This window comes from Pelophylax lessonae (genome assembly GCF_965119305.1).
Source record: "Pelophylax lessonae genome assembly, chromosome: 1".
Lineage (NCBI taxonomy): Eukaryota > Metazoa > Chordata > Amphibia > Anura > Ranidae > Pelophylax > Pelophylax lessonae.
The window spans coordinates 847,407,251-847,551,429 of record NC_138768.1 but is presented as its reverse complement, the minus strand read 5'-3'; positions in this window follow the sequence as shown (position 1 = coordinate 847,551,429).

Genomic DNA, 144,179 nt, shown 5'->3' with positions numbered 1-144,179 from the left:
TGGCAGTGTGGGCAGGTGCCAGTTCCTGCTGGAAAATTAAATCAGCATCTCCATAAAGCTGGTCAGCAGAGGGAAGCATGAAGTGCTCTAGAATTTCCTGGCTGTGGAAACTTCACACTGGACCTCATGCAACTTGGATTTTGTGCCTCTCCACTCTTCCTCCAGACTCTGGGACCTTGATTTCCAAACGTAATGCAACATTTTCCATAGTCCGTGATGATTTGGGGAGCCATGTCATCTGCTGGTGTTGATCCACTGTGTTTTATCAAGTCCAACGTCAGCACAGCCCTCTACCAGGCGATTCTAGAGCACTTAATGCTTCCCACTGCTGACCAGCTTTATGGAGATGCTGGTTTCATTTTCCAGCAGGACTTGGCACCTGCCCACACTGCCAAAAGTACCAATACCTGGTTTAATGATCATGGTATCACTGTGCTGGATTGGCCAGCAAATTTGCCTGACCTAAACCCCATAGATAATCTATTAATAGGAAGATGAGAGACACTTGACTCAACAATGCAGGTGAGGCTGAAGGCCACTATACAAGCAACCTGGGCTTTCATAACACCTCAGCAGTGCCACAGGCTGATCGCCTCCATGCAACGCCACATTGATGCAGTAATTCATGCAAAAGAAGCCCCGACCAAGTTTTGACTGCATACTCTGAGTGCAACATTTCTGTATTAACCACTTTACGACTGCCTGCCGCTCCTGGGCAAATCGACGTAGGTATACGTTGGTCACATGCAGAGATGTATAGTAACTAAGTAGAACTACTTCACTACTGTACTTAAGTACCGAAAGGCGGTATCTGTACTTTCCTGGAGTAGAATTTTTTTCTCCTACTTCCACTTTTACTTCACTACATTTTTTCAATGATTTCAATACTTCTACTCCAGTATTTTTTTTTTTGTGCTGCATAGATACTCGTTACTATTATAAAAATTACCACTGCCAGAACAGTAGATGGCAGGTTTCAAGCTCAAAACATGTGTATTATCAGCGCATACGAAAATAAAAGCTACTGTATGTATAAATAAAATCTGCATTTGAAATAATAAAAAACAATATGGTGTTCAAACTTTTGACTTCTTTCTTTAATAACTACATAACACAGTACTTGTACTTTTACTTTCAGTACTTGAGTAGCAATTTTTTTTTCAAAACTACTGGTACTTTCAGTACTTGAGTAGCAAAATGTTTAAAAAAACTACTTGCAATACTTAAGTACAAAAAATGTTGAATACTTTAGTACTCCTACTCAAGTCACTTTTTGATCGAGCACTTCCACTTCTACTCAAGTCATTTTTTGATAGAGGACTTGTACTCTTACTCAAGTATGGGTTTTGAGTACTTTATACAACTCTGGTCACATGCAGGCAGCTAGGGGGCACGATCCCGCCTCCATCAGCGGGGGAGCCAATGCACAGGCAGGAGGCTCTGATTGCCGCCTGACACCCGCGATCTTACCCCGCTGAGAGAGAAGGATGGGCAGCTGTTGTAAACACAGCTGACCATTCTTCTCCCTTGAATGATCACAGAGCCTCTGTGATCCTTCTATATAAGAACACAGGTCTCTGTGAACACTTCACAAGCCAGGTCCCCCCCCCTACAGTTAGAAACATGCCCCTAGGTACAAATCTAACCCCTTGATGACCCACAGTGTTAACCCCTTCCCTGCCAATGTCATTAGTACAGTAACAGTGCATATTTTTAGCACTGATTACTGTAGTAATGTCACTGGTCCCCCCAAAAGTGTCAAGAATATCAGTCAGGGGTCCGATCTGTCCGCCGCAATGTAGCAGTGCCACAAAAAATTGCAGATCGCTGCCATTACTAGTAAAAAACCAAAACAATAAAAATGACATAAATCTTTCCCATAGTTAGTAGACGCAATAACTTTTGTGCAAACCAATCAAAATATACTTATTGCGATTTTTTTTACCAAAAATATGAAGCAGAATACAAATTGGCCTAAAATGTTAAAACATTTTGATTTTTGATTTTTGGAGAATGTTATAAAGCAGAATGTGAAAAATATTGTTTTTTTTTTTTCAAAATTTTTGCTCTTTTTGTCTTTATAACACAAAAAATAAAAATCGCACAGGTGATCAAATACCACCAAAAGAAAGCTCTATTTGTGGGGGAAAAAAAGAAAATCAATTTTACATAGGTACAGCATCGCACGACCACACAATTATCTGTTAAAATAACACAGTGCCAAATCTCAAAATATGGCCTGGTCATTAGGGGGAAAAACGTTTCGGTCCAGAAGTGGTTAAAAATACTTTTTTTTTATTGGTTTTATGTAATATTCTTATTTTCTGAGATGCTGAATTTGGGTTTTTACTAGCTGTAAGCTGGAAAGAAAATAATACCTTTTTAATATGAAAAGCAGCCAAACAAGAAATCACATTTGCCAATTGATTATTTTTACACACAAATGAGATCTTGGCTAACTCCTGCAGTCCTACACTCTTAAGGGACCACGTTTAGAATTGTCTATTATGGAAAAGTGACTATCCTGACTTAACATTTACTAATAGGTGTTCACTTATTTTATGGTGCTTTTCCGTTCTCTAAGTCAAAGTCTTAGTTGTTCAATTAGGTGCAGTTAGGAGTCTATCATCTGTTGCTTATCCTTATTCTTAGTAAATTAAACTATTGGGACTATACAATGATGCATAAGTGTCATGTATCCCCTCAAAGGCACACACGAGAATATCAAGTAGCAATAAAAAATAAAGTTTTCAATTTAGGTTGTCCCTACAAAATGACATGAAAATAATGTGGAAGTAAAATAAGCAGATCGAAGAAAGGGGGAAACGGGGTGTGAATCTCTAAATAGAGTTCAAAGGCTATGTAGTGTATTATGGATTTAAAAAAAGTCTTCTGTATTATCTGCTAAAAGATTTTACCAGGATTTTGAATCTCAAACCCATAGGATTGCATTGTAGTGAAGATCCCAAACCCCATCCCTATCCAACACTTCTGTTTAGTATCAGAGCCCTCCCACTTTCTTCTCCCTACCACATATCCCTGTCTGTTGACCATTATTATAGGTTGCCTCACTGGGTCGGAGTGTAGGAGTTGGAATGGGGCAGGGCAAGCTACCTCACTGCCAGATAATGTAAAGCTTTGCCAAATCAGAACTTCTCATCTCAGTTGGACAAAGAGAGTTCTGCTTTATTTATGTATTTATTTTTTTAATACACATATTCAATTTACTGTAGAGTTAATACTGGAATGTTATTATCACAAAATTCTCCTATTCTCTATTTAGATCAGCTATGGAGCACCATATGCTGCACTGACCAACAGACAACTCAATCCATCCTTCTTCCATACTCTGCCCAGTGATCACACTCAATTTCTGGCAGTTGTTAAGCTACTCAAACACTTTGGCTGGACATGGATTGGTGTCATTGCGTCTGATGATGATTATGGAGATATTCAGACTCAGGAGTTGAAGTTGAGTGCTGCCAGTCATGGTATCTGCATTGAGTTTATTATTAAAATACCAAATCTAGATAATCATATTATAAATGCATTTGGTGATAAAACAGAGATTCTAAACAATTCAACCTCCCAAGTTGTTGTACTTTGTGGGATATCTTCATATTTCATTATGTACTTCCTTGAAATGGAATGCACAGTTCAAAAGAAGACATTCATTATGCCAGTAACATGGACTATTCACGTTTTTCTTCAACCACATAAAACAACATACCACGGAAGCTTTTTATTTACACCACCTAAAAAAAGTATACCACATTTAAAAGAATCATTGCAAAATGTTACCTCTGCCAATTATACTAAAGACTTTCTACTAGAACATATTTTAGCAGACTACGACAATTGTTTAACATCAGATCCATATTTCAATAGGATATATGAAGATATAATGAAAGTTGAGCTTCATAAATGTAATGCTACTCCTAACTTCTGGAAAAACATTTTAGAGTTTGGAACTACATATAATGTGTATAAAGCTGTCTATGCCTTGGCACATTCTTTGCACAATATAGATTTATATTTGTCCAGAAATTCCAGAGGCACCTTCAAGAAAAATCAAAAGCTTATGCAAGAGGTAATGTGTTTATTACAGCTACAACTACTGCTATGTATCTTTCCATTTTTTAAAATTTTTACCACAAAATTTGGTTTATTCACTTAAAAGATTAAATCCCCCCCCCCCAAAAAAAAAAAAAAAAAAAATGTACAATCATATAATATATATTTCAACTTTTTTTTCCTTAGATCTGGTGGCTGCAGAAAAAGTAATTGATCTCAAACAATAATAACAGATTTCTTTCTTAGCTCTGATGTTCACTGAGTCACCCCACCCCTAATACATATTTGAGAAAAGGTTTCTGGACATATAATCATCACATTTATATGAACTTGTTGGACATCTCATTCCAAAACCATGGCCATAAAATCAGGCACATGCCCATGCAATCTCCAGTGGAAAGCATTACCATTCAAAGACATTTTTAACAATTGTACTTGTATGTTTCCATACAAGTACAATCTTACAGAAACAGTTAATTTTTTTTATTTTTGTCAACTTATTTGTGTCAAACCCAGCTCCATAAAATGCCATAAGGACATGGTTTCATGAGTTTGGTGTAGAGGAACTCAAGTGGCCTGTACAGAGCCCTGACTTCAGGCCTAATGAATGCCTTTGAGATAGATCAAGTACTCTTTTGGATGGATGGATACAAATTCCCACAGACACTTTCCAAAATTTTATGAAAAGCTTATCCAGATGAAAGGAGGTTGTCATCGTTGAAACAGGGTGGAGAATTCTATATTTAGGCCCATGGTTTTCAAACAGGATGTCCAACAAAGTGCCTTGAAAAAGGTAGGCTGCACCCCATCAATATTTCAAAAGCACAATGATTTGCTTAGCTGAGAACTTTACTCTTTTTAAGACCTGTATGCCTCAGCTACAGCAACATTGTCTATATATTTTACCTATGCAAAAAACACCCAGGCCCCTAATAATGTTAGGCACTTTATCTGTGTATGTGTGTTATATCCTAAAGGAGAGGGGTTCCTTCAGCAAGGTTGTGCCTACAGGCTCTAGCAATGCAAATATATATTTATATATGGACTGCCTGTGCAACCTCTATATGGTTCAGGTATCGCCTCATTCTACCAGTAGTGACACTGACCCTAGCCAAATGCAAAACTAGTGAAAAACAGTCAGAAATGATGAGTAGGAAAAAAAATGTTAGTGGCCTCCATCTGTAAAACCATAAAACCATTCTTGTTTTGGAGGCCAACTCATTGTTACCCATCCAGTGCACCTGTTGTTAATTTAATTAACACTAAAGAAGATGAAACTGATTAACAACCCCCTCTGCTACTTAACTGACCAGATCAATATCCCAGGAGTTTACTTGACTTGATGCTATACTCTGATTAAAAAGTGTTCCTTTACCTAAAAGATCCATGCTATGATCCATGCTAAGATAGAGGCAGCTCTATTGGATAGAGTACAAAAATACAAAAAGCTCTGGAACCCCTGGGTGACCCATTTTCTACCCTTTAGCTTTGACGAAACCCTATTGTGTCCATAACCTTATTAGTGAACTTCCTTTCCCTTACCTTTGAGGCTACTAACACACCCACCCTCCCCCATCTCTAGGTGGGCCCCCTCTTTTTATCTTTCCCACCCACCCCTCTGACCCCCCCACTCCCTCCTTCCCACCTGATCTCTCCCTCTCCCCCCTCTCTCTTAACTCCCTTCTCCCCTACTTCTCCCTTGCCCCTTTAGTCTTTCTCTCCCCCCAATCTTCCCCTACAGCTTCCTTTCCTCTAACCTAATTCCCAACCAGGCTTACCGCCACCATTCCTGTATTATTCATCTTATCTACAGCCTCCCAGATATCATGTGCTCTTTGACACTCTCCCCATACAGAGTACCAAACTGCTGCCTTCATTATTAACAAATGAGCATGCTGCAGAAGGTCTATGCTGCACCCTCCCTCCCCCTAGTTCCCTACCTATGTTGTTAATATACAATATACTCATAACATTTCAACGTATCCCCCTTTCCTTTACTCCACGTAGTGCTATATCCTACTTATTTTGTACTAATGACACCAATACCGTTATTAACACTCTTACAACTGAATGTATTATTCTCTTGTTAATGTTGTTTGAATTAAACCATATGGTTGGACGTATTGCCTTCACCCTGAGACACAGTATGTTCCCAGGTGGGATGTCTGTGGGTGCTAGACAATGCTCCGAACCCTCCAACCTAATTTGCTTGCTTTATTCATAAATGTTTGTTGATAACGATTTTGTCAATGACACCCTCCCATGTGTTGGTGTACAGTATATAGTGTGCGTGTGTGTATATATATATATATATATATATATATATATATATATATATATATATATATACATATATATATATATATATATATATATATATATATATATATATATATATATATATATATATATATATACACAGTATCTCACAAAATATTGACACTGTGGGCCCAATTTTGACATTTTCACTTAGGGGTGTACTCACTTTTGTTGCCAGTGGTTTAGATATCAATGGCTGTGTGTTGAGTTATTTTGAGAGGACAGCAAATTTACACTGTTATACAAGCTGTACACTCATTACTTTACATTGTAGCAAAGTGTCATTTCTTCAGTGTTGTCACATGAAAAGATATAATAAAATATTTACAAAAATGTGAGGGGTGTACTACTGTGTGTGCATATATATATAGCTAGAGAGAGAGAGAGAGAAATGAAAGGATTGCTGCACACATTTTTTTAATGAAAAAATGAAAATATAAAAAAATGATATGATATAACCTCGAATACATGTGATTTTTTTAAAATATATTTTCATTAAGAAATAATGCGTGCAGCAGTGGCGGCTGGTGCTCAAAAATTTTGGGGGGGGGGGTGCAAAAAGAAAAATGTAATAGGTATTGCTTCGCGTCAGAAATGCGGTCAAAAATTGCGTGACTTTGAGGTCATGGTACAGGCATGGCACAGTTGATGGTATAGGCATGGCATAGATGAGGGTACAGGCATGGCACAGGTCATGGTACAGGCATGGCACAGGTCATGGTACAGGAGATGGTATAGGCATTGCACAGGTCATGGTAAGGGCATGGCACAGGTCATGGCACAGGTGATGGTATAGGCATGGCACAGATATGGTATAGGCATGGCACAGGTCATGGTACAGGCATGTCACAGGTCATGGTACAGGAGATGGTATATGCCCCCTTTCAATGCAGAGACCAGCATACATGCCCCCCTTTCAATGCAGAGACCAGCATACATGCCCCCTTTCAATGCAGAGACCAGCGTACATGCCCCCTTCAATGTAGTGACCAGCGTGCATGTCCCCTTAAATGCAGAGATCAGCGTTCGTGCCCCCTTCAATGCATTGAACACTGTGCCGTGCCCCCTTCAATGCAATGAACACTGTGCCGTGCCCCCTTCAATGCAATGAACACTGTGCTGTGCCCCCTTCAATGCAATGAACACTGTGCTGTGTCCCCTTCAATGCAATGAACACTGTGCTGTGCCCCCTTCAATGCAATGAACACTGTGCTGTGCCCCTTTCAATGCAATGAACACTGTGCTGTTCCCCCTTCAATGCAATAAACACTGTGCTGTGCCCCCTTCAATGCAATGAACACTGTGCTGTGCCCCCACAATGCAGAGTTCAGCGTGCGTGCCCCCTTCAATGCAACTGTACTGTGCCCCCTTCAATGCAATGAACATTGTGCCGTGTCGTGCCCCCATCAATGCAGAGTTCAGCGTGCGCGCCCCTTTCAATGCAGAGTGCCACAGCATTGTCCCCAATCATTGCAGAGCGCCACAGCATTGTCCCCAATCAATGCAGCGCACCACAGCATTGTCCCCAATCAATGCAGAGCGCCACAGCATTGTCCCCAATCAATGCAGAGCACCACAGCATTGTCCCCAATCATTGCAGAGCGCCACAGCATTTTCCCCAATCATTGCAGAGTGCCACAGCATTGTCCCCAATCATTGCAGAGCGCCACAGCATTGTCCCCAATAATTGCAGAGCGCCACAGCATTGTCCCCAATCATTGCAGAGCACCACAGCATTGTTCCCAGTCATTGCAGAGTGCCACAGCATTGTCCCCAATCATTGCAGAGTGCCACAGCATTGCCCCCAATCATTGCAGAGCACCACAGCATTGTCCTCAATCATTGCAGAGCACCACAGCATTGTCCCCAGTCATTGCAGAGTGCCACAGCATTGTCCCCAATCATTGCAGAGTGCCACAGCATTGCCCCCAATCATTGCAGAGCACCACATCATTGCCCCCAATCATTGCAGAGCGCCACAGCATTGTCCCCAATCAATGCAGAGCGCCACAGCATTGTCCCCAATCAATTTACATAGTTACATAGTTACATAGTTAGTGAGGTTGAAAAAAGACATCCGTCCATCCAGTTCAACCTATGATGTGTGTGTGTGTTTCCTTTTAACCGTATATTGTATACCCCTGTATGTTGTGGTCTTTAAGGTGCCCATCTAATAGTTTTTTTAAGCTATCAATGCTCCCTGCTGATACGACTGCTTGTGGAAGAGAATTCCACATCCTCACCGCTCTTACAGTGAAGAACCCCCTACGCACTTTAAGGTTAAACCGCTTTTCCTCTAGTTTTAGTGAGTGGCCACGTGTCTTATTGTATCTCCTTTCTCTGAATAGTTTGTTCCTTATGCTAGGGTCGCCAGTACAGTATTTGTACATTGATATCATATCCCCCCTCAATCGTCTCTTCTCCAGAGAGAATAAGTTCAGTGCTTGTAGTCTTTCCTCATAGCTGATGTCCTCCATTCCCCTAATTATTTTTTTGCCCTTCTCTGGACTCTTTCCAGTTCCAGCACATCCTTCCTGAGGACCGGTGCCCAGAACTGGACAGCATACTCCAGATGTGGCCGGACCAGAGTCTTGTAGAGCAGGAGAATAATCTCTTTATTTCTGGAGTGAATCCCCTTTTTGATACATCCCAGTATTCTGTTGGCTTTGCTTGCAGCGGCTTGGCATTGCATGCCACTGCCAAGCCTGTTGTCTACCAGTACCCCCAAGTCCTTTTCCATCCTAGACTCACCCAGAGGTTCCCCCCCTAGTGAGTAGCTTGCTTTCTGGTTTCTGGCCCCCAAGTGCATTACTTTACATTTTTCAACATTAAACCTCATCTGCCATGTAGTTGCCCACCCCATTATTTTGTTCAGGTCCGCTTGTAAGGTTTCCACATCCTGCATAGAAGATATTGGCATGCCTAGTTTAGTATCACCTGCAAATACTGAGATTGTACTAGATATCCCCTCCTATAGATCATTTATGAATAAATTAAACAGGATTGGTGCCAGGACAGAACCCTGGGGGACCCCACTTTCCACACCCGCCCAATCCGAGTACTCCCCATTAATCCCCACCCTCTGGACTCTCCCCTGGAGCCAGTTCTCTATCCAGGTACTCACCTTATGGTCCATACCTACCTTCCTTAGTTTGTACAGTAAGCGTTTGTGGGGAACGGTGTCAAAGGCCTTTGCAAAGTCCAGATACACCACATCCACAGGCTTTCCTTTATCTAGGTGGCAGCTCACTTCATCGTAGAAGGTTAATAGATTGGTTTGGCAAGAACGATTTTTCATGAATCCATGCTGATTACTACTAATAATACCATTTTCATTACTAAAGTCTTGTATGTGGTCCCTTAACATCCCCTCCAAAATCTTGCAGACTACAGATGTTAGGCTGACCGGCCTTTAGTTACCCGGGATATATCTCGGCCCCTTTTTAAATATTGGTACCATGTTGGCTTTTTTCCAATCAGCTGGCACCATACCCGTCTGTAATCTATCATTAAAGATCAAGAATAATGGTCTGGCAATCACCTGGCTGAGCTCTTTAAGAACCCTCGGGTGCAAGCCATCCGGTCCCAGGGATTTATTTATGTTAAGTTTCTCTAGTTTAGTTCTAAGTCTATCTTCTGTTAGCCATGGCGGCACTTCCTGAGGTGTGTTGTTTAGTTTGGCCTTACAAGCTGGGTTCGTGTAGCCCCCCGATTCTTTTGTGAAGACTGAAGAGAAGAAATTATTTAACACTTCCGCCTTTTCCCTGTCCTCAGTGGCCATATTTCCTTTGTCATCTTTTATGGGGCCAATGTGTTCTGGCCTCGCTTTCTTACTGTTTATATACTTAAAGAATTTCTTGGGGTTCTTTTTACTCTCCTCCGCTATATGTCTCTCGTGTTCTATTTTAGCCGCCCTGATTTCGTCTTTATATTTCTTATTGCACTCTTTGTAATGCTTAAATGCTGCCAATGACCCCTCAGTCTTGTATTTTTTGAAGGCCTTTTCTTTAGCACTAATATGCATTTTTATGTTGGAGTTTAGCCACCCAGGGTTTAGTTTTGCTATTTTAAATGTATTTCCCTTTGGAATGCACTGGCCAATCCCCTTGTTAAGTATGCTCTTGAAGCACTCCCATTTTTCCTACGTGTTCTTTGTTCCAAGGGTTCTATCCCATTTGATGTTTTCTAGCAGCGAGCGCAGTTTTGGGAAATTGGCTCTTTTGAAATTCAGTGTCCTTATATTACCCTTGTGTTTCCTATAACTGTAATTAATACTGAAACTTATTGACCTATGGTCACTGTTTCCTAAGTTGCCCCATATTTCTATATCCGTGAGCAGGTCTGTATTGTTGGTAATCAGTAGGTCAAGTACCGCATTGTTTCTTGTCGGTGCATTCACCATCTGACCCATGAAATTGTCCTGCAAAACATTTAGGAACTGCCGAGCCTTGGCTGAGTGTGTGGTTCCTTCTGCCCAGTCTATATCTGGATAATTAAAGTCCCCCATTATAATGACATTTCCCATCCTTGCTGCCAATCCTATCTGTAAAATGAGGTCTGCCTCCCCCTCCTCCCTCTGGTTGGGGGGGCCTATAGCATACGCCCAATATTACCTTCCCCACGTGCCTTCCCTTTGAAGCTCTACCCATAGGGATTCTGCTTCGTCCATAGCTCCATTATTAATATCATCCCTCATATTTATCTGTATACTGTTCTTAATATACAGACATACCCCTCCCCCTTTTTTACCTTCTCTATCTCTGCGATAAAGGGAATACCCCTGAGTGGTCGCCATCCAGTCATGAGAGCTGTCAAACCAAGTCTCTGTTATCCCCACAAAATCTAAGTCCTTCTCAAACATCAGTAGCTCCAGCTCTCCCATCTTGTTGGCCAGGCTTCTGGCATTGGTATACAAACTTCTTAATTTTGACCGGTTACATATATCCTCATTTGATGTTTTTAGGCTGCTCGCTTGATTTTTTCTCATACCCACCCTGGGTTTAGGAGCTCCGAACACCCTACCGCTAATGCCCCCATTTGTGCCCTCTGAATCTTGCTTTCCACTGGCTAATTCTACATCTGTACCCTCCCCCCCCCCCCGTAACCTAGTTTAAAAGCCCCTCTAACTTTTCGGCCATCCTCTCACCCAGTACGGCTGCACCCTCCCCATTTAGGTGCAATCCGTCCCTACCAAAGTGCCGGTGGCCGACTGAGAAGTCGGCCCAGTTCTCCAGGAACCCGAAACCCTCCTTACTACAGCAGCTCCTCAGCCACTTGTTAACTTCCCTAGTCTCCCGCTGCCTCTCTGGTGTGGCTCGAGGTACAGGTAGTATTTCTGAAAATACTACCTTAGAGGTCCTAGTCCTCAACTTAGCTCCTAAGTCCCTGAAATCGTTTAGGACTCTCCATCTTCCTCTGCCTATGTCATTGGTACCCACGTGTACCATGACAGCTGGGTCTTCCCCAGCCCCACCCAATAATCTGTCTACCCGATCCACGATGTGCCGAACCCGAGCGTCCGGCAAACAACAGACTGTTCGGCGCACACGGTTTTTGTGACAGATTACACTGTCTGTCCTTCAAATAATCATGCAGAGTTCAGCGTGCGTGCCCCTTCCGGCGACCTGCATGCAGATTAGGGGGCTGGATGCATGGATGGGGGGGCAGCGCCCCTGCGCCCTCAACACACCAGCCGCCACTGGTGTGCAGCAATGCCTTTGTTTTTCTCTATATATGACTTTTTGGAGGGCCTGATTGCTTTGCACTTATCCTAATCATTGCAGTGCACCTCACTCCATGGACTCTATGGTATGTATATATATATATATATATATATATATATATATTTTACAAAAAAAATTGGTACTGCCCTCACCTGTAACTGGTCACTGCAGTAAGGAGCATTGGAAAGACAACGCATATGAAAAAAAAACAAAGACATTTCCACACTTAACTTAACGACCAGCGTGCGACCAACGAAATTCACCTGTTTAACATTATGAATTAAAAACAGGGGTTTAGTTGCACACATTTGCAAATATATGCATAAGCCACAGAGCTTTGGCAAGGCACCCCATTTTCATTTTTTTAACCATAGTTTTTTTTATTAAGATTCAAGATGCACAAATACAATAGACAGGTAGATGTGTCATATACATACATTGTACATTTGAGGAACAGGATAAACAAAAACAAGATAGACAACACTATTGCTGTTCACTGCCGGGAACCCTAGAGGTATATTTTGAGATGACCTCTCTGTAAAATAAGCCTGCTCACAGTATGTTCCCAACAGAGGTGACAGGCTTTACAAGAAGTATGATTGGGAAACCCAGTACTGACCCCTCCGAGGGTCCTAAGGGGTGAGTAGATTAATATCTCAAAAAGTAGTGATACTGTATAACAACTGAAATCAAATTGTAGCTAAAATTAATAAAATGAAATACATTAAGTTGTCAGTTCTTCTTTGTTATATCAAAATTTGAAGTGAGCAACTCCTATTGGTACCACAAGATTGAAGTACGCTGGTGATAATGGTTTCATTATACTGACGTTGCATCAATTTGAAATACATCTTTTTATCTCTTAGTTGATACCAGAAGCCTGTTTGGATGTTAACTATAAGTTCCAGTGTTTATAGAAGGTATGTGCTCTCCCTTCTTTGTATGCAAAGAATGTTCCATTGTACATTGTGTATTGATTCTGGCTATGACTTCTTTAAAGTTTGGGGGAATTTTTCATTGCCATTTTTGTGCTATGGATATGCGGGCTACATACAAAATATGTTTGACCACTTTTCTCAATAACAAAGGGAAAGAGTCTATACCCAAACTCAATAGCGCCAATTCAGGAGTGACTGTACATGGAATGCCATTAATCTCTGATATAAGGGAGAGCACATCCTTCCAAAAAGGCCACAATACTACACAGTGCCACAGTATGTGTAGGAGATTACCGGAACATTGACAATCTGTCCAGCACATAGGGGACAGAATTGGGTCAATTTTGTGTAGGTGAATTGGTGTCCTATATCACCTATGGAATTTTTTTGTGCATTATCCCAATGGCCCATTGAGCCATGGTGGTAAAGGGAATGACCGTTGAAGCTCAGTTTCCCATTCTCCCGTAACTGGTAGTTTATAGTGTATAAGGTGGGAGTTACAAAATTTAACGCATAGTGATATGCCTTTAATTTTAGTTGTGGTCTTGTTCATTAGGAAGTCCCATAATGGAAGGGGCATTTTTATGGGAAGAGCAAGGTTTTTCACATTATAATGATTAATTTGTTTTATTCTAAACTTGTCAAGAGCACTCAGAATATTCTAGTAATTTCAAGATAAGTGGATGCCTTTCTGTTTCCATTGGTGGGATGAGAAGCCCTGAATTAAATAGTCATAGGTTGCTAATGGTGTATTTAAGCGAAACATTTGTACATCTGAAAATGTTTGTCTGACTAATGAGGACCAAGCAGTAACTGTGGCTTGTATTGTCGGGTAGGGGGTGTAATACGGTTGTGATGCATACCAGATGCTATTAGTAGGGCAGAAATATTATGTCCTGGTGTTACTTCTTGTTCAATATTCGACCAGTTTGTTCTCTTGGCGTAAGAACCAATGACGCAGTTGTTCCAGCAGTTATGCTTGGTAAAAAGCTTGGGCATTTGGGTGTCCACTTCCTCCTGGATGTCAATGTTTGTACAGACTCGCTAGGGCTATCCTGGGGTTTTTCCCTGCCCATATAATATTTCTTAAATTTGCTGCTAATTTTGAAAATAATTTTTGAGGAATGGGTATACTGTAGGAATATTTTATTTTTTTTTTTTAATTTAAAGCATTTTTATTAAATTTTTTTCTTTAACCACTTGCCTACAGTGCACTTTCACCCCCTTCCTGCCCAGACCGATTTTCAGCTTTCAGCACTCTCACAATTTGAATGACAATTACTCAGTCATGCAACACTGTACCCATAAAAAATTTGTGTCCTTTTCTTCACACAAATAGAGCTTTCTTTTGATGGTATTTAATCACTACTGGGTTTTTTATTTTGTGCTATAAATAAAAAAAGACTGAAAATATTGTGAAAAAACGCATTTTTCTTTGTTTCTGTCATAAAATTTTGCAAATTAGTAATTTTTCTTCACAAATTTTGGCCAAAATTTATACTGCTACTTATCTTTGGTAAAAAATAACCCAAATAAGTGTATGTTATTTGGTCTTTGTGAAAGTTATAGAGTCCACAAGCTATGGTGCTATTCATTGAAAATTGATCACACTTGATCACACCTGATGTACTGAAGGCCTATCTAATTTCTTGAGACACTAAAAAGTCAGGAAAGTACAAATACCCCCCAAATGACCCCTTTTTGGAAAGTAGACATTCCAAGGTATTTAATAAGGGGCATGGGGAGTTTTTTGAAGTTGTAATTTTTTCCCACAATTCTTTGCAAAATTAAGATTTTTTGTTTTTTTTTTACAAATTGACGTATTAACAGGTTATTTCTCTCACACAGCATATGTATACTTGGAACTACACCCCAAAACACATTCTACTACTCCTCCTGAGTATGGCGATACCACATGTGTGAGACTTTTTCACAGCCTGGCCACATACAGAGGCCTAACATCCAAGTAGCATCGTCCGGCATTCTAGGAGCATAAATTACACATATAATTTCCTGACAATCTATCACACTTTTGAAGGCCCTGGAGCACCAGGACAATGGAAACCCCCATAAAATGACCCCATTTTGGTAAGCAAACACCCTAACGTATAATTTTGAGGCATAATGAGTCTTTTGAACATGTCATTTTTTTCCACAAGTTTTTGGAAACTGTGGAAAGAAAATGAAAATGCATTTTTTTTTACACAAAGTTGTCCATTTATGAAATATTTCCAACACATAGCATGTACATATCAAAAATTGCACCCCAAAATACATTCTGCTATTCCTCCTGAGTTTGGCGATACCACATGTAACACTTTTACACAGCCTAACCACATACAGAGGCCTAACATCCAAGTAGCACTTTACACAAAGTTGTCGATTAACATTTACCTCTAGCCATCATATACTACGTTCTTTGCTGTCAGTTCAAACCATGTGAGCTAATTTTTGGAGCCTATCTGAGTATACTTTTACAAGTGTATTTGTGTCCTGCAACAATATTGCCTCTTTTGCTGAGTGAAGTCTGCTACACATAGTGCCAATGCCAAACAAACTGGCCAATTTTTGGACAACTGGTGTGATAAACCAGTGGCCCCCCAATACCACACATTGAAGTGGGGTGTTATCTGAGTATACTTTTACAAGTGTATTTGTGTCCTGCAACAATATTGCCTCTTTTGCTGAGTGAAGTCTGATACACACAGTGCCAAACTCACTGGCCAATTTTTTGAACAACTGGTGTGATAGACCAGTGGCCCACCAATAGCACATATTGAAGTGGGGTGTTATTTAACAGTATACTTTTCTAAGATTGTATTTTAGTTCTGCAAAAATGTGGCCTCTTTTGCTGTGTTAACTGTGCTACACACATTGACAACAGATACTGGCCAATTATTTGTAGAACTGGTGTGATAAACCTGTGGCCCCCCAATACCACAGATTGAAGCAGGGTGCTATCTACACAGACACATGGTCTAGCAAACACAGGCAGGGAAGGTATATCACTTTTACTGCCCACTGGGTGAACCTTCTGATGGCCGTTAAGCATGCAACCCATGGCACCCGTGTAGATTTAGTTGTACCGCCACAGTTTGCAAGCAGGCCTGCCTCTTCTTCTCCTCCTCCTCCATCCTCCCTCTCCTCTTCGGCTGACTCCTCCTCTTCCGCTGCTACCATCTCTTCTCCAGGCCTTGCTGCGGGAAATGCTGCATTCTGCTTTTCCGTGCGCTGGCAGAGGAATTTACAGTCACAGAGAAACAGTTGCGGGTAGCAATCCAACAGCGCCTGCAAGAAGAGGGCGGTTGGAAGATGTCTTGGTCACTTCAGATATGAGATCCTTCTTTCAGCCGAACCATCGACAGCTGTACTCCGGATCAAGCATGAGGGAACACCTAGACTGACAGGTGTCCGACTACATCGGGTTAACGGCCGATGTGGACGCTCTGAGGAGTGATGAACCCCTGGACTACTGGGTGGACAGGCTTGACCTCAGGACAGAGCTTGCACAATTTGCAATGGTAATGTTGGCTTGCCCCCCATCCAGTGTCCTGTCCGAAAGGACATTCAGCGCAGCAGGGGGGATCGTGACCGATAAGCGCACTCACCTAGCTCATGACAGTGTAGAATACCTCACATTTATAAAAACGAATGAGGCATGGATCTCTGAGGAATTCAACACATGTGACCAGTAGACCAGGTTTCATCAAAATTCCTCCACCCACAACAATTCCTGGTTCTTGGCTTCGCTACATACAGCGGCATTAAAGGCATTTCATGTCCATTGAATGGCAAATTTTTGGGGCTAACCCATGTGGGCTAATGTTTGGGGCCTGGAATGGGCGACACTTACTTCTGTATTCTATGAATGCCTAATGTACCTTCAGCCACAGAATACTACGTTCTTAGCTGTCGGGTAAACGCATGTGGGTTAATTTTTGGGGCCTGGAATGGCCGACACTTACTTCTTTATCCTGTGAATGCCTAATTTTTCAGACTGGAAATGAAAAACAATGGGTCTGTAAAGGTTCCGCCGAATTGTGGAATGGATGCGGACCCATTTTAAAGATGTGTGAATGGACCCTATATGTATTAGACAATGTATTTACCGGCTGCTGTCAGTTCTGGCTGATTTATGAAAAAAATATATATATTTTTTGCTGTAAAAAAAAAAAATTAGCGCAACTTTTGTATTTACCGGCTGCTGTCAGTTCTGGCTGATTTATGAAAAAAATATATATATTTTTTGCTGTAAAAAAAAAAAATTAGCGCAACTTTTTCAATTGCAATACTTCTGTTATGACATTGTCCATGTGCTGGGACTATTTGTGCACAGCTAGTACGTCTTTTGTGGCTGCAAATATCACCTAAAGGTTTTTAAAATTCGCCAATTAAAGTCAATGGGGCCTGCCGCAAACTCGCGGTTAGTGGACTTTTGAGAAAATTTGCGGCTGGCGTTGGCGAACCGCCCCCGCCGATGTTCGTCCATCGCTACCTGTCACCAGCCCATCAGAGAACCCGAGTACCACTCTGTATCCCATCAGAGTACCTGAGTACCTCTCTGCAGCCCATCAGAGTACCCAAGTACCTGTTATCAGAGTACCTGTCACCAGCCCATCAGAGTATCCGGGTACCTGTCATCAGAGTACCCGAATACCTGTCTCCAGCCCTTCAGAGTACCTATCTGCAGCCCATCAGAATACCTGAGTACCTGTCTCCAGCCCATCAGGGTATCTGAGTACCTATCTGCAGCCCAATAGAGTACCTGAGTACCTGTCTTCTGCCCATCAAAGTATCCAAGTACCTGTCTCCAGCCCATCAGAGGACCCAAATATCTCTCTGCAGCCCATCATAGGACCCGGGTACCTCTCTGTAGTCCATCAGAGTACCCAAGTACCTGTCTCCAGCCCAGAGTACCCGAGTACCTGTCTCCAGCCCAGAGTACCCGAGTACCTGTCTTCAGCCCATCAGATTACCCGAGAACTTGTCTCTAGCCCATTAGAATACCCAAGTACCTCTCTGAAGCTCATCAGAGTACCCGAGTACCTTTCTGAAGCCGATCAGTGTACCTGAGTACCTGTCTGCAGTCCATCAGAGTACCTGAGTACCTATCTGCAGCCCATGCCTCCTAGATTATGTGTTGGGGCGTTTGCTTTCCAAAATGGGTCATTTTGTGTGGGTTTCTATTGTCCTGGTGTTCCAGGGCCTTTAAAAGTGTGATAGGTTGTAATGAAATTATATGTGTAATTTATGCCCCTAGAACACCTGACGGTGCTCCTTGCATGTTGGGCCTCTGTATGTGGTTATGTTGTGACAAAGCCCCACATATGTGGTATAACCATACTCAGGAGGAGTAGCAGAATGTATTTCGGGGTTTTGCTTATACATGCTATGTGTTAGAAATATCTTATAAATTGACAACTTTGTGTAAAAAAAAAAAAAATGTTTTCCTTTTCTTTTCACATTTTCCAAAAACTTCTGGAAAAAAATGACATGTTCAAAAGACTCATTATGCCTCATAGAATATATGTTGGGGTGTTTGCTTTCCAAAATGGGGTCATTTTGTGGGTAATTTCATTGTCCTGGTGTTCCAGCGCCTTCAAAATTGTGATAGGTTGTTAGGAAATTATATGTGTAATTTATGCTCGTAGAACACCTGACAGTGCTCCTTGAATGTTGGGCCTCTGTATGTGGCCAGGCTGTGTAAAAGTCTCACATATGTGGTATTGCCATACTCAGGAGGAGTAGCAGGATGTATTTTTGGGTGTAATTGCAAGTATGCATATACTGTGTGTGAGAAATAACTTGAAAATTTAGTGTAAAAAAAAAAAATATTTCTTCATTTTCCCAAGAATTGTGGGAAAAAAATACAACTTCAAAAAACTCACCATGGCTCTTACTAAATACCCCAGAATGTCTACTTTCCAAAAAGGGGTCATTTGGGGGGTATTTGTACTGTCCTGACATTTCAGGGCCTCAAGAAATTAGATAGGCCATCGGTACATCAGGTGTGATTAGGTGTGATCAATTTTCAATGATTCGCACCATAGCTTGTAGACTCTATAACTTTCACACAGACTAAATAATAACCACTAATTTGGGTTATTTTTACCAAAGATATGTAGTAGCTTAAATTTTGGCCCAAATTCTGAAAAAAAAAATACTTTTATAATAGAAACTAAAACAAAATGTTTTTTTTTTCCAAAATTTTTCGCTCTTTTTTCACTTATATCGCAAAAAATAAAAAAACCCAGTGGTGATTAAATAGTACCAAAAGAAAGCTCTGTTTGTGTGGAAAAAAAGGATAACAATTTTGATTGGGCACAGCGTTGAGTAATTATCATTCAAAGTGTGAGAGCGCTGAAATCTGCAAATTGGTCTGGGCAGGAAGAGGGTGTAACTGCACTGTATGGAAGTGGTTAAATAAAAAAGAATCCTAGTATCTTAACCCCTCAGCTTGCAGGATCCCTATTATATATTATTTACCTAAGATACATAGAAATATGACCAAACCCCCAGGCAGACCCATCATCAATGGGATTGACTGGGTCAATATATTGACTATTTTTTGCAGCCTCTTGGATTACAGACTGAAGCATATACAAAGGACATGAAGCATGTCATTCAAAGGCTGAACCAGTTAGAAGACCTGGACTATTGTATATTGGCTACAGCAGACGTCGGATCACTTTATACTATAATAGGGCACGCTGAAGCCCTTAAATCTATGAAATGGGCCTTACAAAATTCAGATTTGACACCACGACACAGGAAATATTTATTAGAATGTCTGGAAATTTGTCTCAAACACAATTACTTTTAGTACGACCATCAGTACTATTTACAAACTAAGGATGTAGCTATGGGCGATAGGTTTGCCCCTAGCGTAGCCAATATTTTATGGCCCATTGGGAACAAGAATGCATTTTTAAGGATCGACCCAAAAAGTTGGTATGCTACCAAAGATTTATTGTTGATCTGCTATTAGTATGGAAGGGGGATCGTGAGTGGTTTAACCGTTTTTGGAACAAAATGGATAGAAACAACAGAAATATTGTTTTATCCTGGACAGTGAGTGACTATGATGTAATATTTTTGGATCTAGAAATTTTTAAGGATGCGGTGTAATGTTAAAAAATACTACCCCATGAAAATTCCCTACCCTCCGCAGCTGTGAGCATGCGCAGTGAGAAGCTGCTAAGCTGTTGAATGACGTACGGGCACAGGAAGTTACGAGGGTAGGGAATTTTCACAGGGTAGGGTTTTTTAACGTTACAGCGGCCCTATTGCTGACCTTTCTGTCATCACGCCGTCCTGCTCCCTCATTGGTCTGCTCGGGAAGTGGGCGGCAGCAAGGTGATTGGACGGCAAAGATGAGGGCGGCTTCAAGCTCAATACATTTACTGGATACATGACGTGCTGGCTTCACCCCGCTGAGGAAGTCGATTGGTCGACGAAACACATACGGGGGAGGAGCATGGTCACACACACTTCCTCCCTGTCTGTCATATCTGCAGTAGCTTAGTGCCTTAACATGGGAGTCCCTTACTTTTATTGATATTTAATAAACATTTAAAACAGAGAGCACTAGGATTTGTGTTTATTCCTATACATAGCCCCCCTTATCTGAGAGAGGAGAAGGAAGGAAGGAGGTGACGCTTTCACTGCTCTAATTCCTATATTGAATACAAGCATGTCTGGCTGTCCATATACCATTACCGGTTAGGAGGCATACCAATCCTGAAAGGAGAGAAGGAGGAGGTAACAGATCCCGTACCCACTTTCCTGAGCACACAGGTGCTATAATGTGTGAGCCAGACAGTGAGGTGAGCTGCTAGTATTACCATTACCAGCACACGGAGTCACCTTTATGGTATTGGAGCACCAGCACCTTATTGCATCTTTGCACTACCACTGAAGAATTGTATTATTTATTATGGACTTGTCAATTCATTTAATATTTATTTACTATTTATTGTGGATTATTCTTGATCTATTTATCACGATCACAGCAGTCAATTGTCATCAGCACTTGTACTTTATATTCACTGTGACACATTTTGTAAGTGAGCATTATTTTACTGTCACAATATTGCATAATTTTGATTCTCAAGCACTTGTGTTTAATTTCCACTGGGCATAACCACTTATTTATGATTATAGGTTACACTGTGCTTAACCACTTTAACCCAGAGGATTTGACTGCTCGCTTATTTTGCAATTGCGAGTGAATTTAACAGACAATTGTGCGGTTGTGCGACACTGTACCCAAAGGAAATTGACATCCTTTTTTTCTCACAAATAGAGCTTTCTTTTGGTGGTATTTTATCACCTGTGCAATTTTCACATATTTTTATATGAAATTCTCAAAAAAAAAAAGTAAAAATCTAATTTTTTTAACATTTTAGGCCAATTTGTTTTCTGCTACATATTTTTGGTAAAATAAAATCACAATAAGCGCACTTTGATTAGTTTGCGCAACAGTTATTGCTAACTACGGGAAAGATTTATGTAATTTTTACTGTTTTTTTTTTACTAGTAATGGTGGCGATCTGCAATTTCTTTTTTTTGCAGGATTGCGACACTGTGGTGGACAGATCGGACCCCTAACTGACATTTTTGACCCTTTTGGGGGTACCAGTGACTTTACTACAGTAATCAGTGCTAAAAATATGCACTGTTACTGTAAAAATGACACTGGCAGGGAAGGGGTTAACTGTACTGGCGACCAAGGTTTTAAATGTGTCCCTAGGGGCGTGATTCTAGCTGTCAGGGGACGTGGCTTGTAAAGTAATCACAGAGACATGCGATCCTATATAGCAGGATCACATAGCCTCTGTGATCACTTCAGGGAGAATGACAGATGGCACTGTTTACATCAGCCATCTGTCCTTCTCTCTCAGCTGCAGGAGATCGTGAGTGGCCGTTGGCTATCGGAGCCACCGATCACACACACTGGCTCCCCGGCTGAGAAACGGAGGCGGGAGCGCAACGCCGCTGGCGCACGCTCGCCCCCTAGAGTCTTCTGAGTGAGCGACGTAGTACTACATCACTTTGCCCAGGAGCGGCTGCCTGCCGCAGTAAAACTGCAGCGGGCAGAACTCAAGTGGTTTGTGATTATTGATTATTGATTCAACTGATTTATGGTTATTGTTTACCTATTGGCATTTATTTCCTTTGGCGCTGCATTATTTTGAATTATTGCATTTATTATTGTGTTATGTGGAAGCACTGAATGTATGCTGCCATTGGTACTTTGACATTATTCTATTTGTTCTTTTTGGTTTAGCGCTGATTTTTTTCACACATTTTTACTGGTATGGATTTGGCTCTAGTACGCCAATTTTAGAAGAAAAAAAAAACGCGCAGGCCCAAGGCGCAGGAACGAGCCCTGTTGTTAAAAATGTCATACAAAATTGAAATCACAGGTTTTTGTCATACAGGTGCAGAAGAATTGGGCCTTGGGTGTTGGTGGTGCCTGAACACCGCAACCCCTTGCAGTTACTCTTGCTGGACACAGGAAAGGGCCCTGCTGTTAAAAATTAGATTTGAAATTGCATGTACTTGTCATACAGGTGCAGAAAAATTGGGCCTTGGTTGTTGGTGGTGCCTGAACACCGTAACCCCTTGCAGTTACTCTTGCTGGGTGCAGGAACAGGCCCTGCTGTTAAAAATTAGATTTGAAATTGCATGTACTTGTCATACAGGTGCAGAAAAATTGGGCCTTGGGTCTTGGTGGTCCCTGAACACCCCAACCCCTTTCAGTTACTCTTGCTGGGTGCAGGAACGGGCGCTGTTATAAAAATTAGATGCTAAATTGAAATTGCATGCACCTGTCATACAAGTGCAGAAAAATTAGGCCATGGGTGCTGGTGGTGCCCTAAACTAAAAACATTGTTGGAAACTAGCAGAATCAAGATTGAGGTATAGGAATAGGCAGCAAATGCAGTCTTCAAGAAATGGCAGACCCCCTAGCAAACTCAATCAGTTACATCAGCATCAGGGGCTTCATAGCTGCTGTTGATCTAGGACTGATTCATTTTGATAAATGTCAGCAGGTCAATGGAGTCTGTGGACAGACGCACTCTTTTGTCTGTCACAAAACATCTAGCAGCACTGAACGTCCATTCGGAAAGCATGCTGGAAGCAAGACAGGCCAGTACCTCAATTGCATATTGAGCAAGTTCTGGACAGTGGTCCATCCTCAAGAACCAGTAACCCAGTGGATGCTCAGTTGGAATGGTCTCTAAGTCTGCTCTTGCCCCTAGATAATCCTGCACCATAAGAAGGAGACACTCCCGATGGTTGCTTAAACCTAACAGCCCTGGGCACTGAGGACTAAGAAATTGTTTAAAGGCATCGGTCAGCTGGCCGCCTGCTCCACCACTCCTCCTTTGGCTGAATGACGCCTCCGAAACATGTCCAGAAAATGGTAACCTCCCAGTGTCTGGAAAGGTGTTACAAAAATTTTTCTTCAAGGCGTCCTCATGATTTTTCATCCTCTGCTCCCCCTGTGAAGGCAGGATGAGCTCTGCAACTTTATCCTTGTAATGTGGATCAAGAAGGGTTGCCAACAAGTAATAATCCCTCTCCTTGATGCCACAAATCCTCTGGTCCTTTTGCAGACTTTGCAGAATCAGAGAGCCCATGCAGCGCAAGTTTGCGTGGGCATGAGCTTCTGAGTCTTCTGGGTCACTAAGGATGACTTTGTCAGGTGTAACCTCTCCCCAGCCACGTACAACTCCTGGGGTTTCTGGGGAATGACAACCATCCCTTGAAGACTGCTGTATGTTATCCTCTACATCCATGCTGCCACAATCCTCCTTCTCCTCTTGCTCCTTTGTGTTTTGTGGCCCAACAGGAATATCTGCATAAAGGGGGCCTTATGAGGAAAGGAAGTCCTCCTATTCCTCCTGCTGTTCTGCCTCAAGTTGTAACGCTCCTGCGTTTCATGTATGGTGTGGATTTTCAGCTGCAGAAATATTCCACTTCAGTAGTCATGTAAGAGAGATGCTGAGATACCATTCCCAACCTCAATGACTCATCATGTGTGGAAGGTCTTAATTCAGCTAGTAAATACACACACTCAACAAGCTGGTTCCTAGAGTGACTTTATGTATGTAGTAACACAGTGATGAAGATTTAAGAGACAGGTTGAGTGGAGGTGGTAGGTGACAGACACTTGAAGGTAAGACAGTAGCAGATGGATGCAGGTAGGTTTAGCAATCATGTATGGTAGCAGATGACAGAGTAGCAGGTGGACATACAAGAGAGATCAACCCAGTGCAGGAATAAGTAGCAGTAGTCTTAAGAGCTAGCAATCAAGATATGCAGATGTGATAAATAGTCTTTACTATGCAGAGCTAGATAGTGTAAGCTTAGTATAAGTTTATAGAGGGTTCCCCTGCGGGGTACTTAGCACTAATAGCAATACAGCCGAAGGTTGGTTCAGGAGGAGCGGATGATCCGGAAGCGGGATGCAGGGATCAGCGCAGCGAGGTTCCGTCAGCGAGGTATGCTTGCAAGCACGAAAGCTTCAAGCCAAGTTAGCATCCAGGTAAGGGTGTTTGAACGAACACATGTGAGTGAGAACCGGCGATTTAAATAGCCATCTAGTCCGGCGCTGAGTGATGACAGCTTCAGTCTTAAAGGTGTATGCGCACCTTTCCAAAAGAGAATGGTGGGGCGCATACACTTGTGAAAAGAGTAATTTAGGGTACCAAAGGTACCGGAACATTACAATACCCCCCCCCCTTAAGGCCGGCTCCTGAAGGCCTCTGGAGCTGGTTTGTCTGGGTATCTCGCATGAAAATTGCGGATTAATCTAGGGGCATGTATTTCAGAGGTGTTTAGCCAGGTGTCGTCTTGGGGCCCATAGTTCTTCCATCTAACCAAGTACTGAAGTCTTCTTCTGTAGATACGAGAATCCAGAATCTCTTTTATCTCGTATTCTTCTCCACCTTCAACTTGTACAGGAGGCGGAGGTGGAATATTTGGCCTTATTCCTTGGTCCGGAACATGGGGCTTCAGTAGCGACACATGGAAAATGGGATGGATTTTTAGGTCTATTGGCAATGTAAGCTGTACTGCAGCTTTTCCAATAAGTTTTTTGATTGGGAAAGGTCCCAAGAACAGAGGTCCAAGCTTTTTGCTAGGGATCTTCAGTCTTAAATTTTTTGTTGAGAGCCAAACGAGGTCCCCGATAGTGTACTGTGGAGAAGGTCTTCTGCGAAGATCATAGTACTTCTTTTGTTGACTGTGAGCGTGTGCAATGGTAGTATTTAATAAACCCAGAGAATCCTTTATTTGGGTAAGATAGTCTGAGGCTACTGGGTTGTTTGAAGGAAGGATGCGTGGTGGAAGAATAGAGGGACGAAACCCTTAGTTCAAGTAGAACGGACTCTGCTTGGTTGTACTGTGGGTTGCGTTGTTGTAGGCAAATTCTGCCAGAGGGAGAAGATCCACCCAATCATCCTGTTGGTAAGAAGTGTAACAACGTAAATACTGCTCGATGCATTGGTTGACTCTTTCAGTCTGTCCGTTGGTCTGCGGATGGTAAGGAGAAGTGAGCTTCTGCTCGATCCGTAGTATGTGACATAGTTCTTGCCAGAACTTAGAAATAAATTGGGATCCACGGTCAGACAGAAGAGTTTTTGGGATACCATGTAATCTAAAGACATGTTTCATTAGGAGTTCTGCCGTTTGTTTGGACGAAGGTAGTCTGCGAATAGCAATGAAATGTGCCATCTTTGTCAGATGGTCCACTGACACCAAGATGGTATTAAATCCTTTGGAAAGAGGCAATTCTACGATGAAGTCCAAGGACAAAACTTCCCATGGAGTTTGGGGTATTGGTAGACTGCATAGTAGACCGGAAGGTCTCGTAGTGTCAATTTTGGACCTGGCACAGACATTGCATGAAGAGACGAATTTTTGTATAGATGTTTTCATGTCAGGCCACCAGAATTGCTGGGAAATCAAATTAAGAGTCTTTGTCATACCCATATGTCCTGCCATAGGCACATCATGAGATAATTCCAAGATCTTGGTGCGTAGGGTAGGTGGTATGTAAAGTTTGTCGTTGTAGTAGAGGAAGCCTTCTGCATCAGTATTTAGTTGTGGTGGGGGTGAATCAAAACTTATACCATGCAAAACCTCTTCCTTCAAGGAACGGACAACTCCAATAATGCGTTTGTGAGGTATTATAGGAACGGAAGGGATTTCAAAGTAGTTTTCTTCAGTTAGTCGTGATAGTGCATCCGCCTTTTTGTTCTTATCTGCAGGTGTGTAAGTCACTAGGAAGTTAAACCTTAGAAAGAATAGTGACCATCGTACCTGTCGGTGCGAGAGAGTTTTGCTAGTCTGAAGATATTGGAGGTTTTTATGGTCCGTGTATATAATTATTGGTAATTGGGTGCCTTCGAGTAAATGTCGCCAATTCTCCAGAGCCAATTTTATAGCAAGCAGTTCCTTTTCACCTACGGGGTAATTTATCTCGGGACTGCTTAGGGATTTAGAAAAAAAGGCGACTGGATGAAGTGGTGAAGTGTGGGTTGGTCGTTGGGAGAGTATTGCTCCTACTGCCATGTTTGACGCATCTACCTCCAGAATGTATTGGAGGGATGGGTCTGGATGGCGTAATATGGGAGCGGAAGTAAACCTTGTCTTTAACAAGTGAAAAGCTTTATTGGCTTCTTCTGACCATTTGAATGGTTTTTTTATGCTAGTGAGCTGTGTGAGGGGTCTCACAATAGCAGAAAAGTTTTTAATGAACTTCCTGTAGAAATTTGAAAATCCTAGGAATCGCTGTAGTGCCTTGCGTGTGGTTGGTGTAGGCCAATCCTGAATGCAGGATATTTTACTCATGTCCATCTCGATTCCTGTTTTGGATATGATGTAGCCTAGAAAGAGTACCTCGTCTTTATGAAACAAGCATTTCTTCAGTTTCACATAAAGGTTATGTGCAAGCAATCTCGATAGTACAAGTCTTACATGTCTTATGTGTTCAGACAGGGATCGTGAATATATAAGTATATCGTCCAGATATACCACAACACAGACATCTAGTAAGTCTTTAAAAATATCGTTTATAAATCGTTGGAAAACTGCAGGGGCGTTGCATAGCCCGAATGGCATCACAAGATATTCAAACAATCCGTATCTGGTTCTGAATGCAGTCTTCCACTCGTGTCCATCACGGATTCGAATGAGATTGTATGCTCCTTTCAGGTCCAATTTTGAAAAATAGGTAGCTCCACGCACCTGCTCAATGAGCTCAGGGATAAGCGGTAGAGGATAGCGATCTTTTATTGTGATAGCATTCAATTTCCTGTAGTCGATGATAGGTCTGAGACTTGAGTCCTTATTGCGAACAAAAAAGAGTCCTGCTGCTGTGGAAGAAGTGGAAGGTCTAATAAAACCTTTTTCCAAATTCTCATCCAAATAGGTTTTGAGATGGGAAAGTTCATCCTGTGAAAGAGGATAAACATGACCGAACGGCAATTTGCTATTTGGGAGTAGATCAATGCTACAATCATAGTCTCGATGAGGAGGTAATGCTTGAGCATTTTTCTCAAGAAAAACCTCAGAAAGATCCTGATAACATAGTGGTGCAATTAGTGTTGAGCGAACACGGACTGTATTATTCGTGTTCGTACCGAATAATTGGATTTTTTGTACCCGAACACGGACACGGACACTTTACTGTATGTTCGGGTAAAAATCCGTGTTCGGTCGTTTTATTTCCGGGTTTTGCATGCTTTGGCGCTCTTTTCATGGCGGGCTTTCAACAGCCAATCAACAATCGTTTAACTGGTGTGCCTTAAGCCATCCCAGCCATGCCTGCAAATGTCTCAGTAGCTGTGATTGGCCGTCTGAAGCATGTGACCAAGTCTTTATAAGTTCGAGGCAGCCGCAGCGGCGTCATTATGCTGCTTAGATTCAGGGACAGAGAGCACACATCAACGTGCTGGCTGCTGATTAGGGAAAGATAGGCAGGAAAAAACCATTTGTGTCCGGATAGAATTGAGGGACAGGTCGGAGTGTTTAGGCAGGGCGAGTTGTAGGCATTTTAGGGATAGAGTCTGCTGAATTATATAGGGTCAGTGTCTTCTACAAACTACAATCGATATTGCTGTGTGGGGGGTGGGGTGAATCTGCACTCAATCCTGATCTACGATCTCTTCTCAATCCTGTTAGGGACAGAGTCTGCTGAATTTTAGGGAAACTGTGTTCTACAAACTACAATCGATATTGCTGTGTGGGGGGTGGGGTGAATCTGCACTCAATCCTGATCTACGATCTCTTCTCAATCCTGTTAGGGACAGAGTCTGCTGAATTTTAGGGAAACTGTGTTCTACAAACTACAATCGATATTGCTGTGTGGGGGGTGGGGTGAATCTGCACTCAATCCTGATCTACGATCTCTTCTCAATCCTGTTAGGGACAGAGTCTGCTGAATTTTAGGGAAACTGTGTTCTACAAACTACAATCGATATTGCTGTGTGGTGTGGGATTGGAGATAGGCAGGTGTCAGTGATCCACATCCATTTTTCTGTGTGTGAGCTGCAGTGAACACAATCTTTTTGGGCTGCAGTGAACACAATCTTTTTGGGCTGCAGTGAACACAATCTTTTTGGGCTGCAGTGAACACAATCTTTTTGGGCTGCAGTGAACACAATCTTTTTGGGCTGCAGTGAACACAATCTTTTTGGGGTGCAGTGAACAAAATCTTTTTGGGGTGCAGTGAACACAATCCTTTTTGGTGTGCAGTGAACACAATCTTTGTGGGGTGCAGTGAACAAAATCCTTTGTGGGGTGCAGTGAACACAATCTTTTTGGGGTGCAGTGAACAAAATCCTTTTTGGGGTGCAGTGAACAACATCCTTTTTGGGGTGCAGTGAACACAATCTTTTTGGGGTGCAGTGAACAAAATCCTTTGTGGGGTGCAGTGAACACAATCTTTTTGGGGTGCAGTGAACACAATCTTTTTGGGGTGGAGTGAACAACATCCTTTTTGGGGTGCAGTGAACAAAATCCTTTTTGGGGTGCAGTGAACAAAATCATTTTTGGGGTGCAGTGAACACAATCTTTTTGGGGTGCAGTGAACACAATCTTTGTGGGGTGCAGTGAACACAATCTTTTTGGGGTGGAGTGAACAACATCCTTTTTGGGGTGCAGTGAACAACATCCTTTTTGGGGTGCAGTGAACACAATCTTTTTGGGGTGCAGTGAACACAATCTTTGTGGGGTACAGTGAACAGAATCTTTGTGGGGTGCAGTGAACACAATCTTTGGGGGGTACAGTGAACACAATCTTTGTGAGGTGCAGTGAACACAATCTTTGTGGGGTGCAGTGAACACAATCATTGTGGGGTGCAGTGAACTCAATCTTTGTGGGGTACAGTGAACACAATCTCATACTGAAGGTTTGAGGGTGCTGCCTGTTCCATACTCCCCCTACTCCTCATCTAGCCTTTTAGGGGTACAAACAATAGTAATTGGGGCCTAGTGTGGTTGTGTACGTGTGATATACATACACTTTTTTGGGATCATATTTTCTATTCCGCTATTTAATCAAAAACCTTTGGGGATCAGTTAAATTGGGGGATAGTCTGTGTTGGTACGTGTGAGAGAGATCCACCTTTCCAAGTTGTTGGGGTTCATCTCATACTTCTGAAGGTTTGAGGGTGCTGCCTGTTCCATACTCCCCCCTACTCCTAGCCTTTTAGGGGTACAAACAATAGTAATTGGGGCCTAGTGTGGTTGTGTACGTGTGATATACATACACTTTTTTGGGATCATATTTTCTATTCCGCTATTTAATCAAAAACCTCTGGGGATCAGTTAAATTGGGGGATAGTCTGTGTTGGTACGTGTGAGAGAGATCCACCTTTCCAAGTTGTTGGGGTTCATCTCATACTTCTGAAGGTTTGAGGGTGCTGCCTGTTCCATACTCCCCCTACTCCTAGCCTTTTAGGGGTACAAACAATAGTAATTGGGGCCTAGTGTGGTTGTGTACGTGTGATATACATACACTTTTTTGGGATCATATTTTCTATTCCGCTATTTAATCAAAAACCTCTGGGGATCAGTTAAATTGGGGGATAGTCTGTGTTGGTACGTGTGAGAGAGATCCACCTTTCCAAGTTGTTGGGGTTCATCTCATACTTCTGAAGGTTTGAGGGTGCTGCCTGTTCCATACTCCCCCTACTCCTAGCCTTTTAGGGGTACAAACAATAGTAATTGGGGCCTAGTGTGGTTGTGTACGTGTGATATACATACACTTTTTTGGGATCATATTTTCTATTCCGCTATTTAATCAAAAACCTCTGGGGATCAGTTAAATTGGGGGATAGTCTGTGTTGGTACGTGTGAGAGAGATCCACCTTTCCAAGTTGTTGGGGTTCATCTCATACTTCTGAAGGTTTGAGGGTGCTGCCTGTTCCATACTCCCCCTACTCCTAGCCTTTTAGGGGTACAAACAATAGTAATTGGGGCCTAGTGTGGTTGTGTACGTGTGATATACATACACTTTTTTGGGATCATATTTTCTATTCCGCTATTTAATCAAAAACCTTTGGGGATCAGTTAAATTGGGGGATAGTCTGTGTTGGTACGTGTGAGAGAGATCCACCTTTCCAAGTTGTTGGGGTTCATCTCATACTTCTGAAGGTTTGAGGGTGCTGCCTGTTCCATACTCCCCCTACTCCTAGCCTTTTAGGGGTACAAACAATAGTAATTGGGGCCTAGTGTGGTTGTGTACGTGTGATATACATACACTTTTTTGGGATCATATTTTCTATTCCGCTATTTAATCAAAAACCTCTGGGGATCAGTTAAATTGGGGGATAGTCTGTGTTGGTACGTGTGAGAGAGATCCACCTTTCCAAGTTGTTGGGGTTCATCTCATACTTCTGAAGGTTTGAGGGTGCTGCCTGTTCCATACTCCCCCCTACTCCTAGCCTTTTAGGGGTACAAACAATAGTAATTGGGGCCTAGTGTGGTTGTGTACGTGTGATATACATACACTTTTTTGGGATCATATTTTCTATTCCGCTATTTAATCAAAAACCTCTGGGGATCAGTTAAATTGGGGGATAGTCTGTGTTGGTACGTGTGAGAGAGATCCACCTTTCCAAGTTGTTGGGGTTCATCTCATACTTCTGAAGGTTTGAGGGTGCTGCCTGTTCCATACTCCCCCCTACTCCTAGCCTTTTAGGGGTACAAACAATAGTAATTGGGGCCTAGTGTGGTTGTGTACGTGTGATATACATACACTTTTTTGGGATCATATTTTCTATTCCCCTATTTAATCAAAAACCTCTGGGGATCAGTTAAATTGGGGGATAGTCTGTGTTGGTACGTGTGAGAGAGATCCACCTTTCCAAGTTGTTGGGGTTCATCTCATACTTCTGAAGGTTTGAGGGTGCTGCCTGTTCCATACTCCCCCTACTCCTAGCCTTTTAGGGGTACAAACAATAGTAATTGGGGCCTAGTGTGGTTGTGTACGTGTGATATACATACACTTTTTTGGGATCATATTTTCTATTCCGCTATTTAATCAAAAACCTCTGGGGATCAGTTAAATTGGGGGATAGTCTGTGTTGGTACGTGTGAGAGAGATCCACCTTTCCAAGTTGTTGGGGTTCATCTCATACTTCTGAAGGTTTGAGGGTGCTGCCTGTTCCATACTCCCCCTACTCCTAGCCTTTTAGGGGTACAAACAATAGTAATTGGGGCCTAGTGTGGTTGTGTACGTGTGATATACATACACTTTTTTGGGATCATATTTTCTATTCCGCTATTTAATCAAAAACCTCTGGGGATCAGTTAAATTGGGGGATAGTCTGTGTTGGTACGTGTGAGAGAGATCCACCTTTCCAAGTTGTTGGGGTTCATCTCATACTTCTGAAGGTTTGAGGGTGCTGCCTGTTCCATACTCCCCCTACTCCTAGCCTTTTAGGGGTACAAACAATAGTAATTGGGGCCTAGTGTGGTTGTGTACGTGTGATATACATACACTTTTTTGGGATCATATTTTCTATTCCGCTATTTAATCAAAAACCTCTGGGGATCAGTTAAATTGGGGGATAGTCTGTGTTGGTACGTGTGAGAGAGATCCACCTTTTCCAAGTTGTTGGGGTTCATCTCATACTTCTGAAGGTTTGAGGGTGCTGCCTGTTCCATACTCCCCCTACTCCTAGCCTTTTAGGGGTACAAACAATAGTAATTGGGGCCTAGTGTGGTTGTGTACGTGTGATATACATACACTTTTTTGGGATCATATTTTCTATTCCGCTATTTAATCAAAAACCTCTGGGGATCAGTTAAATTGGGGGATAGTCTGTGTTGGTACGTGTGAGAGAGATCCACCTTTCCAAGTTGTTGGGGTTCATCTCATACTTCTGAAGGTTTGAGGGTGCTGCCTGTTCCATACTCCCCCTACTCCTAGCCTTTTAGGGGTACAAACAATAGTAATTGGGGCCTAGTGTGGTTGTGTACGTGTGATATACATACACTTTTTTGGGATCATATTTTCTATTCCGCTATTTAATCAAAAACCTCTGGGGATCAGTTAAATTGGGGGATAGTCTGTGTTGGTACGTGTGAGAGAGATCCACCTTTCCAAGTTGTTGGGGTTCATCTCATACTTCTGAAGGTTTGAGGGTGCTGCCTGTTCCATACTCCCCCTACTCCTAGCCTTTTAGGGGTACAAACAATAGTAATTGGGGCCTAGTGTGGTTGTGTACGTGTGATATACATACACTTTTTTGGGATCATATTTTCTATTCCGCTATTTAATCAAAAACCTCTGGGGATCAGTTAAATTGGGGGATAGTCTGTGTTGGTACGTGTGAGAGAGATCCACCTTTCCAAGTTGTTGGGGTTCATCTCATACTTCTGAAGGTTTGAGGGTGCTGCCTGTTCCATACTCCCCCTACTCCTAGCCTTTTAGGGGTACAAACAATAGTAATTGGGGCCTAGTGTGGTTGTGTACGTGTGATATACATACACTTTTTTGGGATCATATTTTCTATTCCGCTATTTAATCAAAAACCTTTGGGGATCAGTTAAATTGGGGGATAGTCTGTGTTGGTACGTGTGAGAGAGATCCACCTTTCCAAGTTGTTGGGGTTCATCTCATACTTCTGAAGGTTTGAGGGTGCTGCCTGTTCCATACCCCCCCCTACTCCTCATCTAGCCTTTTAGGGGTACAAACAATAGTAATTGGGGCCTAGTGTGGTTGTGTACGTGCGAGATACATACACTTTTTTTGATCATATTTCCTATTCCGCTATTCAATAAAAACCTTTGGGGATCAATTAAATTGCGGGATAGTCTGTGTCGGTACGTGTGAGATCCACCTTTCCAAGTTTTTGGGGTTCATCTCATACTTCTGAAGCTTTGAGGGTGCTGCCTGTTCCATACTCCTCCTCCTCCTCATCCATCCTTTTAGGTGTACAAACAATAGTAATTGGGGCCTAGTGTGCTTCTGTACGTGTGAGATACATACACATTTTTTGATCATATTTCCTATTCCGCTATTCAATAAAAACCTTTGGGGATCAATTAAATTGCGGAATAGTCTGTGTCGGTACGTGTGAGATCCACCTTTCCAAGTTTTTGGGGTTCATCTCATACTTCTGAAGCTTTGAGGGTGCTGCCTGTTCCATACTCCTCCTCCTCCTCATCCATCCTTTTAGGTGTACAAACAATAGTAATTGGGGCCTAGTGTGTTTCTGTACGTGTGAGATACATACACTTTTTTTGATCATATTTCCTATTCCGCTATTCAATAAAAACCTTTGGGGATCAATTGAATTGCGGGATAGTCTGTGTCGGTACGTGTGAGAGAGATCCACCTTTCCAAGTTGTTGGGGTTCATCTCATACTTCTGAAGGTTTGAGGGTGCTGCCTGTTCCATACCCCCCCTACTCCTCATCTAGCCTTTTAGGGGTACAAACAATAGTAATTGGGGCCTAGTGTGGTTGTGTACGTGCGAGATACATACACTTTTTTTGATCATATTTCCTATTCCGCTATTCAATAAAAACCTTTGAGGATCAATTGAATTGCGGGATAGTCTGTGTCGGTACGTGTGAGAGAGATCCACCTTTCCAAGTTGTTGGGGTTCATCTCATACTTCTGAAGGTTTGAGGGTGCTGCCTGTTCCATACCCCCCCTACTCCTCATCTAGCCTTTTAGGGGTACAAACAATAGTAATTGGGGCCTAGTGTGGTTGTGTACGTGCGAGATACATACACTTTTTTTGATCATATTTCCTATTCCGCTATTCAATAAAAACCTTTGGGGATCAATTAAATTGCGGGATAGTCTGTGTCGGTACGTGTGAGATCCACCTTTCCAAGTTTTTGGGGTTCATCTCATACTTCTGAAGCTTTGAGGGTGCTGCCTGTTCCATACTCCTCCTCCTCCTCATCCATCCTTTTAGGTGTACAAACAATAGTAATTGGGGCCTAGTGTGCTTCTGTACGTGTGAGATACATACACTTTTTTTGATCATATTTCCTATTCCGCTATTCAATAAAAACCTTTGGGGATCAATTGAATTGCGGGATAGTCTGTGTCGGTACGTGTGAGAGAGATCCACCTTTCCAAGTTGTTGGGGTTCATCTCATACTTCTGAAGGTTTGAGGGTGCTGCCTGTTCCATACCCCCCCTACTCCTCATCTAGCCTTTTAGGGGTACAAACAATAGTAATTGGGGCCTAGTGTGGTTGTGTACGTGCGAGATACATACACTTTTTTTGATCATATTTCCTATTCCGCTATTCAATAAAAACCTTTGAGGATCAATTGAATTGCGGGATAGTCTGTGTCGGTACGTGTGAGAGAGATCCACCTTTCCAAGTTGTTGGGGTTCATCTCATACTTCTGAAGGTTTGAGGGTGCTGCCTGTTCCATACTCCCCCTACTCCTCATCTAGCCTTTTAGGGGTACAAACAATAGTAATTGGGGCCTAGTGTGGTTGTGTACGTGTGATATACATACACTTTTTTTGGATCATATTTTCTATTCCGCTATTCAATAAAAACCTTTCTAGGGCAAGATCTTAAATTACAGAAATATGAGGAGACCGTCAAATAAGGGCCGTGGCCTGGGTCGTGGTGCTGCTGGTAGAGCTCCTGTTGCAAGGAGAGGACATGGTCGATCTGTGCCAGCTACACGCACAAGTGAAACACCTTCCTCAAGTGTGAGTAGGCGACAGAACCTGCATCAGTATTTGGTAGGGCATCAAACGCCCCTAGAAGTGATGAGGCCAGAACAAGTTGAGGCGATAGTAGATTGGTTTGCTGCTGACAGTGCCTCCAGTTCCTTCACATTGTCTCCCACCCAGTCTACTGCAGAAAGGTCAGAGTTGGCACCTGCAGCCAATGTCCAACCGTCTTTCACCTCACCCCCTTGCAAATCAGGCCAGCAGTCTGAGCCCCAAGCCATACAGCAGTCTCTTATTCTTTTTGAGGACTCTGTCAGCAGGGTTTCCCAGGGCCATCCACCTAGCCCTGCCCCAGAAGTGGAAGAGATTGAGTGCAGCGATGCCCAACCACTTATTCCTCAAGATGAGTACATGCAAGGATCATCGCAGCACGTCTCCGATGATGACGAAACGCAGGTGCCAACTGCTGCGGCGTTCAGCATTGTGGAGACCGACAAGGAGGGCAGGGGTGAAGACTGGGTGGAAGATGATGTGGAGGACGATGAGGTCCTCGACCCCACATGGAATGAACGTCATGCAGGTGAACTGAGTAGTTTGGAGGAAGAGGCGGTGGTCGCACAGAGCCACCAGCACAGCAGAAGAGGGAGCAGGGTGCAGAAGCGGAGCGGCCGTGCCCTAGACACTACGCCCGCTACTGCCCAACGCAGCAAGGGAACGAGCGCACCAAAGTCAGCTCAAAGGAGTTCTCTAGCGTGGAAGTTCTTTAGAAAATGTGCTGATGACAGGACACGAGTGGTTTGCACCCTGTGCAATCAGAGCTTGAAGCGAGGCATGAACCTTCTCAACCTGAGCACAACCTGCATGATCAGGCATCTAAGTGCAAAGCACGAGCTGCAGTGGAGTACACACCTTCAAAACCAAGAAACGTCTCTGGCTCATCCTGCTTCCTCTTCTGCTGCAGTCTCGGCCGCTCCAGCCACATCTGTAGTGATACCGGCACCTGCCACCCCGCAAACAGACGATCTGTCAGCAACACCACCACCTGGGTCACCAACAACCATCTCCACAATGTCCCGTGGAAGCGTTCAGCTTTCCATCTCCCAAACACTTGAGAGGAAGAGGAAGTACCCCCCTACCCACCCGCGATCCCTGGCCCTGAATGCCAGCATTTCAAAATTATTGGCCTTTGAAATGCTGTCATTCCGTCTGGTGGAGACGCACAGTTTTAAAAACCTTATGTCGGTGGCTGTCCCACAGTACGTCGTGCCCAGCCGCCACTACTTTTCCAGGCAAGCCATCCCTTCCCTGCACAACCAAGTGGGGGAAAAAATCAGGTGTGCACTGCGCAACGCCATCTGTGCCAAGGTCCACCTAACTACGGATACGTGGACCAGTAAGCACGGTCAGGGGCGTTATATCTCCCTAACGGCACACTGGGTAAATGCAGTGGCGGATGGCCCTGAGGCGGATAGCAATTTGGCGCATGTCCTTCCACCACCGAGGATTGCAGGGCGCTTCAGTTTGCCTCCTGTTCCTAACTCCTCCTACTCCGCTTCCTCATCCTCTACCGCCTCCTCATCCGGACAGCGTAACACCTTCACCACCAACTTCAGCACGGCCAGGGGTAAACGACAGCAGGCAGTTTTACAACTTGCCTGTTTGGGGGACAAACCACACACCGCGCAGGAGTTGTGGAGGAGCATGGAACAGCAGACAAATGAGTGGTTGCTGCCAGCGAGCCTCAAGCCCGGCCTGGTGGTGTGCGATAACGGGCGAAATCTCATAGCAGCTCTGGGCCTAGCCGGTTTGACGCACATCCCTTGCCTGGCGCATGTGCTGAATTTGGTGGTGCAGAGGTTCCTTAAAAACTACCCCGATATGTCAGAGCTGCTGCAGAAAGTGCGGGCCGTTTGTGCGCACTTTCGGCGTTCTCACCCTGCTGCTGCTCGCCTGGCAGCGCTGCAGCGTAACTTCGGCCTTCCCGCTCACCGCCTCATATGTGACGTGCCCACAAGGTGGAACTCCACCTTGCACATGCTGGAAAGACTGTGCGAGCAGCAGCAGGCCATAGTGGAGTTTCAGCTGCAGCACGCACGCGTGAGTCGCTCTGCGGAACAGCACCACTTCACCACCAATAACTGGGCCTCCATGCGAGACCTGTGTGCCTTGTTGCGCTGTTTTGAGTACTCCACCAACATGGCCAGTGGCAATGACGCCGTTCTCAGCTTAACTATCCCACTTCTATGCCTCCTTGAAAAAACAATTCGGGCGATGATGGAAGAGGATGTGGCACAGGATGAGGAGGAGGAGGAGGATGAAGAGGTAACATTTCCAAGGCTTTCAGGGCAGTCATTCGCAAGGGGCTCCGAGGGTGGGTTCCTGCACACGCAAACGCCAGGGACGCAATTGTCCAGCAGGGGCACAGTTCTGGAGGATGAGGAGGATGAGGAGGAGGAGGAGCTGGAGGAGGAGATGGAACCATGTTCACAGCAGGGTGGCACCCAGGCCAGCTCATGGCCATCACTGGTGCGTGGCTGGGGGGATACAGAGGACACGGACCATACACCTCCCACAGAGGACAGCCTTTCGTTGCCTCTGGGCAGCCTGGCACACATGAGCGATTACATGCTGCAGTGTCTCCACAACGACCGCCGAGTTGCCCACATTCTAACTTGTGCTGATTACTGGGTGGCCACGCTGCTGGATCCCCGTTACAAGGACAACGTACCGTCCTTAATTCACTCACTGGAGCGCGATCGCAAGATGCGCGAGTACAAGCGCACGCTGGTAGACGCCATGCTGCTGGCATTCCCATCTGACAGCGGGGCCACAGTGGAAGCACAAGGCAGAGGAGGAGGAGGAGGAGGTCGCCAACGCAACCAGGGCACCGCCAGCACCTCAGAAGGCAGGGTTAGCATGGCCGAAATGTGGAAAAGCTTTGTCAGCACGCCACAACAAACAGCAGCACCAGCAGCTCAGATGGAACGTCTTAGCAGGAGGCAGCATTTTACCAACATGGTGGAGCAGTATGTGTGCACACGCCTACATGTAGTGAATGACGGGTCTGCCCCCTTCAACTTCTGGGTCTCCAAATTGGGCACATGGCTTGAGCTTGCCCTTTACGCCTTGGAGGTGCTGGCGTGCCCTGCAGCCAGTGTATTATCTGAACGGGTATTTAGCACGGCTGGGGGCGTTATAACAGACAAGCGCAGCCGCCTGTCCAGAGACAATGTGGACAAGCTCACGTTCATTAAAATGAACCAGGCATGGATCCCACGGGACTTTTCCGTACCTTATGCAGAATAGCAATGGATACCGACCTTACCCACCCATTGTTCCATTTTTGCTCTTTCTCACTCTTTTGGGGTGTACCCTCATTTAAAATTTTTGAAAAGAAGCAGTGTTGGCTACCTCGTCCTCCTCCTCAGGGCCAGATTAATGTAGGGGCTATTGGAGCTGCAGCTCCAGGCCCCTACCTTTTATATAGGCCCCGGGTTGGCCATATTCACTGTTACCGCTCTTCTGTCACTTGTAAACACAGAAGTCTGGCTTCTATGCTCGCTTCCCCAGGCAGCACCCTCAGAACCTCCCCACACAGCGTGAAGGCCGGACAAGGAGGGACAGTTGGCGATGCATGGATGTGTTTATGGGCTTCAGAGACAGCATCCCATGTTGAATTAGGCATGCATGGCTGCACCCTTCCTCCTCTGGGTGCATGGCAAGGCACGGCCCTTAAGGCCCTTCAAAATCCTCAGCACCAAGCCCATGATGCTGTTAATCCGGCCCTGGTCCTCCTCCACCGCCGCTTCCACCTACACCGCCCATAGGTGTGCGCAGCCTATTGCATTAAGGTGTGCACCCCAAAGTTGAAATACACATGCATGTGTTTGCCAGCAGGGAGAGTAATGTATCGGGGCCATGTACCTGTAGGCAAGGAGAAATAGAGCAGAGCAGGTCCCAGGGAGATCTTTCCCATCTCCTCACTGGCAATGCTATGTGCCCTAGGTGATTAGGGTGTGCCCAGGCACACCCAGCACACCCTGTGCGCACGCCTATGTCACCGCCACATCCACCACCACCTCAACCTCCCTCCTACTCCATATGGGCCTCGTCCTTCAGAGATGAAGAAGAACATTGTTTTATTTTTCTGTTTTTTTTTTGTTGTTTTAAGTTATTTCCCTATCCACATTTGTTTGCAGAGCACTTGCCATGCTCTTAATTACGTTTTGCTGCCATTTGCAGCACTCTAGCCCTTTCCTTTGGTGTTTTAGAGCCATTTTAGTGCCTTAAAGTTCGGGTCCCCATTGACTTCAATGGGGTTCGGTGTCCGGGAAAAGTTCGGTAAAAGTCCGGGACACGGACCCGGACTTTTTTTTAAAGTTCGGCCGAACCCGTCGAACACGGACATCTAGGTGTCCGCTCAACCCTAGGTGCAATCTCATCTGGCACCATAGACAGAATCTTCCCGGAAGACGGGAGGTTACACGTATCCTCGCAATAGCAAGAGAGGAAGGCCAAGGACCGTTCCTTCCAATCTATGGTTGGTTGGTGTGTGTGTAACCAGGGAAGTCCCAACACAATGGGAAAGTGGGGTGAAGGTATTAAATCGAAGGTAGTAGTCTCCCTATGAGACTCGTTAATAGTGACTAGAAGTGCTTGTGTCTGATCGGTGATCGGACCAGAGGATAACGGAACACCGGTAATAATACTTACTGAGACAGGTTTAAGTTTAGAAATAATAGGAATTTTATTTGAAGCAGCAAAACATATATCAATATAATTTCCACAAGATCCTGTGTCAATCATGGCCTTAGTAGTAATCCTGTTCTGGTCCCACTGTAATGTCAAACAAACAAAAATGTAAGGGTTAGTGAATGAAGTTGTCAATCCCCCTAGGAGGACATGTGAACACTCACCCTTCTTTTTGTTGAATAGGGGACAGACATTTATCTTGTGATCCGGGGATGCACAGTACAAGCAGAGATTTTCATATCGTCTTTTGGCTTTTTCCATAGTTGCTAGCGGTGGGCGTATGGTTCCTACCTCCATAGGAACGGGGTTAACGGCCGGAATCCGAGAGGAAACGGATAATGGCATTCCCATTTTCTCAGCCTTTCTTTCTCGTAGTCTTCTATCTATGGTAATACTGAGTTGTATTAATGCATCCAGGGTTTTTGGTAGATCCGCTCGGGCGAGCTTGTCCTTAACGGCTTCTGATAGGCCAAGCCTAAATTGGGTTTTCAGAGATGCATCATTCCATTCTGAATCAAGGGTCCATCTCTTGAATTCCGCGACAAAGTCTTCTACAGGCCTCCTTCCTTGTTTCAAGGATCTTAATTGAAGATCGGCAGTACTCTGCCTATTGGGATCATCATATAGGCTAGTGAGTTCTGCTAGGAACAAGGCATAGGAGTTGAGAAGCTGGTTGTTTTTCTCAAAAAGAGAGTCTGCCCAGGCTCGAGGATCGCCTGTTAGGTAAGAAATAATAGTACAAACCTTAATGTGATCAGTAAGGTAGGTACGAGGTTTTAGCAAAAAAAGTAACTCACATGCGTTTTTAAATTCACAAAATTTTTTGCGATCGCCTGTAAATACCAAAGGGGGATTTATCTTGGGTTCAGGGGACTGAGCAGAGGTAAGTTATGTCAGTCTAATTACCTGCTGCGACAGAGCCTGATTGTCTTCTTTTAATTCAGCAAGTGCGTGTATTAACGCAGTTACTTGCTGTTTTAATTGTGTCACCTGAGTGGTTATTTCTGCTGAATCCATTTGTGGGTTCGTTCAATCTGTAACGCTCCTGCGTTTCATGTATGGTGTGGATTTTCAGCTGCAGAAATATTCCACTTCAGTAGTCATGTAAGAGAGATGCTGAGATACCATTCCCAACCTCAACGACTCATCATGTGTGGAAGGTCTTAATTCAGCTAGTAAATACACACACTCAACAAGCTGGTTCCTAGAGTGACTTTATGTATGTAGTAACACAGTGATGAAGATTTAAGAGACAGGTTGAGTGGAGGTGGTAGGTGACAGACACTTGAAGGTAAGACAGTAGCAGATGGATGCAGGTAGGTTTAGCAATCATGTATGGTAGCAGATGACAGAGTAGCAGGTGGACATACAAGAGAGATCAACCCAGTGCAGGAATAAGTAGCAGTAGTCTTAAGAGCTAGCAATCTAGATATGCAGATGTGATAAATAGTCTTTACTATGCAGAGCTAGATAGTGTAAGCTTAGTATAAGTTTATAGAGGGTTCCCCTGCGGGGTACTTAGCACTAATAGCAATACAGCCGAAGGTTGGTTCAGGAGGAGCGGATGATCCGGAAGCGGGATGCAGGGATCAGCGCAGCGAGGTTCCATCAGCGAGGTATGCTTGCAAGCACGAAAGCTTCAAGCAAAGTTAGCATCCAGGTAAGGGTGTTTGAACGAACACATGTGAGTGAGAACTGGCGATTTAAATAGCCATCTAGTCCGGCGCTGAGTGATGACAGCTTCAGTCTTAAAGGTGTATGCGCACCTTTCCAAAAGAGAATGGTGGGGCCCATACACTTGTGAAAAGAGTAATTTAGGGTACCAAAGGTACCGGAACATTACACAAGTGCCCTGTTCATGATTCCATGAAGCTTGTGCTCCAGCAGGAAGACTAGAGGGATAGTGTCACTGATACATGCATCGTCCTGGCTCACCATCCTTGTGGCCATCTCGAATGGTGACAGGACAATGCATGCATCCTTTATCAGTAGCCACTGGTGTGGTGAAAAGAAGCCAAGCTCTACTGAGCCTGTCCTTGTGCCATACTCACACAGGTACTCATTGATTGCCAACTGCAGTGTATGCAGCCGCTGCAGCATTGCCAATGTTGAGTTCCACCTGGTGGGCATGTCACAAATGAGGCAGTGGGTGGGCAGGTTGAATTCCTGTTGAATGTCAGATAGCCGAACACTGGCATTGTATGACTGTCGGAAATGGCCACAGACTTTTCTGGCCTGCCTCAGAAGATCTTGTAAGCCCGGGTACCTGTTCAAGAAACGCTGCACCACCAGATTCAGAACATGTGCCAAATATGGAACATGTGTATAGGTGTCCCTGTCGGAGGGCAAAGAGAAGGTTGGTGCCATTGTCGCATACAACCATTCCTGGATCAAGCTGTCTTAGTGTCAACCAACTCTCAGCCTGCCCCTGCAGAGCTGACAGAATCTCTGGCCCAGTGTGACTTCTGTCCCCTAGACAGACCAACTGAAGCACTACATGGCATCTTTTAGCCTGACTGCTTGAGTAGCCCCTTAACCACTTAGGAGCACTGCTGTTTCAGAGGACAATTCAGCAGAAGAGGACATAGAGGAAGAAGAAGAGGAGGGGGTGGAGTAGACATATGAGGCAGAAAACAGCTTTTTGGAGGCATAGTGGAAGAAAAAGCTCTAGCACTGAACCCTGTCCTGCCTAGCTGCCAGCAGAGTTACCCAGTGTGCCGTGAAAGAAATATAATGTCCCTGCCCATAACTGCTGGAATAAGAGTCCTTGTTGGAGTTGTGCCACCTCCTCCTCCTCCTCACTTTCCTCCTCTCTACTCTCAGGCATCCAAGTACAGTCAGTGACCTCATCATCCCCTCCCTCCTCGTCACTAGAGCAAAGAGCGCAGTATGCTTCAGCTGTGGGAACATGACTGCTAGTTTCTTGTCTGTCATTGTCACCCCCTCTCTCTAGGCTTACGTTATTCCCTTCCTCAACCTGGGAACCAACATCGGAGCATTCAAATTTGTGCGCATCCTCCAGCATCATGTAACTGACACTATGATCAAATAATTCAGGTGACTCCTCCATGCATGATGGTGAGACTACAGAAGGAGTAGCTGTAGACAAGGAGCCTGTGGAAAGGGCTGCTTTGGTAGTTGCAGTGGAAGGCAAACTAGTATGAGTATGAGCCTGTGTGAAAGAGGATGAGGACAGCTTAGGTATCCTCTCCACCAACTCTTTTGCATGTTGTAACTCAATAACACGACCAGCACCAGAAAAAAAAGACAAGCGATGCACCATGTCTGTGACCACCACTTTTCACTGTGGGCACAGAGGCTACTAGCCCCCTTTTAGTGGCCTTTGAGCATCTGCCTCTCCTTGTTGGCCTTTTGGACATTATGTGGATTTTGGGGAGGGGGTGGGTTTATAACTGTTTATTATAGAATGTGGGATGTAAATATGATGCTTGGGTGCAATAATTTTGTGCTGGGTGCACTAAAATTTTATTATTGTGTTTAGTTTTTTTTTTTTTTGGGGGGGGGGGTTATCACTTTTTAGTATAGAGTGTGGAAAGGGAATGTGGTGCTTGGGTGCAATATTTTTGTGCTTGGTGGTCTATAAACCATTTTATTATATATTTTTTATTAATAAAGAAAAAATTAATGAAGCAAAAAAAAAAAATTCCTGCTGAGGCAGAAGGAATAGCGTCTGAGATGCACAAGGGGGTACAGTAATTATGCCCCTAATATTTTTAATGCTGCTGAGCAAAAAAATAAATAATCGATGCTGACGCAGTAGGACGCACTAGCACCTGCGACAAAGAAGAGGGAGAAGGAATATTGAAGCAACAGAATCTGATGTTGCAAAAAAAATTGCTGCTGATGCAAGAGGACGCACTTGTGCCTGCGACTAAGAAGAAGGAGAACTAATATTGCAGCAACAGAACCTGATGCTGCAACAAATTTGCTGCTGATGCAGAAGGATGCACTAGCACCTGCGACATAGAAGGGGAGAACTAATATTGCAGCAGCAGAACCTGATGCTGCATAAAAAAATCGCTGCTGATGCAGAAGGATGCACTAGCGCCTGCGACAAAGAAGGGGAGAACTAATATTGCAGCAACAGAACCTGATGCTGCAAAAAAAATGGCTGCTGACTCAGAAGGACGCACTAGCACTTGCGACAAAGAAGGGGGAGAACTAATATTGCAGCAACAGAACATGATGCCGCAAAAAAAACTGATGATGCAGAAGGATGCACTAGCGCCTGTGACAAAGAAGGGGGAGTACAAATATTGCAGCAACAGAACCTCATGCTGCAAAAAAAAAAAAAAATTAGAAGCAAAAAATATATATACTTAACTATCTGAGATATCCTGCAATAGCTGATATATATATAGATATACTGTATATTACACTGGCTGATCTATTACTAGATAAAACCACAATCCACTAACTACCTGCCTAATCTCACTCCTATCTCGCCCTAACACACTCTACACGGCTGCTGTGCAAGCAGCAGCTTTATATAGTGTGGGGCGTGGACTTAGCCCCTGAACCACGATTGGCTAAAGGCACCCTGCCTGTTACCAATCATAGTTCTGACAGGACACTGTGCTGTGATTGGCCAAAGCATACAGGCCATGTGCATGCTTTGGCCAATCATCAGTCATTTTTTTCACTGCATCAGCACAGTGAATTATGGGGCGCTCATCGGCGGGCGAACTTCCCGCCGAGTGCCTCATTTGCAGCCAATGCATGAACACCCGATGTTTGAGTCGAACTTACGTTCAACTTGAACTCGAAGCTCAACCTTAGTTGTGAGCACTTTGTGGGTTTTAGGCTGGAAACATACATGTGATGCATCTTGTATGATACATCACATTTCTGGTCTAAGGCTGATTTCCACAGTGTCTTGCGGTTAAATGGGCTAATTCTGACATTAAGAGACATCAGTTTAACCACTTCTGGACCAGAAGGATTTGCCCCCTTAATGACCAGGCCATATTTTGCGATTCGGCACTGCGTTATTTTAACTAACAATTGCGCGGTCGTGCGACGCTGTACCTAAAAATATTTGATGTCCTTTTTCTCAGAAACGTCTTCCAGGACAGCCCATGAGACCTTAGGTCTCCTCCCCCAGGGACAGGAAACACATTCCAAAATTTAAATAAAAGGCGGTCCCTTTAGTCCTCACCTTCAGTATTTAGTGTTTCCTCTGGACAGGGGGTAACATGTTCCTAGAACTGAAGCTCCCGGTCTCCTGGACTGTCCATGGAAAGACTTGGAAAAGGATGCATCTTCTCCTGCCCATAGTGGTACCCCTTAAGTGCCGCAATAGGGGCTGACCGCTGTCTCCTGTTCTCTTGGCCACACCGGCAGGACCGCAGATGTTGTCAGGTGGAGCGCTGGGGAGTCCACTCCGTTTCTGGCGGGGTCCTTGGAGCAGCAGTTGCTGTGTAACCGTGACCCGCCGACTTCAAAGAAATTTGAAGTTAGCGCCAAAACGGAGGGGGGTGGAACTCAGGCGCTTCCACTCTGGCCTCACAGGAAATGACAGACGTTGCTTCCGGCGCAGTGACGACATCCGCAGGCGCCAGGAAACCCTCATTCCAGTTTCCGGAGGCGCGAACAGAGAAGACAAATGGACGACCAATGTTAGGTGAAACAGCACACACTGGGACCAACATACAAAGCGATGGACCCCACGGCAACAACCGCACAGGCGGTAGAAGTCGCCTCTGGCATCGGCACCTCTCAGGTAAGCAAGGGGGATATGTACACCCTATTTGCAGATACCTGTTAGGGACTCCGTTTTCTTTCCCTTCCTCTATTTCTCTGTTAGGGGTTGGTTAAAAGAGAGCACTATTTCCTTTTTCTGTCCACGAGGTGGAAGGGGAAAAAGGGGGGGGGCACAAATTCCTTAAGTTAAAAATGTGTGTTTTTGTTTCCTATCTTTAGACCAAGGCGCAGGACAAAGTCCAACCACAGCCCCCCAAAAAGAAATGTGCAGTATGCGGAGCAAAATTAAGTTCCACTTGGAACAAAACAGTGTGCCGTACATGCATAGAGAATTTGGTCAGGGGTGACCCTACGGTCTCTACCCAGAGGATGCTGTCCTCGGTGAGAGATGAACTGACAAATACTTTCAGTTCATTTAGAACTCTCATAGAAAAGATGCAGGCACCAACCCAGATTCCCACCCAAGTTCAGATCCCTGCATCTATGACCAAGCCAACACAGGGCTTTGAGGAGGAGGAATCAGAGTCTTCCCACTCCTCTTTGGAGGGATCCGGGTCAGGGGAGGAACCTAAAGAAAGGAATTCTTATGGTAACCCCAATTTCAAACTGAGCTTGGAGGATGTGGATGATCTACTCAAAGCAGTATACATCACTTTAGAAATTGAGGAGGAGAAGGTGCAGCTCTCTACACATGACCTTATGTATGCCAGCCATAAGAGACAAGCTAGAGTGTTCCCTGTGCATAGCTCCCTGTTGGATACAATCAAACAGGAATGGAATTCACCTTACAAGAAACCTTTTTTTCCCAGAAACTTGAAAAGAAGGTTTCCATTTGATGACAGCAAGGAGCAGCCTTGGAAAAAAATCCCCAAGTTGGATGCCCCTCTTGCCAAAATATCCAAGGGAACAGACTTGGCATTTGAGGACTCAGGGTCACTAAAAGACCCTATGGATAAGAAAACTGACACCACGTTACGTAGAGTTTGGGAAACCTCTTTTATGAGTCTAAAACCTGCCCTGGCATCCACCTGCATAGCCAGACACCTAGAGTTATGGTTATCTCAGATCCAATCACATTTATCTGCCGGAACACCAAGGGAACAGATTGTAAAGTCGTTTCCACTCTTGTTTCAAGCAGTAGGGTTTTTAGCGGATTCTTCAGCCAAGGCTGTAAGAATGGTAGCAAAAACCTCAGCCTTGGCTAACACAGCCAGACGAAGCCTATGGCTCAAGGCATGGTCAGGGGACCTCACTTCTAAATCACGCCTCTGTGGTCTTCCCTTCACAGGCGACCACCTTTTTGGCCCAGGCCTAACCAAGGCTCTGGAATGCACAGCAGATAAAAAGAAGGGATTCCCAGAAAGGAAAAAGTACCCCTATGCCCAAAAGAATTTTCGTGGCAGGGGCAAACAGCAGAGATCTAGCGAACCTCAGCCAACTTTCAAGAAGCACTGGACTGGGCATAAAGGTAGGGGAGGGGTAACATCTTGTTTAACCCTCCTCAACGCCCCAACAAGCCCCAATGACTCCCTTCTCAGAGTGGGAGGGAGATTAAGGGCTTTTCTCCCACAGTGGATGGGAATTACTTCCAGCCCCTTTATTCTGGACCTGGTAGGCAGAGGGCACAAGCTGGAATTTTGTCTCCAGCCTCCAGAAAGAACCTTGATTACATGTTTGCCCAGGGATCCAACCAAGGCCGCCGCCCTGAGTCTCCAATTAGGGGACTTATTAGATCAAGAGGTGATAATCCCAGTCCCCAAGGAAGAACAGGAAACAGGGTTTTATTCTCACATCTTTGTGATACGGAAACCTTCAGGGAGTTATCGGTTGATCCTGAATTTACGCAATCTGAACCTCTCAGGAGCATACAAACACTTTCGCATGGAATCAATATACTCCATAGGGAACCTATTGTATCCAGGGTGATACATGGCAACCCTGGATTTAAAAGATGCGTATTTTCACATCCCGATACACAAGTCCTACCAGAAATTCCTGAGACTGGCAGTGAGGATAGGACCAGAAGTCAAACACTTCCAATTCCAGGCACTACCCTTCGGGTTATCCTCAGCCCCCCGGATCTTTACCAAAGTCCTGGGGGAGGCACTAGCCCCGCTAAGACTAAAATCCATCATGATCACCCCCTACTTGGACGACATCCTGGTAGTGGCAGAGTCGTACCAAAAACTGAAGGCAGACCTCCTAGTAGTTCAGGAATTTCTGACTTCACTAGGCTGGATCATCAACAGGCAAAAATCCTGCCTAATACCCTCGCAGAGAGTAACTTACCTCGGATACGAGATTTCCTCTCGGGATCAGATGATCTTTCTCCCTCAGCCCAAGATTGGGAAGATTCACCAGATGGTAGCCTCCTTACAGACCAATTTATGGGTCTCTTTGAGGGACATAACAAGGGTAATAGGTTTGATGACCTCCTGTTTCCCAGCAGTCCCCTGGGCACGATTCCAGCAACGTCCCCTCCAAAAATTCTTACTAAGGAGTTGGGACGGACGGCCAAGTTCCTTGGAACAAAAAGTAAAGACTCCCACAAAAATAAAAAGAACTCTTTGGTGGTGGAGATCTTCTCTTCACCTATCAAAAGGGCTAGGCTGGACCATCCAAGTGTCACAGAGGATCACCACGGATACAAGCGCTTCCGGATGGGGGCATATCTGCAGAACAAATGGGCGCAGGGAAAATGGTCCCCATCACAGATAAAAACCTCATCGAACCAGAAGGAATTTATGGCGGTCCAAAAGGCCTTAGAGTTTTTTCAGGTAGATGTAGAGGGAAGTCATCTACAAATTCGGTCAGACAATATAGCAACTGTGGCGTACCTGAACAAACAGGGAGGTACTCGGAGTCAGGGTCTACAGTCCATAGCACAGAAGATCTTTGTCTGGGCCGAGCTGAATCTAACATCCATCTCGGCTATCCATCTGAAGGGGACGCAGAACGGTCTAGCAGACCATCTCAGCTGCCACCAGGTGAATCCGGACAATTGGTCCCTCAACCCAGAGGTATTTGCAAACATCGCAACCTCATGGGGTCTTCCAGTAGTGGACCTATTTGCTGCCCAGGCAAACAGAAAAACAGAAAAATTCTTCTCCATAACTCAGGGGGATCAGGCCTTAGGCATCGACGCCTTTGCCTAAACCTGGAAGGTCAAGCTCTGTTATGCCTTCCCTCCGGTCAGATTAATCCCGCAGGTCCTCCAGAAATTCATCCAGGAAGACACAGAGATGATCCTGATAGCCCCCTACTGGCCCAAAAGACCATGGTTTGCACGCCTTCAGGCTCTGGCTGCAAAACCTCCTATGGTCTTACCCGGGAGACAAGACCTATTGACACAGGGACCGGTGGCCCATCCATATCTCAGAACCCTAAACCTGACCGCCTGGTATCTGAGGAACAGATACTAGGCTCTCAGGGGTTCTAAGACAGAATAATCAAAACATTAGCCAGCTGTCGAAAGCCAGTCACAAGAAAGATATATGCTAAGATATGGAAGAAATTCCATTTTTGGATGGCGGAGAATCAGAGACAATCTCCAGATATACCAACTATCTTAGAATTCTTTCAAGAGGGCATCGACAAAGGTCTCTCCCTGGGAACTTTGAAGGTACAGGCTTCCACCCTTAGTGTCTTTCTTCAGTTTTCCCTTAGAGAAGACCCAAATGTAAATAATGTTTTTAGGGCAATTGCCCGAACAAACCCGACCGTGATAAAAACGTGTCCAGCTTGGAATCTATCCTTGGTGCTTCAGATTTTGGTAACCAGTCCATTTGAACCCTTGGAAGATTTGTCAGAAAAATTGCTCACCCTAAAAACTTTATTTTTAGTAGCTATAACTTCAGCTAGAAGGGTGAATTACAGGCTCTCTCAGTCAGAGAACCTTTCTCATGATTTTTGATGACAGGATTGTGCTAAAAACAGATCCAGGGTTTTTACCCAAGGTAGCTTCTTCCTTTCATAGGACTCAGGACATAGTACTTCCTACCTTCTGTAAATTCCCAAATAACGAAAAAGAAAAATAATTTAGTTGTTTAGATGTCAGAAGAGCCCTTCTGAAATACCTGGAGGTGACTAAAACCTTCAGGAAAAGTGATACTTTATTTGTGCAGTTTTCCGGCTCCCATAAAGGGGAAAAAGCTTCTAAGGCCACTTTAGCTAGATGGATGAAACAGGCTATCACAGAAGCCTATATAGTGAAGAAGGTGGCTCCACCTTTCATTAATGCACACTCTACTAGAGCCTTGTCCACGTCTTGGGCTGAAAGGGCAGGTGCCTCACCAGACCAGATCTGTAAGGCAGCTACCTGGTCTAACTTCTCGACCTTTGTTAGACATTATCGCCTGGACCTCCTCTCTTCTCAGGAACAGGCATTTGGTCGAAAGGTGCTCCGGGCAGTAGTCCCTCCCTAGACTGGTAAGTTTCTTGCTCATCGTCTCATGGGCTGTCCTGGAAGACGTTTCTGAGAAAAGCTGAGTTATACTTACTGGTAACTCCTTTTCTAGTAATCTTCAAGGACAGCTGGATTCCCAACCGGTTTATCTGGTATTATGTATAATGTATGATATGTGTGTATATATATCTATATATGTATGTTTTACAGAATGTCCTACGGTTCTCATGAAATACTGAAGGTGAGGACTAAAGGGACCGCCTTTTATTTAAATTTTGGAATGTGTTTCCTGTCCCTGGGGGAGGAGCCCTAAGGTCTCATGGGCTGTCCTGGAAGACTACTAGAAAAGGAGTTACCAGTAAGTATAACTCCGCTTTTTTCCACAAATAGAGCTTTCTTTTGGTGGTATTGGATCACCTGTGCGATTTTTATTTTTTGTGCTATAAACAAAAAAAGAGCGACAATTCTGAAAAAAAAAATATATATTTTTCACATTCTCCTATATAACATTCCAAAAAAAAAAAAAGTTAAAAATCAAAATCAAAATCTACATATTTTTGGTAAAAAAAAAATCACAATAATGTATTTTGATTGGTTTGCGCAAAAGTTATCACATCTACTAACTACGGGAAATAGTTATGTCATTTTTATTGTTTTGTTTTTTTTTTACTAGTAATGGCGGCGATCTGCGATTTTTTTTTTTTTTTTTTAATGGGACTGTGACATATCGGACCCCTGACTGACATTTTTGACACTTTTGGGGGATTAGTGACATTACTACAGAGATCAGTGCTAAAAATATGCACTGGCAGGGAAGGGGTTAACAATATGGGTGATCAAGGGGTTAAATGTGTACCTAGGGGCATGTTTCTAACTGTGGGGGGGGGGCATGGCTTGTAAAATTATCACAGAGACCTGCGATCCTATATAGCAGGATCACAGGGGCTCTGTGATCATTCCAGGGAGAAGAACGGTGAGCTGTGTTCTCTCTCAGCGGGAAGTGATCGCAATCGGAGCCACCTGCCCGCTGCATCGGCTTCCCAAATGACGAGCGAGGGCAGGAGCGCACCACTTGCGGTGGCGATCGCTCCCTAGCTGCCTGCGTGGAACCACCGTATACCTACGGCGGTTCATGCAGGAGCGGCTGCCTGCCAGAGTATAACTGCCGCGGACGGTCGTAAAGTGGTTAATAGACATTCCTTTGAAAGGTATTGCTATGGCTCCATCTAGTGGTAGTATCAAGTAGGTACACTAAAAAGGATTTTGGTTTCATTGCTCTTGTATGATCTGGAAAGCAATAGTTATTAGGGTTGTCATCTGGAGAATTAAATCTCCTTTTTTGTTTAATAGGGCTGCTGGAGGCAGAGGATGGATGTACAGTAGATTGCCTGTACCAGGTTACTCACCAGTTAAAGTGCAGGGAGAGCTGAGGGATCTGTCTGCTGCAGATACAGGAGCATGTCTCCCTGTGCTGGCACCATTTTGGATTGGTCTGCTCAGAATTGTAGTAATGAGTTCTGTCAGTTTCCGTGGTCCCTCTCTCTCCTTTCGCATGCCCATGATGATATATATATTTATTTATTTATTTATATTTATATATTTATATGCGTGTTCTAACTGTAGAACTATATTTTTGCACACGAGTGTTACGTGTGTTTACTAGACCATATATTACTATTATATATATCACATAATCTGCTTTTTTCAACCACTTTGCATGTAGTGTTTTCAAGTTAATTTAAACCAGAATCCACAATTAACATCCAATCTGGATGATTGTTGCATGTATTAAACAAGAAAATAATATTAAATATGTAAGTTATTTAAGCTAAAAGATTGAACAGTGGTAGAGACTTGGTATAGTCTTGTGCAATATATTTATTTTTTTTAGTTTTTAGGAAGAGTCCATTTTCAAGATCCCACCGGAGAAGAAGTATATTTTAATGAGAGAGGAGATATGTGCACGTTGTATTATATTTACAGTTTTGGAATAGATTTTGATTTTAAACATGTAGATGTACATATAGGAAGTTACAATACAACTTCTCCTGATGGAGAGGAACTTGTATTCGATGGACCACCAATATGGAAACATGGTGAGGTTTGTATTTTCACTTGACTATTAATTTCTACATAGATGTGTTGAGTAGCGTAGGAGCTTACTGCTAATTCCCTCCAACATCCCTATTGACCTATTACCAAGATGGCTTGCATTTTTGGGGAAAAGGGCAGGAGGTAGCAAGGGATGGGCAAGCTTTAGTTCTTTTAGAAAGTATTGGAGTTTGCATGTCAGCTGCAACTGCAGGATATTTAAGACTACTGCATTTATGCATAGGCATCTCTAGCTTCCTGCACATTACATATCCAGGCCCCTAGAGATGTCTACATAAGGTTTCATTTAGCAAAGTGAATGTTTATTTAGCTTAGTTAAGTAAGGTAGGTGAAGCTATGTGTTCATAGTACCACTGTGTAGTTGAAGTGTGTAGTATTAATGTGGGAAAATATAAGTGACAACAATTATGAGGATATTTGTAACCGGTCAAAATTACGAGGTTTGTATACCAATGCCAGAAGCCTGGCTAACAAGATGGGAGAGCTAGAGCTGCTGATGTTTGAGGAGGACTTAGATTTTGTGGGGATAACTGAGACTTGGTTTGACAGCTCTCATGACTGGATGGCGACCATTCAGGGGTATTCCCTTTATCGCAGAGATAGAGAAGGTAAAAAAGGGGGAGGGGTATGTTTGTATATTAAGAACAGTATACAGGTAAATATGAGGGATGATATTAATAATGAAGCTAAGGACGAGGCAGAATCCATATGGGTAGAGCTTCAAAGGGAAGGCACGTGGGGAAGGTAATATTGGGCGTATGCTATAGGCCCCCCAACCAGAGGGAGGAGGGGGAGGCAGACCTCATTTTACAGATAGGATTGGCAGCAAGGATGGGAAATGTCATTATAATGGGGACTTTAATTATCCTGATATAGACTGGGCAGAAGGAACCGCACAATCAGCCAAGGCTCGGCAGTTCCTAAATGTTTTGCAGGACAATTTCATGGGTCAGATGGTGAATGCACCGACAAGAAACAATGCGGTACTTGACCTACTGATTACTAACAATACAGACCTGCTCACGGATATAGAAATACTGGCCAACTTAGGAAACAGTGACCATAGGTCAATACGTTTCAGTATTAATTACAGTAATAGGAAGCACAAGGGTAATATTAAGACGCTGAATTTCAAAAGAGCCAATTTCCCAAAACTGCGCTCGCTGCTAGAAAATATCAATTGGGATAGAACCCTGGGAACAAAGAACACGGAGGAAAAATGGGAGTGCTTCAAGAGCATACTTAACAAGGGGATTGGCCAGTGCATTCCAAAGGGAAATAAATTTAAAAGAGCAAAGCTAAACCCTGGGTGGCTAAACTCCAACACAAAAATGCATATTAGTGCTAAAGAAAAGGCCTTCAAAAAATAAAAGGCTGAGGGGTCATTGGCAGCATTTAAGCATTACAAAGAGTGTAATAAGAAATGTAAAGATGAAATCAGGGCGGCTAAAATAGAACACGAGAGACATATAGCGGAGGAGAGTAAAAAGAACCCCAAGAAGTTTTTTAAGTATATAAACAGTAAGAAAGCGAGGCCAGAACACGTTGGGCCCATAAAAGATGACAATGGAAATATGGCCACTGAGGACAGAGAAAAGGCAGAAGTGTTAAATAATTTCTTCTCTTCGGTCTTCACAAAAGAATTGGGGGGCTACACGAACCTAGCTTGTAAGGCCAAACTAAACAACACACCTCAGGAAATACCGCCATGGCTAACAGAAGATAGACTTAAAACTAAACTAGAGAAACTTAACATAAATAAATCACCGGGACCGGATGGCTTGCACCCGAGGGTTCTGAAAGAGCTCAGCCAGGTGATTGCCAGACCATTATTCTTGATCTTTAAGGATAGTTTACAGACGGGTATGGTGCCAGCTGATTGGAAAAAAGCCAAAGTGGTACCAATATTTAAAAAGGGGCCAAGATGTATCCCGGGTAACTATAGGCCGGTCAGCCTAACATCTGTAGTCTGCAAGATTTTGGAGGGCATGTTAAGGGACCACATACAAGACTTTAGTAATGAAAACTGTATTATTAGTAGTAATCAGCATGGATTCATGAAAAATCGTTCTTGCCAAACCAATCTATTAACCTTCTACGATGAAGTGAGCTGCCACCTAGATAAAGGGAAGCCTGTGGATGTGGTGTATCTGGACTTTGCAAAGGCCTTTGACACCGTTCCCCACAAATGCTTACTGTACAAACTAAGGAAGGTAGGTATGGACCATAGGGTGAGTACCTGGAGAGAGAACTGGCTCCAGGGGAGAGTCCAGAGGGTGGTGATTAATGGGGAGTACTCGGATTGGGCGGGTGTGGAAAGTGGGGTCCCCCAGGGTTCTGTCCTGGGACCAATCCTGTTTAATTTATTCATAAATGATCTAGAGGAGGGGATATCTAGTACAATCTCAGTATTTGCGGATGATACTAAACTAAGCATGCCAATATCTTCTATGCAGGATGTGGAAACCTTACAAGCGGACCTGAACAAAATAACGGGGTGGGCAACTACATGGCAGATGAGGTTTAATGTTGAAAAATGTAAAGTAATGCACTTGGGGGCCAGAAACCAGAAAGCAAGCTACTCACTAGGGGGGGAACCTCTGGGTGAGTCTAGGATGGAAAAGGACTTGGGGGTACTGGTAGACAAAAGGCTTGGCAGTGGCATGCAATGCCAAGCCGCTGCAAGCAAAGCCAACAGAATACTGGGATGTATAAAAAAGGGGATTCACTCCAGAAATAAAGAGATTATTCTCCCGCTCTACAAGACTCTGGTCCGGCCACATTTGGAGTATGCTGTCCAGTTCTGGGCACCGGTCCTCAGGAAGTATGTGCTGGAATTGGAAAGAGTCCATAGAAGGGCAACGAAAATAATTAGGGGAATGGAGGACATCAGATATGGGGAGAGACTACAAGCACTGAGCTTATTCTCTCTGGAGAAGAGACGATTGAGGGGGGATATGATATCAATGTACAAATACTGTACTGGCGACCCTAGCATAAGGAGCAAACTATTCAGAGAGAGGAGATACAATAAGACACGTGGCCATTCACTAAAACTAGAGGAAAGGCGGTTTAACCTTAAAATGCGTAAGGGGTTCTTCACTGTAAGAGCGGTAAGGATGTGGAATTCTCTTCCACAAGCAGTCGTATCAGCTGGGAGCATTGATAGTTTCAAAAAACTATTAGATGGGCACCTTGGAGACCACAACATACAGGGGTATACAATGTACAGTTAAAAGCAAACACACACACATCATAGGTTGAACTGGATGGACTGATGTCTTTTTTCAACCTCACTAACTATGTAACTATGTACCTCATATGTTGCACTGTGGCCTCACTAGTTCAACAAAAAAAAAAAAATAGTGATGTGTATCCCCATAAGGCTGATTGCTTTTTTAACTCTTTATGTATCAGCTACTGATCTATATTTCTCTGTACGGGGCAGTATCTTCAGTGTATGTGGCTTACGTACCGAGTGCAATCAATTTTGCCGCCGAGTTGCAGTGCCATTGGGCTAATGCATATATTTGAAAAAAATCATAAATAGATAAAAAAGGTTGAAATAAAACCGACTCCTGTATGTTTCCTGTGTCTCGGTATGCTCAGTATCATATAATTCTCAACCTTAATATTTGCAAAACTTTTAATTGTATGTAATTACTAGAGATGGACGAACATAGGCCGGGGCGGTTCGCGAACGTCAGCCGCAAATTTTCTCAAAAGTCCGCGAGCTGCAAGTTTGCAGCAGGCCCCATTGACTTTAATGGGAGGCGATCTTTAAAAACCTTTAGGTCATATTTGCAGCCACAAAAGACGCACTAGCTGTGCACAAATAGTTCCAGCACATGGACAATGTCATAACAGAAGTATTGCAATTGGAAAAGTTGCCCCCTAATTCAGCCAGAACTGACAGCAGCCGGTAAATAAATGTCTAATACATATAGGGTCCATTCACACATCTGTAAAATGGGTCCGCATCCATTTCACAATTTGGTGGAACCTTTACAGACCCATTGATTTTCAATTCCAGTCTGAAAAATTAGGCATTCACAGGATAAAGAAGTAAGTGTCGGCCATTCCAGACCCCAAAAATTAGCCCACATGCGTTTAAATGACAGCGAAGAACGTAGTATTCTGTGGCTGAAGGTACATTAGGCATTCACAGGATACAGAAGTAAGTGTTGGCCAGTATTGGCCCCAAAAATTAGCCCACATGGGTTTACCTGACAGCTATGTACGTAGTATTCTGTGGCTGAAAGTACATTAGGCATTCACAGGATACAGAAGTAAGTGTCGGCTAGTATTGGCCCCAAAAATTAGCCCACATGGGTTTACCTGACAGCTAAGAATGTAGTATTCTGTGGCTGAAGGTACATTAGGCATTCACAGGATACAGAAGTTAGTGTCGGCCAGTTTTAGGCCCCAAAAAATAGCCCACATGGGTTTACCTGACAGCTAAGAGCGTTGTATTCTGTGGCTGAAGGTACATTAGGCATACACAGGATAATTAAGTAAGTGTCGACCATAAAAGGCCCCAAAAATAAGCCCACATGGGTTTACCTGACAGCTAAGAACGTAGTATTTGATGGCTGGAGGTACATTAGGCATTCACAGGATAAAGAAGTAAGTGTTGGCCAGTATTGGCCCCAAAAATTAGCCCACTTGGGTTTACCTGACAGCGAAGAACATAGTATTTGGTGGCTGGAGGTACATTAGGCATTCAAACAGTATACAGAAGTAAGTGTCGGACTGTATAGGCCCCAAAAATTAGCTCACATGGGTTTAACTGACAGCAAATAACGTAGTATTTGATGGCTGGAGGTACATTAGGCATTCACATTATACAGAAGTAAGTGTCTGGCTGTATAGGCCCCAAAAATTATCCCACATGGGTTTAACTGACAGCAAAGAACGCAGTGTATTTGATGGCTGGAGGTACATTAGGCATTCACAGTATACAGAAGTAAGTGTCGGCCTGTATAGGCCCCAAAAATTAGCCCACATGGGTTTAACTGACAGCTAAGTACATAGTGTATTTGATGGCTAGAGGTACATTAGGCATTCACACAGTATACAGAAGTAAGTGTTGGCCTGTATATGCTCCAAAAATTAGCTCACATGGGTTTAACTGACAGCAAAAAACGTAGTATTTGATGGCTGGAGGATGTGGCACAGGAGGAGGAGGAAGAGGTATCATTTCCAAGGCATTCAGGGCAGTCATTCGCAAGTGGCTCAGAGGGTGGGTTCCTGCACCCACAAACTACAGGTACACAATTGTACAGCAAGGGCACAGTTCTGGAGGATGCCGAGGTGGAGGATGAGGAAGAGGACATGGAGGAGGAGGAACCATGTTCACAGCAGGGTGACACCCAGAGCAGCTCATGGCCATCACTAGTGCGTGACTGGGGGGATACAGAGGACACAGATGATACAACTCCCACAGAGGACGGCATTTTGTTGCCTCTGGGCAGCCTGACACACATGAGCGATTACATGCTGCAGTGTCTCCGCAATGACCGCCAAGTTTCCCACATTATAACTTGTGCTGATTACTGGGTGGCCACGCTGCTGGATCCCCATTACTAGGACAACATACCGTCCTTAATTCCCTGACTGGAGCGTGATCGAAAGATGCGCTAGTACAAGCGCACACAGTTAGACGCGCTGCTGGTGGCATTCCCACCTGACAGCGGGGGCACAGTGGAAGCACAAGGCGAAGGCAGAGGAGGAGGAAGAGGTAGCCAACGCAGCCGGGGCACCACCAGCACCTCAGAAGGCAGGGTTAGCATGGCTGAAATGTGGAAAAGCTTTGTCAACACGCCGCAACAATCAGCACCACCAACTGATATGGAACGTCTTAGCAGGAGGCAGCATTTCACCAACATGTTGGAGCAGTATGTGTGCACACGCCTAGACGTACTGAATGATGGGTCTGCCCCCTTCAACTTCTGGGTCTCCAAATTTGGCATATGGCCTGACCTTGCCCTTTATGCCTTGGAGGTGCTGGCCTGCCCTGCAGCCAGTGTATTCTCTGAATGTGTATTTAGCACAGCAGGGCGCGTTATCACAGACAAGCGCAGCCGCCTGTCCAGAGTCAATGTGGACAAGCTCACGTTCATTAAAATGAACCAGGCATGTATCCCACAGGACTTGTCCGTACCTTGTGCAGAATAGACATGTATACCGACCTTACCCAGTTATTGTTGTATTTTTGATCTTTCTCACTCTTTTGGGGTGTACCCTAATTTAAAAAAAACATAAAATTAAAAACCAAAACCAGTGTTGGCTACCTCGTCCTCCTCCACCGCCGCCACTTCCACCTACACCGCCACATCCACCGCCACCTCAACCTCCTACTCCATATGGTCCTCCTACATCAATATTATTATTTTTTATTTTTATGTATTTTATGTTATTTTAAGTTATTTCCCTATCCACATTTGTTTTCAGAACACTTACCATGCCCTTAACAACATTTTGCTGCCATATGCAGCCCTCTAACCCTTTATATTACTTTTATTGAGGCTTTTTAGTGCTCAAAAGTTTGGGTCCCCATTGACTTCAATGGGGTTCAAGTTCGGGGTCAAGTTTGGGTCAAGTTCGGGTCGCAAACTCAAACTTTTTGCCAAGTTCGGCCGAAACCGTCAAACCCGAACATCCAGGTGTTTGCTCAACTATACTCATAAGTCTATTTCCCAAAGACAACCTCTGGATATGACACTGAGCACGTGCACTCAACTTCTTAGGTCGACCAAGGCGAGGCCTGTTATGAGTGGAACCTGTCCTGTTAAACTGCTGTATGGTCTTGGCCACCGCACTGTAGCTCAGTTTTAGGGTGTTGGCAATCTTCTTATAACCTATGCTATCTTTATGTAGAGCAACAATTCTGTTTTTCAGATCATCAGGGAGTTCTCTGCCATGAGGTGCCATGTTGAACTTCCAGTGACCAGTATGAGAGAGTGAGAGCGATAACACCAGAGACCTTGTAACACTAATGAGTCAAATGACACCGGGGAGGGAGAATGGCCCAATTTGGACATTTTCACTTAGGGGTGTACTCACTTTTGTTGCCAGCGGTTTAGACAATAACGGCTGTGTGTTGAGTTATTTTGAGGGGACAGCAAATTTACACTGTTAGACAAGCTGTACACTTACTACTTTACATTGTAGCAAAGTGTAATTTCTTCAGTGTTGTCACATGAACAGATAAAATATTTACAAAAATGTGAGGGGTGTACTCACTTTTGTGAGATACTGTATGTAGCATAGCTTGTAGACTCTATAACTTTCACACAGACTTGGTTATTTTACATTTTGGCCCAAATGTATGAAGAAAAATCACTTATTTGCAAAATTCGATAATATAAACTAAAGAAAAGTGTTTTTTTTTTTTTTTTTTTTCAAAATGTTTACTCTTTTTTAGCTTATATCTCAAAAAAATAAAGAAAACCTGGTGCTTGCAGATTAAATACCACCAAAAGAAAGCTCTATTTTTGTTAAAAAAAACACCAAAAGAAAGCTATTTGTGTAAAAAAAAAAAAAATTATAATACTTTTGTTTGGGTACAGTGTATCATGACTTCAGTTGTCATGAGTAATTGTCATTCAAAGTGTGAGAGCACTGAAAGCTAAAAATTGGTTTGGGCAGGAAGGGGGTAAAAGTGCACTGCATTGAAATAGTTAAGCTTAATCAGCCAGCGCCACCTCTTGTCAGGGCTGGGCTCCTGCTTTTTACTAGCAGCTCTTTTTTTCAGTGCACAGAGGCTGCTCAGCTGTCGGGTAATTACCAGCCACTCATTGTTTCCACAATGACTCACCTAGTTACCATTACCTGCCTCATTAGTCTAACCTACAGCCAGTCCCTTTTGGATATTTAATAGGAATGGGTGAACGGTTCGGTCCGAGCATTTGTCCATTCGGCCGTTCGCCAAACACCCAAATTTGCAGGGTGTTCGTCTGGTGTTCGCCCTGACGAACACCCTGCAATGCACTGAGCACTGCACATCAGGGCACAGTGTAAGCTGGTTGTTAAGGAGCAGGGTTGGAAAGCCAGTTGCGGCGTACTTAACAACCAGCCATCATCTGTCACTGGGTTTCCCTGCTGACAGCTGAATAATAATAATAATAATAATAAAAAAAGCGGGTTTAAAAAATAAAGAAAAAAAAACGACCTGGGATCCCCTTGGGTCTGGTATGGATTTGGAGGGGAACTCACAGCAAAATAAAAAAAAAATGGCGTGGGGCCACCCAAAATCCGTACCAGACCCATATCCGGGCATGTAGCCTGGCAGGTCAAGAAAGGTTGAACGAGTGATCGGGCAGTGTGATTGACAAAGGGTTTACATCAAGGGACACAATTCTTTTATTTTACAGTTTTCAGGAATTTATTAAAAATGTCCTCCGAGATGCTGCAACAATGTGTGGTGGTTTACCTTGATGATATTCTCACATATTTGAATTTCCTAAAGAACCACCACACAGACATCTCCTGTGTGCTACAGAGGTTGAGAGAGAACAACCCGTACTGCAAATTGGGGAAGTGTGAGTTCCATCGTGAACAGGTTACATTTTTGGGCTATTTAATATCTACTGCTGGGTTTTTGATGGACCCAAAGAAACCATCTGCAGTCTAACAGTGGCCTCGACCCATAGGTCTACATGCTCTATAATGTTTACTTGGCTTTGCCAATTAATATCGGAAATGTATTCATAATTTCTCTTCTCTGGCCAAACCACTGACTGATATGACCAAGAAGGATGGAAACCCACAGAATTGATCCCCAGACTCCATTAAAGCCTTTGAATCCCTCAAGGCCACTTTTGCTACAGGTTCTGTGCTGGCACTTCCTGATCCTACATTACCCTATATTCTTGAAGTTGAGTCTGAGACTGGAGTAGACACTCCCCTGAATTAGCGTCCTACTTCTGAGAGCTCTATGCATCCCTGTGGATACTTTTTTTTAAAGAAATGTCTCCTGCAGAATGCAGTTACGAAATTGGAAACAGAGCATTATCAGCCATCGTTTTAGCTCTTAAAGAATGGAGGCAATCCCTCGAAGGTACTTAGTGCCGGTCCTCATTTTAACTGACCATAGGAATCTCAGATTTTTGTGTGAGGCAATATGCTTATCTCCCAGAAGGAAAGTGAGCCCTTTTTTCTGTCAAGCTTTATTTAAAATGTACCCGGTACAAAGAATATAAGGGCTGATGCATTGTTGCAGGAGTTTTCCTCCTTTTCCAAGATGGAGTCTGTTCCTACTCCTGTGATACCTCCAGACTGCATTTTGGCCACTATTCAACTTAATCTCACTTCACCTTTTGATGGGAGAACACAGTTATTCTTATGGTGGTTGACCGTTTTTTGAAAATGTCTCATTGTATTCCGCTAAAGAAATTGCTCACAACCAAAGAACTGGCATCCATTTTTGCTTGGGAGGTCTTTTGGTTATATGGGTTACCAAAAGTTATCATTTCGGACAGTGGTAGCCAGTTTGTGTCAAGGTTTTGGCAAGCCTTTTGTGCAAAGTTGGGAATTCAGCTTTCCTTCTTCTCTGCATATCACCTAAAGTCCAATTGGGCCACAGAATGGGCCAACCAAGCCTTGGAACAGTTCCTAAGTTGCTATATTTCTGACCACCATAAAAACTGGTCTGACCTGTTGCCTTCGGTGGAGTTTGATCACAATAGTAACATCAATGCTGCTTCCCAATTATCTTCCACAAGGAATGCCTGCATTATAGGAACATCTTCAGGAAGTCTGTTCCACTTGGGTGCAGGTCCAAGAATCCTTGAAAACAGCAAGGCTCAGGGCTGAGCTCCTGCTTTTTACTACTAGCTCTGTCTTTCAGTGCACAGAGGTTGCTCAACTTTTGGTTAATTAGCAGCCACTCCTTGTTTCCACCGTCACTCACCTGGTAACCATTACCTGCCTCATTAGTCAAGCCTACAGCCAGCCCCTTTTGGCTATTTAAACAGCTTTGCTTATTCCCTCTGAGTAGTGTTGAGCGAACACGGACTGTATTATTCGTGTTCGTACCGAATAATTGGATTTTTGTTACCCGAACACGAACACGGACACTTTACTGTATATTCGGGTAAAAATCCGTGTTCGGTCGTTTTATTTCCGGGTTTTGCATGCTTTGGCGCTCTTTTCATGGCGGGCTTTCAACAGCCAATCAACAATCGTTTAACTGGTGTGCCTTAAGCCATCCCAGCCATGCCTGCAAATGTCTCAGTAGCTGTGATTGGCCGTCTGTAGCATGTGACCAAGTCTTTATAAGTTTGAGGCAGCCGCAGCGGCGTCATTATGCTGCTTAGATCAGGGACAGAGCACACATCAACGTGCTGGCTGCTGATTAGGGAAAGATAGGCAGGAAAAAAACATTTGTGTCCGGATAGAATTGAGGGACAGGTCGGAGTGTTTAGGCAGGGCGAGTTGTAGGCATTTTAGGGATAGAGTCTGCTGAATTATAGGGTCAGTGTCTTCTGCAAACTACAATCGATATTGCTGTGTGGGGGGTGGGGTCTGCACTCAATCCTGATCTACGATCTCTTCTCAATCCTGTTAGGGAGAGGCTGCTGCTGAATTTTAGGGTCTGCACTTAGTTCTCCTGATCTACGATCTCTTCTCAATCCTGTTAGGGACAGAGTCTGCTGAATTTTAGGGAAACTGTGTTCTACAAACTACAATCGATATTGCTGTGTGGTGTGGGATAGGAGATAGGCAGGTGTCAGTGATCCACATCCATTTTTCTGTGTGTGGGCTGCAGTGAACACAATCTTTTTGGGGTGCAGTGAACACAATCCTTTTGGAGTGCAGTGAACAAAATCTTTGTGGGGTGCAGTGAACAAAACCTTTGTGGGGGTACAGTGAAGACAATCTTTGTGGGGTGCAGTGAAGACAATCCTTGTGGGGTGCAGTGAAGACAATCCTTGTGGGGTGCAGTGAACAAAATCTTTGGGGGGTACAGTGAACACAATCTTTGTGGGGTGCAGAGAAGACAATCCTTGTGGGGTGCAGTGAACAAAATCTTTGGGGGGGTACAGTGAACACAATCTTTGTGGGGTGCAGTGAACAAAACCTTTGTGGGGTACAGTGAACACAATCTTTGTGGGGTGCAGTGAAGACAATCCTTGTGGGGTGCAGTGAAGACAATCCTTGTGGGGTGCAGTGAACAAAACCTTTGTGGGGTACAGTGAACACAATCTTTGTGGGGTACAGTGAACACAATCTTTGTGGGGTGCAGTGAACAAAACCTTTGTGGGGTACAGTGAACACAATCTTTGTGGGGTGCAGTGAAGACAATCCTTGTGGGGTGCAGTGAAGACAATCCTTGTGGGGTGCAGTGAACAAAACCTTTGTGGGGTACAGTGAACACAATCTTTGTGGGGTGCAGTGAACAAAACCTTTGTGGGGTACAGTGAACACAATCTTTGTGGGGTACAGTGAACACAATCTTTGTGGGGTGCAGTGAACAAAACCTTTGTGGGGTACAGTGAACACAATCTTTGTGGGGTGCAGTGAACAAAACCTTTGTGGGGTGCAGTGAACACAATCTTTGTGGGGTGCAGTGAAGATAATCCTTGTGGGGTGCAGTGAAGACAATCCTTGTGGGGTGCAGTGAACAAAATCTTTGGGGGGTACTGTGAACACAATCTTTGTGGGGTGCAGTGAACAAAACCTTTGTGGGGTACAGTGAACACAATCTTTGTGGGGTGCAGTGAACAAAACCTTTGTGGGGTACAGTGAACACAATCTTTGTGGGGTGCAGTGAAGACAATCCTTTTGGAGTGCAGTGAACACAATCTTTGTGGGGTACAGTGAACACAATCTTTGTGGGGTGCAGTGAACAAAACCTTTGTGGGGTACAGTGAACACAATCTTTGTGGGGTGCAGTGAACACAATCTTTGTGGGGTGCAGTGAACAAAACCTTTGTGGGGTGCAGTGAACACAACCTTTGTGGGGTACAGTGAACACAATCTTTGTGGGGGTGCAGTGAACAAAACCTTTGTGGGGTACAGTGAACACAATCTTTGTGGGGTGCAGTGAACAAAACCTTTGTGGGGTACAGTGAACACAATCTTTGTGGGGTGCAGTGAAGACAATCCTTGTGGGGTGCAGTGAAGACAATCCTTGTGGGGTGCAGTGAACAAAACCTTTGTGGGGTACAGTGAACACAATCTTTGTGGGGTACAGTGAACACAATCTTTGTGGGGTGCAGTGAACAAAACCTTTGTGGGGTACAGTGAACACAATCTTTGTGGGGTGCAGTGAAGACAATCCTTGTGGGGTGCAGTGAAGACAATCCTTGTGGGGTGCAGTGAACAAAACCTTTGTGGGGTACAGTGAACACAATCTTTGTGGGGTGCAGTGAACAAAACCTTTGTGGGGTACAGTGAACACAATCTTTGTGGGGTACAGTGAACACAATCTTTGTGGGGTGCAGTGAACAAAACCTTTGTGGGGTACAGTGAACACAATCTTTGTGGGGTGCAGTGAACAAAACCTTTGTGGGGTGCAGTGAACACAATCTTTGTGGGGTGCAGTGAAGATAATCCTTGTGGGGTGCAGTGAAGACAATCCTTGTGGGGTGCAGTGAACAAAATCTTTGTGGGGTGCAGTGAACAAAACCTTTGTGGGGTACAGTGAACACAATCTTTGTGGGGTGCAGTGAACACAATCTTTGTGGGGTGCAGTGAACAAAACCTTTGTGGGGTGCAGTGAACACAACCTTTGTGGGGTACAGTGAACACAATCTTTGTGGGGTGCAGTGAACAAAACCTTTGTGGGGTACAGTGAACACAATCTTTGTGGGGTGCAGTGAACAAAACCTTTGTGGGGTACAGTGAACACAATCTTTGTGGGGTGCAGTGAACAAAACCTTTGTGGGGTACAGTGAACACAATCTTTGTGGGGTGCAGTGAAGACAATCCTTTTGGAGTGCAGTGAACAAAATCTTTGTGGGGTACAGTGAACACAATCTTTGTGGGGTGCAGTGAACAAAATCTTTGTGGGGTACAGTGAACACAATCTTTGTGGGGTGCAGTGAAGACAATCCTTGTGGGGTGCAGTGAAGACAATCCTTGTGGGGTGCAGTGAACAAAACCTTTGTGGGGTACAGTGAACACAATCTTTGTGGGGTACAGTGAACACAATCTTTGTGGGGTGCAGTGAACAAAACCTTTGTGGGGTACAGTGAACACAATCTTTGTGGGGTGCAGTGAAGACAATCCTTGTGGGGTGCAGTGAAGACAATCCTTGTGGGGTGCAGTGAACAAAACCTTTGTGGGGTACAGTGAACACAATCTTTGTGGGGTGCAGTGAACAAAATCTTTGTGGGGTACAGTGAACACAATCTTTGTGGGGTGCAGTGAAGACAATCCTTGTGGGGTGCAGTGAAGACAATCCTTGTGGGGTGCAGTGAACAAAACCTTTGTGGGGTACAGTGAACACAATCTTTGTGGGGTACAGTGAACACAATCTTTGTGGGGTGCAGTGAACAAAAACTTTGTGGGGTACAGTGAACACAATCTTTGTGGGGTGCAGTGAACAAAACCTTTATGGGGTACAGTGAAGACAATCTTTGTGGGGTGCAGTGAAGACAATCCTTTTGGAGTGCAGTGAACAAAATCTTTGTGGGGTACAGTGAACACAATCTTTGTGGGGTGCAGTGAACAAAATCTTTGTGGGGTATAGTGAACACAATCTTTGTGGGGTGCAGTGAAGACAATCCTTGTGGGGTGCAGTGAAGACAATCCTTGTGGGGTGCAGTGAACAAAATCTTTGGGGGGTACAGTGAACACAATCTTTGTGGGGTGCAGTGAACAAAACCTTTGTGGGGTGCAGTGAACACAACCTTTGTGGGGTACAGTGAACACAATCTTTGTGGGGTGCAGTGAACAAAACCTTTGTGGGGTACAGTGAACACAATCTTTGTGGGGTACAGTGAACACAATCTTTGTGGGGTACAGTGAACACAATCTTTGTGGGGTGCAGTGAACAAAACCTTTGTGGGGTACAGTGAACACAATCTTTGTGGGGTGCAGTGAACACAATCTTTGTGGGGTGCAGTGAACAAAACCTTTGTGGGGTGCAGTGAACACAACCTTTGTGGGGTACAGTGAACACAATCTTTGTGAGGTGCAGTGAAGACAATCCTTGTGGGGTGCAGTGAAGACAATCCTTGTGGGGTGAAGTGAACAAAAGCTTTGGGGGGTACAGTGAACACAATTTTTGTGGGGTGCAGTGAACAAAACCTTTGTGGGGTACAGTGAACACAATCTTTGTGGGGTGCAGTGAACAAAACCTTTGTGGGGTACAGTGAACGCAATCTTTGTGGGGTGCAGTGAAGACAATCCTTTTGGAGTGCAGTGAACAAAATCTTTGTGGGGTACAGTGAACACAATCTTTGTGGGGTGCAGTGAAGACAATCCTTGTGGGGTGCAGTGAAGACAATCTTTGTGGGGTGCAGTGAAGACAATCCTTGTGGGGTGCAGTGAACAAAAACGTTGTGGGGTACAGTGAACACAATCTTTGTGGGGTGCAGTGAACAAAACCTTTGTGGGGTACAGTGAACACAATCTTTGTGGGGTGCAGTGAACAAAACCTTTGTGGGGTACAGTGAACACAATCTTTGTGAGGTGCAGTGAAGACAATCCTTGTGGGGTGCAGTGAAGACAATCCTTGTGGGGTGCAGTGAACAAAATCTTTGGGGGGTACAGTGAACACAATTTTTGTGGGGTGCAGTGAACAAAACCTTTGTGGGGTACAGTGAACACAATCTTTGTGTGGTGCAGTGAACAAAACCTTTGTGGGGTACAGTGAACACAATCTTTGTGGGGTGCAGTGAAGACAATCCTTTTGGAGTGCAGTGAACAAAATCTTTGTGGGGTACAGTGAACACAATCTTTGTGGGGTGCAGTGAAGACAATCCTTGTGGGGTGCAGTGAAGACAATCCTTGTGGGGTGCAGTGAACAAAATCTTTGGGGGGTACAGTGAACACAATCTTTGTGGGGTGCAGTGAACAAAACCTTTGTGGGGTATAGTGAACACAATCTTTGTGGGGTGCAGTGAACAAAACCTTTGTGGGGTACAGTGAACACAATCTTTGTGGGGTGCAGTGAAGACAATCCTTTTGGAGTGCAGTGAACACAATCTTTGTGGGGTGCAGTGAACAAAACCTTTGTGGGGTACAGTGAACACAATCTTTGTGGGGTACAGTGAACACAATCTTTGTGGGGTACAGTGAACACAATCTCATACTTCTGAAGCTTTGAGGGTGCTGCATGTTCTATACTCCTCCTCCTCCTCCTCATCCATCCTTTTAGGTGTACAAACAATAGTAATTGGGGCCTAGTGTGCTTCTGTACGTGTGAAAAACATACACTTTTTTTTGATCATATTTCCTATTCCGCTATTCAATAAAAACCTTTGGGGCTCAATTAAATTGCGGAATAGTCTGTGTCGGTACGTGTGAGATCCACCTTTCCAAGTTTTTGGGGTTCATCTCATACTTCTGAAGCTTTGAGGGTGCTGCCTGTTCTATACTCCTCCTCCTCCTCCTCCTCCTCATCCATCCTTTTAGGTGTACAAACAATAGTAATTGGGGCCTAGTGTGCTTCTGTACGTGTGAAAAACATACACTTTTTTTTGATCATATTTCCTATTCCGCTATTCAATAAAAACCTTTGGGGCTCAATTAAATTGCGGAATAGTCTGTGTCGGTACGTGTGAGATCCACCTTTCCAAGTTTTTGGGGTTCATCTCATACTTCTGAAGCTTTGAGGGTGCTGCCTGTTCTATACTCCTCCTCCTCCTCTTCCTCATCCATCCTTTTAGGTGTACAAACAATAGTAATTGGGGCCTAGTGTGCTTCTGTACGTGTGAAAAACATACACTTTTTTTTTTATCATATTTCCTATTCCGCTATTCAATAAAAACCTTTGGGGCTCAATTAAATTGCGGAATAGTCTGTGTCTGTACGTGTGAGATCCACCTTTCCAAGTTTTTGGGGTTCATCTCATACTTCTGAAGCTTTGAGGGTGCTGCCTGTTCTATACTCCTCCTCCTCCTCCTCCTCATCCATCCTTTTAGGTGTACAAACAATAGTAATTGGGGCCTAGTGTGCTTCTGTACGTGTGAAAAACATACACTTTTTTTTGATCATATTTCCTATTCCGCTATTCAATAAAAACCTTTGGGGCTCAATTAAATTGCGGAATAGTCTGTGTCGGTACGTGTGAGATCCACCTTTCCAAGTTTTTGGGGTTCATCTCATACTTCTGAAGCTTTGAGGGTGCTGCCTGTTCTATACTCCTCCTCCTCCTCATCCATCCTTTTAGGTGTAAAAACAATAGTAATTGGGGCCTAGTGTGCTTCTGTACGTGTGAAAAACATACACTTTTTTTTGATCATATTTCCTATTCCGCTATTCAATAAAAACCTTTGGGGCTCAATTAAATTGCGGAATAGTCTGTGTCGGTACGTGTGAGATCCACCTTTCCAAGTTTTTGGGGTTCATCTCATACTTCTGAAGCTTTGAGGGTGCTGCCTGTTCTATACTCCTCCTCCTCCTCCTCCTCATCCATCCTTTTAGGTGTACAAACAATAGTAATTGGGGCCTAGTGTGCTTCTGTACGTGTGAAAAACATACACTTTTTTTTATCATATTTCCTATTCCGCTATTCAATAAAAACCTTTGGGGCTCAATTAAATTGCGGAATAGTCTGTGTCTGTACGTGTGAGATCCACCTTTCCAAGTTTTTGGGGTTCATCTCATACTTCTGAAGCTTTGAGGGTGCTGCCTGTTCTATACTCCTCCTCCTCCTCCTCCTCATCCATCCTTTTAGGTGTACAAACAATAGTAATTGGGGCCTAGTGTGCTTCTGTACGTATGAAAAACATACACTTTTTTTTGATCATATTTCCTATTCCGCTATTCAATAAAAACCTTTGGGGCTCAATTAAATTGCGGAATAGTCTGTGTCGGTACGTGTGAGATCCACCTTTCCAAGTTTTTGGGGTTCATCTCATACTTCTGAAGCTTTGAGGGTGCTGCCTGTTCTATACTCCTCCTCCTCCTCATCCATCCTTTTAGGTGTAAAAACAATAGTAATTGGGGCCTAGTGTGCTTCTGTACGTGTGAAAAACATACACTTTTTTTTGATCATATTTCCTATTCCGCTATTCAATAAAAACCTTTGGGGCTCAATTAAATTGCGGAATAGTCTGTGTCTGTACGTGTGAGATCCACCTTTCCAAGTTTTTGGGGTTCATCTCATACTTCTGAAGCTTTGAGGGTGCTGCCTGTTCTATACTCCTTCTCCTCCTCATCCATCCTTTTAGGTGTACAAACAATAGTAATTGGGGCCTAGTGTGCTTCTGTACGTGTGAAAAACATACACTTTTTTTTGATCATATTTCCTATTCCGCTATTAAATAAAAACCTTTGGGGCTCAATTAAATTGCGGAATAGTCTGTGTCGGTACGTGTGAGATCCACCTTTCCAAGTTTTTGGGGTTCATCTCATACTTCTGAAGATTTTAGGGTGCTGCCTGTTCCATACTCCTCTTCCTCATCCTCCCTTTAGGGTAGGAAAAAATTTAATCGGGCCTAGTCTGTGTTTGTACGTGTGAGATACACAGTTTTTTATCCTATTCCGCTATTCAATACACACCCTTTTGGTGAAAAAAACATTAAATTGCGGCATAGTTTGCATATTTGACTGTGAGATACACCCGTGCGATACTGTTGTTCTTTTGTTCCGCTATTCAATAAAAACCTTTGGGGCTCAATTAAATTGCGGAATAGTCTGTGTCGGTATGTGTGAGATCCACCTTTCCAAGTTTTTGGTGTTCATCTCATACTTCTGAAGCTTTGAGGGTGCTGCCTGTTCTATACTCCTCCTCCTCCTCCTCCTCATCCATCCTTTTAGGTGTACAAACAATAGTAATTGGGGCCTAGTGTGCTTCTGTACGTGTGAAAAACATACACTTTTTTTTGATCATATTTCCTATTCCGCTATTCAATAAAAACCTTTGGGGCTCAATTAAATTGCGGAATAGTCTGTGTCGGTACGTGTGAGATCCACCTTTCCAAGTTTTTGGGGTTCATCTCATACTTCTGAAGCTTTGAGGGTGCTGCCTGTTCTATACTCCTCCTCCTCCTCCTCCTCATCCATCCTTTTAGGTGTACAAACAATAGTAATTGGGGCCTAGTGTGCTTCTGTACGTGTGGAAAACATACACTTTTTTTTATCATATTTCCTATTCCGCTATTCAATAAAAACCTTTGGGGCTCAATTAAATTGCGGAATAGTCTGTGTCTGTACGTGTGAGATCCACCTTTCCAAGTTTTTGGGTTCATCTCATACTTCTGAAGCTTTGAGGGTGCTGCCTGTTCTATACTCCTCCTCCTCCTCCTCCTCATCCATCCTTTTAGGTGTACAAACAATAGTAATTGGGGCCTAGTGTGCTTCTGTACGTGTGAAAAACATACACTTTTTTTTGATCATATTTCCTATTCCGCTATTCAATAAAAACCTTTGGGGCTCAATTAAATTGCGGAATAGTCTGTGTCGGTACGTGTGAGATCCACCTTTCCAAGTTTTTGGGGTTCATCTCATACTTCTGAAGCTTTGAGGGTGCTGCCTGTTCTATACTCCTCCTCCTCCTCATCCATCCTTTTAGGTGTAAAAACAATAGTAATTGGGGCCTAGTGTGCTTCTGTACGTGTGAAAAACATACACTTTTTTTTGATCATATTTCCTATTCCGCTATTCAATAAAAACCTTTGGGGCTCAATTAAATTGCGGAATAGTCTGTGTCTGTACGTGTGAGATCCACCTTTCCAAGTTTTTGGGGTTCATCTCATACTTCTGAAGCTTTGAGGGTGCTGCCTGTTCTATACTCCTCCTCCTCCTCATCCATCCTTTTAGGTGTACAAACAATAGTAATTGGGGCCTAGTGTGCTTCTGTACGTGTGAAAAACATACACTTTTTTTTGATCATATTTCCTATTCCGCTATTAAATAAAAACCTTTGGGGCTCAATTAAATTGCGGAATAGTCTGTGTCGGTACGTGTGAGATCCACCTTTCCAAGTTTTTGGGGTTCATCTCATACTTCTGAAGATTTTAGGGTGCTGCCTGTTCCATACTCCTCTTCCTCATCCTCCCTTTAGGGTAGGAAAAAATTTAATCGGGCCTAGTCTGTGTTTGTACGTGTGAGATACACAGTTTTTTATCCTATTCCGCTATTCAATACACACCCTTTTGGTGAAAAAAACATTAAATTGCGGCATAGTTTGCATATTTGACTGTGAGATACACCCGTGCGATACTGTTGTTCTTTTGTTCCGCTATTCAATAAAAACCTTTGGGGCTCAATTAAATTGCGGAATAGTCTGTGTCGGTATGTGTGAGATCCACCTTTCCAAGTTTTTGGTGTTCATCTCATACTTCTGAAGCTTTGAGGGTGCTGCCTGTTCTATACTCCTCCTCCTCCTCCTCCTCATCCATCCTTTTAGGTGTACAAACAATAGTAATTGGGGCCTAGTGTGCTTCTGTACGTGTGAAAAACATACACTTTTTTTTGATCATATTTCCTATTCCGCTATTCAATAAAAACCTTTGGGGCTCAATTAAATTGCGGAATAGTCTGTGTCGGTACGTGTGAGATCCACCTTTCCAAGTTTTTGGGGTTCATCTCATACTTCTGAAGCTTTGAGGGTGCTGCCTGTTCTATACTCCTCCTCCTCCTCCTCCTCCTCATCCATCCTTTTAGGTGTACAAACAATAGTAATTGGGGCCTAGTGTGCTTCTGTACGTGTGAAAAACATACACTTTTTTTTGATCATATTTCCTATTCCGCTATTCAATAAAAACCTTTGGGGCTCAATTAAATTGCGGAATAGTCTGTGTCGGTACGTGTGAAATCCACCTTTCCAAGTTTTTGGGGTTCATCTCATACTTCTGAAGCTTTGAGGGTGCTGCCTGTTCTATACTCCTCCTCCTCCTCTTCCTCATCCATCCTTTTAGGTGTACAAACAATAGTAATTGGGGCCTAGTGTGCTTCTGTACGTGTGAAAAACATACACTTTTTTTTTATCATATTTCCTATTCCGCTATTCAATAAAAACCTTTGGGGCTCAATTAAATTGCGGAATAGTCTGTGTCTGTACGTGTGAGATCCACCTTTCCAAGTTTTTGGGGTTCATCTCATACTTCTGAAGCTTTGAGGGTGCTGCCTGTTCTATACTCCTCCTCCTCCTCCTCCTCATCCATCCTTTTAGGTGTACAAACAATAGTAATTGGGGCCTAGTGTGCTTCTGTACGTGTGAAAAACATACACTTTTTTTTGATCATATTTCCTATTCCGCTATTCAATAAAAACCTTTGGGGCTCAATTAAATTGCGGAATAGTCTGTGTCGGTACGTGTGAGATCCACCTTTCCAAGTTTTTGGGGTTCATCTCATACTTCTGAAGCTTTGAGGGTGCTGCCTGTTCTATACTCCTCCTCCTCCTCCTCATCCATCCTTTTAGGTGTACAAACAATAGTAATTGGGGCCTAGTGTGCTTCTGTACGTGTGAAAAACATACACTTTTTTTTGATCATATTTCCTATTCCGCTATTCAATAAAAACCTTTGGGGCTCAATTAAATTGCGGAATAGTCTGTGTCGGTACGTGTGAGATCCACCTTTCCAAGTTTTTGGGGTTCATCTCATACTTCTGAAGCTTTGAGGGTGCTGCCTGTTCTATACTCCTCCTCCTCCTCCTCCTCATCCATCCTTTTAGGTGTACAAACAATAGTAATTGGGGCCTAGTGTGCTTCTGTACGTGTGAAAAACATACACTTTTTTTTATCATATTTCCTATTCCGCTATTCAATAAAAACCTTTGGGGCTCAATTAAATTGCGGAATAGTCTGTGTCTGTACGTGTGAGATCCACCTTTCCAAGTTTTTGGGGTTCATCTCATACTTCTGAAGCTTTGAGGGTGCTGCCTGTTCTATACTCCTCCTCCTCCTCCTCCTCATCCATCCTTTTAGGTGTACAAACAATAGTAATTGGGGCCTAGTGTGCTTCTGTACGTGTGAAAAACATACACTTTTTTTTTATCATATTTCCTATTCCGCTATTCAATAAAAACCTTTGGGGCTCAATTAAATTGCGGAATAGTCTGTGTCGGTACGTGTGAGATCCACCTTTCCAAGTTTTTGGGGTTCATCTCATACTTCTGAAGCTTTGAGGGTGCTGCCTGTTCTATACTCCTCCTCCTCCTCATCCATCCTTTTAGGTGTAAAAAAATAGTAATTGGGGCCTAGTGTGCTTCTGTACGTGTGAAAAACATACACTTTTTTTTGATCATATTTCCTATTCCGCTATTCAATAAAAACCTTTGGGGCTCAATTAAATTGCGGAATAGTCTGTGTCTGTACGTGTGAGATCCACCTTTCCAAGTTTTTGGGGTTCATCTCATACTTCTGAAGCTTTGAGGGTGCTGCCTGTTCTATACTCCTCCTCCTCCTCATCCATCCTTTTAGGTGTACAAACAATAGTAATTGGGGCCTAGTGTGCTTCTGTACGTGTGAAAAACATACACTTTTTTTTGATCATATTTCCTATTCCGCTATTCAATAAAAACCTTTGGGGCTCAATTAAATTGCGGAATAGTCTGTGTCGGTACGTGTGAGATCCACCTTTCCAAGTTTTTGGGGTTCATCTCATACTTCTGAAGATTTTAGGGTGCTGCCTGTTCCATACTCCTCTTCCTCATCCTCCCTTTAGGGTAGGAAAAAATTTAATCGGGCCTAGTCTGTGTTTGTACGTGTGAGATACACAGTTTTTTATCCTATTCCGCTATTCAATACACACCCTTTTGGTGAAAAAAACATTAAATTGCGGCATAGTTTGCATATTTGACTGTGAGATACACCCGTGCGATACTGTTGTTCTTTTGTTCCGCTATTCAATAAAAACCTTTGGGGCTCAATTAAATTGCGGAATAGTCTGTGTCGGTACGTGTGAGATCCACCTTTCCAAGTTTTTGGTGTTCATCTCATACTTCTGAAGCTTTGAGGGTGCTGCCTGTTCTATACTCCTCCTCCTCCTCCTCCTCATCCATCCTTTTAGGTGTACAAACAATAGTAATTGGGGCCTAGTGTGCTTCTGTACGTGTGAAAAACATACACTTTTTTTTGATCATATTTCCTATTCCGCTATTCAATAAAAACCTTTGGGGCTCAATTAAATTGCGGAATAGTCTGTGTCGGTACGTGTGAGATCCACCTTTCCAAGTTTTTGGGGTTCATCTCATACTTCTGAAGCTTTGAGGGTGCTGCCTGTTCTATACTCCTCCTCCTCCTCCTCATCCATCCTTTTAGGTGTACAAACAATAGTAATTGGGGCCTAGTGTGCTTCTGTACGTGTGAAAAACATACACTTTTTTTTGATCATATTTCCTATTCCGCTATTCAATAAAAACCTTTGGGGCTCAATTAAATTGCGGAATAGTCTGTGTCGGTACGTGTGAGATCCACCTTTCCAAGTTTTTGGGGTTCATCTCATACTTCTGAAGCTTTGAGGGTGCTGCCTGTTCTATACTCCTCCTCCTCCTCATCCATCCTTTTAGGTGTAAAAACAATAGTAATTGGGGCCTAGTGTGCTTCTGTACGTGTGAAAAACATACACTTTTTTTTGATCATATTTCCTATTCCGATATTCAATAAAAACCTTTGGGGCTCAATTAAATTGCGGAATAGTCTGTGTCGGTACGTGTGAGATCCACCTTTCCAAGTTTTTGGTGTTCATCTCATACTTCTGAAGCTTTGAGGGTGCTGCCTGTTCTATACTCCTCCTCCTCCTCCTCATCCATCCTTTTAGGTGTACAAACAATAGTAATTGGGGCCTAGTGTGCTTCTGTACGTGTGAAAAACATACACTTTTTTTGATCATATTTCCTATTCCGCTATTCAATAAAAACCTTTGGGGCTCAATTAAATTGCGGAATAGTCTGTGTCGGTACGTGTGAGATCCACCTTTCCAAGTTTTTGGGGTTCATCTCATACTTCTGAAGCTTTGAGGGTGCTGCCTGTTCTATACTCCTCCTCCTCCTCCTCATCCATCCTTTTAGGTGTACAAACAATAGTAATTGGGGCCTAGTGTGCTTCTGTACGTGTGAAAAACATACACTTTTTTTTGATCATATTTCCTATTCCGCTATTCAATAAAAACCTTTGGGGCTCAATTAAATTGCGGAATAGTCTGTGTCTGTACGTGTGAGATCCACCTTTCCAAGTTTTTGGGGTTCATCTCATACTTCTGAAGCTTTGAGGGTGCTGCCTGTTCTATACTCCTCCTCCTCCTCCTCCTCATCCATCCTTTTAGGTGTACAAACAATAGTAATTGGGGCCTAGTGTGCTTCTGTACGTGTGAAAAACATACACTTTTTTTTATCATATTTCCTATTCCGCTATTCAATAAAAACCTTTGGGGCTCAATTAAATTGCGGAATAGTCTGTGTCTGTACGTGTGAGATCCACCTTTCCAAGTTTTTGGGGTTCATCTCATACTTCTGAAGCTTTGAGGGTGCTGCCTGTTCTATACTCCTCCTCCTCCTCCTCCTCATCCATCCTTTTAGGTGTACAAACAATAGTAATTGGGGCCTAGTGTGCTTCTGTACGTGTGAAAAACATACACTTTTTTTTGATCATATTTCCTATTCCGCTATTCAATAAAAACCTTTGGGGCTCAATTAAATTGCGGAATAGTCTGTGTCGGTACGTGTGAGATCCACCTTTCCAAGTTTTTGGGGTTCATCTCATACTTCTGAAGCTTTGAGGGTGCTGCCTGTTCTATACTCCTCCTCCTCCTCATCCATCCTTTTAGGTGTAAAAAAATAGTAATTGGGGCCTAGTGTGCTTCTGTACGTGTGAAAAACATACACTTTTTTTTGATCATATTTCCTATTCCGCTATTCAATAAAAACCTTTGGGGCTCAATTAAATTGCGGAATAGTCTGTGTCTGTACGTGTGAGATCCACCTTTCCAAGTTTTTGGGGTTCATCTCATACTTCTGAAGCTTTGAGGGTGCTGCCTGTTCTATACTCCTCCTCCTCCTCATCCATCCTTTTAGGTGTACAAACAATAGTAATTGGGGCCTAGTGTGCTTCTGTACGTGTGAAAAACATACACTTTTTTTTGATCATATTTCCTATTCCGCTATTCAATAAAAACCTTTGGGGCTCAATTAAATTGCGGAATAGTCTGTGTCGGTACGTGTGAGATCCACCTTTCCAAGTTTTTGGGGTTCATCTCATACTTCTGAAGATTTTAGGGTGCTGCCTGTTCCATACTCCTCTTCCTCATCCTCCCTTTAGGGTAGGAAAAAATTTAATCGGGCCTAGTCTGTGTTTGTACGTGTGAGATACACAGTTTTTTATCCTATTCCGCTATTCAATACACACCCTTTTGGTGAAAAAAACATTAAATTGCGGCATAGTTTGCATATTTGACTGTGAGATACACCCGTGCGATACTGTTGTTCTTTTGTTCCGCTATTCAATAAAAACCTTTGGGGCTCAATTAAATTGCGGAATAGTCTGTGTCGGTACGTGTGAGATCCACCTTTCCAAGTTTTTGGTGTTCATCTCATACTTCTGAAGCTTTGAGGGTGCTGCCTGTTCTATACTCCTCCTCCTCCTCCTCCTCATCCATCCTTTTAGGTGTACAAACAATAGTAATTGGGGCCTAGTGTGCTTCTGTACGTGTGAAAAACATACACTTTTTTTTGATCATATTTCCTATTCCGCTATTCAATAAAAACCTTTGGGGCTCAATTAAATTGCGGAATAGTCTGTGTCGGTACGTGTGAGATCCACCTTTCCAAGTTTTTGGGGTTCATCTCATACTTCTGAAGCTTTGAGGGTGCTGCCTGTTCTATACTCCTCCTCCTCCTCCTCATCCATCCTTTTAGGTGTACAAACAATAGTAATTGGGGCCTAGTGTGCTTCTGTACGTGTGAAAAACATACACTTTTTTTTGATCATATTTCCTATTCCGCTATTCAATAAAAACCTTTGGGGCTCAATTAAATTGCGGAATAGTCTGTGTCGGTACGTGTGAGATCCACCTTTCCAAGTTTTTGGGGTTCATCTCATACTTCTGAAGCTTTGAGGGTGCTGCCTGTTCTATACTCCTCCTCCTCCTCATCCATCCTTTTAGGTGTACAAACAATAGTAATTGGGGCCTAGTGTGCTTCTGTACGTGTGAAAAACATACACTTTTTTTTTTATCATATTTCCTATTCCGCTATTCAATAAAAACCTTTGGGGCTCAATTAAATTGTGGAATAGTCTGTGTCTGTACGTGTGAGATCCACCTTTCCAAGTTTTTGGGGTTCATCTCATACTTCTGAAGCTTTGAGGGTGCTGCCTGTTCTATACTCCTCCTCCTCCTCCTCCTCATCCATCCTTTTAGGTGTACAAACAATAGTAATTGGGGCCTAGTGTGCTTCTGTACGTGTGAAAAACATACACTTTTTTTTGATCATATTTCCTATTCCGCTATTCAATAAAAACCTTTGGGGCTCAATTAAATTGCGGAATAGTCTGTGTCGGTACGTGTGAGATCCACCTTTCCAAGTTTTTGGGGTTCATCTCATACTTCTGAAGCTTTGAGGGTGCTGCCTGTTCTATACTCCTCCTCCTCCTCATCCATCCTTTTAGGTGTAAAAACAATAGTAATTGGGGCCTAGTGTGCTTCTGTACGTGTGAAAAACATACACTTTTTTTTGATCATATTTCCTATTCCGCTATTCAATAAAAACCTTTGGGGCTCAATTAAATTGCGGAATAGTCTGTGTCTGTACGTGTGAGATCCACCTTTCCAAGTTTTTGGGGTTCATCTCATACTTCTGAAGCTTTGAGGGTGCTGCCTGTTCTATACTCCTCCTCCTCCTCATCCATCCTTTTAGGTGTACAAACAATAGTAATTGGGGCCTAGTGTGCTTCTGTACGTGTGAAAAACATACACTTTTTTTTGATCATATTTCCTATTCCGCTATTCAATAAAAACCTTTGGGGCTCAATTAAATTGCGGAATAGTCTGTGTCGGTACGTGTGAGATCCACCTTTCCAAGTTTTTGGGGTTCATCTCATACTTCTGAAGATTTTAGGGTGCTGCCTGTTCCATACTCCTCTTCCTCGTCCTCCCTTTAGGGTAGGAAAAAATTTAATCGGGCCTAGTCTGTGTTTGTACGTGTGAGATACACAGTTTTTTATCCTATTCCGCTATTCAATACACACCCTTTTGGTGTAAAAAACATTAAATTGCGGCATAGTTTGCATATTTGACTGTGAGATACACCCGTGCGATACTGTTGTTCTTTTGTTCCGCTATTCAATAAAGACCTTTCTAGGGCAAGATCTTAAATTTCAGAAATATGAGGAGAGCGTCAAATAGGGGCCGTGGCCTGGGTCGTGGTGGTGCTGCTGCTAGAGCTCCTGTTGCAAGGAGAGGACGTGGTCGATCTGTGCCAGCTACACGCACAAGTGAAACACCTTCCTCAAGTGTGAGTAGGCGACAGAACCTGCATCAGTATTTGGTAGGGCATCATACGCCCCTAGAAGTGATGAGGCCAGAACAAGTGGAGGCGATAGTAGATTGGTTTGCTGCTGACAGTGCCTCCAGTTCCTTCACATTGTCTCCCACCCAGTCTACTGCAGAAAGGTCACAGTTGGCACCTGAAGCCGATGTCCAACCGTCTTTCACCTCACCCCCTTGCAAATCAGGCAAGCAGTCTGAGCCCCAAGCCATACAGCAGTCTCTTCTTCTTTTTGATGACTCTGTCAGCAGGGTTTCCCAGGGCCATCCACCTAGCCCTGCCCCAGAAGTGGAAGAGATTGAGTGCAGCGATGCCCAACCACTTATTTCTCAAGATGAGTACATGCAAGGACCATCACAGCACGTCTCCGATGATGACGAAACGCAGGTGCCAACTGCTGCGGCGTTCAGCATTGTGGAGACCGACAAGGAGGGCAGGGGTGAAGACTGGGTGGAAGATGATGTGGAGGACGATGAGGTCCTCGACCCCACATGGAATGAACGTCATGCAGGTGACCTGAGTAGTTTGGAGGAAGAGGCGGTGGTCGCACAGAGCCACCAGCACAGCAGAAGAGGGAGCAGGGTGCAGAAGCGGAGCGGCCGTGCCCTAGACACTACGCCCGCTACTGCCCAACGCAGCAAGGGAACGAGCGCACCAAAGTCAGCTCAAAGGAGTTCTCTAGCGTGGAAGTTCTTTAGAAAATGTGCTGATGACAGGACACGAGTGGTTTGCACCCTGTGCAATCAGAGCTTGAAGCGAGGCATAAACCTTCTCAACCTGAGCACAACCTGCATGATCAGGCATCTAAGTGCAAAGCACGAGCTGCAGTGGAGTACACACCTTCAAAACCAAGAAACGTCTCTGGCTCATCCTGCTTCCTCTTCTGCTGCAGTCTCGGCCGCTCCAGCCACATCTGTAGTGATACCGGCACCTGCCACCCCGCAAACAGACGATCTGTCAGCAACACCACCACCTGGGTCACCAACAACCATCTCCACAATGTCCCGTGGAAGCGTTCAGATTTCCATCTCCCAAACACTTGAGAGGAAGAGGAAGTACCCCCCTACCCACCCGCGATCCCTGGCCCTGAATGCCAGCATTTCAAAATTATTGGCCTTTGAAATGCTGTCATTCCGTCTGGTGGAGACGCACAGTTTTAAAAACCTTATGTCGGTGGCTGTCCCACAGTACGTCGTGCCCAGCCGCCACTACTTTTCCAGGCAAGCCATCCCTTCCCTACACAACCAAGTGGGGGAAAAAATCAGGTGTGCACTGCGCAACGCCATCTGTGCCAAGGTCCACCTAACTACCGATACGTGGACCAGTAAGCACGGTCAGGGGCGTTATATCTCCCTAACGGCACACTGGGTAAATGCAGTGGCGGATGGGCCTGAGGCGGATAGCAATTTGGCGCATGTCCTTCCACCACCGAGGATTGCAGGGCGCTTCAGTTTGCCTCCTGTTCCTAACTCCTCCTACTCCGCTTCCTCATCCTCTACCGCCTCCTCATCCGGACAGCGTAACACCTTCACCACCAACTTCAGCACGGCCAGGGGTAAACGACAGCAGGCAGATTTTACAACTTGCCTGTTTGGGGGACAAACCACACACCGCGCAGGAGTTGTGGAGGAGCATGGAACAGCAAACAAATGAGTGGTTGCTGCCAGCGAGCCTCAAGCCCGGCCTGGTGGTGTGCGATAACGGGAGAAATCTCATAGCAGCTCTGGGCCTAGCCGGTTTGACGCACATCCCTTGCCTGGCGCATGTGCTGAATTTGGTGGTGCAGAGGTTCCTTAAAAACTACCCCGATATGTCAGAGCTGCTGCAGAAAGTGCGGGCCGTTTGTGCGCACTTTCGGCGTTCTCACCCTGCTGCTGCTCGCCTGGCAGCGCTGCAGCGTAACTTTGGCCTTCCCGCTCACCGCCTCATATGTGACGTGCCCACAAGGTGGAACTCCACCTTGCACATGCTGGAAAGACTGTGCGAGCAGCAGCAGGCCATAGTGGAGTTTCAGCTGCAGCACGCACGCGTGAGTCGCTCTGCGGAACAGCACCACTTCACCACCAATAACTGGGCCTCCATGCGAGACCTGTGTGCCTTGTTGCGCTGTTTTGAGTACTCCACCAACATTGCCAGTGGCAATGACGCCGTTCTCAGCTTAACTATCCCACTTCTATGCCTCCTTGAAAAAACAATTCGGGCGATGATGGAAGAGGATGTGGCACAGGATGAGGAGGAGGAGGAGGAGGATGAAGAGGTAACATTTCAAAGGCTTTCAGGGCAGTCATTCGCAAGGGGCTCCGAGGGTGGGTTCCTGCACACACAAACGCCAGGGACACAATTGTCCAGCAGGGGCACAGTTCTGGAGGATGAGGAGGATGAGGAGGAGGAGGAGCTGGAGGAGGAGATGGAACCATGTTCACAGCAGGGTGGCACCCAGGCCAGCTCATGGCCATCACTGGTGCGTGGCTGGGGGGATACAGAGGACACAGACGATACACCTCCCACAGAGGACAGCCTTTCGTCGCCTCTGGGCAGCCTGGCACACATGAGCGATTACATGCTGCAGTGTCTCCACAACGACCGCCGAGTTGCCCACATTCTAGCTTGTGCTGATTACTGGGTGGCCACGCTGCTGGATCCCCGTTACTAGGACAACGTACCGTCCTTAATTCACTCACTGGAGCGCGATCGCAAGATGCGCGAGTACAAGCGCACGCTGGTAGACGCGATGCTGCTGGCATTCCCATCTGACAGCGGGGCCACAGTGGAAGCACAAGTTAGAGGAGGAGGAGGAGGAGGTCGCCAACTCAACCAGGGCACCGCCAGCACCTCAGAAGGCAGGGTTAGCATGGCCGAAATGTGGAAAAGCTTTGTCAGCACGCCACAACAAACAGCAGCACCAGCAGCTCAGATGGAACGTCTTAGCAGGAGGCAGCATTTTACCAACATGGTGGAGCAGTATGTGTGCACACGCCTACATGTAGTGAATGAGGGGTCTGCCCCTTTCAACTTCTGGGTCTCCAAATTGGGCACATGGCCTGAGCTTGCCCTTTACGCCTTGGAGGTGCTGGCATGCCCTGCAGCCAGTGTATTATCTGAACGGGTATTTAGCACGGCTGGGGGTGTTATAACAGACAAGCGCAGCCGCCTGTCCAGAGACAATGTGGACAAGCTCACGTTCATTAAAATGAACCAGGCATGGATCCCACGGGACTTTTCCGTACCTTGTGCAGAATAGCAATGGATACCGACCTTACCCAGCCATTGTTCCATTTTTGCTCTTTCTCACTCTTTTGGGGTGTACCCTCATTTAAAATTTGTGAAAAGAAGCAGTGTTGGCTACCTTGTCCTCCTCCTCAGGGCCAGATTAACGTAGGGGCTATTGGAGCTGCAGCTCCATGCAGGCCCCTACCTTTTATATAGGCCCCGGGTTGGCCATATTCACTGTGACCGCTCTTCTGTCACTTGTAAACACAGAAGTCTGGCTTCTATGCTCGCTTCCCCAGGCAGCACCCTCAGAACCTCCCCACACAGCGCGAAGGCCAGACAAGGAGGGACAGTTGCCGATGCATGGATGTGTTTATGGGCTTCAGAGACAGCATCCCATGTTGAATTAGGCATGCATGGCTGCACCCTTCCTCCTCTGGGTGCATGCCAAGGCACGGCCCTTAAGGCCCTTCAAAATCCTCAGCACCAAGACCATGATGCTCTTAATCCGGCCCTGGTCCTCCTCCACCGCCGCTTCCACCTACACCGCCCATAGGTGTGCGCAGCCTATTGCATTAGGGTGTGCACCCCAAAGTTGAAATACACATGCATGTGTTTGCCTACATGTACATGGCCCCGATACATTACTCTCCCTGCTGGCAAAGAGAAATAGAGCAGAGCAGGTGCGAGGGAGATCTTTCCCATCTCCTCACTGGCAAACAGAGCGATAATGCTATGTGCCCTAGGTGATTAGGGTGTGCCCAGGTACACCAGGCACACCCTGTGCGCACGCCTATGACACCGCCACATCCACCACCACCTCAACCTCCCTCCTACTCCTTATGGGCCTCGTCCTTCAGAGATGAAGAACATTGTTTTATTTTTCTGTTTTTTTTTTGTTGTTTTAAGTTATTTCCCTATCCACATTTGTTTGCAGAGCACTTGCCATGCTCTTAACTACGTTTTGCTGCCATTTGCAGCACTCTAGCCCTTTCCATTGGTGTTTTAGAGCCATTTTAGTGCCTTAAAGTTCGGGTCCCCATTGACTTCAATGGGGTTCGGTGTCCGGGAAAAGTTCGGTAAAAGTCCGGGACACGGACCCGGACTTTTTTTTAAAGTTCGGCCGAACCCGTCGAACACGGACATCTAGGTGTCCGCTCAACCCTACCTCTGAGCCCTTGCATGGTCAACATCTCCAATGTGTTCCTGTGTATGACTTGGCCTGGCTGACTTCTCTTCTGATTCCTGCTCCTGTTTTTTGGCTCCTGACAAAGCCGACTTCTCGTTCCCTGATCCTGGCTTATCTGATTACACGCTCTGGCTTCCAATTTCGGGCTTCTGTTTTTGACTACATTCCTGATTTGTGTTATTTTGCTATCACATTAATGGTGTGAGTTGTCACTGCATTTTCTGTCCCTGCCTGGTTTATGGTTCCTGACACACCTCAGTCACAGAGAGATTGTTACAATGGTTTCTTTTTTTTTTTTAATTTTAATATGATTGCCTTCTAGGTTCCAGTGTCTAGGTGCTCTGAAGACTGTCCTCTGGGTTTCAGAAGAGTGATGAACAGGGGGATTCATCGTTGTTGCTTTGAGTGTATTCAGTGTCCAGAGGGGGAAATATCCAATATGACAGGTAAAAAAAAAGACTTTTTTCATAGTTATGAAGTGCTCACCCCCTAAAAGGAATGGTGATTTGGTTCCAAGGTTCTTTCCCTAATAGGTACAGTAGCAGCCAGGCACACAGTTTCAGTCACTCTTCTGGCTCAATGATTTGTCTAGGATATCCTTTCTGGTGCTTTATTGAAACTTTTTACTTGGATAGGTGCAAGGTAATAATAAAAACTTGAGTAACGTTAAGTAGTAACTTGAGCACAGCTGTCTTCCAAGCACAGTCCCTTGCACCATAAATGATTGGGCTGAGCTACACAGGGACACCATAAGCAATATCCACTTTTAAAAACAGGTTGACTCTGATGTAAGAGAAATAGAAGAAGCACACAGGCACTGGGATCTCACAAACTGGTCCTTACTCACCAATGTCCCTAAATAGTTGGATGCCTCCTTCCAATAACAGTCTAACATTTCCACAGACCAGATCCTAAAAGAAAATCTTTCAATCAGCTCCAGCAAAGTTTGGTAGAATAGGCCCCCTAGCTAGCACAGCTGGGAACTCCATGAGCAAATGATAAAAAGCACAGGTAGTTTGCCCAGAAGGGCAGCAGCCCTTCAGGCTGCAATCTTCTCCTCCTGGACAAGAATTCCCCTGCTTCAGGCCCCAAGCTATTTATGCTCCCACCCAGCCACCTACTGGGCACAGTACTCCAGGAATCGGCAGAAACTGCATACATTTTTCTTTATAATTATGTATTTATTAAAGATTTTCAAAAGGAGAAAATTGATAACAATATCACAGAAAAAGTTTTTAAAAGATTCATAACTGTGTGGTAACATCATCAAGAACCAAATGAAACAAAAGTTCAGTATCAGCATTAAATATTGACAAATTAAGTCAAGCCAAAACATATAGTAATATAAAGACTTAATATTGAATCATACTCTGTGAAATGAGATAGCAGGGACATCAAGAAGTCAGAAGGGAAGGGGGGGGGGGTAGGTAAATGCACTGCCAATAGTGCGACAGGACAAATCTAGAGGGGAGGGGAATCACTGGTTGAAGAAGTCCCATACTCAGATTGGTCCCACAATTCCCAGATTTTGTTAAACTGAGGCAAATTGTTATTGACAGAGGCAGTGAGGTACTCCATTCTGCGCATTTCAGCCACAGTATTCAGGACTATTGGCTTTTCCCCTTATCGCAGAGTTAGACCTGCTCCTCTGAGGTTGGTAATACAACATCATTTTGCCTATGGGCGTCAGCAGTGGACAACCGGTAACGCTGTTCCCCGGATGTATTGATTGCATGGGGAAAAAAGAGAAGTCGAGACTTCATTTGGTATGTACCCTCTTTTACCTTACCCTGGACCCCGGTTGGGTCCCTTTTCTTTCCTCCTTTTCCCAAAGGTGTCCTATGCACACTGGAGTACAGTACACCACAGGTTGGGCTACAACACTACCCATCATACCTATGTACTGGTATTACTTCAGCCTATTTATCCCCTCTGGTATCCACCATGACACTGAAAATTGTCAGCTGGAATGTAAAGGGTCTCAGATCTCCCCATAAACTAATGGCTTATCTCAGGCATCTGTGCAGCCTGAGGGTGGACATAGCTGTCCTACAAGAAACTCACTTGGCAGAGTCAGATCTCGCTCGCATGCACAGGCTCTGGGTAGGCCAGGTGTATGGTTCTCCCGCAGTTAAGAGCAAGGCAGGAGTAGCGATACTTATACACAAAAAACTAGCTTGTACCCTCAGTAATTCTTACTCTGACGATAATGGGCGCATTCTCATCCTTCAATTAACCACTATGAATAGGGAATGGGCCCTGGCAGGAGTTTACACCCCAAACGTTCCTACAAAGACGTTCTTTCAAACGCTCACCTCCCACCTGGCCCACTGTTCCCATCTTCTGCTCCTAGTAGCAGGGGATTTTAATTCCACTATGAATGTAGAGGAGGAGAAATCAGGGGGAACGCTTTGTCTTGCTCTCCTCTGACAGCCTCTCCACTCCTAGCGTTCACTGAGGGCATGATGCCTCGCTGACCCCTCCACCCGGGAATATTCCTTCTATTCTCACCCACACAATTCTCTGACAAGAATAGATGATATTTTTCCTAATGATACTTTACTTCCTCATATGACCCACCCCTATATATATGATATTGCGGCATCAGACCACGCACCGATTTCCATTGATCTCCTACATTTTTTGCCGACTCAGAAATCTTCTTGGAGATTTCCTTCATTCCTGGCTAAAGACACAACCCACAAAAACTCATACAGGATACATGGACTGATTTTCTTCAACTTAACTCATCTCCTGACTTCTTTGGGAAATGGAAAAAGCTGTTCTTAGGGGTCAAATCATCTCCTATGCCTCAGCCCACAAGAAGAAAGTAGCTAAAGTTTTGAAGGGTGTTTGGTGCCTCAGACCAAGAAAGTGGGATTTTATGGGCCAAGTAAATCAGTTGTTTTTTGTAAAATTTCTTATACAATTTATTAAGTAGATAAAAATGTTAAAGCATAACATAGTGACACTCTATTTGGTGTCTGGGTTATAGACCCATTGGTGATTGTGAGGTAAGTAAAGAAAGGTGACACAGTGAAATGGTGACATGTGAATATGTCCCTCTGTTGGTCCACGCTGGAAATATCAGCCTGGAGTCCGTAGAGAGGAATATCCAATTCCTACGCGTAATATCGGGTAACGGAAACAACACGGAGAATGTACGCCAAGTAATAGATGCTTACTTAAAACCACATGTCACCAAATTAGCTTCCTATACGAAGACACAGTCCATCTATTACAAATCCTAGACCAACCACAACAACCACAATGTCTTTTCCTTTTGTGGCACCTATTATTTACAAGTTTGTGGTGTAACCATGGGCACCAGCTGTGCGCCCTCTTACGCCAATATCTTTCTAGGTGAATGGGAACAAGATTTACTTATACAAGAAGACCATCAAATCTATACAAAAAACATAATGTTGTGGCAACGGTATATAGACGATATATTGATGATATGGAATGGACCAGAAAATTTGATCTATGACTGCCTGAAAAGGATGAATCAAAACAATCACAACAGGTTCTTCACCATGACGTACAGCAAAACCAAAGTACCTTTCCTAGATACATACATCTATAAAGATCAAGAAGGCAACTTAATGACTACTCTATACAGGAAGGAGACAGCTGGGAACACAATTCTCCATGCAACCAGCTTCCATCCAGAGCCATTAAAAAGATCCATACCATATAGCCAATTTTTGAGGTTAAAAAGGAACTGTACGAACCCTATGGAATTTCAAAAAGAAGCAGATGCCATGACCATGAGGCTTAGGGAAAGGGGGTACACCAAAACCTTCCCCCTGGAAAGCCTTTAATAAAGATCAAAAAAGGAACAGACAAGAAATCTTATTCAAAAAGGACAAAAATACACAAGACAAACCAACAACAAGGGTCATCATGAGATTCTCAAATGAACACCAAAAAATCAGAAACATACTTCAGAAACAGTGGTCTATTCTAAAAGAGGACCCCAGTGTCAATGACCTGGTACCGGACAACCCTATGATCACATATAAAAAAACAGGATCCATGCAACAAACCTTGGTTCATAGTTAAAAGAAAATAAGAAAGGACCTCTGAAAAACCAAGGGCACATTCCCATGTGGCTCCTGTGCTCAATGCACAGTAACACAAAAATCCACATCCAAAATATTACCCAAAGGAGACCTATTCACCCCCAAACACTTTGTGAATTTTCGAACAAAAAGTGTCATATATGGGTGTGTCCTGCACAAGCGCTGCGACGGACGTTTCTCTGGGGAGCTCCGACATCCCAGCTTTTAAATCTGCCTCCATCGGCGGAATTATAGCCCCAATCCACAAGCCATCCTGACCATCAGGTTGCCCACTCTCCCCTGCATCTTTTGGGACAATTATTGGGCCGCTTTCGTCCAGTTCGCCGCCTGCCGATTTCGCGGCCTACCTATCAGGCCGGAGCCGCGGCCTCGAGTAGATACCGGTAGCCGAAGATCGGACACGGGACCGGCCTCGAGGTGTCCAGAGCGCTGAAATTCAAGTATAGGATTCAGCAGCTGGTGCATGAAGAAGGCAAGGCCTGCCATCCCACCGCAGTTGTCCCCCACACTTCAGAAAGGGGCACTACAGCCTATGAGTTTGAGAAGAATATCAGGAGCAGGTAGGCACAAGATGGCGGCGTGACCCGGAGGCCCCGTCCCGCTCTGGCTCCATAAGCGACCGCAGCACTAACTGAAGCATTCCCTCACCCCCTAAACATTACCGGCCCCGCTCCACTTTACATTGGGAGCAGCATCTGACCCCCGGATGTCCGGTTCGCAGGTCCAGAGGGACCTCTCCCGCCAATCGGGTGCTGCAGCCTCTCGCTCCAGCGGTCCCCAGATGGCGGCCATTGAACATCAAAGTTGCGGTTTGGAGGGTGAGGGGGATATAGCAGATGATCCGTCCACCCCTTCGCAGTCAATTTTAATTCCACCAAGCCCGGTCGCAGCCCATTGTACGGCCACGATACTATCACCAGCCTCCACTGTTTCATTGCTGGAAAGGACCCTAGACAATTTACTTCAATCCCCAGATGGGGCCTATTCTGCTCATCAAAGTATGCCTCAGGGTTCCTCACCTCATATCCCCCAAAATCAACAGGACTTTTTATACTTAATGACTTTTTCCAAAATGCTTGCCAAAGGCCTGGCACAAACGGCCTCTCAGATAACATCTGCCATACATGCAGATCTGCAGAATATAGGATCCAGAATTGAGGCTATCGAATTGAAATCAGATCAAACTGTAGCGCGTGTTAATCAAAACTTAGCCCGATTGCAGGACCTCCACGACCAACTTGACACTGCACTGTCCAAAATAGACGATCTGGAAAACAGATCACGCAGATACAATTTCAGAATTCGTGGTTTACCCAAATCTGTTAAGGAATTTGAACCGGCCATCGTTTCATTTATCAAGGACTTGATCCCGGATATCCCACCACATCGCCTAGAATTAGACAGAGAGCACAGAGCTCTCAGGCCTCCCAATCCTGATGGTTCACCATGGGACATAATCGTTAAACCCCATTTTTATAAGGTAAAGGAGGACATTATGAGAATATCGAGACACGCTGATCGGCTGATCATCCAAGGGCATCCGATTCAAATCTTTGCCGACCTCTCACCCACTACCATTCAAAAATGGCGATCCTTGAAACCTCTGGTCCAAGTTCTTATCCAGCACTCTGTCAAGTACTGATGGTCCTTTCCATTTCACCTCAGTTTTGCCTACAAACAGAAGACCCATGGATTTTCATCCCTTCCCGACGGGGAACGCCTGCTACTTCATCTGGGCCTGATCACTCAGGAATCTGTTGCCTCACCAGCGAATCACCCATCTGGATCCTCCAAGCAACCCTCTCCTCAAAGCCCGCTAGTCCCTACCTGGCAGAAGCATCAAACGAAGAGAGCCAAAGATGCCAGGCCTCCTTAGTTGAAAACTCCATGCTTGACCTGGAGACCAGTTATCCTTTATGAAGAAGATGTTTGACATCGACTTTAACCTTGTGGGGGGGGGGGGTGGATTCTCCTCCAGTCCCCTCGAGCCCCCCCTTTTTTTTTTTTTGCTCCTTTGTTTTCTCCTGCCAGGCTCAGGAGAACTAGACTAGGCCTTCTCACATATCTGAGATTTATGCATTTATGACCTTTTTTAATGTTTTTCTTTAGGTCCTGGCTGCTGAACTTGGGCTTCCCCCCTCCCTCCCCTCCCCTCTTGGGGGGGGGGGAGGGTGGGAGGGGGGTATCCGCTGTTCTAACCTTGTCATCAGTTATTGTTGCATCACGTTCATGCTTGCTTTGTTACTATACGGTTCATCCATTATCTTTTGTTAAGGTACACTTTGTTTTCCACACTGTTTCGCTCATTTTCGGGCCTTGGGCCGGAGCGGGTTTCCCGCAGCGCATTGACCCTCCTCTTCATGGGATGTTCGTGCCCACGCAGACTGGGTCTGATGCCCCCGTCCTTGGGCATCTTTAGGGAAAGGGAGTTGGAGGGATGGGACCCTCCTACTCCCTTTGGGAATGGGATTTGTGTCTTGTTTGTCAGTTTTGTTAGTATTCCACTCATGACTCTTTCTTTTTACTTTTTGCCCTTGCAGCCCTCCCCCTCATCTCTTCATCTTACTCCCCTATTCCTTGATCACCGGGCGAACCTCTCCCTTTTCTCACTTCCAGCAGGACCACCGTACCCTTGGCGCCCAGGCCCGGAAGCTCCTATCCTGATGGCTAGTCCCGGTCTTCAAGAAGTAGGTGATACTCAGCATACAACATTACCCGCCTCACCATGACCACATCCAAAACCCCATCGGGTAAATTAAAGATTACCTCCCATAACGTCCAAGGTTTGAATTCTCCTGTGAAAAGACGTAAGCTGTTTATTTATATCACTCCCAACACACCAGTGTTTGTCTACCACAAATTCCCCCAATTCTACTTAGTCAATGCTCCCGATAAAACCAGAGGGGTAGGGATCTTTTTCGCTAAACATATGTCCTTTACGCTTACTAAAAAGATAGAAGACTCGGAGGGTAGATTCCTTTTACTGATAGGAGTATTAGAGGGCACAACTTATTCCCTGCTGTCTTATTACGCCCCTAACCAAAACCAAGAATCCTTTTTTCACCGACTAGCTGTAGAGATCCTCCCATGCGTGGAGGGAATTTTGATCATGGGAGGGGATTCAAACGTAGCTTTGGATCAGAGCCTAGATAAAACCCAATCGGGAGCCCACCGTCTTCGCTGCCCCTCCAAGCGGAGCACCCGTGTAGCGAGAGTGCTTTTCTCGGAAGGCTTGGTGGATATCTGGCGGGAATTAAACCCTAGATCCAGGGCCTTTACCCATTATTCTGCCCCTCACAGGAGCTACGCCAGAATAGACCACATATTTCTCCCTACTCGTGTGGTTCCCCTCGCTCTCCAATCCCGCATTAAGGACTCCCCCTTATCTGACCACGCAATGGTCATTCTTCTCTTACGTAAAGCTCAGGAAACTTCTAAGGAATTTAAGTGGTGTCTTAATGAGTCTATCCTAAGCAACCCCACCCATTGTGCCATATTTTCCGCAGATATTGAGGCTTACTTTACCACCAATGATACCCCCGATATATCCCCCACCACATTATGGGCAGCCCATAAGGCGGTCATCAGGGGTAAAATTACTCAGTTCTCCTCCAACCTCAAAAAACAAAGGGCGGCAGACCTTGTCAAATTGGAAAAGGAGTTTGCAGACATTAGTGAACAGCATAAGAAACATCCCTCATCAGATTCCAAAGCTAATCTGGAATCTGCCAGATTGTCTCTGAATATGGACCTTACCACGGACACTGAGAAACAGTTTTGATGGTCAGGTGCCAAATTCAATGCGGCCAGGGACAGAATAGGCCCCAAGCTTGCCTCCAAATTGTCCCCAAAAACGAGGAATTACTCCCTGCCCAAAATAAGATCCTCTGCGGGGACCCTCTCTCAGAATCCGCAGACAATTCTTCAAACGTTTCACGAATTCTATTCCAAATTATATGATAGCAATAACTCTCCACTCTCAGAAGCGGCCAGTGCTTTTAAACATAAAATTCCCCTGCCGCAACTTAGCAAAGAACATCGGTTGCAACTAGAATCCCCGATCTCTGAAGCTGAGATTCTAGGGGTCATTAAAAATCTTAAACTAGGTTCTGCTCCCGGACCAGATGGGTTCTCAGCGGGTTACTATAAACACTTTGCACCTATACTTGCTCCTCACTTGGGAAAGTTCTATAACTCCTTACGGAATGGGTGCCCTGTGGACAGGATCTCCAATTCTGCTTTCATAATGGTCATCCCTAAACCGGGAAAAGACCACAGTGATGTTAATAACTATAGACCTATCTCCCTGATCAACATTGATTTAAAAATCTTAACTAAGATCTTGTCCAATCGGTTATCCCGTTTTGTTGCAAACTATGTCCATAAGGACCAATCGGGTTTTATCCCGGGGAGGCAAGGTCCTGACCAAATCAGGAGAGTAATAGATATTATATCCCTGCTACAATCCAGATGGGACGGGGGTCCTCCCCAGGAAGGTTTTTTGCTTTCCATTGACCTTCACAAAGCATTTGACTCCCTCTCCTGGTCATATTTATTCGACACCCTTGCAAGGTGGAACTTTGGCCCCTATTTTCTAAATATCCTAAAAGCTCTGTATTCCACTCCCACTGCCCAAATTCGCACATCGGTTTTCTACTCGGAATCATTTAACATCCAACGGGGCACCCGTCAGGGATGTCCTCTCTCGCCCCTAATCTTTGCTATCTCCATCGAAACTCTTGCGATTGCCTTCCGGCAACACCCGGACATCCGGGGTGTTTTGTGTGGCCCCTCAGAACACAAATGTGGTCTCTTTGCGGATGATGTCCTATTGTTCCTCACCTCCCCCACAATCACGGTTCCTAATGTCTGCAAGATCCTTAATGACTTCTCCCATACGTCTGGACTGTCTGTCAATTTCTCGAAATCAGTAGCCCTCAATATCTCGGTACCAAATTTAACCCTTGAATCCTTGAAGCCTCATTTCCCGTTTTCCTGGCGTACGGATTGTATTCCTTACTTGGGAATATTTCTAACCCCCTCTATCTTCACCCTCTACAAAGCTAATTACCCTCCGATGTACCAAAAATTACACTCCGAACTCACGGACTGGAACACACATCATTTATTGTGGTTAGGCAGGATAAACTCTGTCAAAATGACCCTTTTGCCCTATCTGTTATATTTGTTTCGCTCCCTTCCGCTGCCAATCCCTAAAAACCACCTACTTAAATTGCAATCTAAAATTATTCGTTTTGTCTGGGGTAAAAAAGGTTATCGGTGCCGTAGGGCGACTTTCTTCCGGCTACACTCACATGGAGGGCAAGCCTTACCAAATCTTTGGAACTATTACCGGGCAGCCCAATTAGCACAATTCGCCACAGTGTTCTCTGCAGGTGCCAAACCAGATTGGACCTGCTTAGAAAGGCAGGCAGTTCCACACCATACGCTAGACTTTATTGCATGTTGCCCTGTGACACTCAAGCCCCCTGATCTAGTTCCGACTCTTTCTCACTCTATTAAACTTTGCTCCCAACTATTTAAATTGGATTCCCTGCTATCCCCAATGACTCCACTCGCTCATTTATTCCACCTTCCTCTTTTTATCCCTGGCCAGACCATCAAAGCTTTTAAGTGGTGGACAGACAAAGGTCTATACCGCATTGGTCACTTCCTTACCCCCTCAGGACCACTGTCACTGACCTATTGTACTACCAAATTTAAAATGCCGGCATCTGAAAAATTCAGTTTCATGCAAATTTCCCACTTCCTTCGGAAATTATGGTCCGATAAACGGATACCCCCTTCAGCTTCCCCCTTTGAAAGATGGTGTTCGGACTCTCAGAGTCAGAAAGGGGGAATATCTCTTATATATTCGGCTCTACTTTCATCCCCTGACAAACCCGCTTTTGCTCACAATTGGGAACAGGACCTGGAGATTGTCCATCCAGCTGAAGTCTGGAACCGCATATTTTGTAGGTCCTTTAAGGGCCTCATTAATATCACTCTCATAGAAGCCAATATCAAAATTCTTACTCGCTGGTACATGGTCCCCACTCGCTTACACGCAATGTATCCGCAGACGTCTCCGCTATGCTTCAGGGGATGTGAACACTTAGGATCCTTTATGCATACATGGTGGTCTTGCCCCAGGATTAGGAGCTGTAACAAGGTTTCCTGTGAGCAACCTCCCTACCTTAGATTTTTATAATGCAGCAAACACTTCACTCCTCAGAAAGTGCACAGTGCCAATAACATAAAATAATAGTGTTGCGCAAAAATAAAAATCTATATAAATGTCTATCTATAAAAATATTGGTGTAAAATATATGTAGATATGAAATACTTGTGGGTCTCAGCCCTTAAGATGCGGTAATGTAGCCTATGGACATAGGACACTATATCATTTATAGAATCCAATGCTGAGAAAATGCGAATAATGTTTAAAGTGCGTATCACAGATTTGTGCAAATAAATTAAATATAGTACAATATAAAAAAAAACAAAAAGCGCAAAGTGCAAAACCATCAATAAATTGTTACACTATATCTCAGTGCTAAAATTATATATAACTAAATCCATACATTATAAAAACCAATTATTATTGAGTGCTGGCAGTGTTAAATACATATATTAATCCATTTAGCATATAAAAATCAATTAACAAGAAAAGAGTCTGTGGTAATAAATAGTGCAGGGTGATTTAAAACCAATCCTCTATAAGTGCTCAGGCCATCTGATTGTGGCAGTGTTCCCAGCCAGAGTGTGTGACCAGAGCGTCACAGATCCATGCTAAGCCGTGCACCCCCTTGTGATTGGGCGCTCACCTCAAAGTAAATTCAATCAGACCCAAATGCAGGTTGTTCTATGGATAGCTCTTCCAGGAAATCGCCTCAAGGTACATACAATCAGACCCAGATGCGGGATAATCTATGGATAGCTCTTCCAGGGAATCACCTCCTAAATTAAGCAGCAGATTTCACCGTAGTAGTATGCGTACCATGCAAGTAAAAAAGGCTCAAATAGTGCTTAAATCCTTCAAGACTTTTATTGAAATAAACATATACTGATTCACTCACGTGTTATGGTGCATCCGTGCACCTTTAGATCGCCATTTAACTACTTAAGCCCCGGAAGATTTTACCCCCTTCCTGACCAGGCCCTATTTTGTGATTTGGCACTGCGTGATTTTAACAGACAATTGCGCGGTCGTGCGACGCTCTACCTAAACTAATTTGACGTCCTTTTTTTCTCACAAACAGAGCTTTCTTTTGGGGGTATTTGATCACCTGTGCGATTTTTTGATCATGCGCTAAAAACAAAAAAACAGCGACAATTTTGCAAAAATAACAATATTTTTCAAATTTTTTTATATGAAATTCCCCAAAAAAATGTAAAGATCAAAATTTTTTAACATTTTTGGCCAATTTGTTTTCTGCTACATATGTTTGGTAAAAAAAATCACAATAAGCATATTTTGATTGGTTTTCGCAAAAGTTATTGCGTTTACTAACTACGGGAAATATTTTTGTCATTTTTGTTGTTTTTTTTTTACGAGTAATGGCGGCGATCCGCGTTTTTTTTTTTGCGGGACTGCGACATTGCGGCGGACAGAACGGACCCTTGACTGACATTTTTGACACTTTTTGGGTTACCAGTGACATTACTACAGTAATCAGTGCTATAAATATGCACTGTTACTGTAAAAATGACACTGACAGGGAAGGATTTAACTTTATTGGGGAAGGAGGGGTTAAGTGTGTCCCTAGGGGCGTGTTTCTAACTGTAATGGGATGTGGCTTTACATCCTACATAGCTGGACCGTATGATCTGTGCTTTTACACAGGGGAGAATGACAGGCGGCTTTGTTTACATTAGCCGCCTGCTTTTCTCCCTTCTCAGCGGACGATCGCGAGTGACCGGCGAACATCGGGTCTGCCGGTCACACGCCCAGAGGTGTCCGTGAATGAGCCGGGGCGGGAGCGCACCTCCGGGGGCGCGCGCTCGCCCCCTATTGACTTACAGGCTAGTGACATACCGGTACATCACTTTGCCTGGCCGGGGCTGACCGCCGCAGTATATGTAACCGGCAACCGGGTAAACGTGGATATAGCAGTTATTCAGATACCGTGGTGGTATAGTGGGAGACGCCGCGGCTGTGTGCTATTCCTATCCTGACAGCCTGACAGTCTCAACGATGCTCGGTGTAGCGCTCCGTCCGTCCTTGCCCCTCCCCTACACGTGACGACACAAGGGACCACGTGTCTTCCTCAGGGGGATTTGATTGGACAGCGGGCTGCTTAATGATTTATATAGGACAGATCAGCGCCATATTACTGGAGTTCAATCCACATTGAGGACACCAATACAACAATGTATTGTACAGCAATCGCTTAGTGCTGCATACAGTGGGTACGGAAAGTATTCAGACCCCCTTAAATTTTTCACTCTTTGTTATATTGCAGCCATTTGCTAAAATCATTTAAGTTCATTCTTCTTCCTCATGAATGTACACATAGCACCCCATACTGACAGAAAAACACAGAATTGTTGACATTGTTGCAGATTTATTAAAAAAGAAAAACTGAAATATCACATGGTCCTAAGTATTCAGACCCTTTGCTGTGACACTCATATATTTAACTCAGGTGCTTTCCATTTCTTCTGATCATCCTTGAGATGGTTCTACACCTTCATTTGAGTCCAGCTGTGTTTGATTATACTGATTGGACTTGATTAGGAAAGCCACACACCTGTCTATATAAGACCTTCCAGATCACAATGCATGTCAGAGCAAATGAGAATCATGAGGTCAAAGGAACTGCCTGAAGAGCTCAGAGACAGAATTGTGGCAAGGCACAGATCTGGCCAAGGTTACAAAAAGATTTCTGCTGCAGTTAAGGTTCCTAAGAGCACAGTGGCCTCCATAATCCTCAAATGGAAGACGTTTGGGACGACCAGAACCCTTCCTAGAGCTGGCTGTCCGGCCAAACTGAGCTATCGGGGGAGAAGAGCCTTGGCGAGAGAGGTAAAGAAGAACCCAAAGATCACTGTGGCTGAGCTCCAGAGATGCAGTCAGGAGATGGGAGAAAGTTGTAGAAAGTCAACCATCACTGCAGCCCTCCACCAGTCTGGGCTTTATGGCAGAGTGGCCCGATGGAAGCCTCTCCTCAGTGTAAGACGCATGAAAGCCTGCATGGAGTTTGCTAAAAAACACCTGAAGGACTCCAAGATGGTGAGAAATAAGATTCTCTGGTCTGATAAGACCAAAATAGAACTTTTTGGCCTTAATTCTAAGCGGTATGTGTGGAGAAAACCAGGCACTGCTCATCACCTGTCCAATACAGTCCCAACAGTGAAGCATGGTGGTGGCAGCATCATGCTGTGGGGGTGTTTTTCAGCTGCAGGGACAGGACGACTGGTTGCAATTGAGGGAAAGATGAATGCGGCCAAGTACAGGGATATCCTGGACAAAAACCTTCTCCAGAGTGCTCTGGACCTCAGACTGGGCCGAAGGTTTATCTTCCAACAAGACAATGACCCTAAGCACACAGCTAAAATAATGAAGGAGTGGCTTCACAACAACTCCGTGACTGTTCTTGAATGGCCCAGCCAGAGCCCTGACTTAAACCCAATTGAGCATCTCTGGAGAGACCTAAAAATGGCTGTCCACCAAAGTTTACCATCCAACCTGACAGAACTGGAGAGGATCTGCAAGGAGGAATGGCAGAGGATCCCCAAATCCAGGTGTGAAAGACTTGTTGCATCTTTCCCAAAAAGACTCCTGGCTGTATTAGATCAAAAGGGGGCTTCTACTAAATACTGAGCAAAGGGTCTAAATACTTAGGACCATGTGATATTTCAGTTTTTCTTTTTTAATAAATCTGCAACAATGTCAACAATTCTGTGTTTTTCTGTCAGTATGGGGTGCTATGTGTACATTCATGAGGAAGAAGAATGAACTTAAATGATTTTAGCAAATGGCTGCAATATAACAAAGAGTGAAAAATTTAAGGGGGTCTGAATACTTTCCGTACCCACTGTAAATATATAAAAGGATGGACAGTAGCTGGCTGTCTCATAGTGTCTCCCATACAACCATTCGGGTAGTCGGGTATCCGTATTTGACATAATTTATAAAGTGCATAAATAAACAGCGATGCATAACATGATAAAAACATAAATTATAAATTATAAAATTAAGATGGGGATCATTACTTAGGAATTATTATGATCAGGGACCTAAAAATATCATAAAATCATATTTAGTCCATAAAATTCTACAGTCTGTGCCTTTATCCATAAAAACATGATCGATAAATGTTAAAACCAGATATTTATAAAAACATATAAGATCTTTTAATAATTACTAGTAGTGTTGAGCGAACACGGACTGTATTATTCGTGTTCGTACCGAATAATTGGATTTTTTGTACCCGAACACGGACACGGACACTTTACTGTATGTTCGGGTAAAAATCCGTGTTCGGTCGTTTTATTTCCGGGTTTTGCATGCTTTGGCGCTCTTTTCATGGCGGGCTTTCAACAGCCAATCAACAATCGTTTAACTGGTGTGCCTTAAGCCATCCCAGCCATGCCTGCAAATGTCTCAGTAGCTGTGATTGGCCGTCTGAAGCATGTGACCAAGTCTTTATAAGTTCGAGGCAGCCGCAGCGGCGTCATTATGCTGCTTAGATTCAGGGACAGAGCACACATCAACGTGCTGGCTGCTGATTAGGGAAAGATAGGCAGGAAAAAACCATTTGTGTCCGGATAGAATTGAGGGACAGGTCGGAGTGTTTAGGCAGGGCGAGTTGTAGGCATTTTAGGGATAGAGTCTGCTGAATTATATAGGGTCAGTGTCTTCTACAAACTACAATCGATATTGCTGTGTGGGGGGTGGGGTCTGCACTCAATCCTGATCTACGATCTCTTCTCAATCCTGTTAGGGACAGAGTCTGCTGAATTTTAGGGAAACTGTGTTCTACAAACTACAATCGATATTGCTGTGTGGTGTGGGATTGGAGATAGGCAGGTGTCAGTGATCCACATCCATTTTTCTGTGTGTGAGCTGCAGTGAACACAATCTTTTTGGGCTGCAGTGAACACAATCTTTTTGGGCTGCAGTGAACACAATCTTTTTGGGCTGCAGTGAACACAATCTTTTTGGGCTGCAGTGAACACAATCTTTTTGGGGTGCAGTGAACAAAATCTTTTTGGGGTGCAGTGAACACAATCCTTTTTGGTGTGCAGTGAACACAATCTTTGTGGGGTGCAGTGAACAAAATCCTTTGTGGGGTGCAGTGAACACAATCTTTTTGGGGTGCAGTGAACAAAATCCTTTTTGGGGTGCAGTGAACAACATCCTTTTTGGGGTGCAGTGAACACAATCTTTTTGGGGTGCAGTGAACAAAATCCTTTGTGGGGTGCAGTGAACACAATCTTTTTGGGGTGCAGTGAACACAATCTTTTTGGGGTGGAGTGAACAACATCCTTTTTGGGGTGCAGTGAACAAAATCCTTTTTGGGGTGCAGTGAACAAAATCATTTTTGGGGTGCAGTGAACACAATCTTTTTGGGGTGCAGTGAACACAATCTTTGTGGGGTGCAGTGAACACAATCTTTTTGGGGTGGAGTGAACAACATCCTTTTTGGGGTGCAGTGAACAACATCCTTTTTGGGGTGCAGTGAACACAATCTTTTTGGGGTGCAGTGAACACAATCTTTGTGGGGTACAGTGAACAGAATCTTTGTGGGGTGCAGTGAACACAATCTTTGGGGGGTACAGTGAACACAATCTTTGTGAGGTGCAGTGAACACAATCTTTGTGGGGTGCAGTGAACACAATCATTGTGGGGTGCAGTGAACTCAATCTTTGTGGGGTACAGTGAACACAATCTCATACTGAAGGTTTGAGGGTGCTGCCTGTTCCATACTCCCCCTACTCCTCATCTAGCCTTTTAGGGGTACAAACAATAGTAATTGGGGCCTAGTGTGGTTGTGTACGTGTGATATACATACACTTTTTTGGGATCATATTTTCTATTCCGCTATTTAATCAAAAACCTTTGGGGATCAGTTAAATTGGGGGATAGTCTGTGTTGGTACGTGTGAGAGAGATCCACCTTTCCAAGTTGTTGGGGTTCATCTCATACTTCTGAAGGTTTGAGGGTGCTGCCTGTTCCATACTCCCCCTACTCCTAGCCTTTTAGGGGTACAAACAATAGTAATTGGGGCCTAGTGTGGTTGTGTACGTGTGATATACATACACTTTTTTGGGATCATATTTTCTATTCCGCTATTTAATCAAAAACCTTTGGGGATCAGTTAAATTGGGGGATAGTCTGTGTTGGTACGTGTGAGAGAGATCCACCTTTCCAAGTTGTTGGGGTTCATCTCATACTTCTGAAGGTTTGAGGGTGCTGCCTGTTCCATACTCCCCCTACTCCTAGCCTTTTAGGGGTACAAACAATAGTAATTGGGGCCTAGTGTGGTTGTGTACGTGTGATATACATACACTTTTTTGGGATCATATTTTCTATTCCGCTATTTAATCAAAAACCTTTGGGGATCAGTTAAATTGGGGGATAGTCTGTGTTGGTACGTGTGAGAGAGATCCACCTTTCCAAGTTGTTGGGGTTCATCTCATACTTCTGAAGGTTTGAGGGTGCTGCCTGTTCCATACTCCCCCTACTCCTAGCCTTTTAGGGGTACAAACAATAGTAATTGGGGCCTAGTGTGGTTGTGTACGTGTGATATACATACACTTTTTTGGGATCATATTTTCTATTCCGCTATTTAATCAAAAACCTTTGGGGATCAGTTAAATTGGGGGATAGTCTGTGTTGGTACGTGTGAGAGAGATCCACCTTTCCAAGTTGTTGGGGTTCATCTCATACTTCTGAAGGTTTGAGGGTGCTGCCTGTTCCATACTCCCCCTACTCCTAGCCTTTTAGGGGTACAAACAATAGTAATTGGGGCCTAGTGTGGTTGTGTACGTGTGATATACATACACTTTTTTGGGATCATATTTTCTATTCCGCTATTTAATCAAAAACCTCTGGGGATCAGTTAAATTGGGGGATAGTCTGTGTTGGTACGTGTGAGAGAGATCCACCTTTCCAAGTTGTTGGGGTTCATCTCATACTTCTGAAGGTTTGAGGGTGCTGCCTGTTCCATACTCCCCCTACTCCTAGCCTTTTAGGGGTACAAACAATAGTAATTGGGGCCTAGTGTGGTTGTGTACGTGTGATATACATACACTTTTTTGGGATCATATTTTCTATTCCGCTATTTAATCAAAAACCTTTGGGGATCAGTTAAATTGGGGGATAGTCTGTGTTGGTACGTGTGAGAGAGATCCACCTTTCCAAGTTGTTGGGGTTCATCTCATACTTCTGAAGGTTTGAGGGTGCTGCCTGTTCCATACTCCCCCTACTCCTAGCCTTTTAGGGGTACAAACAATAGTAATTGGGGCCTAGTGTGGTTGTGTACGTGTGATATACATACACTTTTTTGGGATCATATTTTCTATTCCGCTATTTAATCAAAAACCTTTGGGGATCAGTTAAATTGGGGGATAGTCTGTGTTGGTACGTGTGAGAGAGATCCACCTTTCCAAGTTGTTGAGGTTCATCTCATACTTCTGAAGGTTTGAGGGTGCTGCCTGTTCCATACCCCCCCTACTCCTCATCTAGCCTTTTAGGGGTACAAACAATAGTAATTGGGGCCTAGTGTGGTTGTGTACGTGCGAGATACATACACTTTTTTTGATCATATTTCCTATTCCGCTATTCAATAAAAACCTTTGAGGATCAATTGAATTGCGGGATAGTCTGTGTCGGTACGTGTGAGAGAGATCCACCTTTCCAAGTTGTTGGGGTTCATCTCATACTTCTGAAGGTTTGAGGGTGCTGCCTGTTCCATACCCCCCCTACTCCTCATCTAGCCTTTTAGGGGTACAAACAATAGTAATTGGGGCCTAGTGTGGTTGTGTACGTGCGAGATACATACACTTTTTTTGATCATATTTCCTATTCCGCTATTCAATAAAAACCTTTGAGGATCAATTGAATTGCGGGATAGTCTGTGTCGGTACGTGTGAGAGAGATCCACCTTTCCAAGTTGTTGGGGTTCATCTCATACTTCTGAAGGTTTGAGGGTGCTGCCTGTTCCATACCCCCCCTACTCCTCATCTAGCCTTTTAGGGGTACAAACAATAGTAATTGGGGCCTAGTGTGGTTGTGTACGTGCGAGATACATACACTTTTTTTGATCATATTTCCTATTCCGCTATTCAATAAAAACCTTTGAGGATCAATTGAATTGCGGGATAGTCTGTGTCGGTACGTGTGAGAGAGATCCACCTTTCCAAGTTGTTGGGGTTCATCTCATACTTCTGAAGGTTTGAGGGTGCTGCCTGTTCCATACCCCCCCTACTCCTCATCTAGCCTTTTAGGGGTACAAACAATAGTAATTGGGGCCTAGTGTGGTTGTGTACGTGCGAGATACATACACTTTTTTTGATCATATTTCCTATTCCGCTATTCAATAAAAACCTTTGAGGATCAATTGAATTGCGGGATAGTCTGTGTCGGTACGTGTGAGAGAGATCCACCTTTCCAAGTTGTTGGGGTTCATCTCATACTTCTGAAGGTTTGAGGGTGCTGCCTGTTCCATACCCCCCCTACTCCTCATCTAGCCTTTTAGGGGTACAAACAATAGTAATTGGGGCCTAGTGTGGTTGTGTACGTGCGAGATACATACACTTTTTTTGATCATATTTCCTATTCCGCTATTCAATAAAAACCTTTGAGGATCAATTGAATTGCGGGATAGTCTGTGTCGGTACGTGTGAGAGAGATCCACCTTTCCAAGTTGTTGGGGTTCATCTCATACTTCTGAAGGTTTGAGGGTGCTGCCTGTTCCATACCCCCCCTACTCCTCATCTAGCCTTTTAGGGGTACAAACAATAGTAATTGGGGCCTAGTGTGGTTGTGTACGTGCGAGATACATACACTTTTTTTGATCATATTTCCTATTCCGCTATTCAATAAAAACCTTTGAGGATCAATTGAATTGCGGGATAGTCTGTGTCGGTACGTGTGAGAGAGATCCACCTTTCCAAGTTGTTGGGGTTCATCTCATACTTCTGAAGGTTTGAGGGTGCTGCCTGTTCCATACTCCCCCTACTCCTCATCTAGCCTTTTAGGGGTACAAACAATAGTAATTGGGGCCTAGTGTGGTTGTGTACGTGTGATATACATACACTTTTTTTGGATCATATTTTCTATTCCGCTATTTAATTTAACTGGGCCTCCATGCGAGACCTGTGTGCCTTGTTGCGCTGTTTTGAGTACTCCACCAACATGGCCAGTGGCAATGACGCCGTTCTCAGCTTAACTATCCCACTTCTATGCCTCCTTGAAAAAACAATTCGGGCGATGATGGAAGAGGATGTGGCACAGGATGAGGAGGAGGAGGAGGATGAAGAGGTAACATTTCCAAGGCTTTCAGGGCAGTCATTCGCAAGGGGCTCCGAGGGTGGGTTCCTGCACACGCAAACGCCAGGGACGCAATTGTCCAGCAGGGGCACAGTTCTGGAGGATGAGGAGGATGAGGAGGAGGAGGAGCTGGAGGAGGAGATGGAACCATGTTCACAGCAGGGTGGCACCCAGGCCAGCTCATGGCCATCACTGGTGCGTGGCTGGGGGGATACAGAGGACACGGACCATACACCTCCCACAGAGGACAGCCTTTCGTTGCCTCTGGGCAGCCTGGCACACATGAGCGATTACATGCTGCAGTGTCTCCACAACGACCGCCGAGTTGCCCACATTCTAACTTGTGCTGATTACTGGGTGGCCACGCTGCTGGATCCCCGTTACAAGGACAATGTACCGTCCTTAATTCACTCACTGGAGCGCGATCGCAAGATGCGCGAGTACAAGCGCACGCTGGTAGACGCCATGCTGCTGGCATTCCCATCTGACAGCGGGGCCACAGTGGAAGCACAAGGCAGAGGAGGAGGAGGAGGAGGTCGCCAACGCAACCAGGGCACCGCCAGCACCTCAGAAGGCAGGGTTAGCATGGCCGAAATGTGGAAAAGCTTTGTCAGCACGCCACAACAAACAGCAGCACCAGCAGCTCAGATGGAACGTCTTAGCAGGAGGCAGCATTTTACCAACATGGTGGAGCAGTATGTGTGCACACGCCTACATGTAGTGAATGACGGGTCTGCCCCCTTCAACTTCTGGGTCTCCAAATTGGGCACATGGCCTGAGCTTGCCCTTTACGCCTTGGAGGTGCTGGCGTGCCCTGCAGCCAGTGTATTATCTGAACGGGTATTTAGCACGGCTGGGGGCGTTATAACAGACAAGCGCAGCCGCCTGTCCAGAGACAATGTGGACAAGCTCACGTTCATTAAAATGAACCAGGCATGGATCCCACGGGACTTTTCCGTACCTTATGCAGAATAGCAATGGATACCGACCTTACCCACCCATTGTTCCATTTTTGCTCTTTCTCACTCTTTTGGGGTGTACCCTCATTTAAAATTTGTGAAAAGAAGCAGTGTTGGCTACCTCGTCCTCCTCCTCAGGGCCAGATTAATGTAGGGGCTATTGGAGCTGCAGCTCCAGGCCCCTACCTTTTATATAGGCCCCGGGTTGGCCATATTCACTGTTACCGCTCTTCTGTCACTTGTAAACACAGAAGTCTGGCTTCTATGCTCGCTTCCCCAGGCAGCACCCTCAGAACCTCCCCACACAGCGTGAAGGCCGGACAAGGAGGGACAGTTGGCGATGCATGGATGTGTTTATGGGCTTCAGAGACAGCATCCCATGTTGAATTAGGCATGCATGGCTGCACCCTTCCTCCTCTGGGTGCATGGCAAGGCACGGCCCTAAGGCCCTTCAAAATCCTCAGCACCAAGCCCATGATGCTGTTAATCCGGCCCTGGTCCTCCTCCACCGCCGCTTCCACCTACACCGCCCATAGGTGTGCGCAGCCTATTGCATTAAGGTGTGCACCCCAAAGTTGAAATACACATGCATGTGTTTGCCAGCAGGGAGAGTAATGTATCGGGGCCATGTACCTGTAGGCAAGGAGAAATAGAGCAGAGCAGGTCCCAGGGAGATCTTTCCCATCTCCTCACTGGCAATGCTATGTGCCCTAGGTGATTAGGGTGTGCCCAGGCACACCCAGCACACCCTGTGCGCACGCCTATGTCACCGCCACATCCACCACCACCTTAACCTCCCTCCTACTCCATATGGGCCTCGTCCTTCAGAGATGAAGAAGAACATTGTTTTATTTTTCTGTTTTTTTTTGTTGTTTTAAGTTATTTCCCTATCCACATTTGTTTGCAGAGCACTTGCCATGCTCTTAATTACGTTTTGCTGCCATTTGCAGCACTCTAGCCCTTTCCTTTGGTGTTTTAGAGCCATTTTAGTGCCTTAAAGTTCGGGTCCCCATTGACTTCAATGGGGTTCGGTGTCCGGGAAAAGTTCGGTAAAAGTCCGGGACACGGACCCGGACTTTTTTTTAAAGTTCGGCCGAACCCGTCGAACACGGACATCTAGGTGTTCGCTCAACCCTAATTACTAGTAAAACAACCTAAATCAAACTCTTTATTTATCCCCCTGGGAATAGGGATCCTAGTTGGTGTATCCACCAGGATTCCCTTTTACTAAGTTTCCTGACAAAGTTGCCCCCTCGCCAGTGTTTTTTAGCGGCTTCAATCCCCCAAAAAGACATGCCCTTACAACTTTTTTTGTGTTTTTCCTTAAAGTGCATAGAGAGGTAGTGTTTTTCGAATCCCCTATTGATATTGTAAACATGTTCCTTGATTCTTTCCCTCAAGCGTCTTTTAGTGCGCCCCACATAAAACTTATCACAGGGGCATTTGATGACATAAACCACTCCCTCCGTATCACAAGTAATAAAATCCCTAATATTGTATTTTTTATTATTTTTGGGATTTTCAAATGTTAGTAGTTTTCTTGCATTATTAGGTGCCCTCATGCATCCGTAACATCTCCCACATGCATGGAATCACTTAAAATTCCATCCAAACAAGGATGATCTGGAGGGGGGCTCTATTACATTTTTTACAATTTTATCCCCTTATTTGTAAGTAGTATATATTACTATACCAAAAGTAGTTGTGACTTAAGCTGAATTCTAGGCATTTCAGGATAAATCTCTTCAATTTTGTATTAGTAATCAATGATTTTTCTAGCGCCCATTTGACAGCTTCCAGTGCTCCCTTGTGGCTTATGTTCGTATAAAGCGATGCCACATCTGCCGTTGCCATAATAGTATCTTGGCCAACTACTAAATTATCCAACAATTGTAAAGTGTGCTTAGTGCCTTTCAAGTAAGAGGCTGTATCTTTAACTGCTCTGTCCTCTATCAAATTTGGTTACATTTTAGATGTATTAGGCTACCTTCTATCACATAATTATTTTTCTTTTGATGGCTCTTTCTATCTCCAGAGATGTGGGGCTGCGATGGGGGCTAAATTCTCGCCCTCACTTGCCAACCTCTTCATGGGTTGGTGGGAGTGGTCCCACATCTTTAGAGATAGAAATCCATTTAGACAACACATACATTTATTTTTTCTTTATATTGATGATCTGCTGTTTATTTTTGATCGTGATGTGGGTAGCCTTGAAACATTTTTGGCTTACCTGAATTCTAATGAAAAAAATCTATCTTTTACGGGAGTCATGAATGATCACCAAGTTTGTTTTTTGGATGTGCTGCTCACTGCCTCTACAGATCGGGTTGTCACTAGTCTTTACAGAAAGCCCCTAGCTGGCAACACCCTCCTTATGGCCCAATTGAACCATCCGGCACACACCATTAAGGGTATACCGGTCGGCCAGTTTATACGATTGCGCCGTATATGTAGTGAAGTACAAAAAGGGAAATGGTCTGTTTCCCACCAAAGCACTCCTCCATCCCAAAAAACATATAGAAGCAAAAGAGATTGGCCCGCGGGACTTTGTATGAGGTACGTGCTTAGTGGCTGGAAATCAATGAAATACAATAAATGAGTAAAACAATATTTGATTTTATTGCATTGTATACACAGGTTGTAGAAGTAAACATGGCAACATGTGCTCAGTGGCACATGGTATAGCTCAATAGCTAAAATGTAAATGATGTACAGCATGAAAAATATAACGTCACATATTGGCAGACATCTTGGTGTAACCACTAGCTTTCAAAAATAGCCTAAATGATATAATGAGATAACATGATGGTAAAGTATATAACATCGTGTTCTGTCGCGTTCCGGCAGCAACATCTCCCTTCTTCAGAGATCAATGTGTTCAAGGTAACTCTGTTAAAAAAACAATATGTTGAAGTATGCAATAGGGATGGAATTTGAATGAAAAAAAGTTCAGTCAAATAGTGAGAACTCAAAGGAGTACTAAATACTCACAGATCAATAAAACTCAAATGGAAAAATGGAACTCCTGTGTGGCAGAGGCACGCCGTGTCTGACCTGGGAGTTGAAGGGTCCCAATGTGACAGCAACCAAAGAGGGGGGTCCATGGCAGGTGGGTGTTGTATGTGTGATAGAGAAATGCACCTTCCAGACCTGTCATGTGTATATAAGTAACATAATAGTAAAGATGTAGCATAATGCTACTAATTTTGCTTCTATATATGTAGTGAAGAGGTTGATTTCCAGAGAGAGTCGGAAGCCCTATTTTTGAGGTTTAGAGAAAGGGGCTATCCTGTTTGGATGCTTACACGTGGTTTAAATATTGCCAAAAATAAAAACTGGAGAGAGCTCCTTTCAATAAAACACAAACAAGAGGATAAACGTATTGATAAACCCACATTAGTAACCACTTTCAGTCAAGATTTTTAAAAAATAAGGGATGTGGTTAACAAGTATTTGCCTGTTTTGTTGAGGATGAAACACAAATGAAAATATTAGAGAATGGTATTAGTTTTATTCCCAAGTGGGCTCGCTCTTTAGGTGACATTCTTTCAACTAGTTTGTTTCATTCCACCACTTAACCTCAAACTACGTGGTTACATTGTATGGGCAATTATAAATGCGGTACTAGGGACTGTTACAGCTGCCCACACATTCTTGGGGGCCGAATGGTTGCCTCCTCCTCTAACAACAAAGTTATACATTTGAAGCAATTTTTTAATTGCAATACTAGTAATGTAGTATATGTCATCACTTGTAAAATGTGTGGTATGCAATATGTGGGACGCACAACCCGCAAATTGTGGGAAAGATTCTGAGAGCATTTGAGTGGGATTAGGACCAAAAAATCCACTAACATAGCCAGACATTTCAATAGTTTACACAGCAGTGATACTAGTTTATTACAGGTTCAAGTGGTGGAAAGAGTCAAAATCCCATTCAGAGGGGGTGAACTACGAATGGGATGTCTCACACTATTTTGAGTAATATCCAATAGACTACTCATTGATGCAGGTGTGGGCTTTCCATAGATATCTATATTTATATATTTTCCCTTCATTACCTTTACCTCCTCCTGGTACTTTCTCCATTTTTATAGGTCTCATACGTTTTGGGCTATATCTTGGGCTCGTTTTCCTTCCTCCCTGTCTTCTCTTCCTTTATGTACATGTATATGTGCATGTCATACAATACAGCCTGGTCGTCTTCTTAAGTTTATCTTATTTATTTTTTGGCAAGATAAAACACTCATTATATGAGGCTATTAAGAAAATGATCGTTCTACATCTAGAATGGGTTGTCTTTTTAGGCAGTGAATTTTGATTACTACTAGGAGTTTGGAGATGCTTTTCTATTATGCATCCACACTCATGGGAACAATCAGCGACCAATTTTTTATCTATATATATATATGTTTTTGTTCTTTGAAGTTTTATATGGTTGTCATACAATGTACTTTTTTAAATATGAATTATTACTAAAGATCTCCTTTTCTGAATAAAAAGCGTTTTACTCTCTTTTTTATAGCTTTGGATTCTCTTTATTGAGATCTATACATATATATATATGTGGTCTTTTGGTTTAAATCCCATGGGTCAAGCAAGGGGGAGGAGCTCCGCTATGGCTGCATAGCAGTGAAGCTCCTGCCTCAGCCCGGCCGAATCGCTTGCCATCCGACACGTAGCCAGCACATCGACAGACCCCAACCATCCCAGGGGAGAGAGGAGATTCCGAGGCACCCCCAGGTACCACTATTGACCAGTTTTGGGCACCGGGGACAACATTGCAGCTCAGCCTGGTTTCGGGCCTTGGCTTCACCTGCTGCCATCCTCCCTGCATCCAGAATAAGGGAAGCCATCCTTCACCCCAGGGGCAAGCTGAGTCCCCAAGGCACCCCCAGGTACAATTATTTTACGAGTTTAGGCACCGGGAACAACGTTGAAGTTCAGCCTGGCTTCGGGCCTAGCGCAGCCATGAACTCCCACCATGGCCCGGCCTCATCTGCTGCCATCCTCCCTGCATCCAGTATAAGGGAAGCCATCCTTCACAATTCACAATAGGGGCAAGCTGAGTCCCCAAGGCACCCCCAGGTACTATTATTTTACGAGTTAAGGCACCGGGGACAACGTTGAAGCTCAGCCTAGCTTCAGGCCTAGCACAGCTGCGAGCTCCCGCCGTGGCCCAGCCTCGTCTGCTGCCATCCTCCCTGGATCCAGAATAAGGGAAGCCATCCTTCACACCAGGGGCAAGCTGAGTCCCCAAGGCACCCCCAGGTACTATTATTTTATGATTCAAGGCCACGGGAACCCCGATCCTGTCCTCTATTCTATCAGGCCTCACTTTCCATGATGGCGGCTGCACCTCAGCCCCTCAGGCTGCCCGACCAGATCCCGGGATCCCCCCAGCTATCCCCCATCTCATCCCTCCATGATCTGCCTCAGGGGACACCTTCATTTCACATTGTCAGCTCTCAGGCCTCCCCAGCTTCAACTACATCCCTTCTAGAACAGACTATGGATGGGTTACTAATGTCCCCTATGGAATCAGCAACGGCCTCACTCCAGGCCAGGGACCCCACACCATCTCATCCCACAGACATGCCTTTTGACCCCAACTATCTGATGCTAAAATTCTCTGAAATGCTAGACAGAGGCCTCTCCATTACAGCTGCTAGAATCACCTCAGAAATCAAATTTTTGCTGATTTATCTTCATTCACCATAAAAAGACGCAGATCTCTAAAACCCCTGCTGTCAGTTCTCTCTCAAAAGGAGATAAAATATTGGTGGCTTTTCCCCTTCAACCTGAAGTTCTCCTACAAAAACAAATACTACACATTTTCCAATATTTCTGATGGTGAAAAAATTCTCTTGGATCTACATCTGCTCTCCCAAGCTCCAGCCTCCCCTTCTCCACAGGAAACACCTTTGGGATCAACTAAACGACAGATGCCCATAAGTCCTATTGCACCTCTTTGGCAAAAGCCGAAGCACAAGCGCTCCAAGGACTCCAGGCGACCGAGAGGAACTGTCCTCTCACAGGCTGACCCCTGCCCAAGGAACTCTGCAAGTGTAGGGCCAGAGTGCCCATTTTTACCCTGAGCAGCCGCCCCGGTTCCGGGAGGTTCTCCACTCATTCCTCCCCGATCTGATCAGCTTCTTTTACCACCTATACCTTTTTTGAACATGCAACTACCCTCCCCCCCCAAAAAAAAAAAAAAATAATATTTTTTCTTTTTTTTGTCCCCCTGGTGTGAGTCACAACAACATCCATGGCTTGCTCCCCTGATGTCTGTTCCTATCAACACCCATATACTGTATACTCTCATTGTTTTAATTATAATGTTGTACTCTCAGGATATTGTCTGTCGAGGACTTTTGGTCCACTATGTATATGTTTTGGCTTACTAACACTCTGATTCTTAGTTTTAATGCGATTGATACATGGGCGCTGCAAACCTTGCGCCCTTACCTATTTTTCGAGGACTAGATTATGTTCCGTCCTCTTGATGGGTTCACCCTCGCGATTTTAGCAAGGGTACTGACCATTTTCCTTTGGGGTGTGAGGGGTTTTTCCCTCTCATTCCCTGAATGGAACTTTCTTTTTTGTGTGTCCCTCTATCTATCCTTTTTGTTTTCCTCCCTTCTAACCTTTCCCTGTGTTTTTAGGCGCCCCGGAGGTCTACTGTGTCACACGGTTTACCACATCATGGGGTTGTTCTACCGAGCTCTCACTTCCTTCAACATAGGGGTAAGTGTCTCGTGTTCTCTTTGGTTCCTCCTACTCTATCTCCATGGCTGATGACAATAGTCACGTTCCACTTCTCCGAATAGGTACCCACGACACTCAGGGCCTAAACTCCCCTGTTAAGAGGAGGAAGGCCTTCCAATCTTAGCACACTCAGAAAATAGATGTAATACTCCTACAGGAGACCCACTTCCCCAAACAATTCAGTCCCAAATTTCTCCACCCTAAATATCCAGTTTTCTTTCTAGCCAATGCTGAAGGGAAAACCAAGGGAGTGGCGATATTGTTTTCTCATCGTTGTAAGTTCGCCCCTTCCCTTATTCACAGAGATCCTGAAGGTCGCTATATCTTGGTTAAGGGTTCACTTGACAATCACACATTCTCCTTTATCTCTTACTATGCTCCCAATCTAGCACAAGACAGATTCTATAGTTCCATGTTCGCTTCCCTCTCTCCGCTGGTCGAACGCACCGTTATCTGGCAGGGGGGGGACTCAAATATCGCATTCGATATGAGTATCGACAAAAAACGTCCGGTAGGTTCTCAACTCACAAGACCCACAAAGCGTAGCTTAAAAGTAGCTAAGTTGGTCTATGATCAAGGCCTTGTGGACATTTGGCGGGAACTCAATCCCTCTAAAAGAGACTTCACACACTTTTCACATCCTCATCAGTCCTACGCGAGATTGAAATGCACATCAAGGAATATTTTTTGCTTAACGATACGGGGGATATCTCCCCCTCCACCCTCTGGGCAGCTCACAAAGCCACCATTAGGGGGAAACTCATACAGATTTCTGCCCAGATGAAGCGCGCCCGACAAGTCGACATAGCCAGGCTGGAAAGAGAATTTCTTGCTCTCTCCAAGCAACATAAACACCGTCTGGATTCGGTTTCAATCTCACAACTAGACGCAGCCAGATCGGAACTTAACTTAGCTTTGACAGCTAAAGCAGACAAATATCTAAGATGGCAAAGAGCCAGGTTTTATTCCCAACGTGATCGGATGGGAACTTTATTAGCGGCGGGTCTTTCACATAAACCTCGTGTTCGAACTCCCCCAGCCCTTCGTATCTCAGACGGGACAAAATCCCGTAATCCTAAAAAACTTATGTCAGAATTCCATAAGTTCTATCAATCCCTCTACAGTATGCAATCCGCACCCTCCTCCTCTAAGTTATCGGATTTCCTTGACTCTATTCCTCTCCCTAAACTGAATGGTCACCACAGCTCCATGATGGAAACTCCTATTTCCACTGAAGAAATTGAAGTGGTTATCAAGAATCTGAGGGGTTGCTCTGCTCCGGGCCCCAATGGTTTCTCAGTCCCCTACTACAAAACCTTTTCTTCCACCCTGGCACCTTATTTAGTGCCCTTTTTTAACGAACTACGTAAAACAACGCACTTAGATCCGGCACTCAACTCTGCCTTCATCACCGTAATCCCCAAACCAGGGAAAGATGACAGTGAAGTTGGCAATTATCACCCGATTTCTCTCATTAACAATGGCTTAAAGATCTTAACCAAGATATTGGCCACCAGGCTCTCCTCATTCATTGCGCAATACATACAGAAAGACCAAGCAGGGTTTATCCCGGGTCGACAGGGCACGGACCAAATCAGACGGGCCATTGATATTGTGTCGCTGTTGCATTCAGGATGGGAGGGAGGGCCCCGACAGGAAGGTCTCCTTTTGTCGAATGACCTACAGAAGGCATTTGATTCTATTTCCTGGCATTATCTTATTATGGTCTTGGATAAATGGGGATTTGGTCCAAATTTTACGAATATCCTTAGAGCTTTATACTCCAAACCGGTGGCTAGGGTGCGGTTTCAGGGTTGCTACTCTGACCCACTCCCTATATCAAGGGGTAAACGTCAGGGATGCCCTCTTTCGCCCCTCCTGTTTGCAATAGCGATGGAAACCTTGGCACAAGCAATTAGATCTCACCCTGATATCCACGGGGTCCAATGTGGTCGGCACACTCACAAATGCGCTCTTTTTGCTGACGATCTGCTCGTCTTTATCACCTCTCCACTCATCTCCCTTCCGAACATTTATACACTCCTGCAATCTTTTGGCACTATATCTGGTCTTTACGTTAACATGTCTAAGTCCCACGCTCTAAATATCAATATACAGTACCCGCACAGATGTTATCTAACATTAAGCCTCATTTCCTCTTCATCTGGAGTGAAAGTTCTATCCCATACCTGGGTATCTCCCTTATGAATAGAATAAATGGGTTATATGAAGCCAACTACCCACCTCTTTTCCGTAAACTCAGTCAAGACCTACAAAGCTGGTCTCACCTAACCCTGTCCTGGCTGGGTAGGATCCATGCAGTGAAAATTACATTATTGCTGAGAATTCTTTACTTCTTTAGGTCGCTACCCATTCCGTTGATAAGGGACCATGTCAAACGCTTCCAGTCAAGAATCATATCTTTCATTTGGGGTTCAAAAGGTCATAGATTAGCGAGGGGGCTATTATTCAGATCGCGGAACAGAGGGGGATTGGGGGTCCAAAATTTAATATGGTATTATCAGGCGGCCCAACTGGCACAGATATCGGTGATCTACTCTCGCGCGGCAAAACCTGATTGGGTGCACATGGAACGCTAGGCGGTGCCGCTGCACACCATTGATTTCCTTATGTGGTGCCTCCCCAAATACAGACCGGCCATTTTAGCCCCAACACTCTCACATTCCTTAGCTCTCTGGGACAGGCTTAAGGGTAAATCAGAACTCACTTCTTCCTTACGCCCACTCTCACTCCTCTTCCAAAACCACAGATCCCCTCCGGGTCTAAATATCATTGAATTCAAATGGTGGCTAGACAAAGGCTTATACAGGATAGGCCACTTTTTCACCCCCTCGGGACCCGTCTCTCTTTCCTAATGTAGAAGCAAACTCAAGATGCCTAATTCTGAACTCTTCAGGTTTCACTAAATTACACATTTCTTACATTCCATATGGAAATCTAAGCCATTGCCTCCCACGGCTACGGCCTATGAGGTATGGTGTTGCTCAGCCATGGAGCAGAGGGGGGGGGGGGCTGTGCTATTTACGGGGCACTTTCCGGGAGTGGCCCCAAGCCGAGCTATGCTCTGGCTTGGGAGAAGGACTTATCTCGGGTTTGGGAACCGGAAAAGTGGTACTCAGCTCTGCAACAGGCATACAAGGGGATTTTGAATGTTACCTTAAAAGAAGAAAGTCTGAAAGTCTTAACCAGATGGTACCTTGTTCCGGAAAGGCTACACCGCTGTTTTCCCTCGTCCTCACCACTCAGGGGTTGCGCTCATAAGGGCACCTTCCTGCACACATGGTGGGAGTGTCCAAAACTACGGGGATTCTGGAACAAGGTCTTTCATCTGATCCGCAAGGTTACTGGTATATCCGTACCTCAAACCCCTCCGATAGCCCTCTTAAACTTTGCTCCGAACAACGCCACCAAGGGTCAAAAAAGGTTGATCCATTTCATGCTTCTGGGGACGAAATTGACTATAGCTAAAGCATGGAAGAGCCCTACGGTCTCATTCACCTTATTTAAAAGAAAAGTCTCCTGGATCATGACCCAAGAAAAACTATCTAGTAGTCTCCTGAATACGTACCAAAAATTTGAGACTATTTGGAAACCCTGGGCTTCCTATACTCACACCTCGCTTATCTATTGAGGGGTCTATCTAACACTATTAGTGGATCTTGGGACCTCCGGGGCTTATATGTGTCCCACCCCTACTCTTCTGTCCATTATCCCATTTGTTTTCTCCTACCCCCTGGTCTCTCTGCCCTTTCTCCAACCCTGTTGGTAGGTATCTACTTTTGTTAGGGTAACCATGCCAGGATTCTAGTTGATCCTGCTCTCCTACGGTCTCCCTTCTACAAGGACCTTTTTTCTGAAAATACTACTTATGCTTCTCATCTGAGCACAGATTTTACTGCCCTCCTGATTTATGCTCCTCACCAGAGACCTTAGCAAATCACCTAAGCGGTCCTGACTCTCATCCGAACCGGCTTCACTATTTTGCGTTCTTAACTCCCTCTGCCTGCTGCTGATCACTTATTCGGTGGGGTCTTTCCTGGCTCTCCAGGCGACAGATTGTGATCCCATTGGGGTTGCCTGGGGGTCAGGGGGGTCCCCCCCGACTGCATGATGTTCTACTTTTACTCACGTTGCTCTTCCTCCATGGGAGCCTCTTTACCTGCATTGTTGTTTACGGCTGACATTTTTCACTCCACAGGTAATAACTTGTATGTTGAAGCTTTCTGTAAGTTACCTACCAATTTATATGGCTAAATGCTGTTATCTGTTGATGGATTTTGTTTTGTTAAAACTTAATAAAAATCTTTGAAAGTAAATCCCATGGGTGTATGGCTGGACTCCAACATGCACAAATTTTGTTGTGCAAACATTTTAGACTATTACTGCATCTTGCACATTACAACGTTTATATTGTTAGCATTATGCACACTTTTTCTGTGCATTTTTTCCTATGTGGTTTTTGTCTTGATGAGACATGATTTTAATGTTTTTTTCTTTGCACTTGAATTTATATTGTAATTGTAAGTGGTCTATACAATATATGTGGTATTTATACACACATTATACATGCTGTCAGTATGGACTACATTTAATGCATCTATCTATTTGTTTTTATACATGTTGTTGCGATCTTTTTAAGCATGTATATCTCTGGTTGCAATGATCAGGTGTGGGTGTTCTTTTCCTAATTGATCTGGGTGTGAGAGAAAAAGGTTTTTCTTCTTTTTTCTTTTCTTTCTTCATCCATTGGCTCATTATGGCATTAATTGTCCACCCCGGTCCATATAAAAGAACTCCCACGTGTGAACCACAATCAGCAATGAATAAGCACGTGGTGTGAAACACGTCTGCTGACCCAGTGTCGTCCTGTATGTTGGGTGTTGGATTTATGTATCTGCAATAAACCTTCGTTCCTTTGAATGCTGGAAGTGCTGCTTCTTTTCTTCTGTTGCATGGATCTTCAGGTTGCGGACCTTTGAGAGCACCCAGCGCTCTAGGATCATTACAGCCTTCCCTGGATTTTTAGCCTGCAGCAAGCTTTGGAGTGGTGTATTCCATTTCTCTTCCCCCTTCTGCTTGTCTTAAAAAAATATTTCCTTGCCTAACTAACTCCTATCGCAACCTACACACAGTGGATGAGATAAAAGTTAGGGAGAGTATGTTTAGCTTAAGCAGGCTCGGTGGTGTTGGTGGCAGAATACCAAGCTTGTTAATGGTAAGAGCTGTGAGTTCAAATCAGCCAGCCAGTGATTAATTTGTTGGAATTCAGAAGTCAGAGAGCCCATGATAATGCAGGAACTCGAAGTTCCTGCAAAGAAGCCCATTTGTTCGTCATTCAACGAACAAGCGAACAGCCAATGCTCAAGTCAAACTTAAGTTCGACTCGAACTCGAAGCTCATCCCTAATTGCCCTCAACAACAGAGGTCCAAAAATGTTCTATTCTATCCAAAATAAAATATAAAAATCCTGGGGACAAATACATTAACAGAGCCTGATACCATAAAAAAGCTGCTTTTTCTTTCATTATTAGATTGTTATTTCAAATGTTTTCCAGAAAAAGCATATGAACTTCTGCTAGAGTATCATATCTAAATATAGTGTGCCTCTATATATTTTTTTATTTTCAAAATGCATGTGACTAGATAAACATCAGGTCTTATTAGAACTATTAACTTTATGAAAAAAAAAATATTCCGTAGATAAAAAAAACATGTTTTTGCATTCTGATTACATCATGAGTATTCACATTCACTAAACCAAACTGACAGTCCCAGGTGAAAGGTGTATGGCTACAATTAAGCCCATGTGTGTGAAATGTGCTAGTGGGAAGTCCTTAGATGAGTGAATACTCATGATGTCATGTAATATTTCCTGTGGTCCATTAGAATCAAGGACAGCTCCCTTCTTTTTTGCTAGCATCTGATCCAAGGGAAATAGTGGAAGCAAAAGTTTTGGAGTGAGGGATAGTCATATGTTCTAACTGTTAGTAAAAATATTCTTTAAATAAGGATATTGTAATAGTTTTTCACACTGTAGACATTTTCTTTTGTATAAAGGTTCATGTCAGAAGTGTTCAGAAGATGAGTGGCCAAATGATAACAATCAATGTGTACCAAAACCTGTTGAATTTCTATCTTACGGAAATGACCCAGTTCCTCTCACAGTCTCAGTTATTTCTGTTTTACTGTTTGTTAAAACATCCGCTATTTTTTGTGTCTTTATTGTATTTCGAGAGACTCCAGTGGTCAGAGCTAATAATCAAAACTTGAGCTTCATTCTCCTAGTCTCCATCATGTTGAGCTTCCTCTGTGTGTTTTTGTTTTTGGGTCGGCCTGGACCTATCAGCTGCATGTTTCGGCAGACATCCTTTGGAATCATCTTTTCAGTGGCTGTATCTTCCATTCTAGCCAAAACTATTATGGTTTACATGGCCTTTAAGGTCACCAAGCCTGGAAGTTTCTGGAGAAAATATATTGGAGTAAAAATACCCAACTGTTTGGTTTTTCTTTGTTCATTTATCCAGGTTTTAATTAGCATCATTTGGTTATTGACTGCCTGTCCATTTCCAGAAAGTAACACTGACCTATATCCTGATAGAATTATCCTTCAATGTAATGAAGGATCTACTCTGGCATTCTCCATACTTCTGGGTTACATGGGACTTCTAGCAGCTGTGAGTTTTTTTGTGGCTTTCCTCGCCAAAAATTTACCAGACAGTTACAATGAGGCCAAATACATCACCTTCAGCATGCTGGTGTTTTGCAGTGTCTGGATCTCTTTTATCCCAGCCTATATGAGTGTTACAGGGACGAACACTGTGCTTGTAGAGATATTTGCTATAATAGCTTCTAACTTGGGAATTTTGGGTTGCATATTTACTCCTAAATGTTATATTATCCTGTTGAGACCAGATTTAAATTCAAAAGGTAAATTGGTAAAACAAACCAAGATATGTGAGCTAATTAGGTAGATTTTGTTCTACAAAAAGTAGCTGTCACAAAGATTAATTGTTTTTTTTATTCAATAAAATTATGTAAACCGTTACTTTGCTTTCTTCATTTCACAGATGATAGAGAAATATGCAATACTAAAAGTTACATTAAACAAACAAATAAGATATAAAAAGCAAAGAAAAAAAAAAGAGTGTACATTTATTATGGACTATGTTTTTATAGCACCATTTACATTTCCTAATAAAAATCTATCTTCTAATTCTTTTACACTGAGGTGTTCTAGCAATTTTTAATACATCACATAATTTTTTTTATACATATAAATCTTTATTTATTGGATAAAATCATAATTGAATTCAGTTAAAATGGTTACCTTTTCTAGATCACACTATATGCTTCGATTTGCTGAGACACTTTGTACTTGTCTCTCACTGTAAATTATCCTTTTTTGGGTCCTTAATCCAGCAGTTATGATATCCAAAGCTGCCACCGCACACAAATAAGTGATAAAAAATGGGCCTGGGTGCACAACAGAGACTGCGGTGCATATTAACCAAAAAAAAAGAGAAAGAGCGGCACTCATGGGTCTTGAAAGGTGAAAGCCCAATAACGGTTTTAATCAACGTTTCCACGAGGCACAAGCTCATCTTCCTCACCTTCTTTGCCTTCCTGGTTTTTCCCATACACAATACATGTTCACCATGCTCCCCTAGTCCAGCTCTGTCTTAGCATGGACAGCCATAGATAACATGATAATATGTCATGCAGGTTTTTTTTTTCCTGGTTGTTGTCTTCACTGCCTAAGTTTCGTTCTCTTTTTCTTTTTTTTTATCTGTTTTTCAGGTACATTTGTTGTTGTTTTTTGTTCTCCCAAATCTGGACATTTTCCCATGATTGTTTTTAGCTGGAACTTTGAACTTGCTGATGTCATCACATGTGGGTGACTATGATGGGAGGGGTTTTAGAGTATATATGTTGTGTTGCTTCACTTGTTTGTTATTCTGAGGAAGATGAGCTTGTGCCTCTTCAAAACGTTGATTAAAACCGTTATTGTGCATTCACCTTTCAAAACCCATGAGAGCCGCTCTCTTTTTTGGTTTATATATACTGTAATTAAAAGAAAACAATTCTGTCCAAAAAAATACTGACCTCTGAACCTGACCTTGACCTTTTTTTAATTTAATTTGTTTTTATTAATTTCAAAGAGTACAATACAAATGAAAGCATACGATCATTGCATAGTAAACAGCATATTGCAAAATACAGATGTACATACTCTGATAAAACATCGTATATGTAGATACAAAACAGTATATGTCTGGTGAAACAAGAATAAAAAAGAAACTGAAACCTGAGGAACCAAAATTAACATACAGGTTGAGATAACAAAAGGGAAGGAGATTCGGGGAGGGGGGGAACCAACCAGGCTCAAGAGATACCTATGCCAAGCAAGGATTGGTATAAGACATTTCAGAACTGATACACAAAGTGTTCATTTAAGTGCAAATCTGCTAGTCCAGAGTTGCCACTGGGAATCAAAGCGTTTTCTCTGGCCTTGCCGAGTTGCTATCATACATTCAAACCTAAACATCCCCAAGGTTCGGAGCTAGAGGTACATTCCATTTACGAGCTAGCACCAGTCTAGCCGCCAGGAGAATGTGAATAACAGTTGTTTGACATATAAAAGGGAACTTGTCGATACCTAGGTTCAAGATAGCAAGTCCTGAATCTGGAGGGGTGAGCATACCCAATATATCTGATATCAGACGGAATACACTTCTCCAAAAGCTTTGTAAACTTTTGCATGTCCAAAACATGTGTAATAGATGTCCAACTTCTCCACACCCCCTCCAACAGAGAGGGGATGAGGAGGGCAGGAATTTGGATATGCGGAGGGGGTAAGAGGGCTATCTTCTGGAACAACTCCCAGTGGTTAATACAGTGGGATGCTTTGTATAGACCGAAAGACCATTTGCCACTGGGAAGGGGTGAATGAGAGACCCATGTCTATTTCCCATTTAGTGCAGGGAGGGGATTTATTGAAGTTCATTTTATCTTGGAAGAAATTAAAAAAAAAGGGAGATGCCCTTAGAGGTGGAGGGGTGATATGGTAGAACTTCCAGATCTCAAGTGGGAGAGAGGCTTCGTCCACCCTAACGGATCTCAAGAGATGGGAGATGCGCATGTAAGAATAGTGATAAAAATAGGAAAGGCCAAATTCCTGAACCAAGTTATCAAATGACTTGATGTGGCCATCTATCATGAGATCCAAGAGTAGACAAGCTCCCCCTTGTTTCTACCATTCCAGGGGGAGGTCAGGGAGTAAGTATTCTAGGACTTTTAAGGGAACAGAGATGCCCCTCAGGGCTGCTGAGGGGGAGGGAGTAGTACGCAATCTGAGCCATGCTAGAAGTGCTGCTTGGAGGGTGGGTGAAAGTGTATGAAGAGAGTGTGGTTTCCAAATATCAGTGAGAAGAGAGAGGTGAAGGTCAGCAGTAGAGCTTAGGGAGGCTTCTATCTGTGTCCATAAGACCTTGGATGAGGGTGCGAACCATTGTCTGAGTTGGGTCAATATGGAAGCGTAGTAATAATCAGTGATATCAATGACACCCATACCCCCCGCTAGTCTGTTTTTCACAAGTACTTTATGTGAGCATCTAGGATGTTTAGAGTTCCATAGAAATAGTTTGAGGGAGTTTTATAAGGTGGTAAGATAGACCTTTTTCAGGGGAATTGGGAGGGTGTGAAAAAGAATTTGGGGGAAACATATCATCTTAAAAGAGGCTAAGCGGCAGACCAGGAGAGCTCTACCTTAGCCAAGCGGTTGGTTTCTTGAGTAATTTTCTTAATCAGGGGCTCAAAGTTGCTGATGCAAGTTTCAATGGGTCAGGTGTTAATTGGATCCCTAAATATGGTAGAGGGGAGTCTGTCCACAAGTACAGGAATTGAGACTGAAGGGAGAGTTTAAGAGATGGGGAAATGTTTAAGCCCATAACAATCGATTTACTAAAGTTGGCCTTGTAATAGGACACAGTGCTAAAGGTGGACAGAAGTGTATGGGCCTTGGCAAGCGAGAGGACAGGGTTAGTGAGGCACAAGATGACATCATCTGCAAAGAGACTTACTTTGTGGGAGCTATCATTAAATAGGAAGCCATTAATTTGCGGGTCAGCCTAAACCGAGGTGCAAGGGGTTTAATGAGAAGATTGAAAATAGTGGGGGACAGGGGGCAACCTTGTCTGGTCCCATTCGCAATAGGCAAGGGGCGGGATAGGGTGTTGGAAATGTAAACTTGTGCAGATGGGGAGGAGTATAAGGCCCATATGGCCGAAAGGATAGGGCCCGAAAAGCCAAATTTCCTCAAAGTATGGGACATGTAACCCCAATGGACACGATCAAATGCCTTCTCCGCATCTAAGGATAAGAGCAGAGAAGGCATTTTATCCCTCCTAGCCTTGTAGATCATGTTAATGATTCTACGCGTGGCATCAGATGCTTGTCTGCAGGTGGTGAATCCCATTTGGTTGGGGGTGTATGCAGGGCTGGGGCAAGGTCATTTGGTGCCCAGGGCGAAGATGGCAAAATGCGCCCCCCCCCCCCCGTCCCCAATCCCGTCCCTGTCGTGGGTGTAATACAAGAATCAATGTAGTTTCAAAACAAGAAAATACTTAAAACAATACAAATTAAATACAATTGGTTAACCTCCTCCTCTCAGCTAGACCTCCCCCCCCAATCTAAATAATAGTTGACCTGCTCTCAGCCGGACAGAGCCCCCCCCCCTTCCCACCCTAATCTAAATAGCTGACCTCATCTCAGACAGACCCCACCCTAATCTCAGCCAGAACCCCCCCCCCACTAATCAAAATAGTTGACCTGCTCTCAGCCAGACAGACCCCCCTCAGCCAAAACCCCTCTCCCCCCCCACTAATCTAAATTGTTCACCTATTCACCTCCTCCTCTCAGCCAGACAGACCCCCCCCTCCAGCCAGAACCCCCCCTCCCCACTAATCTAAATAGTTGATCTGTTCTCAGCCAGACAGACCCCCCCCTTCAGCCAGAACCCCCCACTAATCTGAAGAGTTTACCTGCTCTGAGCCAGAGAGACCCCCCCACCACTAATCTGAAGAGTTTACCTGCTCTGAGCCAGAGAGACCCTCCCCCTCAGCCAGAAACCCCCCCCCCACTAATCTGAAGAGTTTACCTGCTCTGAGCCAGAGAGACCCCCCCTCCACTAATCTGAAGAGTTTACCTGCTCTGAGCCAGAGAGACCCCCCCCATCAGCCAGAACCCCCCCCCCCACTAATCTGAAGAGTTTACCTGCTCTGAGCCAGAGAGACCCCCCCTCAGCCAGAACCCCCCCCCCCACTAATCTGAAGAGTTTACCTGCTCTGAGCCAGAGAGACCCCCCCCCACCACTAATCTGAAGAGTTTACCTGCTCTGAGCCAGAGAGACCCTCCCCCCTCAGCCAGAACCCCCCCCCCACTAATCTGAAGAGTTTACCTGCTCTGAGCCAGAGAGACCCCCCCTCAGCCAGAACCCCCCCCCCCCCCACTAATCTGAAGAGTTTACATGCTCTGAGCCAGAGAGACCCCCCCCCCCCCTCAGCCAGAACCCCCCCCCCCACTAATATGAAGAGTTTACCTGCTCTGAGCCAGAGAGACCCCCCCCTCAGCCAGAAACCCCCCCCCCACTAATCTGAAGAGTTTACCTGCTCTGAGCCAGAGAGACCCCCCCACCACTAATCTGAAGAGTTTACCTGCTCTGAGCCAGAGAGACCCTCCCCCCTCAGCCAGAACCCCCCCCCCCCCCACTAATCTGAAGAGTTTACCTGCTCTGAGCCAGAGAGACCCCCCCTCAGCCAGAACCCCCCCCCCCACTAATCTGAAGAGTTTACATGCTCTGAGCCAGAGAGACCCCCCCCCCCCCCACTAATATGAAGAGTTTACCTGCTCTGAGCCAGAGAGACCCCCCCACACTTACTTGCTCTCAGCCAGACAGACAGACCCCCCCTCCCTCCATCTGAATAGTTCATTTCTTCACCAGGGCAGGCAGGCAGGCTTCACTCACGCTGCTGCAGACAGACAGAGACACAGAGTGCACTCGGCACATTGCAGGCAGATAGCGGCTGGCGGCCAGCAATAATTTACACTCACACAGTCAGCAGTGTGTGAAAGAAGTTGTCCAGCAGTGGCACCCCCCCTCTCTCCAATAAATGTTAGTGCCCAGGGCACCCGCCCCTTCTGCCCCGCCCTTGTACCGGCTCTGGGTGTATGAGATGTGGAATAATTGGGAGGAAACGTAGGGCAAGTTTAGAATAAGTTTTAACATCTCTATTGAGCAACGAAATGGGCCTAAAGTTGGCTGGAGTTGTGGGATCTTTCCCCGGCTTAGGAATAGTTACGATATGGGCTTTAAGCATTTTGAGAGGAAATGAGGCGGTAGATATAGCAGAAGAGTATACATTAGCTAGGGTCAGGCAAAGGTGGGTGTGGAACACTCTGTAATAATCATTGGTCAGACCGTCAGGGCCAAGCACTTTCCCATTTGGTAGGGACCTAATGACCTTTGCAATCTCAGATGCTTAAATAGGGGCATTTAAAGATTCCAATTGGGAAGACAACAAGGTAGAAAGGTTAAGTGTGGACAGAAAATGTTGGATGGCGCTGTCTGTGGGCTGAATCGTGTGCAAATCATCTGATAAGTTATACAGGGAGTAGTAATATGTGGCAAAAGAATCGGCTTTCTCTGAGGGGTTCATAATTTTATGCTTAGTTAGTGGGTGGATGAGTTGGCTAATTTTAGTCTTGGATTGGTAGGATCAAACCCTACAAGCTATGAACTTGCCTGCTCTATTACCGGAGGAGTAATGATTGAGTTTATGATATTGTAGGAGTCTCAGATCCAGTCTCAGGGCATAGAGCCTATGCGATATTTTGGTGTCAGCATGAGCCTTATCTATACCTTCCAGTTGGCTAATTTTCGAGAGCAAGGCGTATAGTCTCTGATTTCTTTGTTTTTTGACCCGAGAGACAATTTGGATCAGAACACCACGTATAAAGGCCTTATGGGCACACCAAAGAGTGGAAAGTTCAGAGACAGAAGCCATGTTGGTCTCAAAAAAGTCAGTCAAGAGTTTTGTTATGGTTGCAGCATGAGCCCAATCATGGAGGAGATGAGAATTTGCCCGCCATGTACAAGATGGAGGAGCAAACTCTCCCTCAAATGTATAGAAGAGGAAGAGACCTGCTGTAAAAGATATTTGTCAACAATTATAGTATCAATACGGGAATATACATGGTGTCTGACGGAGCAGAATGAGTAATCACGCTCACCAGCATGTTGACACCTCCAGACACCATATAAATCACTACCATGCCATACAGACTGTAGGAGAGGGACAGAACATTTAGCTTTGGATGTAGTATCTAGCTCAGGGTCTGCAATGGCATTAAAGTCCCCACACATAAGCAAAGAGCCTCTGCGGAGAGACTTTAACTTGCGCAGCAGTTTCCTAACGAAGCGTATCTGACCCGTGTTAGGAGCATATAGATTAACAATAGTAAACAATTTGCTATTTAATTCACAGACAATAATCAAGTATCGGCCATCCAGATCTTCATACTTTTCCTGTAAAGTAAAGACCACAGAGTTTTTGATCGCTACTCCCACACCTCTTTGTTTGGTCGAAGCAGAGGCCAGAAACACATAGGGGAAAAGTTTATAAGAGAACCTAGGAGTAGTGATGGATGAACATCGGCCAGGGCGGTTCGCGAACGTCAGCCGCAAATTTTCTCAAAAGTCCGCGAACCCCGAGTTCGCGGCGGGCCCCATTGACTTTAATGGGAGGCGAACTTAAAAACCTTTAGGTCATATTTGCAGCCACAAAACACTTACTAGCTGTGCAAAAATAATCCCAGCACATGGACAATGTCATAACAGAAGTATTGCAATTGGAAAAGGTACCCTAAATGTTTTTTTTTTTTTTTTTTTACATCAAAAAAATTTATTTTTTTTTCATAAATCAGCCAGAACTGAAAGCAGCCGATAAATACATGTCATATACATATAGGGTCCATTCATAAAATCTGTAAAATGGGTCCGCATCCAATCCACAATTTGTGGAACCTTTACAGACCCATTGATTTTCAATTCCAGTCTGAAAAATTAGGCATTCACAGGATAAAGAAGTAAGTGTCGGCCAGTATAGGCCCCAAAAATTAGCCCAATTGCGTTTACCTGACAGCTAACAACGTAGTATTCTGTGGCTGAAGGTTCATTAGGCATGCACAGGATACAGAAGTAATTGTTGTACACTATAGGCCCCAAAAATTAGCCCACATGCGTTTACCTGACAGCTAAGAACGTAGTATTCTGTGGCTGAAGGTTCATTAGGCATGCACAGTATACAGAAGTAAGTGTCGGCCAGTACAGGCCCCAAAAATTAGCCCACATGCGTTTACCTGACAGCTAAGAACATTGTATTCTGTGGCTGAAGGTTCATTAGGCATTCACAGGATACAGAAGTGTCGGCCACTATAGGCCCCAAAAATTAGCCCACATGCGTTTACCTGAAAGCTAAGAACGTAGTAATCTGTGGCTGAAGGTTCATTAGGCATTCACAGGATACAGAAGTACGTGTCGGACACTATAGGCCCCAAATATTAGCCCACATGCATTTACCTGACAGCTAAGAACGTAGTATTCTGTGGCTGAAGGTTCATTAGGCATTCACAGGATACAGAAGTAAGTGTCGGACACTATAGGCCCCAAAAATTAGCCCACATGCGTTTACCTGACAGCTAAGAACGTAGTATTCTGTGCCTGAAGGTTCATTAGGCATGCACAGGATACAGAAGTAAGTGTCGGACACTATAGACCCCAAAAATTAGCCCACATGCGTTTACCTGACAGCTAAGAACGTAGTATTCTGTGGCTGAAGGTTCATTAGGCATGCACAGGATACAGAAGTAAGTGTCGGACACTATAGGCCCCACAAATTAGCCCACATGCGTTTACCTGAAAGCTAAGAACGTAGTAATCTGTGGCTGAAGGTTCATTAGGCATTCACAGGATACAGAAGTACGTGTCGGACACTAAAGGTCCCAAAAATTAGCCCACATGCGTTTACCTGACAGCAAAGAACGTAGTATTCTGTGGCTGAAGGTTCATTAGGCATTCACAGGATACAGAAGTAAGTGTCGGACACTATAGGCCTCAAAAATTAGCCCACATGTGTTTACCTGACAGCTAAGAACGTAGTATTCTGTGGCTGAAGGTTCATTAGGCATTCACAGGATACAGAAGTGTCGGCCACTATAGGCTCCAAAAATTAGCCCACATGCGTTTACCTGAAAGCTAAGAACGTAGTATTCTGTGGCTGAAGGTTCATTAGGCATTCACAGGATACAGAAGTACGCGTCAGACACTATAGACCCCAAAAATTAGCCCACATGCGTTTACCTGACAGCTAAGAACTTAGTATTCTGTGGCTGAAGGTTCATTAGGCATTCACAGGATACAGAAGTGTCGGCCACTATAGGCCCCAGAAAATTAGCCCACATGCGTTTACCTGAAAGCTAAGAACGTAGTATTCTGTGGCTGAAGGTTCATTAGGCATTCACAGGATACAGAAGTAAGTGTCGGACACTATCGGCCCCAAAAATTAGCCCACATGCATTTACCTGACAGCTAAGAACGTAGTATTCTGTGGCTGAAGGTTCATTAGGCATTCACAGGATACAGAAGTAAGTGTCCGACACTATAGGCCCCAAAAATTAGCCCACATGCGTTTACCTGACAGCTAAGAACGTAGTATTCTGTGGCTGAAGGTTCATTAGGCATTCACAGGATACAGAAGTGTCGGCCACTATAGGCTCCAAAAATTAACCCACATGCGTTTACCTGAAAGCTAAGAACGTAGTATTCTGTGCCTGAAGGCTCATTAGGCATTCACAGGATACAGAAGTGTTGGCCACTATAGGCCCCAAAACTTAGCCCACATGCGTTTACCTGACAGCTAAGAACGTAGTATTCTGTGCCTGAAGGTTCATTAGGCATTCACAGGATACAGAAGTGTTGGCCACTATAGGCCCCAAAAATTAGCCCACATGCATTTACTTGACAGCTAAGAACGTATTATTCTGTGCCTGAAGGTTCATTAGGCATTCACAGGATACAGAAGTACATGTCAGACACTATAGGCCCCAAAAATTAGCCCACATGCGTTTACCTGACAGCTAAGAACGTAGTATTCTGTGGCTGAAGGTTCATTAGGCATGCACAGGATACAGAAGTAAGTGTCAGACACTATAGGCCCCAAAAATTAGCCCACATGCATTTACCTGACAGCTAAGAACGTAGTATTCTGTGGCTGAAGGTTCATTAGGCATGCACAGGATACAGAAGTAAGTGTCGGACACTATAGGCCCCAAAAATTAGCCAGTATTCTGTGGCTGAAGGTTCATTAGGCATGCACAGGATACAGAAGTAAGTGTCGGACACTATAGGCACCAAAAATTAGCCCACATGCGTTTACCTGACAGCTAAAAACATTGTATTCTGTGGCTGAAGGTTCATTAGGCATTCACAGTATACAGAAGTGTCAGCCACTATAGGCCCCAAAAATTAGCCCACATGCGTTTACCTGACAGCTAAGAACGTAGTATTCTGTGGCTGAAGGTTCATTAGGCATTCACAGGATACAGAAGTAAGTGTCGGACACTATAGGCCCCAAAAATTAGCCCACATGCGTTTACCTGACAGCTAAAAACGTAGTATTCTGTGGCTGAAGGTTCATTAGGCATTCACAGAAAAAATAATTGTCGGCTATGAAAGGCCCCCAAAATTTGACATTCCATGGACATGAAATGCCTTTTATGCCGCTGTATTTAGCGAAGACAAGGACCAGGAATTGTTGTGGGTGGATGGCAGTCTGGCGGATACTTGTGGCCTGTCATGAGGAATTTCGATGAAACATGTTCTACTGGTCACATGTCTTTTATTCCTCAGAGATCCATGCCTCATTCATTTTTCTAAATGTGAGGTAGCCTACACTGCCATGAGCTAGGCAAGTGCGCTTATCGGTTACAATCCCCCCTGCTGCGCTGAACGTCTTTTCAGACAGGACACTGGACGGGGGGCAAGCCAACAGTTCCATTGCAAATTGTGCAAGCTCTGGCCAGAGGTCAAGCCTGCCCACCCAGTAGTCCAGGGGTTCATCACTCCTCAGAGCGTCCACATCGGCCGTTAACCCGATATAGTCTGACACCTGTCGGTCTAGGCGTTCCCTGATGCTGGATCCGGAGTACAGCTGTCGATGGTTCGGCTGAAAGAAGGATCTCATATCTGAAGTGACCAACACATCTTCAAACCGCTCTCTTCTTGCAGGCGCTGTTGGATTGCTACCCGCAACTGTCTCTCTGTGACTGGAAATTCCTCTGCCAGTGCCCGCAAAAGCAGAACGCAGCATTTCCGCAGCAAGGCCTGGAAGTGCGTCATTCTGTCCGCCCTCTGTGATTGTGGTAACATTTCCGCCATTTTTTGTTTGTACCAGGGGTCTAAGTATGTTGCCACTCAGTACTGGTCCTTGGCCTTTATGCTTTTTATACTGGGTTCCCCATTAAAACACTGGAACATGAAGGCCCCCATTTGCACTAAACTGGAAGCGGTGTAGTGGCCTGCTTCCAGCTCATCATCCAGGATAATGTCATCCTCGTTCTCCTCCCCCCATCCACGGATAACACCAGGGGTCCCAGAAAGATTTAAACTGCATGCTCTTCTTGCTCCTCCTCATCTCCTCCGGCACCATCCTCCTCTGACTCCTCTTCAGACAGGCTGCTGTTGTTGACTTGTCTCAGATGGAGAATTCATCCAAGATTGCGACTTCCTCATCTTCCTGCTCCTGCTCATCGCCGGCTTGATCAATGACACGACACAATGCATGCTCCAGAAAGAAGGCCTAAGGTACGATGTCACTGATGGCACCCTGGCCATGACTGAACAGTTTGGTGATCTCATCGAATGGCCGCAGAAGTCTGCATGCGTCGAGCATGAGCAGCCACTGGCGAGGTGAAAAAAACCCAAGCTCCCCTGAACCTGTCCTGCCGCACAGTTCGTACAGGTAGTTGTTAACTGCACGTTTCTGCTGGAGCAGTCTAATAAGCATATGCAACGCTGAGTTCCATCGCATCAGGCACTCACAAATAAAACGCCTGACGGGCGGTTTGTGTCACCGATGAATGTCAGCAAGGCGAATCATGGCTGTGTAAGATTTTCTGAAATGGCCCAAGATTTTCCTGGCCTGCCGCAAGACGTCCTGGAACCCAGGGTATTTGGCAATGAATCGCTGCACGACCAAGTTCAGGACATGTGCCATGCATGGCACGTGTGTTATTTTGCCCTGTTTCAGCGCGCACATCAGATTGGCACCGTTGTCGCACACCACTTTACCAACTGTCATATTGAGCGGTGTCAGCCACTGATCTGCCTGTGAACGCAAAGCTGAAAGGAGTGCAGGACCAGTGGGGCTCTTGGCTTTAAGGCAAAACAGACGCAGCACAGCATGGCAACATCTCACCTGGCATGTGGAATTGGTTCTGGGGATCTTGGGCAGCGCAGCGGAAGAGACGGTAGCAGTGGAAAAGGAGGAGTCAGCCGAGGAGGAAAGAGAGGATGGAGGAGGAGGAGGAGGAGAAGAAGAGGCAGGCCTGCATGCGAACCGTGGTGGTAAAACCAAATCTACATGGGTGCCACGGGTTACATGCTTGACGGCCGTCAGAAGGTTCACCCAGTGGGCAGTAAAAGTGATATACCTTCCCTGCCCGTGTTGGCTAGACCATGTGTCTGTGGTCAGATGTATCTTGGCACCAACACTGTGTGCCAGAGATATATTCACTTGCCGCTAAACATGGCCATACAGCTCTGGAATGCCATTCTGCAAGAAATATTTCCTGCCTGGCACCTTCCATTGTGGTGTTCAAATGGCCACAAATTTAAGAAAGGCCTCCGAGTCCACTAGTTAATATGGCAGTAGTTGGCGGGCTATTAGTTCCGACAAGCCAGCAGTCAAACGTTGGGCAAGATGGTTATCCGGCATCATCATTTTTTTCCGCTCCAACATTTGAGACGCAGAAGCCTGCCTTTTTCCAGAACAACCTGACAATGGCATCATGGAAGGTGGAGTGGAGGACAATTGTGAGGAGAGAGGAGAAGAGGCTGGACGGTGAAAGCCTGGAGTGTGGCTTTGTGGGTTCTGACGGTGTTGCTCCCACTGGGCTCGGTGATGGGAGTTCAGGTGCCTTCTTAAGGCGGACGTCCCTAGGTGAGTGTTGGGCTAACCGCGACTTATGCGTTGACTGCAAAGGCTGCAGATGGCAACACTGTTGTCAGCAACGGACACATCGAGAAAAGCCCACACTGCAGAGCCATGTGCCAGTGTCCTGAGAACGCCAGATGTTACAGTACATGGTTGATGGCTCGCTCTTGATACATATGCAGTCTGCTTTGTACCTCTTGCGCAATGCAAGTTCTGCCTGCCTCTCCTCCCTATCTGCCGGTCCGTATCTCCCTCTTAACTCCGCTCCTCTTCCTCTCTTGTGGGCACCCACATGGCGTCCATAGACACGTCATCATCCACGTCACCTTCCCCAACACTTCAATATGTGGTATTGGGGGGCCACTGGTCTATGACACCAGTTGTTCAAAAAATTTGCCAGTGAGTTTGGCACTGTGTGTATCAGACTTAACACAGCAAAAGAGGCAATATTGTTGCAGGACACAAATACACTTGTAAAAGTATACTCAGATAACACCCCTCTTCAATATGTGGTTTTGGAGGGCCACTGGTCTATCACACCAGTTGTTCAAAAAATTGGTCAGGGAGTTTGGCACTGTGTGTATCAGAGTTAACACAGCAAAAGAGGCAATATTGTTGCAGTACACAAATACACTTAGCAAAGTATACTCAGATAACACCCCGCTTCAATCTGTGGTATTGGGGGACCACAGGTTTATTACACCAGTTCTACAAATAATTGGCCAGTAACTGTTGTCACTGTGTGTAGCACATTTAACACAGCAAAAGAGGCCAAGTTTTTGCAGGACTAAAATACACTCTTAGAAAAGTATACTGTTAAATAACACCCCACTTCTATATGTGGTATTGGGGGGCCACTGGTCTATCACACCAGTTGTTCAAAAAAATGGCCAGTGAGTTTGGCACTGTGTGTAGCTGAGTTATAACAGCAAAAGAGGCAATATTGTTGCAGGACACAAATAAACTTGTAAAATTATACTCAGATAACACCCCACTGGTCTATCACATCAGTTATAATACATTAAAAGTGCGTTTGTCACTGTTTGTAGTATTGCTGCAGCATTGCTCAGTCACCACACCAGTCAAAATGCTGCATAGTGCACAATAGATATCCACTATAATATGCTCTCTATATTACAAAGTATATTATACTGTGGATTACAACCCTATATAGTGCACTGCACACCTATACCAAATAAATAGCAGCCCTTGAAATTACTTTTGTGGACATTAACAGAGCGATTTGTGTCACTGCTGATCTGTCCCTGGAGCACACTGGATACCTGTCCCTAAACTGAAAAACTGCACACCTATACCAAATATATATTCAAGTATTATGTGGGGACACTACAGAATCGGCTGCGGATTTCTAGGTGTTCCATTGTTACACACTTCTACCTTCTCCTTGTTTCCCGGTCCCTTCTCTTCATTTGGTAGCGCATAGATTCATCTCTATATATACCAAATATATAGCAGCCCTTAACATAACTTTTGTGGACATTAACAGCGATTTGTGTCACTACCGATCTGTCCCTTATGAACACAGCATACCTGTCCCTAAACTAAAACGAAAGTGTAGTAGACCTATACCAAATACCAGCCCTGAAAAGGACTTTAGTGGATCTTTACAGAGCTATTTGTGTCTGGCAATCTGTCCCTGATGCGCACAGCCAACCTCTCCCTACACTGACAAAAAGCAGAATGTGAAATGGCTGCCAGCACTGGTCTATTTATAAGGTAGGGGGCATGTCCATGTGCTGAAATTTTTCAATTGGCTGTCCCGTTCCACCTGACTTCTGTGTCAAGGGTCAAAGTTCTCCCCAATGTAAACTAATATGGCCGCCGCAAACAATGCCATGTGTTCGCAAAATTGGCAGGTAGCGAACAAGCAAAATTTGCCGCGAACCGACCGCCGGGCGAACCGCAAGGCCATCTCTACTGCTGGCATCCATGTCACCTAAATAGAAGGAGGATCATGACCCCAAGAAGCTTACAGTTTTCTTCTCTCAGCCGGCCCCTATGACTTCAGTGGGACAAGATGGCGCCCGGAACCAGTCTCCTACGCTGCTGCTCCATACACTGATCTCCTTGAAGGAACGCAGGCTGACCATACCCTAACGGCAATGCCTCTCACTCCCACAGGATCCGGTATCAACAGCCCAGAATAATGCAGAACTGCAAAAGCACGCATGAGAATCGAGCTGCCAACACAACTACATACTGAGGTGAGCAAGAGAACTAACCCTTTACTTGCTGTCACAAATACACAGTCATCTATAGCTGACTTCCCAACAACAGGGCAGCCTGTAATCGACACCACTATGAAAGAGATGCTTCTCTCTCTACAAACCTCTCTGTTTGCTAAGTTCTCCTCATTATTCTACAAAATCTCATCTGACATGCAAATCATAAAGAACAGAACCCAGATAGCAAAAGCCAAATTGAGTGAATGCACTGACTAGGGATGATCGAACTTTTCAAAAGTTCGGTTCGGCCAGAACATCCGAACTTCCCCGGATTTCAGAACCCCATTGAAATCAATGGGACCCGAACTTCTGTAATCAAAAAACACCATTTTGAAGCCCTAAAACCAAATAAATGCCTCTAAAAAGTGCCTAGGGTTCTGGGTCATGCCCCAGGGACTATTAATCACACAAAAAAAAGTTCTTAAAAATTGTCATTTTTGATAGAGAGCTAATTATTGAAAAAATCTTTTAAAAAATTAGATTTTTTTATTTTGATTTTGGATTTAGTGTCTGGGGGGTCTAAAGAGTGTACCTGTGAAGTTTCAGCTCTGTAGCATGTCCAGAACCAGAAAAAAAAAAAGATTGTTTGTATTATGTCACTTATAGAACAGGGATATGGCTTCGCTCTTTTCACACCTATATATATGTAAGTGTAAAAATACATATAAGCATGTGTGTATATATACCACTATACACAAGTTCAGATGTTTTGCCTGCCTCCAAAAACCCCAAAGAAATGCCTGCAACAACACACCTGGGCGTTTTTTGTTTGGCGCTAGCATTTTTTTGGGTTCTTTGGAGGCAGGCAAAACATCTGAACTTGTGTATACGGGTATATATACACACATACTTATATGTATATATACACCTAGACATTTATAGGTGTGATAGTAGCAGAAATATATGCTTGCGCTAATTAAATAATTAACATTAATATGGCTCTGCTCCTATAACACCTATATATATGTAAGTGTAAAAATACATATAAGTATGTGTGTATATATACCACTATACACAAGTTCAGATGTTTTGCCTGCCTCCAAAAACCCCAAAAAAAATGCCTGCAACAACACACCTGGGCGTTTTTTTTTTTTTTGACGCTAGCGTTTTTTGGGCATTTTTTTGGGTTCTTTGGAGGCAGGAAAAACATCTGAACTTGTGTATACGGGTATATATACACACATACTTATATGTATATATACACCTAGACATATATAGGTGTGATAGTAGCAGAAATATATGCTTGCGCTAATTAAATAATTAACATTAATATGGCTCTGCTCCTATAACACCTATATATATGTAAGTGTAAAAATGTATACAAGTATGTGTGTATATATATCACTATACACAAGTTCAGATGTTTTGCCTGCCTCCAAAAACCCCCAAAAAATGCCTGCAACAACACACCTGGGCGTTTTTTTTTTTTGGCGCTAACGTTTTTTGTGCATTTTTTTGGGTTCTTTGGAGGCAGGCAAAACATCTGAACTTGTGTATACGGGTATATATACACACATACTTATATGTATATATACACCTAGACATATATAGGTGTGATAGTAGCAGAAATATATGCTTGCGCTAATTAAATAATTAACATTAATATGGCTCTGCTCCTATAACACCTATATATGTGTAAGTGTAAAATACCTATAAGGGTGTGTGTACATATATACCCCTATACATAAGTTCAGATGTTTTGCCTGCCTCCAAAGAACCCAAAAAAAAACGCCTGCAACAACACACCTGGGCGTTTTTTTTTTTTTTTTTTGGCGCTAGCGTTTTTTGGGCATTTTTTTGGGTTCTGTGGAGGCAGGCAAAACATCTGAACTTCTGTATAGGGGTATATATGTACACACACCCTTATATGTATTTTACACTTACACATATATAGGTGTTATAGGAGCAGAACCATATTAATGTTAATTATTTAATTAGCGCAAGCATATATTTCTGCTACTATCACACCTATATATGTCTTGGTGTATATATACATACATGGGTGTGTATATATACCCCCTATACACATGTTCAGATGTCATGCCTGACTCCAAACATGTCCTCAAAAAATCCCTATCAACGCCTGCAGCCAAAAAGCAAGCTGACGGGTGAGAAGCCATATTAGTGCTCTGAATGTGACTTAAGAGAAACAATGTTTTCTCTATAGCGGTCACCCTGACATGGAAGGGTTTGGTCACCCTGCCATAGCAGTCAGTGTCAGTTCACCCTACACTACATTACGGTCACCCTGGCACTTAACACTTTCCCTACAGAAACTACATTTTTGAAGCTAACTTAAGTGTAAAGGAGCACTCTAACTACACTAGATATCCCTTTCCTCACACTAATAAATGCTAAATGATACTTTTGAAGCACATTTAACAGAACTGCTTCCATTCTCTTCCATGTCCCTGTATTACAATGCTAGGAATTTGCTGGGGCTATCTTATATACTGGGGGGCGTATTCACTAATGATTGGTCTAGGGACCCTCTAGTCACTCCAATCACATTCCTAGCATTCTCCTGCCCCCTCAATTGGCTTTTACTAATGGTTCTGGTCCAATCACGGGCTTTTAAAGCCCATTTCCTGTCCCATTGCATTTTGGTCAGTTCTGGTTGCCGAATTCCGAACTTTTTCAGCGAAAAGTTCTAAATTCGGCCGAACCTTGAACAGCCAATGTTCGGGTCGAACCGATGGTCGACCCGAACCATCCCTAGCACTGACACCTTAAATGGCCTTGTAAAGGCATATGACAACATTAAAGAGGACCAGTCGTGGTTCAGATCCAAACTTGCAGACCTAGAGGATCGATCACGACGCAACAACGTAAAAACACGCAGAATTCCAGAATCAGTAGCGCAACCAGACCTCCACCAATACGCCCGCACCCTAATGTCCTTCGCTGCTCCCCAATTGCTCAGAGATGGAGCTAATTATAGACCGCATTCATCTAATCCCCAAAGAATCTCATCTGGCAGACCCATTACCTAGAGATGTGCTTGTGAAAATTCATTTTTTTCAAACAAAAGAAAACCTGCTTGCAGCGACAAGAGCAAGACAACCCCTACCAGAGCCGTATGGCAACGTCCAGCTATTTGCAGACTTATCTAAACACACCTTGCAACTTAGAAGACAACTGAGTTTGATTACTAAAGCCCTGAAAAATCACTGTATACTTTACATATGACGCCACCCAGCCACTCTACTCATAAACCACAATGGCACCTCAAATGTGGTTAATAACCCCAACCATGGCATGCACCTGCTTCATACCTTGAAAATCATACAAGAACCGCCACATGAGAACAACAACTATGATCCACCACCTGGACCCCCACGGAACTGTGGATCATCCCATGGAGTTGCTAGACACCGTACCCAACTAGGAGCTCGTATGGTGACCTGATAACAGCTTCAACTAGATTCTCTACAACCTCCAACTAGTGACCACCTTTTCATTGAACTTATCCCCCACACAAATTGTAGTGGTTTTGCCACGTTGGCCCAACTACTATTGTTCTACTTAACATTGAACTCTGTGACCCAAACGTATTGGGTGTTAAACTTTCTTTAATTAACTGTTACATTTCCCTTGTACTTTCCAGTTTCACAGGTTTTTTGGAACCGCCCGCATACATCGAGAAGACTACAATGAACGGGACCCTTTCCATCAACCCGAGCTTCCTATTCTTCCAGTCCTCGAACTGTAAGTGTGTGCGCACTCATCACAGCCAGTCCCACTTCACATTTCCACAATGCCAATAACCATTCTTTCACTAAATACTAGGGGATTAAACCACCCTGCAAAATGCAACTCATTGTGGAAAACCGCTCAAACACACAGTTGCTATGAGCTATGTGTACAAGAGACACATTTTTCCCGAGCCTCCCTACCTTACTTCCGCAAAGACTGGAACCTTTTTGAAAAACTGTCTAATTATATTATAAATAGAAACAGAACAGTGCAGATTTAAAAAAAAAAATGTTCTCTTCTCTGCTCTCTATCCTTTTAACAATCATATTTCCAACACCTGTGTTTGAGGCTTGTGTAAAACATTATTCTCCAAAAAGATAATACAGAATTTTGTATATAGAAAAGTATCCATGAAGCAAAATCATCAACAAGCCAAGACTATTTTTAGACTCTGTACCAAAGATAGTTAGGTGTTGTAAAATCATAAAATAATTTAATAAAGTGATTTCTTCACACCTATTGAAGACTATAAAGGCTGGCTACAAAGCAATAAATCACACTTACAAACAACAGACTGTAATGGAAGATATGACAACAGAGAATAAAACAACAGATTGCCTTGGAATGTTTGGTAAAGCTGTTCTTGTATCTGTTGTATATTATATTTTTATTCTTCTAGCACAATGTCAAGAAGTAGGCTGTGGTCCTCCATGTTTTATCACTAAAAGAAATCTTTTACTTGGGTTTAAAAATATTCAGGAAGGAGATTATACTATTGGTGGAATATTCTCAGTAAGCACTTTATTTTATGATCAGTGCACACATTTTAACTCGACTTTCTTGCCTTATTGCTGCCTGTAAGTATTGTACTTTTTATGATAATATGTAGAACACAGTAAGAATGCCACAGTAAGTAATAGTCTTGACTGTCAATACCTCAAAAGCAGCGTGTTTACCCAATGACATTTCTAGAAATTGGATCTATGAAGTCACACTTTTGAATGAATTGCCCAATATACTGAATAACATGATCGACGTATGAACCAAATATTCATTGCCAAGAGTAGTATCTAAACTGAAATAATCAAGGTGGGTCTTAGAGAAATGTTGGCTTTCAATTTTACTGAGCAGTAAAATGCTTTTCTCTCATGTGATCTACATTATACAATAATATTGTTTTTCACAATTTGTTTGTAATTTTAATTTTTTTCCTTAATTGTTTTATACATTGTACCTAGAAATGTAAGCTATTTTTTTTTTTAATTGCTATGCCTTTGACTTACTATGACTATGAGTATTTTGTTACTATGACTGTTGTCTTGTGATTTGTGAATTTTTATTTTAGATACCCTAATTGTTTAGCATTTCCTAGCTGTGGAAAAGTAGGGATTCTGAAAAGCTTTTTTATATAATTAACAAAAAATATTCCTCTGCTCTGCAGTCAGAGGTGGAATGATCCCACAACATGGTTCAAACTTTCAATAAGCCTCCAAGCTGGATGAATGATTTTTTTTTCTTTAATGGCACACTATTTTTTTATTAGATTTATACTCAATATACACAAAATTATAGCTGCACTGTTTGGACACATATAGATAGCAAGAGTGGCAAACATTCGACCTGTGCACTGCAGTTGGGGATATTAACATGGATGCTGCACTGTTAAATGGTAAAGTTAATTGTTTCTGGTTTTAGAAAAGGTATTTCCATTGCTAGAAAATCCTTTGTTTACTTTCGCATATTTTACATCCCCATATTTTTATAAGCAACACAAAGCCATCAATCACTACATTATATAGAACACCCCTTCTCTTTAATTTTGCATAGTTTGGGGAAGGTTTTATATTTCTTTCTCTTTCGCAGATAAGAAGATTCACTCCCCCCATATGTCAAGGTGACCACAGTCACTGAGACAGAAAGTAATACAAAATCCAACATTTTTATTTTTCACCAGAACAAGAAGGGTAAAAAATTTCCTAGGGAAAAATGTCTAGATGGGATGTTCCCTCACTTTGCACAGAATTTCTTTCATTTCCTGTTACATTTCAAGGAGAGAAAGTGAAGGGAAATCGTTTTAGTGGGATTGAAACAGCAAACAACTGAAAAGGTAGGGGTTCTAAACCTTCCTTTTTTCCTTATCATATTCAAAACAAAAAACAGGTTTTGCTTTAGATATATATTTTAACCTTCTGCTGCCCACATATCTCATATGTGTGAAGGCAAATAGGGAGGGCTCTAATGCTGCACATGTGCATCCATGAGATGCCAAGGTTTATATGCTGAGAGTACATAGACAACTCCCCATCTCTAGTATTGAGCAGCAGCTAGTGGGACTGGCTTCCAATTACAGTATATGACAACTGTTACAAATAGTTGTTGTGGTCATGTGATTGGACAGTCCTTCATGCTCCTGGGTACAATAATTCTGTTAAAAGGAGGCCAGGGACAGGTCGGAAGGAGTTAACATGAGAAAAATGCTGATATTACAGAAATAAGGTAAGAAAAAGTTTTCCTTTTCTTCATTGCCACTATATCAGGTTTCCAAGAATGGTAATAGTCGGGGGGCTTGGCCGGCTGCCAAGGAGTATGACCACAGAGTGAAAGTGTCTCTTCCTTATAGATATACCAAAGCAAATTATTATTAGTATTATTATTAGTGATGGACGAACATCAGACGGGGCGGTTCACGAACGCCATCTGCAAACTTTCTCAAATGTTCGTGAACCGCAAGTTTGCGGCGGACCCCATTCACTTTAATGGCAGGCGAACATTAAAAACCTCCAGGTCATATTGGCAGCCACAAAATACTTACTAGCTGTGCACACATAGTCCCACAACATGGACACTGACATACCAGAAGTATTGCTATTGGAAAAGTTGCCATAAAATTGTTTTTTTTTTTTCCAGCCAAAAAATGTTTTTTTCTAAATCAGCCAGAACTGACAGCAGTCGGTAAATACATGTCAAATACATATAGGGTCCATTCACACGTCTGTAAAATGAGTCCGCATCCGTTCCACAATTTAGCGGAATGTTTACAGACCCATTGATTTTCAATTCCAGTCTGAAAAATTAGGCATTCACAGGATAAAGAAGTACATTTCGGCCAGTACAGGCCCCAAAAATTAGCCAACAGGCCCATAACCTAACCGCAAAGAACTTCGTTTTCTGTGGCTGGAGGTACATTAGGCCAGTGTTTCTCAACTTCGGTCCTCAGGGCACACTAACAGGCCAGATTTTATGTATTACCATGGAGAGATGTAGACTAGAATACTGCAATCACTGAGCAGCAAATGATATCACCTGTGATGTATTTTAGTTTTCTTGCAAACCTGGCCTGTTAGTGTGCTCTGAGGACTGGAGTTGAGAATCACTGCATTAGGCATTCACAGACCTGACAGCAAAGAACTTTGTATTCTGTGGCAGGAGGTACATTAGGCATTCACAGGATACAGAAGTAAGTGTCGGCCAGTACAGGCTCCAAAAATTAGCCAACAGGCGTTCACCTGACAGCAAAGAAATTTGTATTCTGTGGCTGGAGGTTGCTGTGTGGAGCAGGGACAGACTGTATAGTGACACAAGTTGCTAGCCAATAGGTCCACAAAAGTATTTTGTCAGTGTAGGGAGAGGTTGCTGTGTGGATCTGGGACAGACTCCTCAGCCCGTTTCGGACAGAAATTCTTGGCCCAATTTAGAAGATCTTACACAGCAATGGCTCGCCTTGCTGACATTCAGCGGCGACACAACCTGCCCATCAGACGTCCTATTTGTGACTGCCCGACGTGATGGAACCTTAACCTTGTATATGCTTGATAGGCTGCTCCAGCAGAAACATGCAGTTAATGACTACCTGTACGAACTCTGTGGCAGGAGTGGTTCTTGGGAGCTTGGTTTTTTTCATTGTGCCAGTGGCTACTCATGCGCGATGCATGCAGACTTCTGCGGCCATTTGATGAGATCACCAAACTGGTCAGTCGCAGCCAGGGCGCCATCAGTGACATTGTACCTTACGCCTTCTTTCTGGAGAGTGCATTGCATCTAAATGTCTTGTGATGGATCGGAAAATTATTCCTGTGACTCAAGTGGAGGGTATGTGGTGGTGTTTTTGGGGGTGCACACAGCAGAGAGTGAAGAGGGCGCAGATAGAGAGGATGAGGAGAGTGCAGAAGAGGAAGGCTGAGTGAGCCACTCAGCCAAGTCTGGTGCGTCCTTTGATGTAATCGAGCGCACCTTCTGCAAGTTCCCACTTTGGTTCCAGCCTGGTGCTCCTTCCCTACCTCTACCACCCCTGCGGAAGGGCCTGTCTCTTTCTCTGCCTGTAATTTTTTAAATGACCCTGTGACAAAAGTCTCTAGAGAAGCGCAGTATATGTGGAGGAACGTATATAACACCCCACTTCAATCTGTCATTTTGGGGGGCCACTGGTTTATCAAACCAGTTATGAAAAATATTTTCTAGTAACTTTTGTCACTGTGTGTAGCAGAGTTAACGCAGCGAAAGAGGCAAAGTTTCTGCAGTACCCAAATACACTATAATATGCTTTCTATATTAGAAAGTATATTATAAGTGTATTACACTCCTATATACTGCACACCAAACAATAGTACACCTATACCAGTCCTTTAAAGGACTTTTGTGGACCTATTACCAAGCGATTTGTGTCACTGTACTGTCTATATTCTGTCTTTTGTCAGTGTAGGGAGAGGTTTGCTGTGGGGAGCAGGTCGCACTGGTGGTTCACAGGACCCTTTTTTTGGTCCGCAACAGAATCGGATCGCATGGTGGTTCACACCAGTGCGATCCGATTCTGTGCAAACTGTCAGATTGCACTGCGACATGCGATCTGAGCTGGGGGTGTCATTAACTTTGAATTGACACCCCCAGCGTATCACATTTGGCAGTGTGAACTGTCTGTGCTGCAGATGTGATGCGGGAACATGCAGATATATTCGCAGTGTTCCCGCATCGCATCAGTGTGAACCGGCACTGACAGTCTGTCCCTGCTCCCCACAGCAAACCTCTCCCTACACTGACAAAAGACAGAATATAGACAGTACACCTATACCAGTCCTTAAAAGGACTTTTGTGGACCTATTACCGAGCGATCTGTGTCACTGACAGTCTGTCCCTGCTCCCCACAGCAACCTCTCCCTACACTGACAAAAGACAGAATATAGACAGTACATACACCTATACCAGTCCTTAAAAGGACTTTTGTGGACCTATAACCCAGCAATCTGTGTCACTGAAAATCTGTCCCTGATCCACACAGCAAACCTCTCCCTACACTGACAAAAAGCATAATGTAAAATGGCAGCCAGATCAGGTCTATTTATAAGGTAGGGGGTATGTCCATGTGCTGAAATGCCTCAATTGGCTGTCCTGTACCATGGATGTGTCATGGGTCAAAGTTCTTCACAATGTAAAATAATATGGCGGCCGCTGCGAACATCGCCATATGTTTGCATGATCGGCGGACAGCGAACGAGCAAAGTTTGCCGCAAACCGCAAGGCAATCTCTAATTATTATTATAGAGGGTTGATATAGCACCTACAGATTACGCAGTGCTTTACAACTTTAATACAGTAGAAATCAGAGGGTCCTGCTCATTAGAGGGAGAGTCAAGAAATACAAGAGGTAATAACTGTGGGGGATGTGCTAAAGGAGAAAATACATATACAGTTGTTTGGTGGGGGCTAGAAAGGCTTTTCTGAAGAGATGAGAGCAAATAAAATAGGAGATAGTCGGAGAGATTGGGGTAGAGCATTCCAGAGGATGGGAGAGGCTCGGAAGAAATCCTGAAGTCGAGCATGGGATGAGGTGACAAGGGAGCTAGAGAGCAGGAGGTCTTGGGAGGAGTGAAAAGGACAATTTGGTTGGTATTTTGAAACCAGATTAGTGATGTACAGTAACTGGGAGCCAGGTTGTGGATGGCTTTGTAAGTTACTGTTAGTAACTTGAATTTAAATTGTTGGTTGGAGGGATTGGCAGAGAGGGGTAGCAGACACCGAGCAGTTTGTAAAGTTGATGAATCTGGCAGCAGTGATCATGATGGACTGAAGGGAGGATAGCCTATTTAGAGGTAAGCCAATGAGGAGGAAGTTGTAGTAGTTGATGTGACAGATGAACTGGGAGTGTATTAGAAGCTTTGTGGTGACATTGGTTAGGAGTAGGGTTGAGCGGACACCTAGATGTCCGTGTTCGACGGGTTCGGCCGAACTTTAAAAAAAAGTCCGGGTCCGTGTCCCGGACTTTTACCGAACTTTTCCCGGACACCGAACCCCATTGAAGTCAATGGGGACCCGAACTTTAAGGCACTAAAATGGCTCTAAAACACCAAAGGAAAGGGCTAGAGTGCTGCAAATGGCAGCAAAACGTAATTAAGAGCATGGCAAGTGCTCTGCAAACAAATGTGGATAGGGAAATAACTTAAAACAACAAAAAAAACACAGAAAAATAAAACAATGTTCTTCTTCATCTCTGAAGGACGAGGCCCATATGGAGTAGTAGGGAGGTTGAGGTGGTGGTGGATGTGGCGGTGACATAGGCATGCGCACAGGGTGTGCCGGGTGTGCCTGGGCACACCCTAATCACCTAGGGCACATAGCATTGCCAGTGAGGAGATGGGAAAGATCTCCCTCGGACCTGCTCTGCTCTATTTCTCTTTGCCTACAGGTACATGGCCCCGATACATTACTCTCCCTGCTGGCAAACACATGCATGTGTATTTCAACTTTGGGGTGCACACCTTAATGCAATAGGCTGCGCACACCTATGGGTGGTGTAGGTGAAAGCGGCGGTGGAGGAGGACCAGGGCCGGATTAAGAGCATCATGGGCTTGGTGCTGAGGATTTTGAAGGGCCTTAAGGGCCGTGCCTTGCCATGCACCCAGAGGAGGAAGGGTGCAGCCATGCATGCCTAATTCAACATGGGATGCTGTCTCTGAAGCCCATAAACACATCCATGCATCGGCAACTGTCCCTCCTTGTCCGGCCTTCGCGCTGTGTGGGGAGGTTCTGAGGGTGCTGCCTGGGGAAGCGAGCATAGAAGCCAGACTTCTGTGTTTACAAGTGACAGAAGAGCGGTAACAGTGAATATGGCCAACCCGGGGCCTATATAAAAGGTAGGGGCCTGGAGCTGCAGCTCCAATAGCCCCTACGTTAATCTGGCCCTGAGGAGGAGGACGAGGTAGCCAACACTGCTTCTTTTCACAAATTTTAAATGAGGGTACACCCCAAAAGAGTGAGAAAGAGCAAAAATGGAACAATGGGTGGGTAAGGTCGGTATCCATTGCTATTCTGCACAAGGTACGGAAAAGTCCCGTGGGATCCATGCCTGGTTCATTTTAATGAACGTGAGCTTGTCCACATTGTCTCTGGACAGGCGGCTGCGCTTGTCTGTTATAACGCCCCCAGCCGTGCTAAATACCCGTTCAGATAATACACTGGCTGCAGGGCACGCCAGCACCTCCAAGGCGTAAAGGGCAAGCTCAGGCCATGTGCCCAATTTGGAGACCCAGAAGTTGAAGGGGGCAGACCCCTCATTCACTACATGTAGGCGTGTGCACACATACTGCTCCACCATGTTGGTAAAATGCTGCCTCCTGCTAAGACGTTCCATCTGAGCTGCTGGTGCTGCTGTTTGTTGTGGCGTGCTGACAAAGCTTTTCCACATTTCGGCCATGCTAACCCTGCCTTCTGAGGTGCTGGCGGTGCCCTGGTTGCGTTGGCGACCTCCTCCTCCTCCTCCTCTGCCTTGTGCTTCCACTGCGGCCCCGCTGTCAGATGGGAATGCCAGCAGCATGGCGTCTACCAGCGTGCGCTTGTACTCGCGCATCTTGCGATCGCGCTCCAGTGAGTGAATTAAGGACGGTACGTTGTCCTTGTAACGGGGATCCAGCAGCATGGCCACCCAGTAATCAGCACAAGTTAGAATGTGGGCAACTCGGCGGTCGTTGTGGAGACACTGCAGCATGTAATCGCTCATGTGTGCCAGGCTGCCCAGAGGCAACGAAAGGCTGTCCTCTGTGGGAGGTGTATCGTCCGTGTCCTCTGTATCCCCCCAGCCACGCACCAGTGATGGCCATGAGCTGGCCTGGGTGCCACCCTGCTGTGAACATGGTTCCATCTCCTCCTACAGCTCCTCCTCCTCCTCATCCTCCTCATCCTCCAGAACTGTGCCCCTGCTGGACAATTGTGTCCCTGGCGTTTGTGTGTGCAGGAACCCACCCTCGGAGCCCCTTGCGAATGACTGCCCTGAAAGCCTTGGAAATGTTACCTCTTCATCCTTCTCCTCCTCCTCATCCTGTGCCACATCCTCTTCCATCATCGCCCAAATTGTTTTTTCAAGGAGGCATAGAAGTGGGATAGTTAAGCTGAGAACGGCGTCATTGCCACTGGCCAT